General features: G+C 41.0%; 13 protein-coding genes across 18 annotated transcripts in view; 7 read left to right on the top strand and 6 right to left on the bottom strand.

The window, feature by feature from the left end:
• Positions 1 to 27,575: 27,575 nt before the first annotated feature.
• Positions 27,576 to 30,204, bottom strand: galr1a (galanin receptor 1a; the record flags this gene model as incomplete). The annotated part of the gene is made up of 3 exons (XM_083899559.1): positions 27,576 to 27,935; positions 28,336 to 28,401; positions 29,563 to 30,204. The coding sequence occupies 3 exons, from the start codon at positions 30,202 to 30,204 to the stop codon at positions 27,576 to 27,578; spliced, it is 1,068 nt and encodes a 355-aa protein (XP_083755685.1).
• Positions 30,205 to 41,052: 10,848 nt separating this feature from the next.
• mbpa (myelin basic protein a) lies at positions 41,053 to 48,768 on the top strand. Its single transcript, XM_083899946.1, has 6 exons — positions 41,053 to 41,267; positions 42,569 to 42,664; positions 42,945 to 42,971; positions 44,377 to 44,397; positions 46,182 to 46,265; positions 47,662 to 48,768. The coding sequence occupies exons 1-6, from the start codon at positions 41,148 to 41,150 to the stop codon at positions 47,710 to 47,712; spliced, it is 399 nt and encodes a 132-aa protein (XP_083756072.1). The 5' UTR covers positions 41,053 to 41,147; the 3' UTR covers positions 47,713 to 48,768.
• A 3,405-nt stretch (positions 48,769 to 52,173) lies between these two features.
• Positions 52,174 to 59,669, bottom strand: zbtb22a (zinc finger and BTB domain containing 22a). 3 transcript variants are annotated; one of them, XM_083900094.1, is made up of 4 exons: positions 59,298 to 59,669; positions 55,722 to 55,940; positions 54,722 to 55,490; positions 52,174 to 54,487 (listed from the first exon to the last, which is right to left on the bottom strand). In XM_083900094.1, the coding sequence occupies exons 2-4, from the start codon at positions 55,926 to 55,928 to the stop codon at positions 53,394 to 53,396; spliced, it is 2,070 nt and encodes a 689-aa protein (XP_083756220.1). In that variant the 5' UTR covers positions 55,929 to 55,940; positions 59,298 to 59,669; the 3' UTR covers positions 52,174 to 53,393. The 3 variants fall into 3 exon arrangements, with proteins under 3 accessions (XP_083756220.1, XP_083756219.1, XP_083756221.1); XM_083900093.1 differs by lacking the exon at positions 59,298 to 59,669 and adding an exon at positions 56,680 to 56,818; XM_083900095.1 differs by lacking the exon at positions 59,298 to 59,669 and adding an exon at positions 56,680 to 56,818 and having other exon boundaries at positions 52,174 to 54,349.
• scn1bb (sodium channel, voltage-gated, type I, beta b) lies at positions 58,645 to 65,683 on the top strand (the record flags this gene model as incomplete). The annotated part of the gene is made up of 6 exons (XM_083900100.1): positions 58,645 to 58,693; positions 58,790 to 58,956; positions 61,549 to 61,786; positions 63,258 to 63,399; positions 63,806 to 63,880; positions 64,551 to 65,683. 5 exons carry the CDS (start codon positions 58,645 to 58,647, stop codon positions 63,873 to 63,875), a joined length of 666 nt encoding a protein of 221 aa, XP_083756226.1. The 3' UTR covers positions 63,876 to 63,880; positions 64,551 to 65,683.
• naxe (NAD(P)HX epimerase) lies at positions 63,444 to 70,346 on the bottom strand. Of its 3 annotated transcripts, none has more exons than XM_083900098.1 (9): positions 70,276 to 70,346; positions 68,909 to 69,099; positions 68,553 to 68,661; positions 67,860 to 67,970; positions 67,217 to 67,327; positions 66,722 to 66,869; positions 65,683 to 65,878; positions 64,532 to 64,590; positions 63,444 to 63,662 (listed from the first exon to the last, which is right to left on the bottom strand). In XM_083900098.1, exons 2-9 carry the CDS (start codon positions 69,079 to 69,081, stop codon positions 63,628 to 63,630), a joined length of 942 nt encoding a protein of 313 aa, XP_083756224.1. In that variant the 5' UTR covers positions 69,082 to 69,099; positions 70,276 to 70,346; the 3' UTR covers positions 63,444 to 63,627. The 3 variants fall into 3 exon arrangements, 2 of the variants coding, with proteins under 2 accessions (XP_083756224.1, XP_083756225.1); XM_083900099.1 differs by having other exon boundaries at positions 68,909 to 69,096; positions 70,276 to 70,337; XR_014592997.1 differs by having other exon boundaries at positions 63,604 to 63,662; positions 65,673 to 65,878.
• Positions 70,347 to 70,974: 628 nt separating this feature from the next.
• On the bottom strand, positions 70,975 to 78,739 carry LOC310936105 (lamin-A-like). 2 transcript variants are annotated; one of them, XM_083900144.1, is made up of 13 exons: positions 78,604 to 78,739; positions 77,881 to 78,233; positions 75,040 to 75,196; positions 74,396 to 74,521; positions 74,107 to 74,277; positions 73,861 to 73,986; positions 73,500 to 73,720; positions 72,697 to 72,970; positions 72,426 to 72,533; positions 72,211 to 72,330; positions 71,867 to 71,923; positions 71,393 to 71,593; positions 70,975 to 71,298 (listed from the first exon to the last, which is right to left on the bottom strand). In XM_083900144.1, the coding sequence occupies exons 2-13, from the start codon at positions 78,216 to 78,218 to the stop codon at positions 71,263 to 71,265; spliced, it is 1,935 nt and encodes a 644-aa protein (XP_083756270.1). In that variant the 5' UTR covers positions 78,219 to 78,233; positions 78,604 to 78,739; the 3' UTR covers positions 70,975 to 71,262. The 2 variants fall into 2 exon arrangements, with proteins under 2 accessions (XP_083756270.1, XP_083756271.1); XM_083900145.1 differs by having other exon boundaries at positions 71,393 to 71,590.
• A 2,382-nt stretch (positions 78,740 to 81,121) lies between these two features.
• usf2 (upstream transcription factor 2, c-fos interacting) lies at positions 81,122 to 88,825 on the top strand. Its single transcript, XM_083900146.1, is given in 11 exon segments — positions 81,122 to 81,774; positions 82,793 to 82,836; positions 82,995 to 83,110; positions 83,545 to 83,654; positions 83,656 to 83,718; positions 83,720 to 83,910; positions 84,055 to 84,142; positions 85,384 to 85,442; positions 85,606 to 85,697; positions 85,787 to 85,915; positions 86,833 to 88,825. Coding segments are annotated over 11 exon segments (1,020 nt in total). The 5' UTR covers positions 81,122 to 81,736; the 3' UTR covers positions 86,923 to 88,825.
• A 2,007-nt stretch (positions 88,826 to 90,832) lies between these two features.
• Positions 90,833 to 94,887, top strand: tekt2 (tektin 2 (testicular); the record flags this gene model as incomplete). The annotated part of the gene is made up of 9 exons (XM_083899558.1): positions 90,833 to 90,988; positions 91,068 to 91,193; positions 92,085 to 92,290; positions 92,361 to 92,504; positions 93,535 to 93,649; positions 94,061 to 94,168; positions 94,248 to 94,391; positions 94,469 to 94,548; positions 94,689 to 94,887. 9 exons carry the CDS (start codon positions 90,833 to 90,835, stop codon positions 94,885 to 94,887), a joined length of 1,278 nt encoding a protein of 425 aa, XP_083755684.1.
• Positions 94,888 to 98,105: 3,218 nt separating this feature from the next.
• Positions 98,106 to 99,107, top strand: LOC310935469 (free fatty acid receptor 3; the record flags this gene model as incomplete). Its single annotated transcript, XM_083899372.1, has 1 exon — positions 98,106 to 99,107. The coding sequence occupies one exon, from the start codon at positions 98,106 to 98,108 to the stop codon at positions 99,105 to 99,107; it is 1,002 nt and encodes a 333-aa protein (XP_083755498.1).
• Positions 99,108 to 102,165: 3,058 nt separating this feature from the next.
• On the top strand, positions 102,166 to 103,155 carry LOC310935624 (free fatty acid receptor 3-like; the record flags this gene model as incomplete). Its single annotated transcript, XM_083899557.1, has 1 exon — positions 102,166 to 103,155. One exon carries the CDS (start codon positions 102,166 to 102,168, stop codon positions 103,153 to 103,155), a length of 990 nt encoding a protein of 329 aa, XP_083755683.1.
• A 7,051-nt stretch (positions 103,156 to 110,206) lies between these two features.
• On the bottom strand, positions 110,207 to 122,044 carry ago3b (argonaute RISC catalytic component 3b; the record flags this gene model as incomplete). The annotated part of the gene is made up of 19 exons (XM_083899296.1): positions 121,998 to 122,044; positions 117,495 to 117,681; positions 117,230 to 117,350; positions 116,860 to 117,068; positions 116,522 to 116,658; positions 115,754 to 115,888; positions 115,509 to 115,596; positions 115,264 to 115,411; positions 114,588 to 114,707; positions 114,346 to 114,489; positions 113,733 to 113,899; positions 113,140 to 113,324; positions 112,891 to 113,050; positions 112,565 to 112,655; positions 112,232 to 112,426; positions 111,988 to 112,122; positions 111,304 to 111,405; positions 110,968 to 111,167; positions 110,207 to 110,315 (listed from the first exon to the last, which is right to left on the bottom strand). Exons 1-19 carry the CDS (start codon positions 122,014 to 122,016, stop codon positions 110,207 to 110,209), a joined length of 2,652 nt encoding a protein of 883 aa, XP_083755422.1. The 5' UTR covers positions 122,017 to 122,044.
• Positions 122,045 to 123,136: 1,092 nt separating this feature from the next.
• On the top strand, positions 123,137 to 125,062 carry olah (oleoyl-ACP hydrolase; the record flags this gene model as incomplete). Its single annotated transcript, XM_083899314.1, has 7 exons — positions 123,137 to 123,170; positions 123,579 to 123,708; positions 123,797 to 123,935; positions 124,030 to 124,129; positions 124,246 to 124,415; positions 124,716 to 124,798; positions 124,920 to 125,062. Exons 2-7 carry the CDS (start codon positions 123,579 to 123,581, stop codon positions 125,060 to 125,062), a joined length of 765 nt encoding a protein of 254 aa, XP_083755440.1. The 5' UTR covers positions 123,137 to 123,170.
• A 1,946-nt stretch (positions 125,063 to 127,008) lies between these two features.
• Positions 127,009 to 142,298, bottom strand: part of LOC310935623 (sodium/hydrogen exchanger 3-like) — a gene marked incomplete at both ends in the record, with an annotated part of 16,230 nt that continues 940 nt past the window's right edge. The window contains 15 exons of the mRNA XM_083899556.1: positions 127,009 to 127,367; positions 127,973 to 128,059; positions 128,146 to 128,200; positions 128,274 to 128,447; positions 128,549 to 128,669; positions 129,321 to 129,466; positions 129,562 to 129,691; positions 129,766 to 129,836; positions 129,914 to 130,003; positions 130,091 to 130,293; positions 130,390 to 130,610; positions 131,012 to 131,189; positions 131,272 to 131,350; positions 131,628 to 131,788; positions 133,331 to 133,633. Of these exons, the coding sequence (XP_083755682.1) occupies positions 127,009 to 127,367; positions 127,973 to 128,059; positions 128,146 to 128,200; positions 128,274 to 128,447; positions 128,549 to 128,669; positions 129,321 to 129,466; positions 129,562 to 129,691; positions 129,766 to 129,836; positions 129,914 to 130,003; positions 130,091 to 130,293; positions 130,390 to 130,610; positions 131,012 to 131,189; positions 131,272 to 131,350; positions 131,628 to 131,788; positions 133,331 to 133,633 (2,378 nt within the window). The remainder of the gene's footprint in view (positions 127,368 to 127,972; positions 128,060 to 128,145; positions 128,201 to 128,273; positions 128,448 to 128,548; positions 128,670 to 129,320; positions 129,467 to 129,561; positions 129,692 to 129,765; positions 129,837 to 129,913; positions 130,004 to 130,090; positions 130,294 to 130,389; positions 130,611 to 131,011; positions 131,190 to 131,271; positions 131,351 to 131,627; positions 131,789 to 133,330; positions 133,634 to 142,298) is intronic.

Below are 142,298 nucleotides of genomic sequence, written 5' to 3'. Positions count from 1 at the left end.
ACCTGCCAAGTCCACTGTTGATTAAAAAACGTGGAAATAAACCTGGTTGATTTTCACTTCTACCAGATTTCACTTGTTACAGCAATAAAAGGATCAGAATACAAAAGTGTACAAAAGTACAAAAATGATTAGAATAATCAATTAATTAGGATAAAATGTAGTAAATTATGTTTTATATGTCTGTATTGAACTGGGGGGAAAAGTGAATTTGGTCCATTCTGCAGCTTGTGCACGGAATATCAAAATCTAAATTGAGAGTCCACATCATGCACTTGTTTCTCATAATCTGCTTGTTAATTTAATTTGTTTACTTTTTAACTTTGTAGTTTGCTTGTGTAAAAATATAAAACTGTGTTGGGCAGGACTGCTTTGAGAAAGTGTTCCTTAATGTTAATGGGATTTTCCCAGAGTTAAATAAATCTCTCAGTTGCCCTTTCATCTGACTCAACACCCACAACTTAAAAGGTGACACTTCTTTAAAGGGACAGTCCAGGTTTTGTCAATGCTGTTTCCATGAACCAGTCCGGACAGAGAGGAAATCTGAGTTTAACCAACTGACAAAAGGGCTGGACTAATGAAATCTGCACCTGCTTTTGGTCTACAATGTCTTATCAGGTGTTTCTAAACCACTTACTCCACTGCACCAAATCCCATAGAGAAATTCTGCATTTTTTTTTAGCTGGCAGACGCACAGGAGCTGCTGGTCTACGGTGGCCTTGTTTGGTCAGTTTGTGTCACAAATGTAAACCCAAACACAGGATTTCAAACACAGATTGTATGAAAATAACACATTTGTAGTTAGTGATGGCAGCAGCAGAGGATCAACAACTGCTGAGCAACTGCGGAGCGCCGTGATGTAAAATCGCAAATTTTTTTCAATGGACTTTGGTGCAGGGGAAATAGAGACTTCAGTTTCCCGCCAAAGAAAGAACATCTTTTTTCCACGTTATCAGTGAAAGCGAGCCTGTTTTATGGTGTGCGTGGTATAATCACTGTTGATATTGTGTCAAAACCTCATGCAATCAGACTTTAAATACTCTGAACTATCCCTTTTGGTTCCAGAAACACACACACTCTCACACACACACTCTCACACACACCAACAATTATCCCTGTAATTCTTCTGTCGATGCAGTTATGTCTTATGCGGTCGATGGACGCGTAGTTGTTATCGCGGATCGATACTGAGACACTTCATAACACACGTGAGTGTGATAGAAGTTGATATCCGGCGTTGACACCTCCTGATCCCCGTTTAGTCGTGATTGCAGGCGCTGGTGTGAATCTGTTTGGCTGATTATGGATTAACGCCGTTTGGGCCTGAAGAGGCCGCAGTTGATGATGTGATTAAATCAATGAGCGTGTCTCTGTAGGAGCTTTGATTTGCTCTCGTTTGGACGCACATCTGAAAAGGCACTGAGCGTCTCAGCAGCAGCAGCAGCAGCAGCAGCAGCAGCAGCAGCAGCAGTAAGACTAAACGCAGGAACAAAAGCAGAAGCAGAAGCTTGAAATATTGTATGTTGTAATATTACGACTTTACTCTTGTATCATTGCAAATGTATTCTTATATCCTGACAAATGTATTCTTTTATCATTGCGACTTTATTCTCGTGTCATACCGACTTTATTCTCGTATCATTCCGACTTTAATTTCGTATCATTCCGACTTTATTTTCGTGTCATACCGACATTATTCTTGTATCATTGTGACTTTATTCTCGCATCATTGCGACTTTATTCCTCGTATCATTGCGACTTTATTCTCGTATCATTCCGACTTTATTCTCGTATCATTGCGACTTTATTCTTGTATCATTGCGACGTTATTCTCGTATCATTGCGACTTTATTCTCGTATCATTGCGACTTTATTCTCTTATCATTCCGACTTTATTCTCGTATCATACCGACTATATTCTCGTATCATTGCGACTTTATTCTCGTATCATTCCAACCTTATTCTTGTATCATACCGACTTTATTCTCGTATCATTGCGACTTTATTCTTGTATCATTGCGACGTTATTCTCGTATCATTGCGACTTTATTCTCGTATCATTGCGACTTTATTCTCTTATCATTCCGACTTTATTCTCGTATCATACCGACTATATTCTCGTATCATTGCGACTTTATTCTCATATCATTCCGACTTTATTCTCGTATCATTGCGACCTTATTCTTGTATCATTCAGACCTTATTCTTGCATCATACCGACTTTATTCTCAAATCATTCCGACTTTATTTCCGACTATTCTCGTATCATTCCGACTTTATTCTCGTATCATTCCGACTTTATTCTCATATCATTCCGACTTTATTCTCGCATCATTCAGACTTTATTCTCGTAATATTCAGACTTAACTCTCATACCATTGCGACTATATTCTCATATCATTACGACTTTATTCTCGTATCATTGCGACTTTATGTTTGAAACACTACAACTTTATTTTTGTAGTATTATAACTTTATTTTTGTATCATTGCGACTTTATGTTTGAAACACTACAACTTTATTTTTGTAGTATTATAACTTTATTCTTGTATCATTATGACTTTATTCTATATATTATGAGATTAAAGTCGTAATATTACGACTTCTTTCTTCGTTATGGCCCTAAATCATAACTTGTAAAAACCTACATGGGAAAACTCTAGATTATTATGATTATTATTGGACGTGTGCGTCTCCAGAAGTGTTTCAGAAACAATCCGATGTTGTGCTCCTCATAGAAATGCACGAATGCTTGTCGGGGGCCGCGGACAAAGCTACGGCGAGGCTGTACATCTGTGAGTTTAGAAACAAAGCTTTGTTTGTGAGCCTCAATCACTTGTGCTCATGAAAGCAGACACTTGAAAAACTTTCTTTTGCTTTCAGTGGGGTGGTGGGTGAGGGGGAGGGGGGGGCAGCAGCGGTGGTGGTGGTGGATGGAGGGTGGTGGTGGGGGGGAGGAGACACTCTAAACCTACATCCTGGTATAAATTTGCAAAACGCAATACAGGCCTGATTGTGTGTGGAGTAGACGACGCAGGACGCATACAAATAGAATCCCCTCTGAAACGTCCTGCTCCCTCACATCAGTGGCTCAGTGGCTAATGTACAATAAATCAACAAAAGACGCCTTTAAAACCAGGATGCTGTTATTTTATCTTTTTTTTTTTTTACAGTATTTAATTGGAAGTTTTTCCCCCCCTGAAACGTTACACCGCACGTCTAAAATCTAAGAGGAGATTGATAAGAATTTCTCTTTCCCTCCCTCCTTCGCTTTCCTCCCTCGTCGTCTTCTCTTCTTCTTTTCTTTTCTTTTCTTTTTTTTTTTTTCCCCTTCCTTTCTCCGCTTCTTTTCAGGAGAGAGCTGAAGTTTTTTCGCCGAGGGGAGACTAAAGTTACAAGTGTGTGGCATTTTGCGGGCGGGAGAATGAAATTGGAGGCTTGCGGGGACGGATAAGGACAGGCTGGGAAAAAGGGAAGTTGGCAGCGGCGGCGGGTCAACGGCGCGGCCTCAGAGCCGCAGCCACTGCACCAGGTGTCCACTTAATTCAAATGATACTATTATTCATAGAGAGAGGAAGAGTATTGAAACGACCACCGTCTCACCCCCCCTCCATCCCCTCCATCCCCCCCGTCCCTCCCTCTCCAAATCATTTGCAACTGAATACAGATATAATCCTGGAAATATAAGTCTCCATTAAGGCTATCCCATTTAGCAAACAAGGCTCCCATTGTGCGACATGTTGTGTGTATAAATCACAGACAGAGAGAGAGAGAGGGAGGAAAAAAAAAGAGCGAGGAGAAAGTAAAACACTGAGTCCAAGAAGAGATTTGAGAATGTCACCTATTCACACACGACAGTCACGAGTGTGTGTTTGACGGCAGTCGACTTCCTGCTCTCTTCATTTTAGCCTCGATTCTCAATCATTTCAAGAAAACTAGGTGGAAAAATAAGTCTATTTTGTCCTTTCTTAGAAGGTTATTGTGATTAATCAACAAAAGAACACAAATAATGAAAAAGATGCTTTTACAGGCCGAGATTTTTGTGTATTTAACTCCTGTTTTTTCCTACTTTAGTCAATATTCTGAATCTTCCGATTTAATAAAAATAGGACAAAAACTATAGATTTTTTCATTGTAAATGAAGCAAATTTGCAAAAATCAGGTATCAAGAGACAAGATTTTTATCAAAATTAGCAGAAAAACAATTTTATTTTGTCTTTTCTTAGAAGGTTATTGTGATTAATATCAACAAAAGAGCACAAATAATGCAAAAGATGTTACAGGTGTTTTTTTGTGTATTTAACTCCTGTTTTTTCTTCTTTAGTCAATATTCTGAATGGATTTAAGAAAATAAGACAAAAACTATAAGTGTTTTTCATTGTAAATGAACCAACTGTGCAAAAATCAGGTATCAAGAAAACAATGTTAAGAACATTTTATCAAAATTTGCAGAAAAACACATTTATTTTGTCTTTTCATTAAAGGTTAGTGTGATTAATATCGACATAAGAGCACAAATAATTCAAAAATATGCTTTCAAATGATTTAACTCTGGTTTGATGACAGCGTCAGTCGACTTCCTGCTCTTTTCATTTTAGTTTCTCAATCATTTCAAGAAAATTACACAGAAAATGATCTATTTTGTGTCTGCATTAAAGGTTATTGAGAATAAAGAGCAAACATGTATTTTGAATTGGTTGAAAATATAATATAATGCTCTATGTATTAAAAACTTACTAAATATTCTGGATATTAAGTCGAATTTTTTATTGTAAATTAAGCAAATTTGCAAATATCAGGTATCAAGCAAACAAGTTTAATACGATTTATTAATTTTTGTAAATGTCATTGTGTCCAGTCATTTAAAATGTCTTATTTTGTTCAATATTTTTACATGAATTTGTCGTTGGGCCTGAAAATCATCATCTGTCAGAGTCACAGAGTGAAGTTTCTTCACCTCGTGGTTCATTTATGGTTAGAATTGATTCATTTTGATGACAACGGTTTAATTTCAGTTTAAAACGTGACAGAAAAGGGAGAAAAACAGCGTCAGGATCGTGATCTCAGCGCTCGGGACGTTCAGTTCACTTCAGACACAACGAGTCCATCTTCAGTCAGTGGATCAATCTAATCCTTGAGATGAACGTGTGACGGAGCAGAGCAATCACACCAAACAAAGAGCAAACACAGGTCTATTCCCGTCACTCAGGAGCTCAACGCTGACAAGAGGAGTTACTTTATAAAAGCAGACAATATCCAGGGTTCTCCTTCTCTGCAGAAGAGATTCACTGGGGAACAATTACTGTTCAAAACCCTTTAAATCAAATAATGCTTGAGTATAGATTTAATCTAAAACACTTTGTCACCCTCCAACCTGAATGTAATGTTTATAACTATAACTAAAACTTGCAGACACGACTTAAAACTCTTTAGTATGTTTATGTTTTTCTACCAGTTTACATTAAAATAATCTTTTTCTATCTTAAAAGTTGATAAATGATATGAAACCATGAAACAAGGCTTCAGTTTCAATCTACACATGGAGAATAAAGAAGCAGAAAATGAGTGAATCAATGAATCCAGGCACTTTTCCATGATACAGTCCTGGCTCTACTCGCCTCGTTTTGGTATGAGTCACATCGTTTTTCCAGAACTTCATAGCTCCTCCTCAACGTGGGCGGAGTCGTCATAGCACGGCTGCACAAAACTTCCATGACGTGGTTTCACACACGACCAAAACGAGTGACTCGGTGTAACTGAATCATTAGAATCAATTCATTGAAAAGATTCGTTCACGGAATCGTTCAGTACTTCCGCACTTTGAATTACCGTAAATTGCGCGACAGTTTGTGCTAGCGGAAAAATGTTGACGTTTTCCGAGAGCTGTGAAGTTGCACGTCAAAGCTGACGTGCGGTTATTACGGTAATTTTGAAAAAAAATTTTTTTTACGGTTGACGAATCAGCGCCTTTGTGAGGAGAAAGTGCATAGTTTCCATTTTTTTTGGCCTGTTTTTGGTCATTGAGATAAAGACTCAAACAAATGTTATTTTAAATAGCTGCCAGATATTAAAAGTTATATTGGAAAAATGGACAAAAGCACTTAAAGAACATTGTCTTGACTTTTTATGGATAAAATAAAAACAAACAAAAAAATTGACATTTTGAAGCTTCGTGTTAAAGGACTAATTTGTGATCATCTTTAATTGTTTACATTTCTTCATTATTCCGTTTATAGTGGGAAGAAGTGAGGTATATCAATGTAATTGATCAGGAGTCACGTTCTTTGATTGGGTGACTCTTATAAGCATTAACTCCTTTTTTTGTTTCACTACTTCCCCAATTAATGAATTTTAAAATAATAAGAGGAGAACACGGCGACTGATTTACTGCGGCGTCTTTGTGTTATTGATCGTAAACAGCGCGGGCTCGTTGTCGACGTAACGGTATGCAAATGGACGGCCTCTCAGTTTAATTTGTTACAGGTGTCGCTGCCATGTTGGACGCTTTAATGTGCAACCATGCGTCCGTCATTATCCCACAATTACAGTTAACAGTTTCCTGTGCCGCGAGGAAGAGAATTTCATCAAAACACGACAGACATCTTCATTTCTAACCTCGTAGAAACTCTTCACTTTTCACTCTTCACAAGTTATTGTGCTTTTTATTGACTCAGAATTTTTGCAAAATGGAAGCCAGGGCGGAAAAAATCTCAAAAAACGACCAATACGCACCTTTTCTGGGGGGGAAACAGTGATGTCATAGTTCCTGCTCTGCAACCCGTAAAATCCACAATATTTCATTCTTACAATGAAACACAACATGGAAGATTTAAGCACATGCTCCACGTCTTCTTCTCTGTATTTGGTGTATTTCCATGGCAGCGTTACAGCGCCGCACACAGGCCTGGCATATAAACTACACCAGGGGTTCCCAAACTTTTCACAGCTCGTCAGTCATTTAATCTCCAATCATGTTATAGTTAATGAAAACTAACGGAATAACAAAAACTAACTGAAATAAAATTAAAAATTACACTTTTGATTCAAAAAACTGAATTGTGTGTTTACAAAATAAACAAAAATAACTAATATTGTATAAAAAGTGTGCTTAGTTTTTTTCTTGGTAGATTAATTACAGGTGTATTTATTTTTTTATAATATGAAGAGTTGTGTATTATTACTGCGACTAATTTTTTGCAGTAAATCAGTTGTAAACATAGCAACGTAGCAAAATCTTGCGCAAAATACTACGACGAGCGCTGTAATTGACCGGTATTGCTAACGGCTAATAGCTAGCGCAAGATATATTGGTGGGCATGTTTTTTTACGACATTAAACGTTTGCATTACTGCCCTTTTCTTCTTCTTCTCTGGCGTTTCACGACAACTTGCATCCATGATGTCGCATTACTGCCACCTACTGGAAAGAGTAAACTACTACACTAACCAGTCTGTCTTAAAGTTTGTTAGCAGCGATGTTTAGCGGTGGTTAGCATCCATTATGTTGCATCAATGCCGTCTTCTTCATCCTTTATTTCTTCCCCTCTTTTCCAGTTTATGTTTATTTCTATATTATCATCTTTTTTGTGTCATTTAGCATCAGTTATATTCTCTTACATTAGCTTCTTCTCCTCTATTTAAAACATTTACTTTGTGTAATCATTCATTTCTTCTCTCGTCCCACTGGATTTCAATTTGTCAAAAGTAAAAGTTTTTAAAGTCAAACCACAATCACTTACAGCATTAATCTCAGTTTCGTGTGTTGTTTTTATTGTAAAAATTATCTCTTTCCCTTTGTCATAAATATGCCTGTCTACAAACTCCTCGTTCATCATCAGTTTTGTCCAACTCCTCGGTCTCTGTCTCTCTCGCCGTCTCCGAGCAGAAGTTCCCATGACCCGTCACAATACAGTGATGATGTATTCAAGCAGTGATGTATGAAATTTGGGCAAATAAAAACCTTTGTCCCTCCACACTGGCTAATTATATGACAGATTGGAGCCCTGTTGTGTGTGGATTCTGTGGAGGAGCCCCTCCATCGCCCTTCCCCCACCCAATAAAGAGGCCACTTGCTGAAAAAAAAAAAAAAAAAGAAAAAAAAATTCCTCTATAGCCTCCCCTTTTCTATTCTTTGTGAGAAGATTACATTTTTTCACCACATTTGGGAATGACAAAATGGGGGAGAATGGTGGGGTTTTTTTTGACGTGGAGGAGGAGGAGGGGGGGGTTTCTGTGTGTGCTCAGGCAGTGACAGAGGGGGCCGGGACAGCAGTCAGTGGCAGTTTAAAAAGATTTTCTCAAGCAGAAATATTTAATCTTCCCCGGGAAAATAAAGCAGTGAAAAAACAGAGGACAAAAAGAAGCTAATCATCCACAGGTCCCCCCCCCTCCACACACACACACACACACACACACACACACACACACACACACACACCCTCCACCGTCTCCTCCACCGTCTCCTCCACCTCCCTCCCCATAAAAAAAAAAACAAAAACAAAAGAGATTATGTAAGTTTGATCGCATAAATCTGCATGTATAATTATGACGGGTTCCCACATTTGAGCGCTGTCACTCTCGCTGTGTGACGGCTCTTTTGGCAACTCTTTATTCCTCAGTAAAACACGCACACATAAAATAATAATACGTACTTACTTTTGCTGGTTTAAGTTGATATTTCGACTCCATTTTTACGTCACGTTTTTTTGGGGTTTCTGGGCAAACGTCCGCAGCTAAACAGCTAATTAGCGACCCTGGAAGCTTCCAATGACTTTCTTAACCGAATTGTTTTTTTTTTCATGTGGAAGCAGAGTAATTATAGGCTCATGAAATGCAGGTGCAACAGCGTTAGAAAGGGAAGACGAACACCTGCACGTCTGCTCCACAAATCACAATACCTGTGTAACCCTATAGCCAGGAGGGGGATTCATGATTAAAGTTATTTACATAAGCTTTACGGTCATTTTTGTCTATAAAAATCTGGGTATGTACTGGTTTCCTTTTTTATTTAAAGGTGCATTATGTAATAAATCTAAAGCAACTGGCCGTCAAATCCTCCTAATATGTCACAGAGACTCAGGAATAATGTTCATATAACAAACTGAACTCACCAACAACAACAGTACAGACAAAATATTTGCATTAAAAAAAACATTTTGCAGACTGCAAATCATGTTTATGTTTTGAAATCATGTTTTGGCATGTGGCGCCACCTACCGCCGTCTGCCAATCATTGCAGTCAGTAGAGTCTCAGCTGCCGAGCAACCACGGGTTGCCAGTTGCGTCTGAGGTAAAAAGGCAGAGAAAACGAAACCTAAAAGACCTCTGTATTTTGAATTTGAGTGTAGTAACCGTTTTTGGCCACATTCTTACATATGGCGCCTTTAATTTGAATAGTAAAATAGCTGTTTTTAAACTCATCCTGAAAAAATTACAGTCAAAATTTTCTTTCATAAATGTAAAATAAACAACTTTAACAGCTTCACTTTCAAACTGTTCTTCTCTGAGATTAAATTGAAATGTGATTTTTTTTTTTTTTTTTACTGTTCCAGATAAAGTGACAAAACCAAAATCTCGTTCGGTAAAGTCGTGTCTCTTCTCTGAGTCTTTGGGATTTCACAGATTTCAGCAGTGTCAGGTCATCTGACCTGGGAGTTATAGGCGCAGTGATTTAGGAGCTGTTACCGCGTTGACACGATACAAATGAGGCCGGCGCGAGAAGGTCAAGCAGCCTGCGCCGTCGCCATAATCGTGCTAATTGGAACAATATGTGCCCGATAAATCACCTCGGCTTGACACCGGATCCTCTAATCACTTTAATTTGCAAACAAATCTCTTATCTCTTTCGGTTCTCGTGAGTGTTTTCATTGTCGGAGAGTTGGAGTTTTTGCTGCTGACCATATGTTTTTGAGGAGCATATGCTCGGTGCCGCTCAGGGAGGGAGGAAACTGTGAAAGGGTTTTAACCTTCTTCGTGGGAGAAGTTGTGCAGTTAATACTCCAGCCACCTCTTTACTGGGCCAGTGCCAAGTCTTCCTTTAGCCCCGGCTCTACGAGGAGGAGGAGATGGAGGAGGAGGAGGAGTGTGGTGGTGGTGGTGGTGGTGGTGGTCACCCACAGATGCCTCCCCTCTCCCTCGATCCTCTCCACCTCACAGCCAGATGCCGAAAGGATAAACTCCGAGAGCTGCAGGAGCACAACATCAAGGTTGTGTCCAACAATGGAGCCTGTGATATTAGTCACATGGAGGGTGTGATGTATGACTCAAGTTTGTTCTGTGGCTCAACAACTAAAACCACAAAACAACATTTTACGCAAAACAAAAGAGCGATTACTGCTAAAAGCTGGTGTAAAAACAACGTAATATTATGGAGAAATTATGTTAATGTTGCTAATGTTTTCACAAATTCCGAAGAAATGTAATAAACTTTGACATAAATAAAATAATTCTTCCCGTTTAAAGCTGCTGTAAATACAACATTTTATTAAGCAGAAACATTGCTAATGTTTTCACAGTTAGTAAATCGTAATCAAAATTTTGTGTGTGTTAATTAGCATTGACATGAACATGTTGAGGGAGCAAAAGTGGAGGCAAAACAAGCTGATTAGCTGGAAGCTAATGCTCGCGTCATGCAAACATAATCAATTAATGTCCACCATTATGTTAACACATTGTGTGAAATGTTCATATAACTTGTTGACTTCATTTCAAATGAACCTAATCAATTTGTGTGTTGCCAGTTGATGTGAATTTTAAGCTCTTTTTTCGTTGTAGATAGCTAGCTAACAGTGACTCCATTTGGAAACACAAAATTAACTTCTTTTTTTTCAACCTTATGAAACAAGTTATCTGAAATGTTGACTTAACTTGCAACTTCATTTCAAATGAACATGTATTTTTGAAGCTATTTTCTCTTTTTCTCTTTAGATATCTTAAAAAGATAGCTAGATACTTAAGCTAGCTTAGATGCACTCAACCTGCCAGCTAATTAGCTACTTTTAATGAATTAAACTCAAACTTATGTGAAAAGGTAATGTGCCTAGTGGTTAGGGCTTCGAGCTCGAGACCAGAAGGTAGCCGGTTCAATCCCCGACCAGTCCGCAGCTGAAGTGCTGTTGAGCAAGGCGCCTAACCCCCTCACTGCTCCCCGAGCGCCGCTCACTGGCATGACAGCTCACTGCGCTGGGTTAGCATGTTCTCCACCTCACTGTGTGCTGTGTGTGTTCACTAACTCACTGCAGAATTAAATTTCCCCTTGCGGGACTTAAAGGGTTCTTAATCTAATTTAACATATATTTTTTAAACCCTTTTTTCTAGTTTGGCTGCACATAATAGAAAGATGACAAAAATACATATTATTTAGTATATCTGACTTGATACTAAATAAAACATTAATAAATAACATTTTAATTATACACAAAGTAGAAAGTGAAAGAATGAAAATGTAACCGAGAAAAAAAGTGTGTGTAAACTTGTAAAGTGTGAGGTGATTAGACGAAAATCTGATTCTTCTTCTGTGTGAAACTCGTTGTACAGTATAAGACGGTCAGAGTGGCTCTGAACGATGACAACGATGATGCACAGTGAAACTCCAGCAGGGACAGAGAAGCTCCTCGGGCCACACTTTGAAATCAATCTCTGTGTGTTTTGTTAATGTGCTAATGTGTCAGCTCGTATGTCTGTGTCACACCAGCGGCCAAGGCTGCCTCCCGACTGACGCTGTCTGCGCCGCTAACACAGAATGTGGAGTACAGGCCAGTTCTGGGTGGCCAGGGTTGTGTGTTTTTTTTTGTAAAGGGGGGGCGGTGGGGGGCGGGGGGGTCCAAGGCTTCGAAGGGAGCACATGGAATGAGAGCCATTCATCCCTCCACCCCTAATCCCCCCCCCCGATTGGCATATGGCATGGCATTGTCCTTGGCCGCTGAGCCAGAAGTGATGCAATTTGTTGGCATGTCCTGTCATTTCACAAACTACCCATCCCATTGAGGCCTCCAGAAAACAACAACAGAAGACATGGAAGGGCAGCCAACAGCTCAGCTTCTACCAGTGTCCTGCCAAAAGCACTCACGAGGGAAATGAACACTCTGGTTCAAACTCCCTAACATTTACCCATATTCATTTAGGTTTTAAATCAGAACGATAGAAGAAAAAAAAAAAAAATCATTAAAACGCTGCTGAGAATTTACAGCTTGAGAGCATGAAGAGGTGTTCAAGTGGAAGATGATTTACATGAAAACACATGTGTAAACTAAAAACAAGACCAGAACGAAGTGTCAATAAAGTATCAGCTGAAGGTTTTTCCCCCTTATGTTACACTACAATAACACTATTCTGATGTTATGGCAGATGTTGAGAAACCGAGAAAACAAAGACTTATTTTAACTTCTCCAGCTGAAGTCACCGATTATTTATGAGCTTCCGCTGCCACCTTCAAGTCTCCTTGGAGCAAACCTGTCTCACTGTAGAGGACGATATTGTTCAGATTTCAGTCCTGATCTGGTCCTTGCAGCATTCGTGGGAGCGCCTTCTGATTTTAGGCTGATTTGAACAGATTATCTGACCGAATTATCCTGCAGTGTGAGAGATTAACAGATTAACTTTAGTGGGCGCATCAGAGTCTTCCCGATTTCAAAGTATTCAAGTATTAAAGGTGCCATATGAGACATGTAAGACATATAAGAATGTGGCCAAAAACAGTTACTACATTCAAATTCAAAATACAGAGGTCTTTTAGTTTTCGTTTTCTGACGTAACTGGCAACCTGTGGTTGCTCGGCAGCTGAGACTCTACTGACTGCGATGATTGGTAGACGGCGGTAGGTGGCGCCACATGCCAAAACATGATTTCAAAACATAAACATGATTTGCAGTCTGCAAAATATTTTTTTAAAAGCAAATATTTTGTCTGTACTGTTGTTGTTGGTGAGTTCAGTTTGTTATATGAACATTATTCCTGAGTCTCTGTGACATATTAGGAGGATTTTATGGCCAGTTGCTTTAGATTTATTACATAATGCACCTTTAAAACATGTTTGATATTTGAGTCGACAGGTTGTCGGATGTCGCATACTTTTGTTTGGAAACGTTACTTCCCAAATCCCTGGAAACTCTTCTCTGAAATGATCTGGATCGTCTAGTCGAGTCTGTGCTTTCTCACGATTAAAAGAAACGGTTACAAAACTCTATCTGTTGAGTGTTTGAACTTTGGACAACTGTATTTTCTCTTTCAACTACCTTTGACGGTAACATTTTTGCAGCGTAACTAATTTTGTAAAGGTGTGTAAATTCCAATTGTGTACATCAAAATGCTGATTCCAGCTTGGTAGCAATAAAGTATCTGAAATTACAGTAACATTTCCAACATAATATCCAGGAAATAACTTGTAAATGTAAATCAAAGCAGTGTGGGGGCAACACAACAACCTCACAACAAAAACACGACACATTAGTCACATTGGTGATCCTTTAAAGAGGCGTTTCCTGGTTTCCCTCCGCAGCTGGTATAGTATAGTATAGTATAGTATAGTATAGTTGACCACACGCTGCCCGATGTTTAATTAACTCTCGCAGACTTTGACAGAGGGAGGAGGAGAAAATCTTCAAAGAATGCGTCCACTGCTTTGTGAAACTTCAAATCCAGCTCCAGATCCTATTGTGGCGACTTTGCTCATACTTGACCTCACCTTCTGTTGGGACATCCTGTTGAAAGACGCGGCCGGACCGCGCCGCCCACACAAAGAGGATTTCCCCGCAGGGAAACTCTGAGCTGTCGGTGGGAGACGTCGTCCTCGCTCCTCGCTCCTCGTCGCGTTTCTGATCTCGTTGATGATAAAGACTCAGACTTGAGAAAAAGGATCAAAGACTTGGATGTCGTTCTCCGGCTCATGGATCCATTCAGATGTTGTGATTGTTTCCTCTGCTTCCTTTTCATGGGACACATAAGCGTCACTTTGGCCTCTTGCTGGTGTCAAACTGTTTCACACACACATTTGGTCCCACTTAGGAGAAGAAAAAAAAAACAACCTGAATCATGCAAATGAAGCAGGAGCAGGAGTTTCCTCCCTGGTGATTCAGCTGCGTCTGCTTCCTCTGGTGGTGATGAGTCAGGCGGCTTTAATAAGTGCAGCGTGCATCATCTCACACGTAGAGTAAATTCTTCTCTCAGTGCGTCACGTCTGAGCAGAAACAGACAGAGATGGAAAGAGAAGTAAAAATATGCTAATCACGTAAAAGCACTATGACGTGATTTAAATCTTGTTTAAAGCTGCAGTGAAGAAGTTTTGGTGATTTTTTTTTATTGCGTCTTTGGCCTGGGCTTTGTCAAGCAAAACTATCAGATGTCACTGAAGGAGCGTTTGTGTGTATACAGCAGCAGAGCAGGAGGCGGGAGGGGAGCAGAAACTTTTACACACCGACCGGGTTCCTGAAATGTTTTGTGGTCAGTTCTTTTGTGTTTTCAGTCGTCTCAATGTTACTGTTTCCACCGTCTGTCTTGACAGAAAACAAATCACTTCCTTTATGCAGTGCAGGAATGTCGCCGGGGCAACAAGACCTAAACACCGCTATAGAGCTCTGGGCGTCACATGACTTGGTTTGGTTTGCACAGCCATGGTGGCAGGAAAAGCTTCAAAGTGGCAGTTTAACGTTGTCAGAGTAAATTATTCCAAACCTCAGGATCTTTGGTGACACGGTTAACTGTTCTACAGTTCGCTTGTCCTTAACCTTTGTTTGTCATCCAGAGCTCCAACATCTTCACTTTTTACAAAATCCGCCGACAAATGATGAGTTTTCTGACTCATTGCCTGCTATATGTGCAGCCTGTTGTATACGTCTATGGATTTGAAGTGTTTCCTGCCAAGATGGCGTTGTTTTGGTTCCAAGTGTCTTTTACCTCAGTGATATTTCCTTCAATATCTTGACTATTCAACATTTTGTGCTTTCGAACCCTACACTCTTGGACTCTAGGATTCTAAAATGGTTCTTCTACAAGGGCTGAGGTTCCACCTGGAACCATTTGCTTCTGAAAAACCTTTTAGCAAAGAAAGGGTTTTTCAAGGGTTCTTGGTAACACTAATGGTTCCAGTAAGAACCATTTTGATCCAGAGAACCCTTTAAAACCCCTTTCCTTTATAAAAAGGTTCTACCTGGAGCCAAAAAGGGTTCTCCTATGAGGACAAGTCGAGGATCCTTATATGGTTCTACTTATTGTTCCTTTGCTTCTTTTCTTCTTCTCCATCATCTTCTCCATTTGAGGAGTTTACTGGCTGTGATCCACCTTGGCCGTCTCTCAGGATCTTTGGTGATATGATCAAATATTCTCCTCTTACTTTCCTTCGACTTTTGCCGTCCTGAGATCAACCATGTTCACTTTTACCTGGGATATGCTGCCTGTTGTGAACGGCGCATTTTCCTGCCAAAATGGCGTCATTTTGCTCTTTCAAACCTTACAACTGTGACCATATTTCCATGTTTTCTCGTCTTTCTTCCCCTCTTAGTTGTTCCTTTGCTTCTTTTCTCATTCTCCGTCTTCTATGCTCCCTTTGAGCGACTTTAATGGCAGTTCTCCACCTCGGCCGAACGGCACATTTTCCTGCCAAAATGGCGTCGTTTTGCTCTTTCAAACCTTACAACTGAGCCTATTTTCCTCTTTCTTATCTCGTTTTCCCTTACTCTGATATTCCTTTTAGCATCTTGTCTTTTCTGTGCTTTCAAACCCTACAACTGTGTCTTTCTCATTCCCCCCCAGTTGTTCCTTTGCTTCTTTCCCGTCCGTCTTCTCCGTGCAGTTATCTGTGATCTTCAGCCTCTGCAGGTCGTCTCACTTCACCAATTAGAAAATGTGTTGGCAATGGGCGCGAGGCAAAAGGAGCTGACGAATGCTGATGATGTCATCGACGCAAACCCCCCACGCGCCGTAAATCAACCTCGCGCGACACCGTCATCGTTCGATGAACACAGCGTTTCATGCGGGTTCTCGCCCGTCGTATATCAATCAGCGGAAGAAGCCGAACGAAGCCGGCTTGGCCTCAGCTCGGGGCCTTAATGGAGAACACGGCTCGATACATAACCTGCTCAGGTTTTACACTCTCAAAGCGTCTGTTGATTTTGCCGCGTTGCCAAGGCTGTTATTTTCATCACCGCATGCACACACACACACGCGCTGTCATCTTTTATTTGTTTATTGTGTGGAGGCGTTGGCCAGGTTTTCCGCCACTTTTTGACACTTCTTCCATTTTATTAATTTTTTACGAGAATCCAATATGCACACGCAGCCATTTGCATTTCCCGTAAAAGTGCAGCCCTCAGCGACTGCTGCTCTCAGCCTGGTTCTTCCAGGATTGTGAAGGTAGCAGGAGGTTATGATAATTTCACACACACACACACACACACACTCCTTCACAATGAGGCGGCCATGACACGAGCGCGGCCTCAGTGCTCCCTCTCTGCATATCAAAAACAACAGCGTTTTACGCGCCGCGCCGCGCGAAACTCATCTCATCTCGCATCTGAAGACTCGTCCGACCATTCTAGTCGTGAAAAAGATCTCAGAAATCACGCAAACAAACAACACGTATATAATGAAGGGATTTCATGCGGCAGATATGAGTGCTAATTAATGTATTCCGCCGTGTTTCAAGTTCAGCCCCATTGATTTCAGCGTGGTTCCCTCTTAATAACATTTCTTTTATGTCTGTAGGAGCTCATGCATAAGTCTCATTTACATCCACGTCTAAAGCCTGAAACAAATGACCTGATAAAACCTTTGAAGTGGGTGAATAATATGATTTATTCATTTTAGTCAAGGTGTTTATATTTATTTTTTTTATCCTAACCAGGGAGTTTTATTCTCTTACTGGAAGGTTAATACGAAGGTTTGTCCATAAATCGTCTTTTACACTAAAATGAGTGAGTATTGAAACAAAGGTGACAAACTGAATTGTGATGTCACAGACGCTACGTTAGCATTATGGTATATCATCATTTAGATCAGACATGTCCAAAGACCGGCCCGCGGTTTTATAATAATTATATATATAATTATAATATTTTGAAACCAGAGTCCCACCAGTGACACCTGTGATATGATATTTGACTCCAAATTTGCAAAGAAAGGCAATTTTTCACTCCTGCGTGGCTTATATTTGGTTATATTTCCATTTAAAATGATAATTGTCACAATGAAAATTACAATGTTTATAAAACAGTGCATTTGTTTGTCAATGTTATTGTTAAAAAGTGGGGAAAAAAGGACCATTGACCACTGGAAATCTTCACAATATCAAATATGGAGACCCCTGATTTAAATCTATGGTTTTCAAACTGTGGTACGTGTACCACCAGTGGTACAACACAAGCTTCCTCTGGTGGTTTCAAACAAATAAGAAAAACAACAATCCCATAGAACACAGAGCATTTAAGCTGCTTTTTCCCCATTACTATGTTAAAACATATACAGGGACTGTAAGAATGTGCAATACAAGTATCCTATTTCACAAACTATATAAACACACCAGAGCAAGAAGTACTCAAATTAAAAAAAATAATACAAATCGGATTGAATTAGTGATATTCAGAAGTATGTTACGATTCGAAGTTCGCTTGGCTCGTTTTTTACAAACAAAAATGAAATAAAACAGTCTGTTTTGTGACTTCTGCTGAAATAAATGATAACTTTGACTCGACAACACATAAGTTACCAGTGCGAATCAGAGAGCGACAATTTACATGAATTTTAACTGTAGTGACCCCTAGTGGGAGCACCTGAGAAGACATCCCAGAAAATAATCATGCAGCTTCCAACCATAGGGATTTTCACGGACATTTTTTTTAATGAAATACTAAAATTATAACGAAAAATTGTGTCGGATCAAAAATGCTAAATATGACGTAATCGAAAGGACACACAGATTTTAAGCACACAGCTGATGATAAAATATTGCATGTATGTATATTTTTTTATCTGATGTATTCTTCAAACGCCTAATTAGTTTTGCTCATGAGCCGGAACAACGACAGCAGCTGCTTTTCTCTGTCCAACGCGACCTCGCTGGTGGATCCTCGGCCGTTTTTTGGATTAAATGGCTGATGTATACGCTTCATTGTGGATTGAGTGTTGTCTGGTGGGTACTTGAAAATGCATTAACCTACAAACCAGGGGGAATAAGCCAGAGAGGCTCCATGTAAAACCAGCGGAGCCGTTAAAAGGCCTGATCACAGCGTTCAGTTTATGAGTGTCTCCACTTCATCCTAATGCAGCTTTTAGATGATGCTAATAGATCACAGGCCATTGTGATCAGACAAGGTAATGGACCTTTGTCACAGCTTGCTGAGTATGGCTGCGGGGCTGTACACACACACACACACACACACACACACACACACACACACACACACACACATACATAGGGGTTTGTGCATCTACTCTTCTCAGGCCACTGCATCGACTTCCATTCATTTAGACTAACCTAAACAAACTGTTATCACTAACCTTTAACCGTGACCACAGCTCAAAGCTTAGTCCTAAACCCAGGTTCTGCTTCATTAGGACCAGGTTTTGGTCTCCATGAGGACTACAGGTCCTGACCAGGTCAGTGTTTAAGACAGAAAAAGGTCTTACAGAGGTTACATATACAAGTAAACACACGCATGTTCTTGTACAGCAGTCTTAGTAAAGACAATCATACACATAATACTTTCCCTGGCTCCTTAATCTCACCTTAACCATCACAAAAAGACCTTAACTTAACACTAAAACTAAGTTTTGACCCATAAATCAGCCAAAAAGTTCTCACTTAGGACAAGCATTAACCCTTACCTTAACTATAAACACAAATCTTAACTCTAAACCAAGAAGTTCTGCCTCATTAGGACCAGGTTTTGGTCTCCATGACGACTACTGTTCCTGATAAGGTCGATGTTTAAGACAGAAAAAGGTCCCCGAGAGGTGACAAATACAAGAAAACACACGCATGTTCTTGTGCAGCAGTCTTAGTGGAGACACTAATCCCATCTCCCTTAATCTAACCTTAACTATCACAAAAATCCATTACAGAACCCTTACATGAACCTAATCCTAATCCTAAAACTGAGTCTTGACCCATAAAGAGCTCTTTTAAGGTGAGGAACAGACACATTCTCACTCATTAGGACAATTTAACAAACGCTTAATCTGAACCATAACCATTTATAGGAGAACTCTAACCTTAACTTAACCACAATAACCCTTAACCAGTTCTTTAGAAATCAGGTTCTGCCTCATTTAGGACCAGGTTTACCATCTCCATGAGGACTAACGGTCCTGACAAGGTCAGTGTTGATGACTGTCCTGAAAAGGCAATAAACACAAGAACACACATGTACAGTCACAGAGACACACAACTACCTCTGCACACACACACACACACACACACACACACACTGAACAATGACCCTAATTAATAACGATTAGTCTCTCCTCAAACACACTCACAAAATGTGCAAATGGAACAATAAATACAGCTTTTACACACGGCTTTTACCAGCGATCTGAAACAGTCTGTGCTAATCATTAGCAAACATTAGCAAACACGGCCTGATTTGTCATTATTACTCTGTGAGGCGTGAAACAAAAAAAAAAAAGCGCTGATGAAAGTGGTGTCAGGTTTGGCTCAGAGAGCGACAGAGTTTATCGTGAGGATCAAACGCTGAGGAAAAGTACAAACACAAACTGTGAGAGCAACTTTTGTTTGGTTTGGTTTGGTTTTTGTCACAAATGGAAAGCAGGGCCGGCCCAAACCTTTATGGGGCCCTGAGCTGAATAGGATTCTGGGGGGCCCACCACCACCACCACCACCACCACGTCAGAGTAGCCAGTGCTGAAGTATTAGTGATAAAAATGTAACTTTTGTTTGTTTTTTGTAACATTAGAGGGCAGTAAAATCTCAAAGTGAAGAGCTAAGTGTGGTGATTGTAAACCTGGATTAAAACAGTTTAATCACTTATTAAAACACTATTTAAATATATCTGACCTCTTTATTTGACCTCTCCTCATTCATGAAAAGCACTGTATAAATAAAATGTATTAATTGTGATTATAATAATTGTAATACATAGATATCTAGATTTTCTTTAATTTGTTCAAATGCATCACTAAGTAACACAATTAATTAAATTCATTAATTTGTTAATTAGCAGAAAACACCCAAAAAACAATGGCTGCAAATGTTTTTAGTTATTTTCATAACCTATTAATAAGAATGATTGTTTTCCAATTAATTAATGCATAGATTGGTTCATAAAATGTTTTAAAATTATTATTTTAGTTACATGAAGCAAAACAAGCAGAAAATATTCACATTTATGAAGCTGAAAAATCAGAAAACCTTGTTACAGCCCTGATTTTTAGTCATGTATCAAACAATGGAAATGTTGCTGTCTCATATTTCATTATTCATCAACTTTATTTATAAATCATAAGACCTAAAACAATATTAAACAATAAGGCAATAAAATACCAATAGAAAATAAAAAAAACAACACAGGTAAAAACAGGTCAAATCTATGTTTCATAATGTTTAAAAACAGTAAAAATGAGTTTCAAATATACATTTTAATTGAACGTAATTTTATTTCTGACATTAAGTCATGAATAGATTAACAGCATTGCTTTTTCATGTTAAACTGTTATTTAAGATGCATTTTAAATATAAGCATAACTGTTTCTGTAAGGGCTGATAGGAAAACCAAATTTCAGGTAATTTTTTGGTCATGTAATATTGTCTTTCCTGACACTAAACTCTCCTCCAGAGTGATAATAATAATAGGGGACAGTGAACATAATGATTGTCCTCCTATGTAAACGTGGATTAAAGGACACAAAGTGCTGCAGGCGTCGTCCTTGTGCTTTTTGACAGAAACACAGTCTCTGTCCTCTGACGCTCGTTTGTCTCCACGCGTTTAAACAAATCAGGTTTTAATAAAGAGGCTGATGAGGACCATCACTTCAGTCCACGCTTAACCTGCGTCAGCGAGTCCCAGACAAATGAGACTTGTTTGTTTGTTTGTTTGTTTGTTTGTTTGTGGAACTTTTAGAGCTCACTCCACACATTCACCACCAAGTAGCATTAGTTTGACTTTGAGTGTGAGAGAAGGAAGTGAAGCTGCTGCTGCTCTGAGGATGATGATGATGATGATGATGATGAAGAGGGAAACATGATAACGGTAAAGAATATTTTTCAATCATTTCTCTTCAGTCAGAGCAAAGAGGCACACTGCCACCTAGTGGTAAGTTGTATCAAGCTTATATTTTCATATAAACCACAGTAAAAATAAATAAATAATTCCTCGACTGACAATTTTTAAGACTTAAAAGAGAGAAGATTAAAAAAATGTAATTAAAAAATCTTAAAAAATTATCAACAAACATATATATGTATACTGTACATGCCACTGCAGTGATAATATACCAATACTGATTATGAAGAGTATTTAGATTTGTATGAAACAATAGCATTAATACTCTATTTAAAGTCAAAGTTCTGCACTAAATTTTTTTTTTAAATAAACGAATAAAATGGTATTTTATGTAAAAAATATATATATATATATATCAGGTGCCAGTTTATTATGTGCATTTAGGTTGAAACTAGTGCAGTCAATTCAGAAACAATGATATTTCAGTAACAAATCCTCCGTTTATGAAGGTTATCCTGTTCTGATTGTGGTGCTTATTACTGGTTTGTTCGATAAAACATCAGAACAAATTAGAAGATGATGTTCTTAAATATCTTTATTTATTATAATTATCCAGTTTCAGTGATTTACAAAACATGAAACGATTCCTCAGATGGAGTCGAGCGTCCGTCACCTTCAAACTGACAGTTGGACTTGACCTCAGGGACAGAGGTCAACAAGGTCTTTGTGTCCAGCAGCTTCAAGTGATGAAGAGCCTCCTCTTCCTCCTCCTCCTCCTCCTCAGCTTCAGTCACACTTTTCATTTCTGTTATCTGAGGAAACTGAACCACTGTTACTAAGTGAATAAAGCTCTTTTGAGAACACAAATCCAGCCCTTCCTCCTCCTCCTCCTCCTCCTCCTCCTCCTCCTCCTCTGACCTCCTCTCCGACAAGTTGACGGGAATAATCTCAGCGGGTGAGATTGACACTTCATTTCACAAATCAATATTTACAATTTACTTCTTTCAAAGTTCATTCTTGGAGAGGGCTCCATATTATCCACCGCCCAAATAAGCTGATCATATCTGCACCGGCCCCGGAATGAGGTTCCTTCCCCAAAATGTGTCGTCTTTTTCCTTCTCCCTCCCTCTCTTTCTCCGCTCAGAAATCAATGTCTGCGTTTGTGCGCTTTAATCTGGCCTCTGATGACAGTAAATCTTTATCTGTTTCTGGGCGAAGCAGCAGCAGCAGCAGCAGCAGCAGCAGCAGCAGCGAGCGGCTGACACCATTTCCCATCAGAACAAAGAGCGCGGCCTGTGTGGACACTGGCAGATACACGGGGCTCTAATGTGGCTGAACATGTTTCTGCAGGGCCATTAATCAGAGCAGGTGACAGCATGAGGCCGCTGAGCAGATCACACCTGTTCTCTGTCTGGGTCTATAACTCTGCTTTCACTATAAGAAATGTTTCCAAAAGTCCACAATCCATTCATCTGTCCGGTGTTTACTCGAATAATCGAGGTATTGCTTGTCAAAGTCTTTGAGGCACTTTTCCACGACACAGTTCCAGCACGACTTGGCTCGGCACGGCTTCGCACTACTGATTTATGCTTTTCCATTAGTGATAGTACCTGGTACTTTTGTTAGCACCTTCTCTGGCGAGGTTCCAAGCGAGCTGAGTCGATATTAAATATAAAAATGGGGGCGAGTCATGAGCACAACGTTATACTATAGTATACTATCTATACTATAGATCACTTTAAAAGACTTAAAAATCCATGATAACATGCGTTAATCTCCGACATTAAGCAAAGGAACAACAGTACAGACAAAATATTTGCATTAAAAAAAATATTTTGCAGACTGCAAATCATGTTTATGTTTTGAAATCATGTTTTGGCATGTGGCGCCACCTACCGCCGTCTACCAATCATTGCAGCCAGTAGAGTCTCAGCTGCTGAGCAACCACGGGTTGCCGCTTACGTCAGAAAACGAAACCTAAAAGACTTGGTATTTTGAATTTGAATGTAGTAACTGTTTTTGGCCACATTCTTACATATAGCGCCTTTAACAATAACCAGGAAAACAAAGAGGGAAAGTTCCAAAATTCTGACATTTTTCGAGACAAGGCAAAATTTAACAAAAACTTTGATAAAATTCAAATGTTCCCAGTGATCACAGAGAGAGAATGGTGAAACAATCTCCAGCATGAGGTCCGGTCATGATTCATAACCTCGTCTCTATTAAAAACAAGACCTCCAGCTCTGAAGTGATCTTTATTATTACTACTATTATTATTATTGAGCAGATTTATGACACAAACACACTCCCTGTGGCTCCGCGGGGAAAGATTGGCTGGTAATCTATCGTTAAACAGCTTTTTAGTGTGATGGATGAAACGTCGGCGGCCGCCACGCGATCAATTCATATCTAATTAAGGCGCTTTATTTATGAAGGCCTCGGCGGACACAGGGGGCTGAGTCTCTGGGGACGAATAGAGACGTCAGCTGACACCGGAGAGGAAGTGATCGAGGTAGAGATATTGATTCAGAAGAGGTGATCAAGGAATGAGTAGAGGAAGAAATCAAAGCTCAGAGAAGTGAAGGAGGGAGGAAAGATGAGAGGTAGGGAATGGAATAAGGAAGGAAGGGATGCTGGGAGAGAGAAAGGGATACAGAAAGGCAAGAAGACAGAGTGAGATGGAGGAAGGAAGGATGAGAGGGAAGAGGTAGGAATTGGAGGAAGGAAGGAAGGAAGGAAGGGAGAGTCAGATGAAGAAAGGAAGAATTAGAGGGAGGCATAGGGGGATGAAGGAGAGAAGACTGGGATGAGGAAGAAAGGATGAGGAGGAAGAGGTAGGAATTGAAGGAAGGAAGGACGAATCAGATGAAGAAAGGGAGAATTAGAGGGAGGGAAAGAGGGATGGAAGGAAAAAGACTGGGATGAGGAAGAAAGGATGAGGGGGAAGAGGTAGGAATTGCAGGAAAGAAGAGTGCGATGGAGGAAGGATGAGAGAAAGAAAGACAGTCATCACTAGTGTGAGGCTGACCTCTGGTGGTCAAACGTGGTTAAAGCAGCCTTTGTCCTCATTGGCCACAGTCTGTGGGTTAAAATTACCTCCCTTCATAAAAACACAGAGTCTGTAAAGAATAAAAGAGAAATAATTTTCCTTTTAAATCAAACCTGAAAAAGCTGCAGCGCGATTATTAAACATCACCATGATTCACCTCATCACAGGTCTCTTTACCTCCGTCCATGAAAAACCAGCCTTTTCTCACTCGCTAAGTGCTTTATGTAACAGAAACACGTATGAAAGCAGCAGTGGATTCAAAGGAGACGTCACTGCTTTGAGAAACAGGTGCTCTGGTTTTTCTTCCACAGTCGACGTCTGATTGTGAAGCAACAAATATGTTTGTTCTGCAGCCATTTGTGGGCGAATCACTTTGAAAAAGAAAGTTTGAGAGGCTGCAACTCTGTCTGGAGTTCCATTTGTGTTCAGATCTCCAGAGGTTCCTGACGGAGTAAACGACCTCCTGACCTTGGATTTTCAACTGGGAGACTCTGAGGCAGGCGGTGACCTTCAGCTGACACTGGGACAGTTCACAGGAGAGCGTCCAAGGTCGTGGTTCTCAGTCGTAAAAGGGTGGATTTCCCACTCTGGGTCAGGGACGAAGGTTTTCCTCAAGAATAATGCTGTGTTCCAGAACTCATCAAAACCAGTTGGACGTGGGACTTATCCTACCTCCAACTAAAAAAAGTGCACTGGAATGCCTGTCGAAGTGGGACCTACTACCCGCGAAGTCGGGGCTGATCGACCTACCCAGACTTCACCGAAATGACGTCGGAGAACAATGGCGGCGCCCATGGAGTCACATGAATAGGCTATAAACTTTACTTTTCTGCGTGTAGAGTTGTTTTAGACATAGCAATTTTATCACAACTTGTTTTTCATGTTATGGCGTGAAATTATGTCGTCGTTGTTATCTGTTAGCATGAAGATATGTAGGGCTACGGTAAAAGTAGAGTAAGTAGACTGAATTGCTGACAGTCAAAATGCCTCTTCAAACATAAATCTAAAGTGCCGCGATCGTACATTCGACTTCAATCTGGAACGCTTTGAAGTAGGAGTTAGTACAATCCAGGTAGGATAAGTCCCACATCCCATTATGATGGGCTCTGGAATGCAGCAGCATTAAGGCTCAATCCCAATTCCAAGTTTGTTTTGAATTACTAGCTAGTCGTAGCCGATGCTAATATCCCGGTGTTCCTTTCGTAAGTGGTTAGCTCGCTGCTATCGCTCTTTGTTTGACGGCGTTTTTGGATTGTTGTTGACGCGATAGGCTTGCCGCCTCGATCGTTGACGTAGCAGTCTGCGAGCATCAAGTGAGGATGACGTGACGGAGGTAATGGAGGGGTGTCTCATTTCTTACCCCTAGCGCCCTCAACTATGTACTGAGGGCCAAGGGGAACTCCCACAAAGGGGTTGAGGGAAGGGGAAGGGGTGGAATTGGGATTCAGCCTAAGTAGCTGTCTTGTTCATGAGTCACGAGCAGACGCATTGGGGCTAAAGCTAGCTTCTTTATTATCACCGCGCACAGACACCGTATGTCTCGTCAAGCTCACTTCCTGTGCTTTCCAACTAGCCGTAACTCTTGTGGTTATACTGCCACCTACTGATGACACGTATATACACCTATCAGAACAGAAGTTGGCCTTGTTTGGACTCTGGTGGCTTTAAAACAGCAGCTCAGACTCTTCTAGGTGACGTCACGATCAGGTGACAAAATGTGTTTCCAATAATACAAAACAATCCGACTCATGACGAGTTCTAAGAGTAGAAATATAGGTAAAGTAAATTGGAAGAAGTCTGATAAATGAAATGATTTATTGAAAAGTTGTTGTAGTGAAACCTTGTGCATGTGTAGTAAAAGAAAGTGAAAGTGACGTTTTATCTCTTTACCCGTTCATTTATATCGCAGCCTTCCAAGATTACAATTATGTGTAAAACCAAACATGCATGTAATAAAATGAGCCTTTATATTTATAATCCATTAAATTCAATGCAACAAAAAAATTGGCAAAAACATTGTGAAAACATTATTTTATCATACTTTCGTGTGAAAGTCAGTAGTCGAACGACACACAGGTACTGATACAAATATAATAAGAATAATTACAACATTTCTCTTAAACAGAACAATTTTATATTACAGACATTTGCTTGAGGAACATTTTCTCCATCTGCATTTTCCTGGAATATCAATTCAATACAAGCTCCTATAGGATGAGGCGCAGATAATGGACTTTAAATGACATTTAAATACCTGATCATCCTGCTGTCTCTTATATATATATATATATACACAATGCATTTTTTTCCTGCTTAGTAACAGCAGGACGTCACATGTGCCACACGGTGATATATGTTTTTAAACAGCCTCACATGTACAGACATCATTATCCGCCCGCTGCCTTTGCAGCAAATCACAATTTCACACGTCTAATCCTTTTATTCTGCGCACAAATAACGCTAACATTCATATGCAAATCCTTTTCTTTTCTAGGACAGAAAACACACTGCTCCCATTTTCGATAGCGACCGCGTCGCAGAATCACCTGTTCAGCCTCGGGGATAAACAGGAAGTAATATGTAATCTATGCGATCAGAGGGGACGAGGCTGCTGCTGCTCTGGTTACATCACATTCATACATTACAGCCTCGATACTTTGTATTTAAGAAGTGAATCATTCATTCATGTGTCTAATGTATTCATTTACATGTGTATATTTACAATGCTTTTGAAATAAAGTCTGCAATTCAATTTCTTTTACAGAACTCCGCCCCCTAGTGTTCAGTGCACGGAGAAGCATTTCTTTGAAGATAGATTTTTGACGTCAAACAAAATTCATTTGCATCACTATTGTTGATTTATAAACGTTTTTAACTATAAATCGATTGATACGCGGATGATGTAGCATGACAGCTGTGGCCACTAGGGGGCAGCACTGCATTGTTAGCAAGTTCCGTAAAAAGAAGAACAGCGAAATCGGGCTTGAGCGAGGTTGGTCCGAGTTGGAATTCGTAGTTCCAGTTAAAGGAACTTACTGGGACAGACCATAATATACACCCAATTAGTTATATCGATCACCAGCACAGCAGGAGTGGGCGGGGACAAGAAGCATTTATATCGTCCTTAGAATTCACTTTCAAACTCCGTATTTCTGTTGCCTTCTCTTATCACTTCCTGTGTGCAGTGCAAGAATGTCACCGGGCGACACGAGAGCTAACCGCTGCCACACACAGAAACACGGTAAAAAAGAAACACTGTTTATGTTTGAAAGCTAACAAACATCACTGTTGCGGTTCCAGTATCAGTCATACTCTACACGAACAACAGGGGGGGCTCTCTCTCTCTCTCTCTCACGGGCATCAAAGCATCTTACAGATTTGCGAGTCGTGACCTTTGTGGTTCACGCTGAGGTTGACGGGCGGAGCCGCGGGCTCCATCCTGCTGCGGTGGTGGTCGCGCGTGTCGTGCAGCGGGCACTCGCTGGGCGCGCGGCAGCGGAACACCTGCTTGTACGAGTTCCTGAAGTTCTCCGACAGGAAGGCGTAGATGACGGGGTTGACGGACGAGTTGCTGTAGGCCAAGCAGTGAGCCACCATCCTGAAGAGGAACGACGCCTGGTTCAGCGGGAACGAGCCAAACTCCACCCACAGGTGCACCACGTGGTGAGGCAGCCACGACAGGCCGAAGACCACCACCACCACCAGCACCGTCTGAGCGGTCTGTGGAAAAGGAAAGAGCAGGTAATGACGGGTAATATAACGTCACATGATCAAATTTACCTGTGACTGGACTGTGTGTGGAGGAAGCCGAGGAGGAAGATAATGATGGGTAATATAACCTGATCAAATAGAATAAAAAGACACACTCATTTTATGGCTGCTCCAGTAAAAAAAAGTCAAACACAAAGACCACGCTGAGTGGTTTCAGCAAATTCTAACGTGGCTATTTTTCTTTTTCCTGCTCTGAACACGCAGTTATTTTCAAGATAAACCATTTTCCGCAGAGTGAAAAACAGCGGTTTCCCCTCGTCCTTCAGTGAGCAGCGTGTACCTGACGATCACATGACCAAAGAATCATGGAATCGTAAATGTAGACACGGGAAAACAAAGTGACACCAACCTTCTTTTTGGAGAGCTCCGACTTTTTAGAGAGGTTTTTCAGCTTCTTGTGCAGATGTTTTAAAACCTGAAATTTAAAATAGAACAAGATGAGGATTAAGACGAGAAAGCTGTTGACCTACTTTCTATGTTTATTGCTTGTAAACAGTGAACAGAAGAACCTGACATGACCAGTGTTTCTATAAGGTGACCCACTTTTTTAAAGATGACCCAAATCACTATATAAAATGTAAGAAGAGCAAACGTGTTCATAACTGAGCATCACATTTACAGTCGTAGTAAATCAATTCAAACGAATTCACGTTATTTTAAACATAAATTTGACCTAAAAGGTTGGAAAAAATGCTGGAAAATGTTATTTTCCAGAGAACCTAAAAAAAATCACCCACGACCCATATGTGGGTCCCGCCCCAGTGTTTGGGAACCACTGCTCTTTACAACAGTGAGATAATGTCAGATTATGGCACCAGATTTGACCAATGTACCAGAAATAGGTTTTTTTTAGCCTTTTTAAAAACATAATTGTTTGTTCTTAGAAACATGAAAAATACTGCTGAGTCAATAAAAGTCTTTTTTTTTTGTAATCCAGACAAACCATGAAATATTTGATGCCTGACATATAAATTTTATATTTTCTCACATGAAGGAAGAAGAAAAAATTCTAAACCAAAATCTAATCCCTTCTTTAGATTTGATCTACATTAATATCGATTATTCTCTCTCTTGGAACATTTTTGGCACTTTTACGCACAAAAACAAAAACCAAATGGCACACCGTCATACTCTCACATCCACATCTGCTCTGCGTGTCTTGTTTGTACATCTTATATTTATTTCAAACGTTGACTCTGATTCATCCATCCAAAGAGATCTCTCTTTTTTTGCGCTTTTACGCAACAAGAAAACATGGCACAGTGTTTTATTGCATCTTCTGTGCGTCTTTTCACTCTTATATTTATGATAATTATATGAATTTAGACACATTTTCAGCAGTTGATGAGTAGTTCTGATGATGCAAATCATTCCCTCTCACGTCAGTTGCACTCCCTATCCGATTTTTCATACATTTTGAGTCGAAAAGGTCGTATTTTTCACGCTTTTACGCACAAAGTAAACATGGCACATCTTCTGTGCGTATTTTCTTTGCTCCAAACTGCAAAATCGCTCATAATCACTGTAATATTTATAATATTTGTATGGATTTGGTGGTTGGTTCGTGCGCACACACCTTTGTGTAGCAGACAGAGATGAGGACGAGCGGCAGCAGGTAACCGAACACAAAGGTGCACATCACGTACACCTTCCTCTGGTGATCGGGCCACACTTCCCAGCAGAAGGTGGTGTTGTCCTCGCGCTCCACGATGCTCTGGTAGTGCGCCACGGGCGCAGCCATCACCAGAGACAGGATCCAGATGAGCAGGACACCGAGCAGCGCGTGTCTGCCCACCCGGATCGACGACGACCTCCTGGCGTGCACGATGGCCACGTAGCGGTCCACGGACATCGCGGACAGAGTGAAGATGCTGACCAGCATGGACACGGTGAAGAAGTAGTGTATGAACTTGCAGATGAAGGCGCCCAGCACCCACGTGTCCAGCATGTAGATGGTGGACTGGAAGGGGACGCAGAAGAGCAGGTAGGACAGATCCGCCACGCTCAGGTTCAGGATGAAGATGTTGGTCGTGCTCCTCGGTTGACCCGGTTTACTGCGCGCCAGCACCGTGATCACCAGCGCGTTCCCGAGCGCACCGAGGATAAAAATCAGCCCAAATACGAGGAGAGAAATAAAGTTGTCCACACCCACGCCCAGGATGAGTTTGGCCGGGAGCCTGACACTGTTGCTGTGGACTGACTCACTCTGGTTCTCCATCTTTTCCTCTCTGTTTTCTTTCTTTTTTTTCTAATCCCAGAGAAGTCACATGATGAAGATGAGAGTTTCCTCCACATGAAGCTCACATTTGCTCCTGGACAAATGTTGCACTGAGCTCGTGCTCGTGCAGCCTGATGTTCCTGCCCACAGCTGAGACGTCACCACACTCACGCGCAGCAAATCCCACCAATACCTGACCAGTGTTCAACCCTGCTGTGACCAACGATCAGTCAACGTTCACTAGTTAATTTATCATTAGTTAATGATTAACTAATCACTAAGTTCAAGTTCATTCTCTGGTGAACATGAAAGTCTGTAAAACATCTCCTGCGTTCCATTAATGTCGGAAATCGGAACTGGGAGTGAGGTCACCTAGCCAATCAGACATTGTTAGCAGTGTTTTCTTAATGTGTAAGCGTTTTTTGTAACATTTGAGCTTTTATTTCTTACATTGTAGCGTTTTCTTAATGTTTTAGCGTTTTTCTAACATTGTAGTGATTTCTTCATGTTTTAGTGTTTTTTTAACGTAGTGTTTTCTTAAAGGTCACATAGAGTGGTCCTGTTGCACATAAATGTTAGTTATGGAGGTCTACTTACATATATTAACTTGTTTTTATGGTCAAAAACCTCCTAGTTGCTGTGAACTAGCCGATAGAAATCCTCTTTTCTGACAGTGTTTCTTTGCTGCGAGATTTCAGAGTGAATTTTTACCCCCAGAAGACAGAGTCTTATGATTGGCCAGTACTATCCAGCACATCCGTTCTCAGAAGCGCAGCGCCCCCCTCTGGAACGGCGGATGCACTGCTCCTCGTTATCAAAACATTGTTACAACTTTTAACGTAGTGTTTTCTTAATGTTTTACCGTTTCAACGTGGTGTTTTCTTAATGTTTTAGCGTTTTTCTAGCGCAGTGTTTTCTTAATGTTTTAGCGTTTTTGTAACGTTGTAGTGTTTTCTTCATGTTTTAGCGTTTTTCTCGCGCAGTGTTTTCTTAATGTTTTAGCGTTTTTGTAACGTTGTAGTGTTTTCTTCATGTTTTAGCGTTTTCCAATCGTTGTAGTGTAACACAAAGTAAAAGTAAGAGTATTAAAAACAGTTAAACCCAAGATAAAATAGACAAAAAAGGACATAAAACATTCGCCGATTCTGTCAATAATGTGTTTCAAGCAGTGACTTAAATGTGTGAGTCTTATTATCAGGAAGGTCAAAGGGAGGATTTGCCCAAGATGAGAACAATCTTCAGACTTATTTTCGCTGAAATCATTATGTTGTTTTTTCTCCACAGCGCTCACTTCCTCGTTGTTTTTCCCCCCGTTTTCTCTTTTCTGTCTCCGTCACTGATCGTCTGTGACCAGATCTGACAACAGCTGAAACATCTATATGCAAGTGTGAGGATGTGAGTCCGGACAGAGCTGACAGATCTGCTGCAGAACAAAAACCATGACAACAAAGATGATGCACTTTTCTCTATGTAACCCGAGAGCAGAGCCTGATGTTATCTCCTCGTCTGCTTGTCCTCAGATGGTTGGACACAGCTGGAGTTTTGATTGTTTCTACCGGCGCTTGATCTTCGTCAGATCGGAAAAAGGCAACTGAATGTTTCACGCTCTCTCTCTCCTCCTGAAGAGGAAGAAGAGGAGGAAAGTGAAGATCAGTCATTATCTCGCCAATCACTGGGTTATTATAGCTGTGGGATCATGATGGTTTGTTTTGTAATTGGTTTCTCAGCTCTTGTCCTGAAGCAACATGAAGTTTCCATGGCGACTCTTCACTCCATCGACCAAGATGTTTTCCCCAGTTTCTGCCGAGGAGAAGAAAAGAAACGCAACACGAAGAGAACGGTCACGACATTCCACATGACGATGTTCCCAGAAATAACAGTCGTTGGTTCTGACTTTGGACGTGAAGACTCAAAACTGAAGCATTTTCTGTAAAAAACAAAACAACAGAGATGTTTTTATCCACGCAGAAACAGAACTTTCTTAAAGGGGCCTTACACACTATAGAGGAAAATCCACGGTTGGTGTGGTGTGATAGTGGTTAGCACAAAAAGTTTGTACGTTCTACGACTTCTACGACATTTCAAAGTCAAAGGACAGAGAAATATAACTTTTATATATAAGTATAACTTTTTCATACATATGTGACCAGTAGCGTCGCCCCCTGATGGCCTTTAATGAGAATGCAGGTTTGAGCCTCTTCCTGACAGGCTTCACTCTCAGGTCTCTAAATGTTGTTTCTCCACAGACTCTATTCCTTCTTAAAGAGCAGAATCACGACATCGTGATGTTTGGACTCTTCTCGCCAATTCACGTCTCGACTTTGATCGACTGACATCACGAGCGCCGCACACCTCGTCTCTCACACTGCGTCCTCCGGGAATTGTCCTTCGTTAGAGACACGAGGAGGACACGCTGGGCGTGACCCCGCTGCTCCGTCCTCTCCTCCGGTGGTTAGCCCTTTAGCTCAGACCAGAGCCAGACCTGTCGTTACCATGACACTGAGCCATGGGAACAGAGCAGAGCAACAGCGCGGTCGTTTACCCCAATCATTTCAAATGGCCGTGCATTGTCTGCTGAATGGATGGAAGCCATAGATCCACAGATCGCTGTTTGTGTGATTAAGCTTTGACAGACCACAGATGCTTTGATGTGTTTTCTGTTTCTGCACAAACAGTAATGATGGTCGTTTATCAGTCTGGGAGGACGAGAGGTTAGAACACTTAAAGCTGCAGTACGCCGGATCAATAGCAGAGCAGCTCATTCTTTAGCGGATAAATTAAAGCTGCAGTGTGTAACTTTTATTCAGTTATTATTCTGCCTCTGTTTGTTCTTCTTGAATAAAATCAATGTAACATTATTTATTTTTATTATTATTATTATTTGTTATTATTATTTGAGCAAAACTATCAGACCTGACTGAGGGAGCACAAACAACCAAAGTGCTGTAAAGAATAATAAATAAAAGGCATAAAAACAGGGATAACAGTAAAATCCAAACAATAAACCCCAATAAAAACATATCAAATTAAATAAAAATAACAACTTAAACAGTGTAAATCATTTCTGAGATTAATTCTGATTATCATTTCAGTCAGGTACTTCTTACAAACATATGAAATATTGATTAAATGTCATAATTACCTGTAAAAAAAAAAAAGTTACACATTTTGAATGCAACTTTGATAAAAAGCATTTGGGGATTAACTTATTTTGACTTAAGTATTAATCTCAACCTCACTGTCTAATTTAAAGCTGTAGTGATTATAAACTTTTAAACATAAAAATGTAATTTACGACTGAAAACATGAAGAAATATCCAAGAAAAAAAGTTTGTTGTCTCCACCCGCCCCTGTGCTACTGCTGTATACACACAAACGCTCCCTCCCTCGGTCAGGTGGTCTAATTCTGCTCAAACATAAAATAGAGGCAGATTAACACCAACTTCTGAATCATGTGTTCAATAACCCTACACCGTGAGGAGTGTGAGGTGGCAATGTCCAAAATGACCACTAGATGTCACTAAATCATACACTCAAGTCATTCTTCCCGTTTAATAAAGAAAACTTGGATTTGGATTTAAATATCAAATATAAACCTCGGATTATTTTATGAAGAGTGAGTATCTGTGTGATCTGGTAACAGTGACGTGTTTGTAAAGAGAATTTAATCTTAATCTGAGCAGGACAAAGTGAGTTCATGACATCTGCACCTCGCAGTTCCTCACACCAGCAGCAGGGGGAGCTACAGGGGTCGTTTGCGTCTGCACTCACAGCGTCATTACTCATCTTCACTAAGTGACTCTGTGAAGAGAGCGCAGACAAACAGCTGCTATCAGATTTCCTCTGGAGCCGATGACGTTTCAAAGAGAGATAAATGAGTGTTTGTGTTCAACGACAAAAAACAAAGAGCCACTGAATCTCAGGCTGATTGTTACACACTGAGCGTTATATATATAATCTGATTTAAGACATGTTATATAAAATAAAAACACACCTCCCTATTCAGTGTCTGTATGTATGTATTCTCATCATCATCCTCCTCTTCCTCACAGATACTGGTATAGTGAATTTAGATTAAGGAGCCAGAGATGAGGTGACTTATTATTTGATTTATCTTCTACACTCTGTGTCATAATTCCTCAGCTCCACTCCGATCACATACATTCATAATTACAGCAGAACAGTATTTCTCATTTTCCTCTAAGTACCACCAGAGGAAGCTCACGTACCACTGGTGGTACACGCACCACAGTTTGAATACAATGGATGTAAAGTGCTTTTTAAATGAATTAGAACATGACACGTGCTCATTTACTGTGAGTCCATATTTCTCTCTACAGTGTTGGACACAGAAAACATCATGAACAACTCATTGATGCCACTGAACATATATTCATCAAATAAGATCTATGCTTCACTGAATCTACAGCATGTTTAGATGATGTTCTCAGCTTTTATTTCACCTTTACACGGTCGATTCTGACTGGAAACTTGAGTTTAGTGTCTCCCATTAAGAAAATCAGTGATCTAATTTGTCATTTTGTGACTTCTGGGTTTTAAATTCTTCATTCAGATTTACCTCAGTGACACACACTGACCACACGAGGCAGCAGTGGAGCAGCAGCTCATGTGTCCCTGTGAGCTAAAATCACTGATTTTCTCTATGGACTTTGGTGCAGGATAGCAAACGATTTACGAAGTTCATGTTTTCAGTCAGAAAATGCTGTGTAACAGTGAGATTAAGCAGAAAGCATATGTTAAAAATGTAGATTTAATAATGTGTATAATTGATTAACTATATCCTTTCTTAAGTGGCTTAAAATCTTTTTTTTTCTAGTGTCAGCTATGTTGTTCTCAGCACATGGAGCAGGCAAAACCACACTTGGAAAATTTCTCGATGTACCCAAAGCTTTCAAATTCATTTTGATGTTGTCCTTTTTTACCTTTCTCTTTTTGTCAGGTTTGTAAAAAGACGTAGGAGAGAGATTTTTGAGCTTTTTAGCAAATAAATAATAATAAAAAAATAAATAAAAGTGAACAAAGGAGGCAGAAACTGCGAGATAAGGTAATGGAAAACTACAAAAAACCACACATGAGAACACAGTTAGCAGCAGCAGCAGATGTGAATGAACAGGATAAAGCGACAAAGACACAGAGGACAACAGGGACTAAATGCACTCAGAGGACAGAGATGTTTGAACACGGGTGAAACTCGTTAGACGAAGGTGAATCACATCAGAACAGACGATCAGAGAGAGAGAGACGACAGCACGGGGAGGACATACTAAACAAACAGGAAACCAGAAGAAAGGAAGTAAAACACCAAGGATTTCAACATAAAAGTCTAAATTAATCAACAACAGACTGTTCCACTACACGTTGTCAGTTATCAGGCAGTCAGATATTGTCAAGTTTGTGAATGTGTGAAAGTAAAGAAAAGCTTGAAATAGTGAAGAAGGTTTTCCATCAGTCAGGAGGACAAATCTGAGGTGACATGGATGGATTTTAATTTATTTAGAGTCACTTCTTAATTGAGAAAAATAGATCAACCCTGGTCTGAAACATGATTTGTGTCCATTTCTTTCAAATACTATGAGGAAAACGTGACAGGCTTTACTGGACGTCACTGTCTTCACACCAACGGCCCTAAAACAAGTCTTTTTTTTTTCTTTTTTTAAATTACATCAATTAATTTAATGAATTACTTTAATGTCTGCAGATACAATGAGACGTGTGATTATAATATTTTCTTTCATTAAATTTTTTACATTATTTCACATTATATCATGTTTTATACAAGATTTACATCATGTTTATCAATTTTCAGAGGCTTTAATCTAAAGTGACTTACAACTAAAATGTAAAACGCACTTAAAGTCACAGAATTATACATTATATAACTTGTTATTTGTTTTTAATGTTAAACTTGAGAAATTCATTAACATAATAATGTAAATCCCCAGTGTTTAAAGTTAGTTTCCGGGCGTTTAAAATAATAAGAAAAAAAAAAACCCAGCTCTGGTGTTTGCAACAATCCTCTATTTCCAGCAGCGGTGGCTCAGAAATATCCGGCCGTTTGAAACAAGAGAGAATGATATTGTTTGCGACGCTAAACAAATGATGGCATTATTCTCCGGCCTCCTGCGAAAAAAACCCTGCAGCCAAACGTTGATGGAATCGCTGGCATTTGACCAGTGAGATATTTGCATTGAGTTGTTTATCACAGTGAGGGGAAATATATGATAGTATAAGATAATTACACTCTGTTTTTTTAATTAATCAGTTTTTCTGAAATAAATTAGATTTTTTTTTTTATATTTTCAATGGTTAGCATTGAGTTTGTGTCATGACATCAACATCATCATTATCATGACATCAGCTACTCAGCATCATAGTTATGATGTCATCACTCAGTGACTACTGGGATTGGATGGATTTGAATGGTATATGGAATGTATATATTATGTACATACATATATATATGCATTTCATCATGCAAGACCAGTAGCTCTTGGTTTTGGACGATGCAGTGAAATGTTTGAGACCTTTGCGTCCATATGTCTCAGAAACCTGCTGATCATAACTGTAACTGTTGTATATTTTACAATGACCCACAGGTGTCTGACCATATGGTTCATGTTCCTAATCGGTTATTTCGTCATGCATGGTTTTGAGAACCTTTAAGACCTTTGCTTCTGTCTCTGCTTTTTTAATAACTCTAACTATTTGTCGTCGAGTGTGTGGTCCATCTTCTACCAGATGAAAGACAGGGATTTGATCTTGTAGGACATGTGGTTCCTTATCTAATGAAGAAGTCTCAGGTTTGAGAAGATGTTCTGGTGTTCAGACCTGGGACAAAAAGTACATCTTTGAAAATGAACCACTCGTCTTTTACAGTGACCAACATGACTCTGACAGTGACTCACCATCTGTAACAATGACTCACAGGTTTCTGACCAATAGTTTCATCTTCTCAAGCAGGTATTTCATCTTGTGGGACATGTTGGTCCTCAGATAATGAAGAAGATTCTAGTTTTAGATTATATCATTTAGATTTTGAGACTTTTAATGTATCTTCTGATGAAGTATTCTTGGGCTTCAGACCTGTGATGAACCATACATTTTTGAAAATACAGTGACCAACATGACTCTGACAATAATAGAAGAGTATTCCATCACATGAGACCTGTGGTTCATCATGATGCTGTGGAGGTAATGTATTTTTTGACACCTTTGGTCAGATTTCATCTTCTACAATGACCCATGTCTGAAAGTATCCGATCTCTTCATCCGATCTACTGAGACGTGAAACTCCCAAGGTCGCCGAAAGCACCTGCTCTCACTTACACAGAGTTTGCAGAGGTCATAAAAACCATTGCAACCAACTCCATTAAAGCAAAGCCAAAGTGTCTCCTGTGGTCATAATCTGCACGAGAACAGAGGAAACCTTTCTTTTTCCTCGTTCTCTCCATTAGCAGATAGATATTCAGCTGCCTCTCTCAGTGGGCGTCTTGGTCTAGATTGACATTCCTGTCGGAGTTCAAGGATATCTCCCGCGTTTGTGTCCCACAGCTCTCGGTCCATGGCCGCTATTGTCTTCCCTGCGGTTATCCTCGGCCTTTGCAGCCCCAGGAACAAATCCAAGAGTCTTCTGGACGTGAGGGCGCACGGGCAGTGTGGTCATCCCACTCTCAACATTCCTGCTCCCTCCCTCTGCGAGTCCCCCCGTGGGTGCTGCTGCGCTGAGGCTTCGGGCTCAGCGGGACGAACAGACGGAGCTCTGTGCAACGAGGTCAGAGTGGACAAACATGGCTGCCCCTGAGTCTATACCCTTTTTATTTACATGTGCAGGAAACAGGGCGGCCATGTTGGCTCCACTGACCTCAGTCATGAGCAAAACCGTGACAAAACAACAGTGCACAATAATGTCATAAAAGAAGAATAACAATAATATTTCCCTTACAAATTCAAGGTTTTGAATTAAAAATATAGGAAATTATGTTTATTGACATCATCATTTTATTTCAGTTTCTCTTCTTATTACTTATCGGGAATTGTTTTGCAACAAAAAGGCAATCACAATTAATGTCTAAGACTCTCCCAGCTCTCTTTATTTAAAACAGATTAATCTGAAAGATTACGCTCCACACCAGCATCAAACGGAACAATTTATTTTTCCTCCCTTGAAGCAACGTTTCTTGCAAATTGTAATAAGAAGCAGCCGTGACAAAAAGGGCATCTGTTTCTCAAAAATATTAATATTCTGATGCTGCGCGGGTGTTTTCTGACACAACTTATCCCTCAACAGATCGTGCTTTGTTCACAGCGGCCGCTCTGAATCAGAAAACACATGCAGGGCTTCATGTGGAGCTGTGATGTGTTCGAAAATAACAACATTTACACACATACTGGCAGATTTAATGAAAAATATAGAGCAGGGCTAAAAAAAAAAGAGCAGGACTAAACCAAATCTGCCCCAACATTGAACATTGAATAAGCTTACTGTATTTTATGTATTATATTCTAATTATGTGATGTTTTCATTCATAAAACCATGCACATTATGGCTAAAGTAATGGTGCACTGCTTTACATGGCGTTGGCTTGCTAGTTTGGCTTCATTAGCTACTTATGAGTTATCAAGTGTTCATGACAACGCTAACAAACAGAGACACTGAGTATGACATTCGCTGTTGTACAAAAGAAAATATTCAATAAACTTAAGCCAAAACTGTTACAGTAATGTTTGCTATTGTGTCTGAAACTTTCAGTTAGCGTTAGCTTTGGGAGTAACGTTAGCATCAGGCTAATGCTTTTGTCCCAGTACATATAGCAACTTTTCTTCTCCATTTTGAGTCTGATAACCAGAATTTTAACACTGACTGGTCTTCGCGTCAACGCAATTTATTCAAAGTTGAACATTTTAAACTCGAGCATTAGAGCGAATGATTTGTCACGCCTTTAGCGCAATTCACTTCTGTGCATTGACTTTGTATGTAAATGCACATTTTCCAAGCTGAACATCTTGCAGAAGCAGTAGTCTGGTAGTTTTTCTTCTGAGTCATTGTCCTCGTATGTGATTCTGAAACGTTTCTTTGCTTATATCTGCGATGCATTAGCATGGTGGTGCTAGTAAAGTAATATGATCAAGCATGTCAAGCCCCAAGATACGTACACTCAAAGTGTAAGGGGTTACCAGACCACCAGCACAATGACTGACAAAAACTTTAATGAAAATGACCAAATAACTCACCTTTTATTTGTAAAAGCAAAGAGCATTTTTAAGGGATTGTACCCAGCCTCAGAGGTTAAATACCTGTTTCTTCGCTCTTGGATAAGATGTGAAATGTCTTCAACTCAACACAACCCTAACCCTAACCCTCAAGTTCAGTCGCCCACAGCTAAATGCTGAAGAAGATTGTGACCTGGAATGACCCGTTGGGCCCTTGGACACAGACAATGTGCTTTTTGTTGGGCAACCCTTTGCTAATAATATTGATATGATTGGGGGTTGGTCATTGCAGTGTCGCCCTGTGGCTGGAGTCAATTTAGAGTGCCCAATTGCCACTGAGAAATGGGGATTGGGTACCTGGCTCAATGGGGATTGGGTACATTGCTCAATGGGGATTGGGTACCTCTCTCAATGGGGATTGGGTACCTCGCTCAATGGGGATTGGGTACCTCTCTCAATGGGGATTGGGTACCTTGCTCAGTGGAGATTGGGTACCTCTCTCAATGGGGATTGGGTACCTCGCTCAATGGGGATTGGGTACCTCGCTCAATGGGGATTGGGTACCTCGCTCAATAGGGATTGGGTACCTCGCTCAATGGGGATTGGGTACCTTGCTCAGTGGAGATTGGGTACCTCTCTCAATGGGGATTGGGTACCTCGCTCAATGGGGATTGGGTACCTCGCTCAATAGGGATTGGGTACCTCGCTCAATGGGGATTGGGTACCTCGCTCAATGGGGATTGGGTACCTCGCTCAATGAGGATTGGGTACCTTGCTCAATGGGGATTGGGTACATCGCTCAATCGGGATTGGGTACCTTGATCAATGGGGATTGGGTACCTCGCTCAATCGGGATTGGGTACATCGCTCAATCGGGATTGGGTACCTCGCTCAATGGGGATTGGGTACCTCGATCAATGGGGATTGGGTACCTCGCTCAATGGGGATTGGGTACCTCGATCAATGGGATTGGGTACCTCGCTCAATGGGGATTGGGTACCTCGCTAAATAGGGATTGGGTACCTCGCTCAATGGGGATTGGGTACCTCGCTCAATGGGGATCGGGTACCTCGCTAAATAGGGATTGGGTACCTCGGTCAATGGGGATTGGGTACCTCGCTCAAGGGTTCACAACCCAAGTTCCCTTTCAGCTTGGCTATATGAATTTTACCAACATCACAGAATTAAGTGCAGAGTCACGTATTCTGTTGCTTTTCGTCCAATCGTCTCCATATGTTAATGTGGGCGACTGTACGTCCAGTTTAAACGCAGACCATGAAGAAGATAAATGAGGCCAGTTCAACAATGGTGTCACAGAGCGGCATCAGGCTGTGAGTTCACACTCAGTGATAACCCTCGTTGTTCCTGCGGTCCAGGGTGAGGCAAACGGGGAGAGGAACAATGGCCGGGCCAGTGCAGAGGGCGGCAGTGACTGACACAGACACTGCAGCTCCAAAGAATGTCTGGAGACCAGCCAATGATGTGGACCCCCCCACACCCCCACACCCCCCTTCTCCTAACTTGACCCTCCTCATGTCCCATGGTGCCCCGAGACCGTTGGGACGACACCTTCAAAGACTGCCCCCCGAGCCTCAGTCAGAAGAGATTCAATCCTCCAGAGAACTGTGTGCGTGGGCCGAGGGACTTGGAAGAGAACTTCTGAGTAAATAGACAAGAGGTCAACCACACCCAACGGCTCGGCTGAAGATAGCATGGCAACGGCGAGCACCTCAGGACAGAGCACCTTCGGGCTCGGGAGGAAAAAGAAGAACCCAGGACTCATGGATCAGATTAGCAAATTGTTTGGAGGAGAGAAGAAGAAAAGGAGCAAGGTGAGCGTCTGTGTGTTTGAATCGCAAAGTGGCTAATTTACTCATTTGTTTTATCAAATTTATCTTAAAATATGAAATTATATTTTTTTTCTGTCTTATTAAGTATTTTGTGCTGGTTTTGTCTCGTGGTGATGAGGTCAAATCCACGACTCAAGATTATTTCAATTCCATTATAAACTTAAATGATCAAATTAAATATTGCTTTCATGGCTGATTTTTTTATATATATAAAATTGAATGGGTGATTTTTATTTATCTGCTGCAACATCCTTAAAATCTTACTCTTGCCGCTTAATCCTTATTTCACTTAGTGGAATTTTGTACCTAAAGCACAGCAATGGTTCACTCATTTTTAAACTAACATGGTTATTTTCAGGCTACTTTTTAAAAAATGTTGTCAAATGTACAGTCGGACAACAGTTTGTAGAATTCTCTCATGAGAAGACGGGGCTTGATTCAGAAGCATTGTGTTGCTTGTTGTGGTTTTTGTTCTTTATACATTTTTTAAAAAGGGGGATTTCCTCCATCCTGTATATAAAAAATATTTTTTTCTTTTTATAAATCAATTCTTTTTCCAATTTGGATCAATTTTATTTGTATTGCCAAAATGTAGGAAACGTCTCTCTCTAAAAAGACTGACTAATAAAGTTAATGTGCACTAAATATTTAATTTTATTATTTATAGATTCCTTGATATGTTAATTTTATGAGCCACAACTGTAGAAAATGTCAGGTGCAGCAGAGAAGTGGCAAATCTATTTTTTCATAATGCATTTAGAACTTTATATTATACTATTATTCTCCGAGGGGTAATTTAACGCACCTATATCCTTAAAATTGTACACATTTATAAGAGACAAACATTAACAGAACATTCTTTTTTGAATGAAAACAGAAATATATGTATAAAATTTGACAAAACACAAAGTATTTTTCCCACGTTGCTGTGCGTCAACATCTACACCTGATTAATCTTCTTCTCCTGCAGTTGTTCATAAACGTACTTTATAAAACGATGTTTAAATCCTTATCAGTTTGAAAAATGTTTTATTTCACAGTACATTAATATTTATATACTGTAAATGTAAAGTTGTTTGACGTTTTTTTCTCTATACTGTGAGATAGAAGATATAGATATAGATATAGATATAATATTATAAATCTATTAATAATCTATTATATATAATAATATAATATATATAACTCTATAATAACTCCAACATCTTGACCTCACTGTATGTCATGAGTTGGCGCTAAACAAATAAAATATCATTGACTTTGACCTTTATTGATCCCGACAGGGGTCGTTCCGAGGTCATCTGGCCTCTTCACCCCAGCAATCCTCTGCTCGCCGTCGGCCCAATGAAAATGCTGTCATGCATTTCTTCAGGAGCATTGTAAGTGTTATACTGAATCACATTCACTGTTTAACCACATGTATAGTCCTTCTATAGCTTCATGAAATTTGCAATAAACTAACTTTCAGTTTAACTTTTTGATTCGATAAACTAACGTCTGCCTACTATTAGCATTCAGTCTGCAACAGTCTTTCATCAAATTTGCTCTTCTCCATCTCTAATTACAAAGCTTTCTCTTAAAAATCCACATCAGTTTGTTGTTGTTGTTGTTTTTCCTGCCCTGTTACCGTCAGTCACTGTGTTGCTTGCTGTTTCTCAGGTTTCCTCTCCTCGTCCTAAATCCAGGGTGAGTGGCTTTTTATTTTTTCACAGTATCTGTTCGGCTGATCGTCCACGACGTTTAGCGCTGGTGTGGCGAAAAACAGTCATGTACAGATTTATGAGGAAATACAACTTCCTCACTAATGTTTTCTTTCTAAATGCCAAGAATGAAAATCGGCATTTGGTTTTTAAAATGGTGGTTTCTTGCATTCAAGAGCTGGATACCTAGTATTGTCTGTATGAGAGTTGAAAAATTGTGATTTTGGCGCCACCTGATGGTGATACTAAAAACACTCAATAATTCCTGCTTACCTGACTGCCAATGTTGTTAAAATAGTACTAGCAAGGCTATTACGTATTTTAACATTTAACAGCCTTCCTAGCAGTTGGGAACAGAATGCTCAAATGCTAACATCTGCATTGTAGCACATTTTCCCGTCAATATTTGACATGTTAGCATGCTAACATCTGGTGTTAGGAAACAATACTTAGCTAATCATAGGGCATTTAGTGCTAAATGACAGTTTAATCATTAGAACAATGCTAACAATGTAGGTTCTGTACATAAAGCTAACTGTGTCATAAGCCATTCAAGGTTGGAGGATTTATGGTGCGTTCCATTTACATCGGAAGTCTGGTTAGAATTGAAAATCGCTCCAAAAAACAATCACTATCTTGGATAGCTATTGTTAGCGATACCAGTATAACAACACAATACATGCTATTTTGTCTGTACAAACAGCATAGCTACATATCTGTGGATAAAAATTTAACAGTATAATGTGTACAACTGAAGTTAAATTAACAGTAAACGTAGCGGGGTTTGTACGAATGGCAGCCATTTTGGAATCCTATGTCAGGGTCTGAGAGGTTTGCGGCTTCTGACTTCAACTGGAACGCACCATTAATGCATTTACCTTAATATCACAAAAAGGTAAAGTTGAACCTAAATTTTGACATACTGATGATTTAATGGTAGTCCTTCAACAGTCATGTTGGAATAGAAAAGGTCCGTCCTCAAACTCTTCTACAAAGATGGAAGCATAGCATTGTCCAAATTCTCTTAGTATGCCGACAGTCCTTCTTTGGCGATAAGTGGCCTGGACCAAAGCCTGATTGAAACACCTGAATTTAACACTTAACAGGTGTGACCAAATACTTTTGTCCATGTAGTGCATGTTTCCATAGGCAGACACAACGTTGTATAATGTAAATGTATATTTTATAGGGTATACAGATGGTTCCCGAGCTTTGCACTGGTTCAGGAGTGAAAAACTCACCTCTCTTTCTTTACCCTGACATTGCGTTCTGATCTAATGGTGGCAGCTGGATTATTTTCAGATTTTATTCAGGTGGATGCAGGTGTTCATCACACTCTTCACTGTACTTCATCTCATCGTGTCACTTGTATTTTTCTTTTGCATGTCCAGTGGAGAGAAGTCTTGGGCTTGGTACGTCACTCAGTCTTTGCTTTGTGAATCTGAACTCTTCTGCAGTTTGTCCTTTCTTGTCCGCAGTGCAAACCTGTTCCCTAACCCGTGTTCAGTGTCTTCTGTCTTAAATACTGTATCTTTGAGAGTGTTGATTACTCACCGGCCTTCAGAGACAGAGCTGACAGCAGCTCCCTCTTCAGTGATCATTGAAACACATTCATTAACACGTTTCAATTTCCCCCCTTAACTTCAGAGCGACTCGCTGCTTCTGGATGACTTTGACACTGCTCAGCTTTTTATGAACCACAGCCGGTAAAACCCTCTCTCTCAGGACCTCTCTCTTCCCTTTCACACCTCTAATTCTCTGTAACCAGTGATGACTCACTGATCCCTCTGTGTTCGGCTTCTCCTCTGTGTGTCCTCATCCGTGGGCAGCCATTTTGTGTCATTTGACGACTGATCGTCCATGTCATTCCACTGTGGGCCGTGCTCCGTCCCTGTATTTCACTCTCCTTCCTCGCCCTGAAGGTCACCGTCGTGTGAATCCTGTCCCGTCACATGTTCTCTTCTTCTTTACATGTCTTATTTCCTCACAATAACAGATCACAAAGACACTGTGTTGCTGCTGTTGCAGAGAAAAACCACACACTTGTACCTCTTGATTCTTTTGTGTGTAAGAATTAGTGACATCTACTGGTGAGACGTCGTCGCTTCTCGTACTAGAAAGGACGTCGTTCTTCATTTGCGTCAAAATAACTCACTCTGTGGTTGGTTTGTCCAGGCAGGCTTCTGTAGAAACAGGGAGGCACAAAATGGCCGCCTCTGTAAAGCAAGGCCCTTGACTAACGTACATATCGTTAGCCTCATAGCATGGTTGCCTAAGTCATATTTGAACATTTTCAGAAAACAAGAAGAACACATTTTTAGCAGGCACATTGGTAAAGTTAGGCAGATATCACCAAAAACACGACTTAGGCAATTATGCTATTAGGCTAATGATATAAAAGTCTTATTCTAAGGCTATGTATTTAATTTAGGCAAATAACCACTCCTAAAAGTTACACACTGAAGTCAGTAAACATTAGAGTAACGCGATACACAGAGAGTAAAGAAGTAAGGGATGATTAAATCCTGAAGAAGGACAACCAACCAACCAACCATGTTTTATAGTCAGTTGAGTAGAGATTATATTGGATCATATCTCTTATATCTAAACTCCTGAAGATGACTCAGAATCTTCAGCTTCCTTTCATTGCCCGCAAGGGAAATTCATCTTGTGTTGAAGTTGATTAAAACCCATTGAAAAATTGTTTATAATAGTAAAAGATCAATGCCAATGCAATTAAAGAGGATAAATGGTTTAAGACCTGGTCTGCTGATGTCATTTTGGTCATTAGTAAGACCATATGCAGTCTTTTACTTGTTTATTTTAAGGAAGCATTGTTGGCGGACATGTGATAACAGTAACGTATAGGGTTTGATGACCTTGTGGACAAATGTGTCTCATCGCATACAGAGGAAAAAGATTAAATATAGTGAATTTAAATGGGAAGTGGAAAGGGAACTTGGCTTGTAACTGGAAGGCTGCTAGTTCCCACCAGCTCAAGGGCTGCTGTACCCCTGAGCAAGGCGCCCAATCCCCACCGCTCAGTGTAAATCTGACACTCTAATTTGACCCCAGTAAGTTGCGTCAGGAAGGACAGAAAATAAATCTCTGCCATCAGTGACACAGCAGCAGACGTGGTCTCAGGTGGTTCCTGGTTCCAGGTCTGCATCTGTGCTTATGGAGCATCTTTTTCTAGGCCTCCTCGCCACGTGCTGAGAGCACAAAGTCGCCGGTCAGAAGACGCAGAGACCAAAGTACACTGTCCAGAATCTTCAACCTGGTGAGCTCGCCACACATTCACCTCTCAATTCCTTTTTTTAAAAATCGATAAAAATGGACCTCATAAGCAATGTTTCCTATCTGTGTTTACCCGAATGCAACAGTGATGCTCTCAGCAGACATCAGTGAGTAGCATAGATTCATCATTTCCTATATTTTATCCATCGAAAAATGCTTCCACAGCAGAATCTCATCGTAATTAACTAACACGCTGAACAGCCACATTTCCATTTTTACAGTGTAACTCCATATAAATCCATTGATTAAACTTCTCATACACAAATTCATTGATATGTTTTCAATACATTTGTTTGAACAACTACCTCAGTTTTTATTTTCAGTGTGGATCTACTTAAAATCATCCCCCTATTTTATTATTTTTAAAAAAAAGAAGAGAATTCCTCGACAATCAAATTACTTTTCTGCAGCTTTAGATTCCTCTTTAGCTGCCATATCAGTGGATATAAAACACACGTCTTTCTCAGTCCTCCTCGTATAAAAACGTTGATAGTCTTCTTGAAGCAAAACAAAGCGTTGATATTGGTGATTTGATCAACGTCATTTCACAGATCTTAACTCTAACCAGACTCCTAATGGACAAAGTGCTGCACTTTATCGACTATTTTCCTCTAAACAGGATTTATAACGTCAGTTTGTATCTTCCTGAGGAGCTGATGGACTCAGCTGCTAGTTTCGGGTCTTTCAAGCCGTCAGAGTTCATGGCGCGCTTTATTTTCACGTTTTGACATTCATTGCAATAAAAGCCCGTAAATAAACACGATATTAAAACTAGTTAGCATTGGATTCTGCAACTGATAAGTGATCACTACACACGTGGAATCCATTGCTTGTGGAGTCAAATCGCTCCATCTTCTATGTTTTGTTTTTTAGCAGGGATGCATCTCTGCCATTTTTCCGAGATATTTGGTGATCCGTTAAATATTCTCCCCTTTGCTTGTCCCAACTGTTTCGGTATCCCAATGCACAACAGCTAGCCACTATCTTCACTTCTAGTTTTATGTGTTTTTGGATTTGAAAAGTGCAAATTTTCCTTCCAAAATGGCACTGTTTTGGTTGACATGATGGGATAAGCGTGATGTCAGCAACCCATGATGTACCCATTTAGAGCAAACTAGAAAATAAAGTACGGCACATGGGAGTGGACACCAGTGTGATTGACAGCTGGTATCGTCCATTAGGAGCCTTCTCTGGTCACTTCTGTTTGCAAAATGGCGCAATCCAAATCATGAATCTTGAGACTTTACAGCAGGGATTTTTATGAGTGACATCACAATTGGTAGCCATTTGGAGTCGCCCCCTGGTGGCTACGTGCTACTTCTAGGTACTTCTATGTCCTTTTCTGTATCATCATCATCCCACCTTCGTCTTCTCTCCAGGGAGAAACTAAGTCCCGTCCTCCCCCTAAACGCTGGAGCACCATCTTCTAAGCTCTCCACCGAGGACCAAACTACAGACGCGTGTGCGCCGACGGAAAACAAAGAAGAAGAAGAAGAAGAAGAAGAAGAAGAAGGTGAAACAGTTCAGCCTGCGGTGGACTCACAACCTCAAGAGACATTAACTCACTAACAAAAGCCTCGTGTTTCTACAGACAGTGATGCAACACTGACGCAGGGATGTGGGTGTTCACCACGCCAGTGTTTTCTTTATAATCTTACTTCCTGTCTTATAGTCGTCATTTAGCTGTAATTATGTGTTTATGAGAGTGTGAAATCATCCTTTTGAGTGAGTATCTGATGGTCCTGTAGTAATGTCTGTGCCGTCTGAGGTTTGTTTGGACCTAAAGGTTCGTTCTATTCGTCCTTCCCTGTCGTTTGTACACGAGTGACGCTTCATGTACCTCGCCGCTTCCTGTAGAAACGACTCACACGGCCAAAAAAAATAAATAAATAAATCAACACGGTTTCCTCTCCTCATGAAGTCTCGAAAATGTGAGACTCACAAGCCTTAATGTCGTTTTTCTAATGTAACACCTTTGTTTTCCTGGTTGTGATTAATAAAAAATGTACAGTTTGTTGCTGTTGAGTGTGAATGAAGAGAATTTTTAAAAAAAAGCCCTTTTCAAATGCACTGTTACATAATAACGCACTGTAAATACAACAATCGCCCCTCTGTCTAACACTAGCTTCAGTCTCATGTGTTGTAAGTGATTTGTGTGCGTTGTTAAAATTAAGTTGGAAGTTTTAACGTCATTTTGAAAGATGACAGAGAGACGGTTTCAGTCGATGGTTAGATCGCAAGTGGCTCAGTGGTTTAAGGCGGACGGCGGCGCGAGGCGTTTACTGAAGGACTTCAATGTTTGAGGCGTGTTTGTCATTTTGTCGTCGTACAGGACATGTTTGTGAGTTCACTTTAACGTAGTGCGTAGTCAAAGATGCTTTTTGTTTTGCAGTTGCTGACACGTGATGGTGCTACATGTTTCCTCTCTGTGTAAAAGTTTTTTTAAGTGTTCTGTCTAACTGGAAATAAACACTGTTTGTTGTCTCTTGAATGTCCTTAATTTTACTCCGGTTCAATTTCATTTATTACACTGCCAGATTCTAACATAAATGTCTTATATATGAAGATATATACTGTATGTATAATAACGTAGAGAAAGCCAGCAGCTAAGAAAACAACTTGAGAAGTCAGGGAAAAAACATGGATGCTAACATATCTCCGGCTAGCTATAGTTAGCCCTTGGAAAAACAACCCTCTACGTGATATTTTTTCACACAAATACGGTGCAGCAACGTGTCCACGGATAAAAATAAGGTGTACAAGTGATTTAATGTGAGAAAAAAAAACATGACAAAAGTTAATTAATAGTAAAAGTAGCTCAGTATTTTTCTAATGAAGCTAGCGGCAGCCATCTTGTGCGGTTGTTCGGACTTTCCAATTTGGAAATTGAACCCGAGGGAGCATTCCAGTTGAAACTTCCAACTAGGAACTCAGAAATTCTAACCACAACTGTAACACACTGTCATTGACAATAATAATTTCTCTTCATTTCCCATATGAGCCGTTCTAACTTTCTTGAATAGAAGATGGTGGCTGACATCACACAACCCTGTGATGCAACACTCATGTACACACATATTCACTATAACGAACTATAGAACTGTTGGTTTAACTCTTTAGTTTTGTATAGTGTTGCCCCCACACTGCCTGAAATCGTTTGATTAAATGTGTGTAGTCTTGACTGGATCTTTTAGTCTGTGCTTTCTCAGGATTAAAACATTGAAAATCAGTGACAAAGTTCATTGTGTCTGTGGTTTCCCATGTTTTTAAAATCAACTCGGGCTTCAAAATCCTCCAGTAACATGAGGACATTCTAGAGATGAACTGACTGTTAACAAATCACTGAGTAAAACATGAGGCCTGAGTCTGTGAAGACTGACTCGCAAACAGACAAAGGTCAGAGGGAACCCTTTAAATACTCTCCACTGATGAAGGAGATGAAGCACAGGTGTGTGTGTGCAGCGGCAGAGGAGTCAGGTGATTGGAAACACACCACACCTGCTGCACAAACACCTACATGCTCGACATGGGAAACACTAGTGACTAGTGAGTTATGGACAAATAAATGGATTCTAGTAGAAGTCATATCTCTGTTAAAACTCATCTGATTTTAATTCAATTTGGTGATTGTTCATAGAATCAGACACTCTACCAACAGACCAAGTTTTACCCTGTCACCCCCTACCATCTCCATAATCCCAACCCTAATCCTGTACATTTGGCCCACTGTAAGCAACTTCCTGTCTACAGTTTTTGACAAATTAATCAGAATTTTTCGTGATTGGGTGAGTGATTACCCAACTATGTTCCAATTAAATGTTTGGTATAAATCTACCCATGATTACGTCCCTATGAATTATAACGGACAAAACTGTAAACAATTATATCATATCTCTGTTAAAACTCATTTGATTTTGATTAAATTTGGTGATAGTTCATAGAATCAGACACTCTACCAACAGATAAAGTTTCACCCTGTCACCCCCTACTATCTCCATAATCCCAACCCTAATCCTGTACATTGAATTGTTGGTATAAATCTACCCAATGATGACGTTCCTATGAATTACAATTGTCAAAACTGTAAAAAATTAAATCATATCTCTGTTAAAACTCAAAAATCTAATTTGGTGATTGTGCATATAATCAGACACTCTACCAACAGACCATGTTTCACCCTCCCGTCCCCTTCCCTACCATCTCCATAACCCTAATATCAGTTATAACAAACATAATGACAAACTATTTCTCTAATAATGCAAAATAATAAAAAATAATTAAAGAATGTAGTGATAAGTGCCTTCATGTCTGAGGTTTTGTCTCCATGTAAGTAAAAATCTAAAGTAGTCTGATGTTATTCGACTCTATAAACAGATCCCCAGTGTCTGCAGCTGCGAAGATTACTGAGCAGCTAAACTGAAGCCCTCATTAGCCTCTGACTCAACCCCTGCAGAAAAACCTGAACATAACAGTATCCTCAGGAGGTCAGTCATCAGTCTCATATAATAATACCCACCATAACATACATCAGCCACAGCAGGGTGGACACGAGGCCTGCGTTTAACCTAATACCAACCCGCGATGAGTCATATCCTAATCTCCTTCCCCTGTCAATGCTCCCACAGAGCAAGACAATTCTCAGGGTTGAGTGTGAGAAATAATGCTGAGATACAACTCAATGAACTAAAACCTAAAAACCATAATTACAGTTGCACTTCCTGTACATAACGTTTATGTGGCAATTATCTCAGTGGCACAGAATTCACATTAAACACGGGCTGCTTGACAGATTTGACCGTTCACCACTTTACCGTTTATCTTCATGCTGTTTTAGGCCATAAAAAGCATTTCACTGTTCAAATTTCCACTCTCAAACCCAATTAGCATACAATTCTCTTACTTTTAATGCCAATTAACTGTTGTATAATTACATTATATTGATTATATTGTTCTGTTCCCCAAATGCACTGGTTTTTACGAGGCATGAGAATCGGTTACAAAGTGTGTTGTGTCTGTCGTCTCCACGTTTTTAAAATCAAATCGGCCATCAAATGCATCAGGGATCAATAAAGTACATCCTTTTCACTAAAATACACATTAATACACTTCTTCTGTTTTACCTCTGGGACAGTGAGTAAAATCTATATTCTTTATTTTAAAGGCTCTTTCGAACCGATCAGTCAATATACGGCCGAGTTACAGGGCACTTCCTGTTTAGTGGCAAAACGGCATAATCAAAATGGCTGACATGCTGTGAGGGTCAAATTCGTGTTTGTAGACATGTTCAGGTGCGGGGTGTGGTGTCACCTATGAAGTTTCGTGTTGATTGGTAAATGTATGGCAAAGTTATAGCGCACTTTGTGTTTCGTGGCGAGCCATCGGGAATTTTGGGGAATTTCGATGTGGCTACTCCCTTTTGAATCTGCAAAGTTCTCTCATAACTTTTGATCTTGGATCGGTCGAGTACAATTTGGCACATTTTTCTACGATAAAAGCCCTCAGACAAGTACGAAACGCCAAGATGGACGCCAAATCCAAGATGGCCGACTTCCTGTTGAGTCGAGGTCATGGTCCCAAGAGGATTTTTTGATCGTCTTGGGCCGTCTGATGTTCCCACCAAATTTTGTGAAATTTGGCCCAACTAAATTTCAGCCGATACATAGACTATTTGCAATTCCATCATTTTATCTAATTTTTCACCAGTTCTGGTTTGCGTGGCAAATTTCTTCTGTTTTCTAGGATGAAGACATCGGATTAAACAGATAAAATATGATATAAAAAATGATAAGCATTTGCTTCTTTATGCTGCCAACAACAGTGACACCTGCTGTTCCAAAAATATGTTGTAGAACAAAATCCATATCCACTCATATTAAATGAACATTCCACAATTAAACATCCAATCTGTTTTTATTACCATACAGTATACAAATACTTCTTGTCAGGAGAAATCATTATTGCACAGAAATCATTTTTTACTACCTCCTTTTTATTTCATTTTTCATTTTTCATATTTAAGTCAGTGGCAAAAAAAAAAACACCCAAGAACACGTGTGCAAAATGCAAATTGACATAACGACTTACATTCACAGCTTTGCTTGTTACAGATGTACAGTTTACATCGTCACAAAACAAATACTGAGTCAAAACGGCACGGCGTCGATGATAAAGGGCCACTTCAATGAAGCATATAATCTTTCTCTTTCTTTTTTTTTAAATATAAAATACCTACAAGGAATGCACAATAAAAAAAGAGATGTGACTTCTCAAAGAAAACTTCAATGATTTGTGTCCCCAGATTTTTCAAAGTGTCCTCCTCGTATGCATCTACATACACTTCAAGTGCCATTAACATGTGTCACATTAAAGGGATAGTTGGGGTTTTCTGAAATGTGTTTTGTATGAAGACATTGACACATCGTGAGCAGGGACGCAAACTGAAAGATATTTTAAGACACTTAACAAATGACTCACCTACAAAAGTCCAGGACAGGAGTTGTTGATCCACTGCTCCCTTTGTGAATTCAGTGTTTGAAATCCTTCATTCAGTTTCACCTAAGTCACAAAAACTTGCCAAACAAAGCACCAGTAGACCAGCATGTCCTTTGTGGACATTTTTGACACAAACTTCACTTTCAAGTCAACAAAAAAAAGTTGACTAATGTCAAGATAAGGCAGCACACATATGCTTTAGATAGCGTAGATTTGAGCCAGCTTTGTTTTTGTTAGGTGACCCTGATAATAAGTGGCTAAAATACACATTTTTAAATGTTGATTATTAATCAAATATTAAATTACTTGCTAGCTATTTTGTTTCTGTTCATTTCTGGTTTCCTTGCTCCATATAACAAAGAAATCATTTAAGCTGAATAATTATGGTTTGTGGACAAGTTTTGGGAGACAATTATATTATCAATGGATTAATCGTTGCAGCCCTTAATGTGTGAATGTTGTGAGTTCGAGTGACTGAGTCTTAAATCTGTCTTTTCCTGTGTCCCTGTTAGCAGCTGTGTTTCAAAGTGAGAGAAACCATGCCTGTCTCATGTTGCTTCTCAAGCACCCATTTTAAAAAAGAAAGAAAAAACAAAACCCTGAACTATCCCTTTAAGATTTAATTACCACTAAAACTCTCACTGGCCTCCTCTTTAAAAACATGGCCGCCAGCGTTCAGACTTTGCGACTGCGTTCTCAGCTCGTCCACAATCCCAGACACGCTGTCCAGCAGTCTGATCCCGTCCTGAAAATCCACCGCCTCCACTTTCACCTGTCCCGCTGGAGCGAGGAATGATTCGCCCTCGTCAAAGCCGTAACTGTAGCTGTCGTCCAGGTCCGCTGCGGCTGTGCTCGTGCTGTTGCTGTTGGCGGACGAGCTGGAGGCGAGTCTTTCGCATCGAGCTTGATGCCTGAGGAAACTGTCTCTCCAGATGACTTTCTTCCCACACAGGCCGCACTCGTAGGGCCGCAGCCCGCCGTGGGTTTTAAGGTGCTTGGTGAGATGGTGTTTCATCTTGAAGGATTTTGTGCAAACGGGGCAGCCGAAAGGTCGCAGGTTCAGGTGCTGCATCTTCACGTGTCGGTCGCGCATGCTCTTCAGCGTGTAGGCCTTGCCGCAGTGGCAGAAGTGGACTTTTCCTGTGTAGGGTGCGCCAGCGAGGGAGACTGAGGAGGATGAAGATGGGGTTGGGGGCGAGGAAGGGGGCGGAAAAGCGGCAGAGGATGGGGACACGTGGCGAGTGGAGGTGGGGGTCAACGAGCTGCTTTGTCCCGTGCTAGTGGACGGCCAGTGCGCCTCTGAACTGGCCATGGCGAAGTCTGGAGACGCTGACACAAGGGGCCTCTGGGAAACTTGTCCGGTGCCGTCCTCAATCTCGTCATACGTGTCTCTGTTGAAGGTCCCTTCGCTGAAGCATTCAAAGCTCACGTCCTCTTCCTCCTCGTCTTCATCCTGGTCTTTACTGCAGCTCCTACCCTCTCCTTCCTGCGGCCTGTGCTCCGGCTGAGACCAGGAACCCGACTGCCACTGCTGCCGAGCTGAATCTGGACAGGACGGACACAGATCTCCTTCACCTGTTTGGTAAACATGAGCGTCAGGCACGTTGGAGGAGTGATCACCTCCCACCTGATCTCTCTGAACTTTGTCCTTCATCGTGTCCGCACTGGTCTTTCCTGTGGCTTCTGTGTTTTCACTTGAAACCTGCTGTGGGGCTGGAGGAAAAAAAGTAAATAAAACAATTAAGATCAGGTACATAATAGTATGTATCTGTGCTCTTTGTGCTACTTGTTCCTCTCTAGTGGGTTTAGGGTTTTTTATTTGAGAAAACACATACACTAGAGCATGGATACTCAATCTGAGCCCATCCAGAAATCCAGAAACGAGTATCACGTTTAGTTCAGACAATGCATTTTTAGTGAAATTGAAAGAACACTTTTGTATCTTACCACAGTGTCCCATTTGTGTGAAGCCTTCCTTCTCCACCACCTCTTCTCCAACACCTTCATCTGCTTCAATTTCTCTCTTCTCCATCTTTCTCTTCTCTTGGGTTTCATCACTGTCCTCACTCACCCTGTTCTTATCCAGCGGTCTCTCTGTGCTCAGCAGTGCTCCCCGCTGTTGAAACCTGACTTTCTGCTTTAATGTCTCACCACTAGGGAACCCCCCGTGGTGGCGGCTATTGTGTGCAGCTCCATCATGTGTAAAATGGCTGGTTTTTGCATGGCTTGATATCCACGTCTCCTCACAGCTGGTGTAATCACTCTCTGTATAACTGGGCAGCGTGTCGAGTTGAGTGTCAGCTAAGTGCTGGGCTGATGAGGGCCGCGGACGCCCCCATCTGGGGAACTGCTGCGGGCGTCTCCATGTCGCCAAAGGGGGCAGGGCGTCAGGCTTCTTCTCCCTCCTCCTTCCCTCTCTTTCCAGGTTCAAGCAGTCGGTGCTGCTCGGAGATTGTTGTCGAGATGCGGTTCCCTGATGAGCTGCTGCCGCCTCTCCGGGGGTGACTTCCACTAAAGCTCGGGGCCTCTTCAGGATTTCAGTGCATTTGTCGACAATGTGCCACATCTGGAGGAAACTCGCCACAGTTACGTAGTTGACAATGTCATCGTGCACGATGCTCAGCTGGCCCGTGTACGCAGAACTCAGGACACTCTCGAAAGCTACTGGGTCCATAACGGAGGGAAGGGAGACTGTTGTGACATTCTTCAGTAACACCTGTTGATGGCAGAAAAATATTAAACTATTGTGTCAGTTTGAGTAAAACCACACTTTTAACATACATGTACTAATTTAGCCCAACTGCAATGATACATCCCACCCCTCTAGTATAGGCTGTGAAAGTCTGTCATTTTCTGTTGGTTGGAATAGTTGTAAAGAAAGCAATCCTCCATAGTCCTTCATAACTGGACACAAATGAATCACACTAAAGAGCAAACTCGTGCCTACCTGGTCGTGGAAGTATGGTGAGGACGCAGCGAGGACACAACGGTGGGCCCTGAACACCTGACCTTGCACCTGGATAGAAAGGTCACACAGTCTGCCCTCCTCCCGCTGTCGGTTCAGATTGTCCAGAACAGCCGCCCGGACACCGGGGAAACACACCTGGATCGTCAAACCGGCCGGAGCTGCAGAAATACTGCAGGTCGCATCCATGGTCACACGAAGCTACAGAGAAGAGGAAATATTTAATCAGTGAAAAATAACAAGAACTTCTTCTTAAATTAATGTGTGTATATAAATAAGTATATATATGCATACATATACATATCATCATGTGTTAATAGCTTCATCTTTTACATATTTTGTGGAGCAAAAGACCTAAACTTTCCTCAATTCAACCCTATTATTTAAGAGAATTTATGGATTAGCTTTGTTCAGTGTAAAATAGGAATACAATTTTGTTTTATAGTATATTCATGTGTAGCTCAGTGACACTGTCACTAGACGTGAGAGTCAAGTTTGTATTCACACAGACTTATAGCCATTAAAGTTGATCCTGTAGTTTATATACATGCAGAAAGTGCCTGGAGCTGTATAGATTATAGATCTTCTGACAACTATCGTGATGTTAGGTAAAGGTAGACAGCAGACAAGTAAAAAAAAGAAAATAATAATAATTTTTAAAATGCTTCCATGGTGAATATTGCCACATTATAATTAGCTAAGCTAGCTAATATCAGCTCAAATGTCGTCACGAAGCACATGTACAACATAATAATAACTACCACTATCATACTGTTTTGTTATAAAGCGACAGTTTCCAGTGACTTTAAAACGCTGTAGCTGTGCATCAACCCGATAGCGTGTAGGCTGCGTCAGCTAGCTGCTAACACAGAATGACACTAAGCTAACGCGCTTACGATGCTATCCATGTTAGCCGTGTATCATTAGCTCAGTACTTTACCTTCGACGCGCCGGTACGACGAGATTCTTTAATTTCAACATGGAACCCTTTTACTACAGGACAAAACTGTTATTCCCGGATACAGTACTGTAGGTGTCATCGCGTGTTTGTGTTCAAAGACAACCTAGCAACGGTCAACAGCAACTAGCCCGTAGGCGTAGCTGACGGTAGCTTGTTGACATAACGTTATGACGTCACGTGAGTGGGTATGGAAGCCCGTTGAAATGCTAAGTCATTATTTTGAGAAACTAAGTCATAATTATGACATGCTAAGTTATAATAATAGCACACCAAGTCTTAATAATGAGATACTGAGTCATTATTATGAGACTTAGCATCTCATTTATAATCTAAGTCATAAATGAGATGCTAATCATGTCATTATAATTATGACTGTACCTCATTATTGAGTTAGCATCTCATAATTATGACTTAGCATCTCATAATTATGACTCAGTATGAGATACTACGTTATTTAGTACCTCATTATTACAACTAAAACGCGCTTCCATAAGTGGGTGTTTGGTGTGAAAGTTTTGTGTATAATTTTGATGGCATTTCACGTCACCGACTACTTTAGAATACGACTAAATATTTTACACGTCAGTTTGTTTTGGTGTTGATTGCATGTCGGACTCTTGTTGACGGCAGGGAGACGCCATTTTGTGACCCCGCCCAACGGGAGTTCAGTTAAAGGGCCAGTTCACATTTAAAAAATAAAATAAAAAATAAAAAGTCATTATTATAAAACACATTATAGTCGCTATGAAGCGACATACACATACATTAGGGCGAGTGTGAGTAAAAAAAAAAAATAACACTGATGCTGGAAAAGAGTCGTCACGCACATCACACGCAGCATCCGCTCAGTCAGTCTCTGACACGCACACACACAGGCGTTTTTACCGCAGTGCATCTGCAGCATCCTGAGAGCGCAGAGACACAGAAGTGCCGCTGCTGTGACGCAGGTGGAAAAAAAAACCCTCCACCGCCACACTACATTTATTTATATATTTCTTCATTTTTGTGTGCGGGTGTGAGGCGTTCAGGCGCACAAGCTCTTTTATCTGCAATGCCAACGCGACTGAAGCATCTCTTCTACGAGCTCGGGGTCATTAGGTGGATGAGAGAGTCAGTGTTTCCGCACTGAGCTTCTATCTTCGCAGGAGAGGACACGCTGTATTTTTTTATTCTTTTTTTTTTTTTTGCCACCGAGAGGAAACGAGGACAGGAGGCCTCTGCTCCACGGCAGTAGGACACACAAGGATTATTCGTTATTTTTGCACAATTCTATTGCTCACTCTTAATTTCTTGATCGCCTGCAAGAGGCAGTAGCAATTTAATTCCTATCATAAAGCATGCACAGCATATAGCTATGTATATATGTATGTAAATGCACTGTATTGTGGGGACAATGGCTGGCATGTCGCTCCTTATGTAAACACACCTGTTCTTAGAGTATAATGTATTTTTATTACATTGATTGTTCTGTGCAGTTCACACTAGGACATCAGGGAAACAAGAACACACACAGGACATAATCAAATCTCAGGTGGTTGACCTGGGGAACACTGTGCGTGACCAGATATCTTAGATTAAAATATGCTGCTGGGTGATTAAACTCAGACAGTCCACTGTCAATCCAGTGGAGAGATCATCTGGGGTGGGAGGGGGGGGAAGAAGCAGCAATAATCCAGAGGCAATAAATCCTGTGGCCATCAGGAAACTGTTGCTGGCTCGAGCCAAAGAAGAAGTGGAGACACTAACAGCTCCTCCACAGGCCTGTTTGGACGTGATAAACACACTTTTTGCACTTTATTATTAGCTAGACATCATCACACTAACAAGAGGTCAGTTAACTTCCATTGCAGCTCTTTGGATTTGCAGATAAGCTACTTTGTTATTAAAATAGAGAGGAAAAACTAGTGCTAGAATTTGCACTTCCTTGAGGATCCTTTGAGGAACATGGCACTGTTACATCTACTGCTCCTCTCTCTGCTCTGCACACTGTTCGGTGAGTCTGGGTTTGATGCTTTCACATTTTCTAACTCACGTTAAAGCCCGTAAAATAAATAATAATCAAACCGTTTTGTCGTCTTTTGTTAAACAGTGCACCAGTGTGATGGAGCCTGTGCAGAGGTGGACTCTGACACACAGGCAGTGGCGGGCAAAGGCTTCAAACTGGGCTGCATCTCCTGCAAGAACAGGAGTGAGGTGGAGGCAGAGTCCTCCGTGCACTGGAGCTTCAGACCCAAAGGAGAAAGCGACTTTTATTCCGTGAGTGCACATTAATGAAGCGCATTCTTAGTCTGACGACTGCGTTAAGAGCGTCTCCATCAGGGAGTTCCAGGGTTCCAGCCGTCCATTATCTTTATTATGTGCTGCTTATGCTAGGAGTATTTGAGCTTGAGCCAATCCCAGCAGATGCTCGGGCAGGAGGCAGGTCACACCCTGGACATGTCTATCACAGGACCAACACACACTAATGGCATTTTTTAGTACTCGGCTTTTATGTAGTCTTATTATGTAGTCCAGGGTCCCCATACTACATATACATGTATACATATATGTATATATAGAATACAATTGTGTTTATCTGTATATTCTTTGGGTCTTACCCTTTAGCAGCAGGCGCCCCCTACCACGTCTGCACCGGTGGTTTCTGAGGTGGAGGGAGTGTATCTCCCTTGTGCAGTTTTTCTGGTCAAGTTACAAAACCTTTCCAGATCCTTTTGAAGATTTAGTACCCGGCGACAGGGTTCCCATGTAATCCTCTCAAGGCCTTTGAAGGCTTTGAAAATCGCCCTTAATAGACATTGGGTCATTGAAAGTGCTTGAATTTTGTGCAAGAAAGAAGTGAAGTTGATATTTGGGTAAATGTCTCCCTTGATTGTTACGACGCCACCTACTGTTTCATGCCTTGCATTGCTTGATGTACGTAGACGAGGCCTACTCAGGACAAACTTCGAGTCATAATTGGTCGCGCTCTTGTGGACACTGTCCGCCGTTCAGAGGTGGAAAAAGTACTAAAATATTATACTCAAGTGAAAGTACCAATACTTTGATGAAATATTACTCAAGTAGAAGTAAAAGTAGTCATCTGAAAATGTACTCAAGTAGAAGTAAAAAGTAGTTCATTTGAAATGTACTTTACGTAAAAGTTACTTAGTTACTTTGCGTGGGGTGTGAGGGTAGTAGAAATATGACAAGGGGTTAGAAATCCAAAACTATTTTGGAGCTCACGCGCCAGGCGCGACACAGGATATTACGTCACCTTTGGCCACGCCCTCTATGTTCACGCACCATGCTAATCATGCTGATGCTAATCACATCATCATTCGTCTGGTTCTGGTGTATATTTTCCCCCTGTAGGTCTTCATTGTGCTCAATTTTTATATTTACTCAGTAACGGATTGGATTTATAAAGTAACTAAGTACAAAACTTGTGTCAATACATACTCAAGTAAAATACTTAATAAAATACAAAATACACAAAAAAAGTATTCAATACAGTAACTTGAGTAAATGTATTTCGTTACTTTCCACCTCTGCCATCGTTGATGTGCAATGAGTGAGTAACGTTGTCAGGTCGGCAAAATGAAAGATCTCTGTCTCACCAAAGAAAATGACAAAGACCGACTTTGACCAAGATCCCAAGGACAATCACTTGTCCAGATGCAAAGCGTGCTGCAAATCAATCAAAGTGGACGCCACGGGTGAAGCGGCTCTTACAAGTTGCCCTCCCATCATGAGCTGTCTAAGCACATTCTGTCCTTTAATGTGAAGGAACTGGTCCTGGAAAGTCCTTGAATTTCATGTCATGGGGACCCTGCTGAGAGAAAAACAGAGAAAAACCCTGTTCCCACCGGGATTCTACCAAGGACCGTGCTGTGAGCTTACAGTGCTCAGCACTCGCCTCATCCAAGAAACGTTCAAATTACAAGCTATTTATATAAGCACATGCCTGAAACCTGAACTCTATACTGCCGGTCCACACATACACACACATTCTTGCACAGCATTCTTAGTGAGGACACTCGTAGACAATTCCGTAGCCCCTGCTCTCATTTAAACATCTCAACTAAATACTGCACCCTAGCCCTAAAACCAGGTCTTTAAAGTTGTAAGGACTTTTTGTTTGTTGGTCCTCATGAAGATATACATAAAAGTACACAGACATACTGTCCTCGATCGCATGACGGCATTGAGAGTGCCGAGGTCATAGTAAAGAATCAATAGTGATATTTGACACCACAGATCATTAAAGCTTCACAGATGACGCACAGCTCCATCGACCTTGTGCTGCCTCCTATATCTCCACTATTATAGGACTCAGGTTAGCAACACCGACATAGTATGTTATACATTAGGAGGTATAATTAAAAAATGGGATTACTGCCCTGCATTGCTTGGTGTATGTAGACGAGGCCTACGCAGGACAATGTCCACTGTCTCTGTCTGCCGTTGACGTGAGATTCCATGCAGAACAATGAGCCAGTAAAATTAATCAAGAGAGCGCAAATGACGATCGTGATGTCTGGGAAATGAAAATTCCAAGATCTCTGTCTCACCAAAGAAAACGACAAAGACCGACTTTGACCAAGATCCCAAGGACAATCGCTTGTCCAGATGCAGAGCGTGCTGCGAGAGAATATGATATACAATATATCAGTATATAATAATCAATAAAAGTGGACACCATGGGCAAAGACGCTCTTACAAGTTGCCCTCCCATCTTAAACTGTGTCAACATATTCAGTCCTTGAGGGAATTGGGCCTGGAAAGTCCTTGAAAAGTCAACCATAAACTGTATACGTACGCAGATGTCACATGAGCTTTTTAATGACCTTTATGCCTCTGTGGTTACAGATGTACATCTACCAGTACAACGCCGGCTCGATCCAAATCGACGGCTTCATGGACCGCGTAATTTGGAAAGGGAGCAAAAGGAGCCTCGACATTCAAGACGGCTCCTTATACCTGCTGAACGTCACCTTCAACGACACGGGCACCTACCGCTGCGAGTTCCATCGCAAGCTCATCTATGATAACTACATGTTCGACACCATAGTCACAAAGTTCGTTCACCTCAAGGTGGTGGCGAAAGGTACGACGTCATTAGCTGAAAACATTCCAGACGGTAGCTATTGTAACTATAAAACTATTGTCATGTTTGATTCATGGTACAGTTTGGTACGGTAAAGCCCACGGTCAGGCTTGCTTTTCTGACTGAGAACAGTAGTTGTAGGCGCGGTGTGCGCTGTGCGCGCTGGCCGCGACAGCACGTTACGCAGCGTGAAGTCGTACCAGTGCGGTGGCAGCGACGAACGCGACACAACAGACGTTTTTTCTGCTCGGTTTGTGGATGACAAAATGATGACTTTAGTTGTAATATTGGTAACACTAATGGTACCAGTAAGAACCCTTTTGATCCAGAGAACCCTTTAAAACCCCTTTTCGGAATAACGGGTTTTAAAAGGGTTCTTGGTGGAACCTTTATAAAAAGGTTCTACCCATACTAGAGGATAATTGGTCAGGTTTTGGTCCCAATCCTTACAACTCAGAGCTTTTAGGCTTCCATTCCGTAAGGCAATAACAATGTGCAAAATAACAAAATATTTATTTTTCTATTTTCTCCAACTGTATAAACTACTACTAATATTTGTAGTATTAAACTAGAAAGGTAAAGGCGGAGGTAAAAAGTCGTAATATTACGAGAATAAAGTCAGAACGTTTATTCTCGTAATATTACGACTTTTTACCTCCGCCAAGGAGGTTATGTTTTCTCCGGAGTTTGTTTGTCTGTTAGTTAGCAACATAATTTGGATGAAAAGTCCGCAATGGGACCAGGAACCAGTGATTAAATTATGGGTGTGATCCGTAGACGCCATCACTGGTTACAACACTCGGTGTGTGACCCAGGCGCGCCGGCAGGGTGTATTTTGTAGGCACTGTAGAGGTCTGCACTCTCCGAGTGCTTTTCTAGTTTAATACTACAAATATTAGTAGTAGTTTATACAGTTGGAGAAAATAGAAAAATAAATATTTTTCACCAGATTGCCTATAGGTTGTGCTGAAAAAAGGATATAAGACACTCTATATGAACATTGTTATTGCCTTACGGAATGGAAGCCTAAAAGCTCTGAGTTGTAAGGATTGGGACCAAAACCTGACCAATTATCCTTTTTATAAAGGTTCCACCAAGAACCCTTTTAAAACCCGTTATTCCGGAAAGGGGTTTTAAAGGGTTCTCTGGATCAAGGGTTCTTACTGGTACCATTAGTGTTACCAAGAACCCTTGAAAAACCCTTTGCCGAAGAAAGGGTTTTTCAGAAGCAAATGGTTCCAGGTAGAACCTCAGCCCTTGTAGAAGAACCCTTTTGGAACCCTTACTTCTAAGAGTGTAGGACATCAGGGATATTAACGTGTAGTTGATGACCAGACGGTGTTCTTACAATCTGCTGCATTCACAGTTTTCTGTCACAATGAACAGAAGAAGCATTGAACTACAGCTGGGATTCTTCCTGCTCACACTTACACACACACTTACACACTCTGTGCTGTCGTCTTCTGTGCAGCCAGCAGAGGAACAGCCTCCATCGTGTCAGAGGTCATGATGTACGTGACCATCATCGGCCTTCAGGTCTGGCTCCTCATTGAGATGATTTACTGCTACAGGAAGATCGCAGCGGCCGGAGAGGAAGCACTACGAGAAGCAGCGTAAGTATTTGTTTATTATTTCAAATCATCATATGTGCGCGTGTGCACCGTTAGACCTCTGTAACGTGTTCTCTTTGGTTGATACTGTGTCTCTCTGTCTTCTCCTTCACCTGTCCTCTCACGTCTTTGTCATGTCTTCACTGTTGACGTTCATATTTGTGTGTTTTCACGTGTGTCTGTCTCTCTGTCCAACGTGATGTGTTTACGTCTTGTGTCCGTCTCATCCTGTCATCCTCCTGCTAGTAAAAACCAAACCCTCCCTCCTGTAAGTCAAAAACAAAAACAAATCAGTCCCACTTTCATACGATTTCATATCTGTGTTTTCACGTTATTATTTTTCTAACAACAATGCTGCCATGAATTCTATTTCCTCTCCTAAATTCCTCTCTTCCTTTTGTCTTTCCAGAAATGCTGAATATTTAGCAATAGCATCAGAAAGTAAAGATAACTGCGCAGGAGTGCAAGTGGGAGAATAACACAGGTAAAATTCACTCAGGGTTTTATGTGATATATTTAAGAAATGGGTGTTTTTTGAACAAGGAAAATTAACAGAAAAGGTTATCATCCGACCACACTCTCAACTCAAATGTACTTTTATGTTCTTAAGTAGCTGCTTGTGTTAATAGAATCGAATAGAACTTCATTGTCCACCAAGGTCGATTAGAACGATTAATTAATCGTCAACTATTTAGATTTTCAGCTTCTTAAATGTGAATATTTTCTCTTTTCTTCGCCCCATTTAACAAAGAAATCATTAAAACTAAATCATTTTGGTTTGTGGACAAAAAAAAGTGAATTTTTTCAACATATTCAGACATTTAACGGACCACACAAATACTCTATATTCACTGAGAAAATAATCTGCAGATGAATTGATTATGAAAAAAAAAACATTAGTTGCAGCCATAGTTGTAGCACCACTTCTTATGAATATGTATTTGTCTCTTGTTTTGGTCACGCAGTTAAATCTGCTCTGCAAATCTATTTCTACCTTCATTACAGTTCTAATGTTTAAGTTTATGTTGAAGTTATAGCCATTTAACACTCACTAAATCCACAGAGTTGCTGCCATGTAATTAATAATGTGCAGGTGTACCTAATAAAGTGGCAGGTGAGCGTATGTTTTTCTTACGCTGTGTCGTTCTCTTCAGGCTTCTTCCACGGACTGAAAACCTCCTTCCACCCTCTGACCTGCATGAAAACAAAACCGGAGAAGAAGAAGAAGAAGAAGAAAAGCTCTTCGTCTCATTCCTCATTCACCCTTTTTCCCCTTCGACAAAGTATCACACGTGGATGTGACGTACAAAGAGAGCAATGGTGGTGCCAGCTCTGTATATACGACAGCATGTTCTGCACTTCGATGACAAAAGCATTATGCATTAACGAGCCACACTGTTGAAAGCATACACAGCACACGCGCAGTATTCCTCCTCCGAGCATATGGAAGTGGTACGACGTGGAGGTCGATCGTGAAAGAAAACAATTTAAAAATAAAGGAACGTTTTATCTAAATCACCATTTAATGTATAAACACAGAGGCACACGTTACGTACGGTTCAGTTATTTATAAAATAGAATGTGATGGATTATGATAGACGGTCTTTACAGATGCTAGCTGTCCTGAAAACTTTACGATGTATTAATAAAATCTGAGAAACGTACAATGTGGTGGTGTTCTGAATTAGTTCACTAATACTTTGATAATCAATTAATCCATTTTTATCAACTATTAACATTTTAACTCAGCAATAAATCGAGAAAATACCTGATCGATTACCTGATAATCAAATAACTGACTTACAGCCCTGTTAGAGGAAATAATGACAGCAAATGCATTGATATTTTTTAACTGTTTATATTCTGACGTGACAAAATCTTATATTAGACAGCTTTTTATGACACCCCTTTTTTAATTTTTCTTTTTAAATGTATACACTTTCACAACCATTCACCCAAATATCCATAACCTATCAAACTCAGATTTTAAAGGAATAGTTCAACATTTAGATGAATCATCTTGTCAGGTGATCTTAGCACAGAACCAGGGTTTTAAGTGATTATTTTACCACCGTTTGACTCCAACTCCTCAGCTCATGTACACTCAGACCTTTCCCTGTACGATCTTCTGCTTGTTCATTCTCAAAAATTGTCTTTATACATGCACCAAAAATGATCTTAATGCGGTAGTACATATTCCAGGCCTGCATGTGGTGCTGTAACGCTGCCACAGATGATGAAAATGGCAGATAAGCATTATTCTCAGTGAAACCTACGTCCTCTCACAGTTGCAGCACACAGTCTGTGCCGGGATACTGAGGCAGGTTGAGCTCGTACTTCCTCTCGAGGCCAGGAGGCACAAAGCGACCTCCGAGGAAGTGGTATCGACCCCTGAACAGGGAGGCGGATTTCTTGGGAGCGGTCAGAGAGATGAGCATGTCGGGCTGGAGTCCGTCCACGCTGCCCTGCTCCACATCCCAGCCTTTTTAAAACACACACATACATAAAATACTGTGAATAATCCAGTCCAGGACTCTTTTTATTATTATTATTTTTTTTTTTCACAGCGAGGTTGTTAATCTCACAGTAGCAGTTCAAGGCAAGGTCACCAGAAATCAATAGATATGTTTCCTGTGGGAGCTTCAGCGGCATGCATAGCCCATTTCATGTAAGCAGATAGATTTTCAAGATTCACAGTGCTGACCCAAACTTTTCAAGACATAAAGTAACTCATTACTGTAAAAAAACACATACATTTTCAATCTTTTTAAGTTTCCTGAGAATCTCCACAGATGTAATTTCTAAAGCCCCGCCCCCACACTAGAGGATAACTGGCCAGATTTCATTGCCAATCGTGGGCGTCTTCTGAAAATCTGGCCAAATTATCCTGTAGTGTCAGGGATGAACAATTTTAATGTTAATCAGACCCATCAGAGTTTTCCTGATTTCAAAATGTAAGTATTAACCATGTTTGATGTTTACAGCGCTTGTAGCCCCGCCCCCTGCGTAAATGTGACCTAATCCTAACCCTTATCACTTGATACTGATCTGCTTTTATTCTTTTAATTTGCTACTTCTGTGTGATTTGGACAGCGTGAAGATATACTGTAGCCCCGCCCCCTCTCACAGTTGGATACTATTGACCAGATCTGGCCACAATCAGATCTGTGCAACTTAAAGTACTTTTACTTAAATAACTGCTCATTTCAAAATAACATTTCAGCTGCGTACAATGAGAGACGATATCAAATATTTAATTATCTGTTAAACCATTAAGTCTCTTCATCTCCTCCTCGTGTGAGGAGATGAGTGCGTGTCGACTGACCTGATGGGATGTCGATGCTCGCTATGGGAGCTGTGGTTTTCTTCAGCACATCCAAGATGGAGCCAAAAGGTTCTCGCACGGCGCCTTTGAAGCTGAAGCCAAAGATGGCGTCGATCACCAGGTTGTACGCCTCGTCGACCACTTTGGCCTGACGAGACGAAAGTATCCAGAGAAATGTGTTGTTGTTGTTTGTTTACACTGCCGCACAGACATCACAAACAAACCAGGACTGGATATCGTCACCAAAAAGGTTATCTGTGATGACTTTTCCTAGCTGTTGCATTGATAATCATCAAATGTATTCTCTTGAATAAATACACTATTAAATATTGACTACAAATATCCAGATATTAATTATAAGCTATAACATCCAGTCCTAATCCAGTGATTTCATCTAATAGGGAGAGCTAATTCCCTCATGAACACAGAGAGCAGAAAACGTTTTCCTCCAGCACTGTGGACAAAGCAGCTGCATAATACATGAACACAACAAACCTCAGGCATCTCAGTCAAGAGAGGGATCTCCATTTTCTCACACTGTGTGGTCAAGCCCTGGAACAGAGGTTTGTTCGGCCTCTTTGGATACAAGATGGCCGGCTCGTAGCCCTGCAGGAGGAGGATTACTTGATTAAATTAAAGATGAGAGTAGAGTATTTAGTGACAAGGCTTAAATTTCAGCTGCTTTTTCACTTTGGGCCATGTTGAATTCCCTCAGGACCAACGAGCGAAACAACTACTAAAAGATAATCGAAATGTTTTTGATCTATATTGGAAATTTTAACCACTTTCTTTACCTTAAAAAGTCAAAATTTCCCAGTTTTCACAGAGCTTATACGTGAGGCTCTGTGCATATACTTTCAAGTTCTTAAAGTAAAGTAAAATAGGGTGAATTTAAACAGTGATTTGACACTAATGGGGAGTCAGAAATGTTATGATACATATCTGTGTGAGTGTTCACAGGGGTAGCAGTTGCTTTCTCATGGATGTAACATAAATATTGCCAATAAAAGAGTTTCAGCTTCCGCTTAGTCTAACTGTGTCACAGATTGCACGTTGTACAGATTGGGGTCAGGTTCAGTCGTTATTCTCTCTGATTTGGTCGAGTTCAGAGAGAAACAAACTCGTCGAGGACACTCACAAAGAGCTTCAGGTGTCGAGCACAGACGAGTCCGTCTCCTCCGTTGTTCCCAGGTCCACAGATCACCAGCAGAGAAGGACGAGCCTTGACCAGAGAAGTGAGTGGATACGCCTGCAGACAAAAAACAAAACTCACAGCAGCTGAGGTGGAGCCACAAGACCAGGTAATCAGACTTTATTTAGGGTTGGATATTTCAAAAGTGGAAACTTCTTGGGAATTTGTAACACATTGTAGCCAATTCCCATGGAAAGTTTCCCATGGGAATTGGAATTTGGAATATTTCCAAAATTCCAGAACGAAACTTCTCTTGGAAAGTTTCTGGAAATTTACCAGGACTTGTACGCTCCTTTGAAACCCTAATCCTATTATTACAAGAAAAAAAAAAGCATTCAGGTGTTGGTCGGTCACAGAAACACAAAAATAATCCTAGGTTTTATTCATATATTCTCTTCTTTTTTTCTACTGTATTTGTTGTTTGTTTGTTGTTTTCCTGTTGTTTTAGATTGTTAATGATTTACCAGCCCTGTTTTCATTCAATAATCCAGTGTTTTGTGTATGAAATTATAAAACAAAGGGTAAAACGTATCCAAATATATATCCATATATCCATTTATCCATTCTCATTTTAATGTATGAGACATTATATTTTCTCCTATAAACAACATTTAAAAAAAGCTTTGATTGACATCTCACCCGTGCGATGGCTGTGGCACAACTGAGTCCAGCCAGCTCCATCAGCTGGTCCACACTGAAGCCGTACTCACTGAAGAGCTCCTGGTCGATGTTCTGGGCCTCGTCCTGCCTGCGGAGCATCAACAGCTCAGTCTGGACCCATAGATAATCTGTGTGATCTGCGTTTAACTAATCTGACACAAGACTAGGGGTAGGAATCACGGGGTACAATGATGATACGATCGATATGCGATATTGACATTACATTACATGTCATTTAGCAGACGATTTTATCCAAAACGCTTTTATCCAAAACGATTTACAATTGAGTACAACCAACTAGGGGGTGGAGTTGAACTTGTGATATAAGACCTTACCCAAGATATTTGATGGTCTGTGCCATGGTGGACGCTGCTCTGCTGCTGAGACAGTCTTGTTTGTGGTGGTTAGCTGCAGTGGACAGAGGACATGTCCCCCTCTGAGCGAGGACCACAGCGGCTCGTGAGGTCACCAGGACACCGATCCCAAACAGAGCCCGGACGCTCAACATCCAGAGGGACACGAACTGCTGGAAGAGACGAGGATAGAATGAGGAAGTTTCTCCCCCCCGACATGATCACATGACTTAATGAACGGATAAAAGTGTAACTGTAAAAACCACGACTGAAACAAGGAACCTTTATTTACATGAAGGAGAGTCTGTGTGCTTAGATCCAGGCAGAAAAGCCTGTTAAATATTATATTTAACAGCAAAATAAGAAAAATGTGTATTTCACCCATGACTTCTTGTTCATAGAAACATACATAGATTCTGCCTGAAGAACCTTCTTTATTCTACAAATATATTTCTTCCAAGCTTATATATTTTTGCCACTTTCCCAAAAAAAAGTGGCAAAAGCATCTATGATCCATGAACATAATTATTATCATTTTATAAATACTAAAACAAGACAGTTAACAACTGTCAGATAAAACAATTCTCCTCAGTAACATGAGGGGGTAAAACATACAAAACGATATTATCGCGATATTGCAATAAACTCATGCAACAGCTCTGGTGAGAGTGAGCACTTGGCACCATCTAGTGGACTGAAACGTCAATTGATTTTATTTTTTTAAATGCTAATCCACAATTAAAAAAATATATATTTATTAGTATCAGCTAAAAAAAATCGTGATATTTAACAATATTGATTTTTTTTTTTCCCCCAACCGATAATTTAAATATTATTTCACATTAGCTGCATTTCAATCACATTGAAAAGGCACATTTTAACTTGTTATCATAACTATTATAATTTCAGACTCTTAAGACAAGAAAATTCATAACTATGTGGTAAAAATCTGTATATTAAAAATATCACAATACAAATAATTCTGACACAGATTTCGTTTTTTACCGTGTCAACTTTTAACGTAGTTCACTTTTTAAACAAGCTAACTTGTAAAGTACCTTGTCAAAGTAAATGACAGCGACATGATAGTTTGTTGTTGTTGTTGCTTTGCTGCACTTTGTGAACAATTAACGACTTCAAACACACAAACAAGTTGAATTTAAACCAATGTTGTGGATTATTGCACGTTTGCTGTGCAGGTGTTAGCTAACCTTAACTATTGCTATGTTCTCTGCTGATTCATTACGTGACAAAAAAATACATAAGAAACGCGGACAATGTTTTTTGGTTCTTTTAAACAAGTAAATAAACAAGTTTGTACTTGAAAAGTGAACAATGACAGAACTTACGGGTCAATAATGAGCTGATAAACGAACAGAAGAGACGTGCGACAATATTTAGAACACAAACTGTCATCCACTTCCGCTTATGAAAAAGTTAAATCAACGCTCAATTTCAAAATAAAGCCGTATCGCTCGTTCAAGTATTGTGTGCTGCTGTGCTAAATGACGGAATGTCGAATAATGCTTTTATTGTGAAAAGTCGACGCGGAAAAAGTTTGATAAATATTTCCTGGTTTTAAAATCTTACCAAAGTAAAAGCACACATTTATTTTTAGTCGTAAATAACTATTTTGTGATGATTAACTCGATCTTTTTTATAAAGGTTTTAATGTATAATCATTTCTTTTCAAAATATTAGAGGTAGTATTTTAAAGACTAAACACCATGATTGGAAATGGCCTGTAAAATTATATTATTTTATGCTGTAATAAGAAAGATAATTGTTTTATTAAACATATTTGTTGAACATAGCGAGTAAAACAGAATTCAGAAAATATGTTTATTGATACAAAGGTTACAAAAGTTACACAAAATTCAATGAATCTGAAACAAGGCTGGGGTCAATTTACTTTAGCTCGTGAAAAAAATATGTTTTTTTCTCTCAAAATAACTGAATACAAAAGAATTCACCACAGCCCTGCTGCGTCAGTATAACCAAGTTATTGATAATTCATTTTTATTATATATAAAAAAAACACAAATTTTTTTAAATCAGAAAATACTTCGCAAACTCTTCTTTTACGGTCAGGTGGACAAAGATTCCAATTCTTTATGTCGCTGATTCAAGTTAAAGAAAACTGATTACATTTAACATGAAATTCAAGAAAAGGTTTCAAAAGCATGCCTTTGTACATCACAAAAACATTCCGTAAAATACAAATATGAAAATCAAAATAATTCCAAAATACAAGAGAGGAATTTAAAAACTACAACTAGTAACTAAAGAACTAATAACTGAAAGTTTAAGTGAAGTAAAAACATGGATCCAGGTCTTCACATGATTGGACAGCTCTCCATTCTGACTCCAGTCTAAGACAAAAAAAAACAACAAAGTTAATTTTTATAGACAAGAGAAAGTAAGATCATTTATGTGCTTTTAATTTGTTCACACACACACACACACCTTGCGAGGAGTGCTGGTGCCGAACACGTATGAGTTCGGTGGCAGCAAACCCTCGGAGAGGCCGCCGCTGCGGAAAGAGCGAGAGGCCGAGCTCACGGAGCAGTTGTTGGATTTGTCTGAGGGGAGTCCACACGAGCCGCACACCACGGTCCTGCTCCGAAGGTTGTACTCGCTGTCCCCACAAGTGCTGTGAGCCACCTGCTGAGGCACAGACGTCCAATACTCATCAATAACAGAAGTTATTAACAGTTTTCAAGAAAAGAAAATAAGCTTCAGCTGGATGTTTGAATTCAGAGAATCATCCAAGGATAAATATTTAAATATTTGGAACTTTGGAGAATCATCTTTAACAAGCAAAGCAGCGACTGACGTGGCCCTTTTGTTTTTTGACTGGCAAATAGGTCTCTGCAATTTGAATTTCTTGTGATACATGATGTAAATACAGGAGGTTCATGTCGATGTCATTCCTCTCACCATGTCATCGTCGTCTTCTTCAAACTGCGTGCGAGTCACTTTCCTCATCGCCATTTCCTGTAAGGAACAAGAGAAGTATTATTTGTTGTTATTGATTGTTTGTCAAAAAACAATAAACACCATTCAAAATCAAACTAAACTTTACGAAACAGTCCAACAACGAACAAATCTCTAACCTCTAAAAGGTATCCTATATAAGACACACTAATAAATAAAGATAAAACACACCAGCTGTAATAAAGTACTTTATTATGACCCGTTACTGCACAAAAAGGCTAATTGCAACTGAAAATAGGTCATATGATCATATTTCCTTGATAAAGTGTGCAGTTAATTCGTCTCACCTCTCCATTAGCGTTGATCAGTGTGGTCTGGAACAAGTCTCCGGTTCCCCAGGACGGCTGAGTCTTCCACACCAGGTCAGAGGGAGGATTGTGGACTCCACCGGCACCAGAGGCCCAGATCTGACGACCGTGCAGGAAAGAAAAATAAGTATCGTGTACGAAAACTGCAGCTAAACGCTGATTGTTGGGAGTTGGCGAAAGAGGGCGCTGTTTACCGTGACCCTCTGCCCGGCCTTCAGGGTGAATTTAGCCGGGAACTTGAAGACGATGGATGAACCCGATCCCACCTGACGCTTCAGCTGCCAGTTCCCTAAATTCTGGTCCTGCAGGAGGAGAAGTTGGGGTTGAGGTTAAAAAGTGAGTTCAGGAAAAACTACAACTTTTAATGTGTTCTCTAACGATAATGTCAAAAAATTGGGGGATTAAAAATGTGCCTCAGATTGTAAGAACTGTTTTAATTCAAAGTCCAAATATTCATCTTTTCACCTCGTCTGCTTTGTTGCTGAGTCGGACATATTTCCCGTCCAGGTCCACCTCGTCCACGGTGACCCGCCCACTGGCCGAGGCCTGCTGGGTGATGCGGGTGCGAGCCACAGCGCCCCCTGCGAAGCTGGAGGCCTCGCTGTCCGTGTCGTTGGGGCGTCGCCTCTTGGCAGGAGAACTCTGAGCGCTGCAGTGGACCGTCCGAGAGTGAGCGGCCGACACCGAGGTGCGACTTCCTGCCGCTCTGGTGGGCGGAGGACTCGGGGACAGGCGCAGCCTACAGGGTGGAGGTCAGGACTCAAATTAAAGCTGTAGTACGTAACCTTTATTACCACCGCCTGGTCTGTATTTTTTGATGGATCAATCTGATTTTTTTGTGATGGGTAGGTGAACACCCGAGTATGTTCCCATACAATTTTCGTAAGAATCTAGCCACTGTTGATGTCAGAAAATGATAAGATTTTCAAGAAATCCCCATTTCTTACAATGGGCAAAATTGTAAAATAATCTATGTCAAAACTCATCGGATTTGAATTAAATGTGGTATTTGTATTCAGGATCGACACTCTACCAGCATAACATGTTTCATATAGATCTAATCCAGATTATGGATTTGGTCTCATTATACAAGTTCAGCAACATGTATACAGATCCGGATTCATTTTGTCACACTTATGTAATAACTATAAGCAAGTGAAGAGGTATACAGATCCAGAAAGTTCTGAGGCGGAATAAAAACATCACCAACAACAACAAAAAAAAAAAAATCGCCAAATGTCACGTAGTGTAGCTTTAAGCCACCCTACCTCTGCTCCTCTCCCTCCAGCAGCTTCCTGTAGGCACATATCTCCATGTCCAGGGCCAGTTTGACGTCCAGCAGCTCCTGATACTCGTCCAGCTGCTGCTGCATCCGCTGCCTCATCTCCGACATCTCTCTGTCCTTCTCTCCCAGCAGGCGACGCGTGGTGTCCCGCTCCCGAGACAGCGCGTCCTCCAGGTCCCGGATCTTCGCCTCACGGGCCGCCAGCTGCAAACGTGGAAAAAAAACGTGATACTGATCTTAATATTTAAGTTTTATATAGCACTTTTCAAGCCTAAGTACGATGTGGTGGGAGAAAATACAAGTCTGTGTCATTTGGACGACAGAAAGCCTGCTGATGCATTCACCTGTTTCTGCAGCTGGCTGAGCTGAGCAGACGTGGACTCCAGCCGCATCCTTGTCTGCTGCAGCTCCTCGTGAGTTGCTCCGACCAGGTGGCTGTTCCTGTCCGCAGACTGACGAGCGTTTTCAAGCTAACCCAAAGAAAAGAAGAGAGAATCAAGGCAAAAACCTGGATTTCAATCTGAACTGGGAATCTCATTTCATTAGATATTAAAAACGACCTCTATCCCACGTTCAGCTGTAGGACCTACCTTGCTGTTGTAGGTCTTCTCAATCTCCTCCTTGTACATTTTGATCTGCAGCTCGTGCTGGTTACGCATATCCACCAGCGCCTCGGCCAGTTTGCTCTCAAAGTCCTGCTGGTGTCCGCTATCCAACTCAACCACGCGAGACTCGTGACGCCGTTTAACCTCCCGCAATTCCTGTTGTTGGGGAATCAGATCAAAAAAATACAATTAATTTCCTGAATTGAAAATGTTCTGAGAAGACATGATGATGTTGATGTGAAGGAAAGTCCGTGGAGAAAGTTGGAGTCTGAACCTCAGAGTGCAGGCTCTTCTGAAACTCCAGTTCCTCTTTCAGAGTCTGGATGCGATTTTCTCCGTCCACTCTCCTCAGCATCTCGTCCTGCAGCTGCTTCCTGGCGTCGTCCAAACCTGTGTTTAGCTAATAAAACAACAGTAAAAACGACATAAACTGAATATCAGCTCAAAATAAAGCACAAGCAATCACATAAACAGAGAGAATAGTGAAGAAATATGCTGTAAATACACTGTTCAAGGGCCTCAAACTTTCCAAGAATTACGAGCAGTGAACCCCAGCCTTTGACTTGGAGGGGATTTAAACCAGCAACCTTCTGGTTACAAGCCAAGTTACATAGGCTGCCCTTAAATTTTATTTATCACAGTTGGCAGGTAAGTGGGAATCGTCTGAGTCCACCTGCTAAACTCAGCTACAAAGAAATAATAAAAACTGTTTAATTTGGAGAAGAAATTGAGGTCCTTTCAAAACTCTGAGTCAGAATAAAGAGCTCGTTGGTCGACATGAGCCGAATTATGTTCCACAAAGTGGAAGGTAATTGAAAGCCGGGCATTATGCTTGGCTGAGAGGACTGAGAAAAAAGATTGAGTCCAGATGTGTTTCCGCTGAGTATTAAACTGAGTGAGCGTGGGTTTAGACGTTACCTTGGTGATCTGGGCCTTCAGATCCCGATTCTCCACTTCCAGGTTCCGCTTCTCTCCCAGAGCCGTAGTCAATGTCGCATCCTTGGAGTTGAGCAGAGCCTCCAGGTCTTTGAGCCTCTGCTGAGCTCCCACTAGCTCGGACTCCTTTTTGGTGTTCCTGTAAACACGTTAGACTTTTCTCATGAAAGTGGAATTTCAAACGCGGTATCAATGCCCAGGAAATGACAAGGACAACACGATATTTAAGTTGTCTGTAGAAAACTCAAATATCCAACTGAAGTCATTTAACATCATTTTAAAGTCAAGTTCTGTAGTTTAGCTCAGTGTTTTTCAACCAGTGTGCCGTGAGAGATTATCCAATTTCACCTAATTGGCCTAAAAACATTTTTTGAAAACAAATAATTAATTATTTGCAAATAATATGGATAAACATATTCAAGACACTTTGATAAGGATGACTTAATTGTTAATATAGGGTACAGAGTATCATTTTTTTAAACATTTTTGTTTGGTGGTGTGCCTCGGGATTTTTTTCAATGAAAAAAATGTACCTCGGCTCAAAAAAGGTTGAAAAACACTGGTTTAGCTGGTGTCATCTTGGTTTTTTCAACAAGAAGAAACCATATTTGGATGAGAGGGAGGGGGCTTAAATGTGAGGGGTGGGGCTTAAATGTGAGGGGTGGGGCTTACTGAGTAGTATTTCTGATTTTCCTCCAAGTACCACCAGAGGAAGCTAGCGTACCACTGGTAGTACACGCACCACATTTTGAGAACCATGGCTTTAGGGCAGAACATCTACAGCCGTAAGTTCCTGCCTCTAATTCAGTTGTGTCCGACGAGATCCAAATTTTTCAGTTTCAGACAATCGTGTAGTTTGTTCCAGAAAGAAGAAGCCGCAGATTTAAATGCCGTTTCTTTTCCTAAATCAGTGCGGACACTTGGAAGTTGGAACTAACAAAGGTCCTGTGATTAAATTGTAGGCCTTAAGATATACTGACTATGTTGAGGATTTTCCACTAAAGATGTCCATATTTCTCTGTAACCTAAGAAGTGGAAACTGAATTACTACACTTTCCTTTGCAGGGCGTAATGAATCAAATATGAGCTATTTCTGAATTTAAAAAAAGGATGTAGCCTTTAGATAAATCGGAGACAGAGGAAAGACCTCGGCGCATATGACTCACACAGACCACAGGGATCTGCGTCCAGTCCCGTGTGTCTGCTAGCCACAAGCCACAGCCGTTGGTGTTTAGCCTGCACGTTGCCACGGCAACTGCTTTGGCTATGCCAAACACACAGGGGCCGCCATCTCAATATTTATGGAAAAACATAATGGAGGCAGAGAGTGGAGCCTTCTAAATACTGCCACGTATTGTGCACACGGTGATTACTTTTGAGGGGGAAAGAGTTAGTCATCGAGCTCTGGATGTGGCAGCTCATGGGAAGAAGACGAGTGGAAGCCCAACGTCAAAGTACAGTGAGCAATGGGGAGGGTATGCTCATGGCAGGGAGTGGCGGCCGGAGAGGTTTTAGCACATCAGTTAACGGGCTGCTAATGACTAACTGTGTTTATTATTTATGTGCAGAGAAGTTTACGGCAAGAACACGGCGACTGTAAACACTTTCACTCGTGTATAAACAGGCAAAGTGATGCACTACATGGAGAAAGATCCAGTCAAAGAAAGAGTATTTCAAAAAAAACCTCAAGGGCAACTGATTATCAGATTAACAAATCATGGGGTTTTTTTCCTTTTATAATCTTGATAAAGATGAAATTTGCTCTATTTTAGTCCACCCTGAACCATTGAGGCCTAACATCAGCGAGCCGCCATTTTAGAGCTTCGGGTTTCGTAGAAGATGCCATATTTTTGGACTAAGGGGTGTGGCCTAAACTTAAGGGGTGGGGCTTACTGTTGAGCACGGGGGAATGATGAGTCACCATTCATGACCTTTGCAGTCAATTATTACACCATAGTCACACTCTAAAAGCAACAATTCCTGCTAAAGCCAGCCAGCTAACGAGCTAGCCGCAGCGTTGACGGCAAGTTTTGGCTCTTTCTGATTTCAGTTTCACGTTACTATTTTTGTTTTCTAAGATAATTATTGTGCTATTTTGTCTTACGCAAAGTCTGGCTGTAATTGTGAATGAACTATATTACACAAAACACATGATTCGACCACCCCCCGTTTGCATGCTAACAAGCTAGCTCCAGCAATAAAATTCTCCTGTCAAGAAAACAAATTTCATGTATTGCTTATCGTATATTTTCTAAGATAATTATTGTGCTATTTTGTCTTGTGCAAAGTCTGGCAGTAATTGTGAATGAACTATATTACACAAACCACATGATTCGACCACCCCTCATTTGCATGCTAACAAGCTAGCTCCAGCAATGCAACTGGTCTCAGATGACCATTGTTGTTCCAATAAAATGATGCCGTCTTTTCTAAGATAATTATTGCACTATTTGTCATATAAAGTGCAAAGTCTGGCTCTTACTGTGAATAAACATTTTGCAACACTTCATTGTACAAAAAGAACATATTTTGTGTGCTTCTGGTGATTTAATTAGCACCATATTTTCATCTTTCTCCCAGCAACAAAACCAGTTTCACATATTATTTTTGTTTCTGACATAAATCATTGCACTATTTTGTCTGTTAAGTTGCAAAATCTGTCTTTAATTGTGAATAAACTACATTTCACAAACACACAGGGGTGGGTTTAAGGAATCTGGGGCCCGAACATAATGGGACCCCTTACTCAACATCTTCCTCCCTTTTCTCCAGTTGCACCACGAATAAACACACACAAACCAGAGTGTTGCAGCTGTTACGCACCTGGCCTTCAGCTCCTTGTGGTCTTCCTTCAGTTTGCCGAGCTCCAGCTGCAGACGAGCTCGCTCTTTGGCCACAGAGTCCAGAGTCTGGCGGGCATCAGCCAGCTCGGCCTCGTAGGCTGCCTTCAGACCCGTCAGCTCCCGGCTGACCTCCGTCTCAGACTCGGTGATGCGTAGACGCAGCCCGGCATTTTCGACTTCCAGAGAGCGGACTTTGTCGATATACACAGCCAGGCGATCGTTTAGGTTGCACAGATCCTCTTTCTCCTGGAGCCGGGTGATGCGGTTGGGTGACAGTGGTGTGTTCGCACCTCGGGGAGTGTTTTTGGGTGTCGCCATTGCAGCCGTCTGCTCCTGCACCACACACAAACATAATGATCCACCTTCTGATCTTATAATAGTGTGTTTAACAAGCACGATAAATGTACAGGATTTTGTTACATTTAGGTTTGAATGCAAATACTTGGATTTAAAATTCACAGTAGTTTTGTCTACAATCTGAACATGAACCACGGTTATTATCAAACAAACCAAAAAAAAAGTGATGGAAAACATGTGAAAGCAGCAGCAAAACCATAAAAAAGTCACAACTGCAAATTCAGACAGCAAAGATTGAAATTACCCGAAAGACATGGGCGGGTCATCGACTCCACCCAAAAAAGTCAAATACATTTCTTGGCACAATTAAAAAGAAGAAAAAAAAACTCCGACCGGCAAGTTTTACCTTTTTTTTTAAAGATGTTCAGAAGAAGAGGAAAGTGTGATGTGACAGGATTTATGGGCTGCTCTGTAGATTTTCTTTGTCTTTTGTGATCTCAGGTCGTGTCCTGGTTCTCCAGCGGTGTTCAGTCTGTTACTGCACTGTCTGCAAACTCATCAGTGCCCATGTAGGAAAGAATGAGATGGGAGGAGAGGAGAGAGGCTGGCCTCAAGTTTGGCAAAGTGACGGGGTGGTTGCTCTCTCTCTCTCTCTCTCTCTCTCTCTCTCTCTCTCTCTCTCTCTCTCTCTCTCTGTGTGTGTGTCTCTCTCTCTCTGGCAGTGCAGTCTGAATGGATGAGTCACCGTCTACTCAAACAAACTTGCAGATCCATGTGATACGTACAGGGGATTATTTTAAGCACATTTATTGCTCAAGAGTGGAGTAATTTACAGTATTAGACTCACACCGCACTGCTCATTATTGTCTATTTAACTTTTAATAAAATGTGTTGCATACCTATTTTATGACTGTTTTCACCCTAAAACAGAATTGGAGCCTCACTGCAGCCCGTTTATTTGTGCAAAAGTGCCTCCACTGGTATTTTGGACAGTCGGAATTTCCAACTCGGAGCAAACTCTCATTCAGCAAATTCCAAGATGGCTGCCATTGTACAACCACTGCAAGGTTTACCGTTAACAGCACTTCTGTCGTATTTGTTTTGCACATTATAGAGCTATTTTGTTGATGTTAGCATGCTAACAAGCTAGCTCCAGCATTGCAACTGGTCTCGGAATGTTCCAATAAAATTCTCCCATCAAGAAAACAAATTTCACATTATTGTTTTGCTTATGTTATAATTTCTAAGATCATTATTGTGCTATTTTGTCTTTTAAAGTGCAAAGTCTGGCTCTAATTGTGAATGAACTACATTTCACAATACAATACAGACATAGCAGAAAAAGTACAAATCATTTTAATTAAAACAGTTAATTTTCTGTGCTTCTGGTGATTTAATTGGCACCATATTTTAATTTTCCTGTTGTTTATGTTTTAATCGTACGCTGTTTGTGTGCTAAGATACCATGAAGAGCAGGGGTGTCAAACTCATTTTCACTGAGGGCCACATCAGCATAATGGTAACCCTCAAAGGGCCAGATGTAACGGTCATTCAGAATAAATGTAACCAAATATAATGTACACTAAATGTAACTACTCCGTAACATATTGCTAAATAACTTTCTGTATTTATTACTTATTCAATTTCACTCATGATGCTCACATGATGCATATACAATGATACACTGCGATCTCGTGGCGGTGGCGTCACTTTGCGGGTAACGCAATTGCCATGCATTGTGGGAATTAGTTGTGGGAAGTAGTTTATGGTCAACGCACGCGTTCGAGCAGCATAGACGTATTTCAACACAGATTTTTAAGACCAATCAATCTCTCGCGGGCCACATAAAATGACGTGGCGGGCCACATCTGGCCCTCGGGCCTTGAGTTTGACACGTGATGTAGAGTGATTGATAATGCTAACAATATTTTTTCAAATAGTGAATGTTTTTTTTTCCAACTTGTCAACTGGTGAATTCAGGGTTGAGGTCACTCCTAACTTCCAATAGAAAAGAAAAAACAATTTTTTTTCCCAATTCCTTTCTAATTTTCTCCCAGATTTGCTCATTTGTTTCTGCTTTATCAGATATGTTATTAATACACAAATGCCAATACACAGTTTCAGTGAATTACACAATTTATTAATAAACATTGATAGTGGGAATGTTGTTAAAGTGCTAAATTGTGTGATTCCTGAACATGAAGCAGTATGCAACAGGTATCTAAAAGAGATTATTCCTCCATAAATTGCTTCTTTTTCGTTTATTTTGAAGGATTTTAAGCTTTTATGGGAGAGTAAACAATAGAGAAAGAGTAAATTAAGGCAGAAAGATGAAAAATGGGTCAACAATCAGATTACTCCGAGTCATTATAACAACGGTTATTAAAGTTAGATCTTAATTTGGGAATTAAACAAAAACAATGTAAGGATAAATGTCGTTAAATCATGTGATGCAGCAGCAACCGCTTCACCACCACAGGCTCGTTTAGATACTGAGGAAATGGCATATAATACACGACACGGCTGTCAAACGTTGCTTAAAAAAGCATCGAAAACGTAATTTCTGGCGTTATACGTGAGCATTTCTTCAAGTAAATCCTTCTCCGCGCTGTCGAAAAGCACATAAAAACCGTAAATTACGATGACAATCGTGTACGTGTTGCTCTGTTGTAGCAGCAGCGGCTCAGTCAGTCAGGCTCGTGTTGTCATGTGGTTTGTGGGAAAACCCGGATTGGATCACTGTGGTCACCTGGGCAGAGAACCCTAAAAAAGTGCCAATGAGGCGCCGAATGAGCACAAATTGTACACATTTCCCGTGTCATTGTCCGAGATACACTCGTTTACGCATATTTGTTCACATACACGCTGTTTTATAAACGGCTGGAGGCGAATATGTCACGGATAAGCGGGTTTCTGAACGGCAATAAAATAAGAAAGACACGAAAAAACAAACACTACATCACACGAGTCACGTGAGTGCTAGAGTACAGTATGTGATTGTACACAAACGATGAAATCAACAATTAAGGTGGAAAAACACCGATTTAATCGCGTAATAAAACGTAGAAAAACAAGTCCACTCCGTGTCTTGTTGGGCGCATGTCAGAGCCGCAGCTTTGCGCGGATAAACAGCAGCTGTGCGCCGCCGAGCGACAAAAGAACACCAAGGGCAAAGCGGTTTTAAGGAACTATCTTCTTTTTTAAAAAGGGAAAACGATCCTTCCTTCCAGCAAAAAGGTGTTAATGTTGAAAAAGAAAGCGCGTAAAGCCGGAGCCGGAGCAACCGCCGCGGCTGAGAAGCAGCGTACGAACCGCGGACTAATTTCTTGTTGTTTTCCGCACAGACGTCTCCGTGCTGCTCCGCCGCGGCCTCCATTTTAGCTTCTTTGCCCGCTCGGTACCTCACGTGTCCTGGACTGTCTTTCTCACATGACCCGTGTGTTTGTCCCCGTGATCAGCGCTTCCATCTCCGTAAATCAGTGTCGTTGAATATCGGGCGTCTTCCACCGGGCAGGGGCAGCAGCAGCAGCAGCAGCTTCATGGATATGCTGGAGCAGAGTCTGGACAGTTCGGCGAGGTGAGAGCGAGCTGCGGGCGGCTTCCTGCTCTGCCATGGCGGCCTGAAGCCTCAACCCTCATCCCCTGTGTTGTGTTTACAAGCTCCAGCTCCTGTCACTTTGCTATTATCGTGACACCAGTGCAATCTTTTATTGACGAAGCTCCACAATTTATGTTGAAACATCTATATTATAAACACATGTCATTACACAAACTAGTAAACCAACAACATTTTGCATCACATATATATTTTTAATATTTGTATTTTAAATATGTATAATTTATATCACAAGAAACACAAATGCACAACATCTCTTTGGTGTCTGTTAACTTTGTCACTCTCCTGTTTATTTACATCATGCATGTCTACTTAAAAATAATTAAATATAAAAGGAGGTCATTTATAAAAGTGGCCACTTGTGCTTTTCAACTCTTAATTTCCACTTCCATATAATGTAAACACATGCACACGCACCTGTTGAGGTCAATAAATGTAAATTTTACACATCAGGCAGCAGAAAACGTGATTTGTGTCACGCTTGAAAGTCAACTGTGCCACTTTATTTATATCAGCGGTCTGTAAAGTGGCCGCCTGGGGGCGCCCCTCACTCACAACAGATAATAAAAGGGGGATTTCACCTCCTAGTTATCTTCTTCCCTGTTGTGTTTACAATCCCTGCTTCTGATCCTTTATTACTATATAAGTGCATCTTTCAGTAACTGCTGTATAAACCTGTCCATTTCCCTTTTTTGTGACATACAGCTGCTGTTATAATTTATTGTACACTATAGTTTGTGTTATTAGTCATTGTTGCTGTTAATACATCCAATTGGATTTTACAATCGAGTCATTATGATGTACCTGTTATGAAGTAGCTGAAAACGCGATTAAAGTCACCGCCTGGAGGCGCCGCTCACTCATAACAGATATTTAAATAGTGGAACTTGTTATGCAGCTTACATTTGTCTTATGACTGGGAATTGTTTGCTCTTTGGGCTCGTAACTTGACTCACTCTTGTCTTTTTTTTTCTTCCAGTCACGACAAACAGGAATCAGAGGAGGTGGTGCAGTTACAGGAAGGTGGGAGGCACTGTCATTTCTGAATATAACGTAACACACGTGAACTCTGTGGTTTAAAAAAAAAAAAAAACTGTGCTTTTCTATGATCGCCGTCTGCCATCTGTTTTTAATGGCCCTGCGTGACCCCTGCGTGACCTTTGCCGACCTTTGTGTTGCAGGGGAAACAGTGGGGGCGGAGGAGCAGACCGCAGTGACCATCGCCGGCGTCCCCCAGGCTGCGTTCACTGACCACAATGTGCAGTACCAGTTTCGCACCGAGAACAATGGAGGACAGGTGAGAACTCCTCCTCGTCTGGAAAACAACATTATTTTCATACTATTTTGATCGATTTAATTGGTGTTTTTTCAGTAATTAAAACAATCGCTGAGTTTTTAGCACAAGAGGACACATTTGAGAAACATTATTTTCTGACATTTTAAAGGATAGTATTATTAATAAAGAACATATCTGTGCTCGAAAAGATAAAGCGTCTTATTGCACTTTAAAGGACAAAATGGCACAATAATGATCTTAGAAATTATAACATAAGAAAAACAATAATGTGAAATTTGTTTTCTTGATGGGAGAATTTTATTGGAACATTCCGAGACCAGTTGCAATGCTGGAGCTAGCTTGTTAGCATGCTAACATCAACAAAATAGCTCTATAATGTGCGTCTCTATTTTTTCCCATTAACATTGTCCTATGACCCTCTGCTCTGACCTCAGGTGACCTATCGCGTGGTCCAGGTCACAGACGATCAGTTAGAGGCTACAGCTGACGGAAGTGGAGCCGTTAGCGTCGTCTCCACCGCGGCGTTTGCCGGAGCCCCTCAGGTGAGGCGACATCGCGGACGGACGATCGTATCGTAGGCTAGTGCCTGCATATTATGCCTTGTACGTGTATAAATGAGTCTTTACCCTTTTCCCAGGCTGTTATCCAGAACCCCTTCAGTAATGGCGGCAGTCCTGGCGGGGAGACGGTGGGCGGAGAGACACGTTTCGCTTATTTCCCAGCTGCCGCCGTCAGCGACGGCACAGCCACGGCCGTGTCGGTGCAGGCCACCACCGACCCGACGATCACACAGGCAGGAGGTGAGGAAACGTGACCAGGCCACAGTCTCTCTCTGTGTGTGTGTGAAAATGCTGACTCGTGCTTCCTGTGTCTGTGAATTTGTCGTTCTGTACGCTGAGGTCAGCTGACGTCACACTTCTTGTGGTCCCTCTGTAAATGCACAGGTCAGTTTTACGTGATGATGAGCCCCCCCGAGGTGCTGCAGACGACGAGCCCTCGCACCATCGCGCCGCGCACGCACACCTACACCGCGTGAGTCTAACATGACTTTTGCTGCTCCCAGAGTTGCCATCACTCCCTCACACACACACACATGTTCTTAAAGCTCTTCTCTGTCCCTGTACCTTCACAGTAGACGGACTCTGTCCTTCTTGTCTCCCCCTCCTCCCCTCCCTGTTTTGAAAGCCATTACGTTTATTTATCATGACTTGTGTGTACAAATGACGATAACCTAGACAACGTGATAACATACAAACATCCAAACATCTGAAAACCACACTCTGTCCCACTTACCTGCCGTCCCCAGAGACCTTGGTGAGAGCGAGATGTTGCAGCATGGCAGTTCAAACTGGTGAGATGAACTTTCACATACGCCCCCAACCTCCCAACCCCCACCTCCCCCCACACTCTGCCCCCCCATCATGTGTTGTAGAGACAGAGGTTTGGTGGATCACAGATCAATAAATATATGGTGATTTATTCTGTATTTTGACAGGTTTTATAGTTGATGAGCACGTTTCCTTCTGTCACTACTCCGACCTGTGCCTGCAAGATCGTGATTACTTCCTGTCTCCAAACCAAACCAAAAAAAAGATGACATAAAAATATCTGATCAGCTGGTCTTTGTTTTAACCTGTATAGTATAACCACTGAATTCCACTACTAAAGTGAAAGATAACATGAGTAGTAAAAAAGGAAGTAGTAAAAAGCAGCAGGAGGTGGCTCTTATTTTGAAATGTGTATTTATTTTATCAGCAAAAACTCAAACAATATTGTGTTGCATATATATGTATATATATATATATCTATATATATAGATATATATAGATATATATAGATATGTAGAACATTGTTAATTGTTATTAATTGTTGCTTAATCACCCCAGTCCTTAACAACAGTGGTTCTCAAAGTCAGGGTCAGGACCCACAGAGGGGTCGCAGGAGATGTTTTTTTGAGAACCCAAACAAATTGCTTTTTAGTTAAGTTTTACTTTATGTTTTATCTAATTTACTAATTTAAACATATTAGCCACATTATGTTTAATTTTGCTCTTGTCACAAGTTATATCGGGATTTGGGTCACAATAGTTTTTTTAAAAAGTGGGTCACTTAAACCTAAAGGTGTATCTGACACGCCTCTTCAAACTTCCACTCAACGACTTGATGAGGTGTGCGTTTGTGTTTTTTCTTAGCTGGGTTCTAGTTGAGTTGTCATTTTATTCACAGTTTTGTTTTTCTGTCTTTTTTTTGTTTTTTCTGCTGTGTCTTCACAGGAAGGTTGACGGTCCCCGAGCTCCCAGAGACGAGAGGCGAAGAGCGCAGCACAACGAAGGTCTGTGACATGTCTTTTTATCTTCATGTGACACATTCTGTGTTCCTTTAAACACTTATTACTGCGTTTAGCGTGCTATAAAAGTGTTACAAATTGAAGTTTGACTGATCGAGTGAGTGGGGGAAAAGGCCTTACTGAGTGTTGTCTCCTCTTTTCTTGGCAGTGGAGAGAAGAAGAAGAGACAAAATTAACAACTGGATTGTTACGCTGTCAAAAATCATCCCTGACTGCAGCGTCGACAGCAGGACTGGAGCGGTGAGTCAGTGACGAGAAAGGCTGAGGTGTTAACATTTGTCCTTTTTTTAACACGTGTGGTGTTTTTCTGTTTTATATCGACCCCTCAGAGTAAAGGAAGCATCCTGTACAAAGCCTGCGACTACATCCGAGAGCTGCGTCAGAGCAACCAGCAGCTGCAGGAGAGCTGCAAGGAGGTGGAGCGAGTCAAGATGGACAACGAGCTGCTGAGACAACAGGTTCACCAACACACACACAAACACACACCTGTATTTACGCTGACCTTTTCACGTGTGGAACTCCCAGAGTTAAACCTTTGTGTGTGTGTGCACGCTCACCGTCGTCTTCTCTGCTTCTCTGTAACTGTGCTACAGTGCCACATACAGGCCTGGTATGTGTACTACAGCGCTAGTGGTTGCCGTGTTTTTTAAAACAACAAAGATTGTACAGACACATTTTTGAAAGTAACTGATTTGTTTCACATTTTTCATAATTTCAATGATTTTGAAGGCTGTTTGAGGAGTTTAAGAACCGCTTTATATTAGAGCTGCAACTGTTTTCGTGATTAATCGATTGGTCCATAAAGTATCAGAAAATGTTGATTAGTGTTTGTAAAACATGGAAATGACAACGTTCTGGATAGTGCTGCGCAAAAGGTTAGCGCACCTCAATGCATGACATGCTTCCATGGCGACTGACAGGAAATAGACGCGCATGACGTCATGTTTACGTGCCGCGACACCGGAGTCCAGGCAACGTTTACCAGTTAGCTCCGTTAGCTGCATTAGCTACAAATAACCAGCGTACCTGTGTAACTGCGCATGTGTGCCTCTGTTTTTAAAGTTTAGCGTTACTTTAGAGACTCATGTTAACAATAGGGAGTCACGTGCATCTTTTACAGTCGCCATAGAAACGTGTTGTGCGTTAACGTTTGACGGCACTAGTTCTTGAATGTCTTGTTTTGTCTACAAACCAAAATGATTCAATTTTAATGATTTATTTATGTGGAGCAAAGAAACAAAGGAAACATTCAAATTTAAGAAGCTAAAACAATCAGAAATCTTATTTTAATAAGGAAAAAAGCTCTACTTTATATTATACTGTCTGTTTTTATTTTTTCTCTTCCGACGTCTAATCGTCCGTTTGGGTTTCCCAGATCGAGGAGCTGAAGAACGATAACGCGCTGCTTCGAGCTCAGCTGCAGCAACACGGCATAGAAGTCAACGGAGATTCAACGCCGCAGTGATGGCGGCGGACTGGACGAGCGCGGCGACGATGCGGACGCAACGCATCGCAACGCATCGCAACGCATCGCGCGCCGCTTCCTCCCCCGATCGGCCCGAACCAGCCGCCGAGAGGAGGAACCGCGGAAAAAACGAACGAAAAAAAAGACAATTTCCATCTGAAAATGGAGCGCGACAAGTTAGCGCGCACACACACACACAGGGCTCGAGAAGAAACACTGAAGGACTGCAAAGTGAATGAACGCCTCCTCCTCCTCCTCTGAAAACTGTGTAGCTCAATGAACCTCACACCTCTGCTTCAAGGAGAGCGGCGTCTGCACAGCACCCACCATGCTTTCACCAAACTTTCTTCTTTTTTATTTTGTTTTCCTTTTTTTTTTAAATTATGACCCTGCCACAGAAAAAATTTACTGATTTCACCTTTTAAATCAAACCATAAACTCCTTTTTTCTGCCCTCTTATTTTTTGTTGTTGTAAAATAAATGAAAGCTTCCTTCACTTTTAATTTATCGGTCTTTAAGGAAAAAAAAAAAAAAAGCTGGATTTATGGCGATGAACAAAATAACCTTTAAATCAGATTATGCTCATCACTACCACTGTGGATAGTTTTTACTGTCACTGGATCATGTGTGTATTATATATATTTATATATATATATATATATAGGAATAGAGTTGTGTGGAGTTTCTGCCTCATAATAATACTGACACTCCGAGCACGAGGCAGAGCTCACAAACTTAAACAAATCCAAATGTCGGTAAATTAAACAATAAGCGTTCCCTGACAGTCGGTGTGTGAGCGCGCGGTTTCTATTTTATAGTCCCGAGCCTTTAAAGGTACAGTCTATTAATTGGTGACATCTAGTGGCAAGAATGCAGATTATAAAGGAACGGTTTGTTTGTCTTTCTCTTTTGGAAGTGTGTCAGGAAACTACGGTGGCCTACGCAAACCAGAAGGGATGCTCTGAAGTGATACGAAGCCAGTTTCAGGCACAAAATGGCGGCCTCTGTAACGCAAGGCCCTTGCCTATGATACATATAAGTGCTTATTCTAATGGTGCGTGTCCATTTGAAGGTGGAATTTCCGAGTTCCTAGTTGGAAGTTTCAACTGGAACGCGCCCCCTCAGGTTGGGTTTCCAACTCGGAAAGTCGTAGCAACCTTTCATACCCCCGACAGGATTCTAAGATGGCTGCCTGTCGCATTAGGAGTAAAAACCCGCTGCTACTTTTGCCGTTAAATGCACTTCATATTTATTTGTTGACATGTTACGCTCTTTGTGTGCAAAATGTTGTGAAGCGCGACTTGAGCGGGCTAACAGTGGCTAGCCTGACACAGGTTTGCGTCCATGTTTTTGTGTCATCACATCCATTTCTGACGTACAGTAAACGTAACACACCACAGAAAAAAATTATGCAGTTATTCAAACATGCGTATGGTTAGCATATTCAAGTTCTGCCTCCTAAAAAGTTACATACTGGACCTTTTTAAAGGAGCTTGTTGGAGGATCTCAGTGGTATCAAAGCTCAGGTAATCAGGATTGTGCACTTGTGGTTCCCAGACTTGATTGAAGTCCTTTCACGCAGACATAGTTTCGGTCTTTTCGTGTCCCATATTTGGTGCAATGTACAGATAAATGAGACGTGTGGATCGTTTTTAAATGGGCATTAAATTACGGTTTGTTGGTGTTGATGCACTGAAATAGAGGTTTGAGTCGTGTGAGGTGTTGGTGACACGCGGAGTGTTTTTCTTTGATTTTTTATTTGCCCCTCCCCTTTTTGTTTCTTCACACCTGTGGGAACCTTTGCTGCTGACAGAAGACCATGAAACAGTCAGGAGTGTGATGATGATGATGATGATGATGATAGTTGTAACTAACACTGAAAGTCTCCACAGCATGGACATATAACCACTGGCATGACGTAATTCTGATAATTCACAATAAAACACAAGTGTGAGCGTCGTTTATGACGCGGCAAGTCGAGTGTTTTCCACTTTCATCAGAGTAGCAAACGAGAGGTTTATGGGGTAAAGTTAAAAAACAACAACAATGTTTTATTTGTGTGTTCTCTATTGTTTTTGTTTTGTTTTTCTCAGCCAAGGATCTGCTTTACGATTAAGATTAAATAAATATTCCAGACTCTCCCTCTTTTTATTTCCCTTTTCAACAATTTGACCATATATTCATTAGGAAACAATCTATAAAAATGTTAAATTACAGCTCTGTATATCATATTTGGAAGAATTTGTAAACCTTCCTGGACGTATCTGCATTTAAGAACTGCTGCTTGTTTTTCCAATTTAAATTATTTGCAAACATTAGTTGAGAATTGAGAAAATTAGGGGTAATTCCAAACAAATTATGGGAATAAATACTTAAGTATCATAGCACAATAACGCTCAAATTCCGTTTATATACAGTTTTTTTTCATGGGTTAGGGTTAGCTTAAAATAAATGTATTTGATTACTTCCGGGTCGTCTCCGCCGCTTTTTTTTAATTTTTAACGTTTTCCACGTGGTGTCGTTGTTGTGTTGCCTAGTGACGGCCGGAGTAGCCGTTGCCATGGTGACCCAGCTCAAACCAGCAGCACGCGCAGACGACATTCTCTGAACATTCTCGAACTGCGGTGAGTAACGTTTAAAAATATATATGTGAAGAAACGTTACGAGATTCAAAGTAAAGCTATCGCGATGTTTATTTCATTAGTCAGTTTTACTAAAAGCAGCAATAATCTTTCTTTCAGAAGTTCAACACCGGAAGTCAATGAGCCGTTTAATGACAACTGTATTTTTTATTTGGAGACAAATTAAGCTCTTGTTTTGTTTTTAATAATTGAATATTTTCTTGTTATTTACTTGTATAAGAAGCCTTTGAATGATGTCGGCCATGTTGTCTTCACCTGTCCTAACAGGATACCATTTCCCTGAGGGTCTCACCTTATTGTATCACGTGGTTCTGTCACTTTATAGAATTATTATTTTATTTTCTGTTTTATTCAAAATCTAGTGTTTTCTTGTTTGCACCATAGAGAAATGTTTATTTCTTTGAATGAAAATGTGTCTTATATAAAGGCAATTATGATACAGAAAATACTTTAGCCACAAAATAAATAAATACATATATATAGTGGTTGAATTGTATTTGTTTGTTTGTTGTTTGTTGTTGTTTTTGAGGACACCATGCAATATTTAAAAAGAGAACTCTCATCACCTTAAGTGCAAAGATACACCCCCCTAAACACTATTATTAACTTTCAATTGGTTACATCAAACCTGATCATTTAACATTTAAATGCCAGTTTTTTGAAATGCAATTACAAAAAATATGCATATGTTACATGCTGTGTTTGTAGAGATATCACAGTCTGGGACAAGTAACTTTTTTTGCTCGCACTCAGCACCTTAGGGGAAAAAATGTCCCGTCGCTTTAAACTGAAAGTAGTTTTTTATATGCATTTTAAATGCATTGATTTTTATCAATTAGTCCTGATATTTCAAAAAAAAAAAAAAAATATATATATATATTATTTCCAGTTATGCGACACTGCCACCTGCTGGATTACCAAGGCAATTACATGTATGTCAAACCAAGGAAAATTGGTCAAATGACCTCAGAATAAAGGCAAGGTAACGTTGAATGCATGACTCAGTGATGAAAAAGTTTAGATTGGTTTTCAAAAGTGACGCTTTACATTTGAAAGGTGAAGAAGTCTAAGGAACAGAAGACCATGTAGTGATGGTACAACACCACTTTTAATGTCCAAACTTTCATGCCACTTATCTCTATAAAAGTCACTTAAATACAACATGAGGGATCATATCCCACATGAGAGTGGTAGACCATAATCTTTGGCCATTTGTGGTAATGAACATTTTGGGAACTTTTTCTCCCATATGTCCCTGCAGCAGCAGGATGTCCTCACTTCCTGCGAAGCCCGGCCTTCGCCTCGGCGTGCCAGAGTGGAGCAGCAACAACCGGCTGCTCTCTGCCACGGCTCAGCACGAGCGCGTGATCTCAGACCTGATCCGACAGGAGGGCAGGTCGCTACGCAACGACACCAGCTGCCAGGTAAGGTGTCCGTGCAGGGTCCTGGACCAGTCAGCATCTACTGCAGGTATTTAAACCTTCGTGACACTTTCCTCTGCAGACGAGCTGGGACGAGAGGGACACAAGCCGCAGGTTGAGTGACCGCATTTGGGATGTGGCGCGATGGAGGGAAGCTTTGGAGGCCTGTGCACAGAAAGTGGATGACGAGATGGAAGCTCTGACCTTGGTGATTATACAAAATGTTCATTAAAATGATGTCATAAATACACTTTTATCCCTGCTTTTTAATATCCTTAAGACTCTGTAATGTTGGACATAATCTTCTGGTTTGCTGGTTGAGGCCAACAAGGAAGTAAGAATATACGGAACAGCCACCAGGGGTCAGTCCACATTTTCCTCGGGAGTTTATGAGGGTTTTTTTCGGACGAAATTCTGAAACATTGGGTGGTTCTCGACCAGGGGTGTCACACTCATTTTCAGGGCCACATCAGCATAATGGTAACCCTCAAAGGGCCAGATGTAACTGTCATACAAAATAAATGTAACTAAATATAATGTACACTAAAGGTAACTACTCCATAACATATTGCTAAATAACTTTCTGTATTTATTACTTATTCAATTTCACTAATCCTGATCCTGATCGAGTGGCAGGATGCCGTCACTTTGCGGATAACACAATTGCCATGCATTGTGGGAAATGTAGTTTATGGTCAACACACGCCTTAAAGCAGCATAGACCTATTTTAACACAGATTTATTAAGACCAATTAATCACTCGCGGGCCACATAAAATGAGGTGGCGGGGCCACATCTGGCCCCTGGGCCTCGATTTTGACACACGTGCTCTAGACCATGAAGGGCTTTGTTTCATGAATCTTGGGTGGAACTCATTGGAGGGATATAAGGATTCTGATTCCACAAACTGCTGTTAAAGCCTCCTAATTTATGTTATGACATGGCAGATTTCCGTTTTCATATTCCACTGGCTCTCCAACGCTTCTCTATCTGTCTTCTTATCCTATTTGTGCAACTCTGACCAATAAACCAGAGTAAAATGAGATGTATGACCAGTATTATCAAGTGATGATAAAGATGCGATTTTAATATTTAACAGTGTAAAGAGCAGAGCGAACAGGCCTTGGCTGCCACTGCCACTCCTCTAGAGGTCAGCACCGAGTGTCTGAGGCTGAGGGAGGGGCGGCGAGGCTGCGAGCTGGTCGTGGACCCTGTGGACGAGCAGCTGAAGAAAGAGGTGGAGCTGATCGGTCGAGTGCAGCAGGTTCTTCAGCAGCACGTCGACAAGGCCTTTGAACAGCTGTGGTAAAGAGTCAGACGATGACGACGTGTCTCGCCTTTTAAAACCACACTGATCAACTTTGTTCTTTCCCAGCGTTTTGCAGGAGGCTCGGCATCAGCTGACCTCTGACCTCCAGAACAAGACGGACGCTCTGGACATCGATATGTCCTGTTTGTCACTGACGACAAAGTCGCCTCAGATTTCGCTGAAGATCAACCCAACTCGCATACCGTCAGGGTAAAAATCACGATACCTGGATGGAGTGATTTTCATGATTTTGATTTCATCATTTCTTTCAAATCAAAATGACACATTTAGCAAATCAAAGACTACATGTTGGTAAAAAACCTTATTCAGCACATTTGCTTCAGGGTTATGTGTCTGTTCGTGTGTTTGTGAGCAGAATTACAAAAAATAAAAACATAGGACTTAGTTTCAGATAAAATTTTCCATGGATGTAGATTGTGTTTCACGATGAAGTTCTTAGACTTTGGTGGTGATCCAGATCCAGATCTGGATTCAGGACTGTATTGACACTGTGGGAATCTGAGCAACTATGTCCGAGCTTAAAGTTTCTGTATCTGTGTTTAGATACTTGTCCCATTTCTGACTGATCTATGCTCTATTCCCAATTTTAAAACATATAATTCATACCCACAGGCATCAAATCATGCCTTTATGTTGCCATACTTGCTTTTGAATATCAAGCAGTGGGTATTTCTGATGTTGCATGTTTAATCTGCTTGACTTGAGTATTATCTTGCCAAGCAAATCCTGACTGCAATGTCAGGAAAAAACAAATAAATCACTATTTGACTTTTTAGCCCAAATCACTCAGCCCCATTTACAAGATTAAAACAAATCAAACCCAAAAGATACCCAAGAAAATAAAACTTGAACAGAAAAATACTTTCAAACATCAACAAGGAGCTAAAACATAAGCAACAGGGACCAGAAACAGAGACACTGTGGAGCACTGAGACTAAATAGTAGGAAACACAGGTGAATCTCATTAGACACAGGTGAATCACATCAGGGAGGGGAAGACAATCAGAGGAGCACTTGGAAGAACCACAGAATAAAACACAAAACTACAACATACCCCAACATTTAAGAAAACAACATTCACTACAAACTGAAACAAAAATCAAATAAATGCATCAAACAAAAAGTGTCAAACAGTAGATTCAGTTTGTAAATCCACTTTTTAACTTTAAGTTTCGTTAGTTTATACGACTCATTAGCGTTACTGTTGTTGTTGTTGTAGTTCCTCCACCCCCCAGGAGTGGCGCCACTTCAGTCAGTATAACGCGGCTCGTGCTCAGGAGGCCATGGACGTGTCCCAGCAACTGAGGGAGGACATGAGTCTGACCCGAGCTCAGGTCAGTCACACAAACAACACGCTACGTTAGCTAATGTTAGCGTTCTTGTCTGATGGATGATCAGGATTACCCTTTGAGGCAAAACCCAAAATCTTTAATCCAAACTTTCTTTGATTTTCATTTACCAACTCAAAATAATCTTACAGAGGTGTTACAGATATAGTTTTAAATTAGTCACGAATGCACAAATTAGCCCTTAAGATTTGGGTCACCATTGTTTGCCGTCATTATAAAGTGAAAGTGAAGCTAAACACAACAGACTGAAACTAATTTTGATGCAGTAATCTAATCGGATGCTAATTTATGTTTCATGTTGGTCATTTAGACTGAAAATATACAGTAACTGCTGTCATTTCTTCTGTCGCCTCACAAGGTCAATGATTTGCAGTGAATTCCCGTTTTATTTCTCAGCTGCAGAACGAGTTGGAGGCTCAGTGGAGAGCCACTGAGTTCGCCCTTCGGAAGCGTAACCACCACGAGGAGCAGGCCCGAGAAGAGCTGGAGTGGCAAATTAAAAAAGTGAGATAGTTATCATTCATATATTTTTTGTCTTTTTACAAGCCATTTTTGATTGAACCGCGTTTGTTTGTGTCTGTAGACTGAAGATGAAATGGCAGAGATGGAAAACGACATCCAGGGTCTGGACGCGGATCTGCAGGCAAAGTCGGCCTCCCTGAAACTGGCTCACACCAGACTGGAGAACAGGACCAGCAGACCCGGCATGGACCTGTGCAGAGATGAGGTTCTCGGGATTTCAAATACAGAATATCAGGAATGACGAGAAGCTTCCTCCTCATGGATTCTTTTGTTTGTTTGCAGGTTCAACACGGCCTTGTTAGTGAGGTCAATCAGCTGGAGGCGACAATTCTGGCTCTGAGACAAAAGCTATCTGAAGCTCAGTGAGTTTATCCCCAGTTCTATTCACCCGTTCTTCATATAAAAAAAACAAATGTATATCCTGTTAGCGCCCACAAGAATTGGGACAAAGAGAATCCTAAGTATCACATTTTTCTAATAATATCTTCTTCTCGTCACTCAGACACTCCCTGCAGAAGATGAAGCTCCATCATCACCATATGCTGCAGGATCTTTCCAGAAAAAAGGAAGCTTTAAACCTGGAACAACGTAGCATGAACAAGCGCAACCACCTCACGTCCGACACCGGAAAACCCCCGGTGCTGCTGGTGCCACTCGCCAACTCCAGTGGGAGGAGCAACCTGCAGCTGCTAGCTGAGTAACAAAGGTGTTGTTACTAAAGGGGAAGGATTTCACGAAACCAATGTACTATGTTGATGATTATTGGTTTTTGCAGGTTTCCAGATACTCCAGCTTTCGCTAATGTTAGCTTTAGCCCATTTGCTTACCTGGCCTGGACAAAATTACCCACATCAGCTTCTATCTTCAAATTATTCTCCATCATCGGTCACCAGGGGCATAAATATGTAAAACTGCAGCCATTTTGGCATTTAAATTGCTTCAAAATATTGGACAAGTTTGCCCGATATAGCAACAAGGAGCTTGGCTAGCTTACATTAGCTTACTTGCTTACTTCTCCAGAGGAAAAATGATCTGCATCTGTCTTCAAATTCTTCTTCGTTTTACCGTTTCAGGGTTTCAGAGAGATGGAAACAACGAGCTGGGTTAGCTAATGGTCAGCTTTAGCTTGTTTGCTTATTTGTCCGGAGGAAAATTAACCACATCAGCTTTTATCTTCAAATTCATCTCCACTTTAAGTCGTCAGAGGCTTGAGATGTATATTGTTATCCAAATTCAAATGACACTAACCTTAGCTAATGCTTTATAACTGTAGCTTACACAAGCTAACTTTAACTTTGCCAGACATAGCAATAGGAAGCTTGTTTAGCTAATATTAGCTAACATAAGAGAAAGTTACCCACGCCTGTTTCTAAAATTATGAACATTTGTGTGTCTGCCGTCAAATTATTCACATTTTTACTGTGGTTTGTTTCAAAAAGAAGGATATACTGAGCTGGGTTAGCTACCATTAGCTTTAGCTTAGCTGCTAACTGTCCAGGAGTTTGTTTGTTTGTTTGTGTTTGTTTAACTTAAATAATAAATAGTGTGAGAGTCAAACATTTACTCATGTAGATGAGACGTTTCTGGCGTCTGAATATATATTTGTGCATTTGACATCATCTTTGTCAGAATCCGTGTGACTTTTATCAACCATTAGCTTTAATGGTTTTGTTTGGCCTCACCTTTGTTTGATCAAGCGATGCTGCTGAGAGCACCAAGACGGTGGGAATTTAAAAAAAAGAAAAATCCAGTAAACAGGCACTAAAGTGGGTCCAATAAACGCTGGTAACTGTCACCTGCCTCAGTAGTAATGACTTCAAATGGACGTGTTTGTGTCCGTCACTGCTTTTTATGAGGATTTAGAGCCTGAGGGGTTTTTATGTAGACAGTGAGCTCATGTCTGTTCAGGAAAATCACCACTTATTGCCTCAATTATGCAGAATAAATGTGTAATAAACTAAATACATGTATACTGCATGGCATTTATATCTTTATTGTCATGTTAGCTTTACTGCTTTATCATCAAAAACTAAATACATCAGTTTTTTTCCTATTTTTGGGTTTGATAATTTATTTGACTTGTGTTGAATTTAAAATGTTGTCAGCTCAATAAAAAATGTTGTCAGTATTAGACTTAGATATTTGATTTAAATTTCTTTATTGAACTACTACTACTCTTTGACGAGCAGAACAATCAACTAAAGGTTGAGTTATCCGTGTGAAAATGATCGAAAAACATAACCACAGTTATCTCATTCTATCAAGAAAATAAGCCTTTATCTTGCAATAACTTGCAATAAACTAAATACAAGATATTAAATAACAAGATAATGCATTATCTCCCAAGATAATGCATTATTCTATTTTGTGTCACAGGTACGCTAACCTTGTTATCCTGAGATAAAGCATTCATTTATCTCATTGGAACAAGAAAACAGCTCATTATCACAAAAACAATTAACCATGTTATCCTAAGATAATGCATTCATTCGTCATTGTAAGGAGAAAACAACCATTTTATCTTGTGATAATGCAGTAATTTATGTAATTATCGTGAGAAATCGAGCCTTATTTTCTTGGGATAATGCTTACATTAATTATGAGAAAATTTGGCGTTATCCTGAGATATTGTCACATGAAAACTAGCCTTGTTATCTTTTACCTATGTACGCATTCCTTTATCCGATTATCTCGAGAAAATGAGATAACACATTAACTTACGTAGTAATGCATAAATACGTTAAGTGAAAGAAGGTTAAGAAAACGGGCCTTGTTATTTTAAGATAATCCATAAATTTGTCGTTACCACAAGAAAACTAGCCTTGTTATGTACGAATTCCTTTATCTCATTATCTCGAGAAAATGGGCCTTGTTATCCTGAGATAATGCAGTCATTTATCTCGTTAGAGTGAGAAAACTGGCCTTGTTATCGTTTACCTATGTACGAAATCCTTTATCTCATTATCTCGAGAAAATGGGCCTTGTTATCCTGAGATAATACATTCATTTATAAAATAACGCAAAAAAACCCACTAGCGTTGCTATCTCGCGATAATGCAGTAATTTATCTCGTGAGAGATAGTGAGAAAATGTAAGCAGAGCATACGAAGAAATTACAAGGGTCAAAATGCTGTAACGTCTTTATGTCATTGTGATAAAGGATTTTACACACGTTTGTTTTGAAACGTCTTACGAATAAACTCGACTGTGTTTTGGAAAATGTCGCCGCTCTTTTTTCGTGGAAACGCATTTCTCGGTATCCGTCATTTCCGCTCTAATAAAATACTTGAGCAACAACTCGCAGCGATTTTCTGCTCCATTTTCACACCCACGCTTCTCTCACGCTCACTTAAACACACACACACACACACACACACAGACCATAAACAAGCCACAGCTTAAACCTCACTAAAGCTCAAGCCTTCATCCTCCATCATCGTCGGGTACATTTACGACTTCCCTGCCCAATCCCGCCGCTCATGTAAACGGCCGTGAAGCTCTGAAGTGATGGTCATGTGTTTCCTGACACACTGAATTATTCTGAATCATTTCACCTGAGGGTCCAGATGCTACCTGTCTCTGCCGAGCGGACCATTAAAGCAGCCTGGTGCCGGGCTAAACGCATCCAGACTTTCCACATGAGTGGATGCGTCTCCTTATCTGCGTGTCATGATGTCGCGTTGTGTCGTGTGCACCTCGCCCACATGCATCAGCACCAACGCGGCCAACGCCTCCTTTTCCTCTCACACATGGTGCTTCTCCTGTCAAGGAGTCGACTACCAAAAGACGACGGAGCGAGGGGGAGAACTTTTCTGCTCGAGTTTGTTTGATGATTCCCGTTTGTCATGCTAAACCGGAGGAAGTGCTGCCTCTCTTTCTGGACCTCCGATGTCTTCTAGCAGATCTGTGAAGTGAAGCGATGCACGTGGAGGTCAAAGACTGTGTCGCGCTCATCGTCTACACCTTCACCTTCCTGCTGGGACTGCCCGCCAACCTGTTCGTCCTCTTCGTGTACGCGCGCAAGGCCCGCAAGCACGGCGCCACGCCCAACGTGGTCTACGCCCTGAACCTGTGCCTGGCCAACCTGGCCCTGGTGGCCTGGCTGCCGGTCAAAGCTCTGGAGGTGCTGAGTCGGGCCTGGAAGCTGCCGTCGCTCGTCTGCACCATCTACAGCTTCTTCCTCTTCTCGTCGCTGTATGGCTGCTGCCTCTTCATCACCGCCGTGACCGTGGGCCGCTACCTGAGCATCGCCTTCCCCATCGTCTACAAGCGATACCGCCACGCTCGCATCTCTTGCTTTATTAGCGCGGCACTTTGGGCGCTGGTGCTGTTCCACCTGGGCCTCGGCCTGGCGGCTGAAGGGGGCGCTAACTTTGTCTCCGTCAAAAACGACACGTCAGTTTGCTACGACAACTTCAGCCCCTCGCAGCTGGCCGTTCTGCTGCCTCTGCGCCTGGAGATGGCCATCGTCCTGTTTCTGTGTCCTCTGGTGGTGACGTCCTTCTGCACGCTGCGCTGCGTGACTCTGGTGTGGCGTTCAAATTTGCCCCTCATGGGGAAGCGAAGGGTCCTGGCTGTGGCTCTGTCCACCCTCGCCGTGTTCGTGGTGTGCTACGCGCCCTACAACGCCTCGCACATCGTGGGGTTCGCGTCGAGGACAAACGTGGAGTGGAGGACGTACGCGATGCTCACGAGCTCCTGCAACGTTTTCCTGGAACCCGTGGTCATGCTGATGCTGTCGCCCGCAGGGTCCAGGGGCATCATGGGAAGAATGTGCGGACGACAAAGTCAGTTCAGCCGAATGGAAGGGGCTCGGCATCAACGCAACACCGCCAACGGTGCCGCAAACGTCAGGGCGCCACCTACAGTATCTGAGAGGAGCCAAGTGGGCGCAGAGGTGATGAAATCCAGTCAGGAGTGAGGTCAGTGGACGGACAGGGACCCTCGAGAAACAGATTTCAACAACTTAACAAAAGGCGAACCTAATGAAATGTTCACCTGCTGATGTCAACAATATCTTCACTGCCTTTTCTGGAGTTCAGCAGTGCCAGAGCTCAGTGTCCAGCGGGAAAATGCTGTCAAACAATGAGAGAAAGAGGCAAACATGTTCTTACACTGGCTTGGATTTTGTTCAGTGAGCCTTTATTAAGTGGCTAAACCCGAGTTTAAGGAGAGTCTGGTAGAAGACAAACATCCTTCAAAGTCCACAGTCATCAGTGTTATCTGAGCAGATCCACTTTACCTTCTCCTCGTTGATGAACCAGCAAATAATCGAGATTTTTATCTCCGCCTACTGTTGACATAAGCTTTTTGCAAGTCTGACTGCACATGTGGCGTCTTGATGTTTCCAGTGTTAACGTCGGTGTTTTTAAAAGAAAATTGTACCAACTGTTTGTTGTGGGGAAAAAATGAGATTTTAAATATTGTTATTTTCTTCGTTTTTTTAAACTCTACGATGATGTTGACAGAACGTTGTTTTTCTGACAAACTGTGCTCAACTTTGCATGGTGGAAGAAATGGCTCCACCTAGTGTTTGTCAGTTATGACTGCAAACTGGAACAAAAACATGAAGTTTTCCCCCAAAATATTAATGTTTGAAATGATTTGAACACAAAGTTTATTTTGAAATATGTTCCACAATGACCTTCAAAATAAAGTCCCCCACTTTATCATGTGAGGTTGACTGAATACAAAAATAATGTGATGAATTGTTAATTTTGAGCATTACAACTTCTATAAACTTCTTTTACTGACTTGTCTTGCTTCATTATACTCATGTTATACAGAACCAATACCAACTGTAGTTACAGCCCTAGAAAAACAAGAAATAGCTGTATATATATATATTTCATATATATATGAAAAAAGACGGAATTCTGAAATTTAAGTCCAAAATTCTGAGAGTAAAGTCAGAATTCTGAGTGAAAGTCTGAAATTCTGAGAGAAAAAAATCTGGAATGCTGAGATTTAAATCTGAAATTCTGAGAGTAAAGTCAGAATGCTGAGATTAAGGTCCGAAATTCTGAGATTAAAATCTGAAATTTTAGGAGCAAAGTCAGAATTCTGAGAAAAAAGTCTGAAATTCTGAGAAAAAAAGTTGGAATTCTGAGATTGAATTCTGAAATTCTAAGAAAGAATCAGAATTCTGAGATTAAAGTCCAAAATATTGAATAAAAGTTGGAATTCTGAGATTAAATTCTGAAATTCTCAGAAAAAAAAGTCAGAAATCTGAGATTAAAGTCATTCTGAGTCGGAGATGGAAAAGAAAGAAAAATTACCGCATGTTTCCACCTTCATCGCCATCATCATCGTCACACTGCAGCTCTCGAGCTGTTACTGGGAGATGATGTTTGCAGAGTACAGAAAACAAAGACTGTGTCCACAAGCTTATTAAATTTCCACAGTTGAAGGTGAGACGACAGGTTATCTATGGTCTGTGTGACGAGCTGATGAAGATCAGTCTGTTTCCAGGCGTCAAAGCATGAAAACTCAACTCCTGCAGCTCTGTACGTAAAAAAACAACAACAACTAACAAAAAAACACACGTAAGGATGGAGAAAACTATTTTCCACGTTTGACACAGGTGAGTTTTCATGTTTTTTCCAGACATATTGAACTTGTTTTGATATTAATGTGTAACAGACAAACGGAGACAGCGCTGGTGTTCACTTCACTCGTGTTTTTTAACAAGAAACTTTTACGAGGATTTGAAAAGGAAAAGTGGAAAAAAAAATGGATTTGTCCGACAGTGAGCGTCTGAAAGACGAAAACGATATTTAAGGTTGGCAACGCATAGCAGACGTAAACACGGCATTTTGAACACACACCAAATTTGTTGTGGAAATCATTCAAATTTGCTAAATTTTCATGAAGATATGATTTTATTTTAATTTATTTTACAGTTTTGCCCATTACGTTCAATGGGGAAGGAAAAATGTACAAAATTAGGATTAGGGTTGTGGTTAGGATTATGGAGGTGGTAGGATTAGGCCGGGTGAAATTTAGTCTGTTGGTAGAGCGCCTGATTCTATGTATAGTCACTAAATTTTGTTCAAATTCGATTAATTTTGACAGAGATGTTATTTATTATTTCTTTTTACAGTTTTACCCATTATAAGAGATGAGGGTGAATGATAGCGGGAACATTCTTACCAAACATTCAGGAGAACATGGTTGATCAGTGATCACATACCCTTCTCCAAAGATTCAGAAAAATGAAGCTGCTTCACAGGTCGTTGTTCATTCTGAGAACAGAGAGAAAACAAACTGTTAAAGTCAACCAAAACTAAAACAATATCTAACAAAATAATTAGTAAAAGCAAAACATACGTACTTTAAATGATCGTAGATTAAAAGCTTCATGAGGCGCTCACAAGTTCACAGAGGTTCACTCTGTCATTTAATCCACACACAGGCTGATTGTGGGAGTGGAAACACCTGTGGACATACACACACACACACACAGGTTTTCATGACTTCAGGGGACATTACATTGACTTACATTCATTTCCTGCAGATTTACTCTAACCTTAACCATAATTACTACTGGCCTTATCCTAACCCTGACCCTCAACCTATATTTTCACCTTCAAATGTAGTCATTTACAGTATGGGGACTTGCTTTTTTGTCCCCACAAGGAAGACAAGTCCCCATAATGTGACTGTGTTAACAGTTGTACGTCCCCACAACATTAGTAATACATGGGCACACACACAAAGTCTGGTTTCCATGTCTTCAAAGGACATGGACTTACTTAGTCTAACCTTAACCATAACTACTACTGGACTAACCCTTACCTTAACCTTAACATTACCCCATAACCTAACCATAAAACATACATTAAAATGTAACAATTCACAGTATGGGGACTTGATTTGTGTCCCCATAAGGACGACAAGTCCCCGTAATGTGACTGCAATGGAAATGTCCCTTGTTGTTCCAGTGTCCTCAGAGTCCGTCCCTGCTCTTCGCTGCCACCATGAGGTACTGCCACGTGTTGCTGTTCGTCTACATCCTCACCTTCCTGATGGGCGTCCCCGCCAACATCCTGGCCTTCTGCACCTTCTGCCGCAAAGTGCACCGCAAGGCGACGCCGATCGACGTGCTGCTCCTCAGCCTGACCATCTCCGACCTCGTCTTCCTCTTCTGCCTGCCCTTCAAGATGAAGGAGGCCATCGACGACATGGCCTGGCTGCTGCACTTCTCCCTGTGTCCCTTGATCGGCTTCCTCTTCTACGTCACCATCTACAACAGCACGCTGCTGCTCACGGCGGTGAGCGTGGAGCGCTACCTGGGCGTGGCCTTCCCGCTCAGGTACTCCATGTTTCGCAGGCCTCGCTACGCCGTGCTGACCAGCGTCGCCATCTGGCTGGTGACCTCGCTGAACCTCAGCTTCGTCTACATCATGCCCTACGTCCAGTGGGGCAAAGGCACGGGCGGCGACCACTACGACGACAACGGCACCGACAGTAGGCCGCCGCCGCCTCCGTCCACCTGCTACCTGAACTTCACCCAGGACGAGCTGGACATCATCCTTCCGCTCCGCCTGGAGCTCTTTCTCTTCCTCTTCTGCATCCCGCTCATCATCTGCTGCTTCTGCTACGTCAACTTCATCCACATCCTGTCGCGGCTGCCCAACATCGGCAGGCGGCGGCGGCTGCGGGCCATAGGCCTGGCGCTCGGCACGCTGATCGTGTTCGTGGTGTGCTTCGGGCCGTACAACGCCTCGCATTTGGTGGGGTTCGTGCGACTGGAGAGCCAGGGCTGGAGGGACACGGCGCTGCTCTTCAGCGTCTTCAACTCCTGCCTGGATCCGTTCATCTTCTACTTCTCCTCGGCCGCCGTCAGGAGCATGTTGAACCGCTGTTTCAGGAACGTCGTGGCCAAGCTGCACATTCTGCGGTGCGGAGCGACTCATCAGAGCCGCGGCGACAAGACTGACCGGTGCAGGGAAGCAGCGCCTCCTTGAGTTGGCTTTGAGGAAGTGTTCATTCGTTTTTATCGCACAATCTTTACTCCAACCCTCACCAGTGAAAGAGACAAATTTTACATTTAACGATTTCTTGCCTTTAAAGCAGAACTTTGCAAGTCTGGTCACTTCTTTGCCCTTTCATCTCCTTAGCGCCCCCTACAGTTCCGTAATACATATTTTTACAAAACCACCCTAATCGTTCATCCATCGTCTACCTCTTTATCCTCACTGTTGACGCATTTGTCTTCAACACAAACCGTGAAGCCATATCTCATGTTTCATGATTTCTTGCCATCCTAAAAAAGCTGGTCCGATGTTAACTCGTCATTTCCTCTTCCTCGTGTCCTCGTTTCGCCGGCTTTGCCACAATGATCATCTAAAATAACGCAATCACTATGGCTTGATCTTATATGCCGTGAAGCAATTTGTGTTTATCGCGACACCTCCTGATTCAGAGGTCTCCAGGTCGTGATGTTACAGGGCTGGTTTTCCACTAACATACAGTAGGGGGCAGTGGAGACAGACCCCTACTTACTGTAAAATGAGGGTACAAATGCTGCGTAGTTCTGCTTTAATAGGCGAGATTTGTGCTGGGACTTACTGGAAAACAAGTCCAGGTGAATCCGCCAAAGTTTTTTTTTTATCGTATCGCAGTTGAAATGCAATTTTATGAAAACAGAGTGGGAAAATCTCAAAATATCCCATGTTGTGTTTTCATGTAAACAATCAATAAGCTACTTTGGGAAAATGATGTCATAATCCCACTCCTTCACTGTCACTTATCTTCATCATCTTCTTCTTCTTCTTGTGTTGTGAAGATTGTTTGGTCCGTTCGCTTTCTTCATTCTGTTTCTGTGATCGTAAAACATTATAACGTATACTTAGTCTGATGAAGCTTTAAGGAGAAGTTCGCACAACGTTCAACATCTTCTTCTACGTTTGTGTTCCGTTTCTGTGTGGTAACTAAAGCCGAAAAAAGGTGCAATAAAATGAAAATTTTAAGGTGATATTTCAGTCATTTATCTGCTAATGTTGTTTTTTTGGCGCTTTTCCATTATACAGTTCCAGCACGGCTCGGCTTGGATTGACTCGACTCGTTATTTTTTCCTTTTCCATTAGTGAATGTACCTGGTGTTTATTTTAGTACCTGCTCTGTCGCAGTTCCAAGCGAGCTGAGCCGATACTAAAAAGTGAAGTCGACAGACTGCCGGCCACCGATTGGTCAGAAAGCGTCGTCACAGGAAGAGTCGCGAGCGCGACGTCCAACACAAGAATGAAACCGAACAATGCCGAACTGTGTCGGCTGAAACGACTTCCTGAAGACGTGCGTTAATCTTTCGTGTTTGTGTCGCGTATAAAACCACGTCAAGGCAGTTTCACGCAGCCGCGCTACGACGACTCCGCCCACTTGGAAACAACGTGACTGACACCAAACTCGTGCTCGAACTGTATTATGTAAAAGCGTCGTATGTGACTCACGACGGCGTTTAATCAAAGGCGAGTGTTTTATGGGAGCGAAAGGATGAAGCAATTAAAAAGCACAGGAAGAACGACCTGTACAACCTCCGAGTTAATGTACGCACATGTGTGTGAGCAGTTTCCTGTCAGTGATATGACAGGAGGAGAACATGTACACACAGATAACATGGACTTATATCAGTACCAGTCCACGTTCAGGCAGTGAGCGATGAACGTTTATGAGTTTATTCTGTGCCGCTCTCATTTATGAAAAAAAAAAAAAAAAGCTGTATTAACATCAGCAGGCGTGCGAGCGGTAAACACACAAGAGCAAGAGGCCAGTTTGATGCGAGTGTCGTAAAGACGTTCATCAGATGGTGGCGCTGCAGAGAGAAATCCAAAAAGTGGATTCGTCAAAACTTCTTTCAAGAGGCTTTTCCGGTTCAGTTATTCGTATTTTTAAGAAATGACGTAAAAAAAATATGGGCATATTTGTCACGGTAACAGTTTGAAGCGTCTTTGAGGAACCGGGAAAATGACTTTGAGTTAAAAACAACAAATCTGTCTGGTTTAGAAATCAAGACTTTTTTTTTTGGCCCATACATTTAGCCGATTTCCTTGGTTTTTAATCGTCCGATAAAACATTTTAATGGGAAAAAAAGTGGTTTGTCTCTCCTGCACTACAGTTTAATTCTACACGCTATTTTCAATAAAAACATACATATACTGTTTGTATATACACTAAATATTTAAGACGGGATTTAGCAACAGCTATAATTAAAGGTGCATAATGTAATAAATCTAAAGCAACTGGCCATAAAATCCTCCTAATATCACAGAGACTCAGGAATAATGTTCATATAACAAACTGAACTCACCAACAACAACAGTACAGACAAAATATTTGCATTAAAAAAAATATTTTGCAGTCTGCACATGTTTTGGCATGTGGCGCCACCTACCGCCGTCTACCAATCACTGCAGTCAGTAGAGTCTCAGCTGCCGAGCAACCACGGGTTGCCAGTTACGTCAGAAAACGAAACCTAAAAGACCTCTGTACTTTGAATTTGAATGTAGTAACCGTTTTTGGCCACATTCTTACATATGGCAACTTTAAGTTTCTGAAAACAAGAGTGTAATATTTAATTAATAAATATTAAACGACAATTCTCTCTCTCTAGAAAAAAAAAGGCAAATATCGACCCATATGTCAATTCTTTTAACTAAAATCACTGATGCAGCATCTCAAATGAGAAGAATTTCAAAATAAAAGTCAAATCCTTTTGGACTTTGGTGTCAATTTTTTCCTCTTACATTTCCTTCAGAAAGAAAATATAACAACCAAAGTAGGAATTTTTTCTGTTTGCTCTTCAGCACATGGCGAGTTACATTTAAAACTAAGAAATGTTGATTTTTGACATTAATGTTACAATTTTCCGTGTGTCATAAGAAAAAATTAAAAATTAAAAAACAAACTCGATTTTCATACAGAAGAGTATTTATTCCAAAAAACAAACAATTAAATATAATAACAACCAAATAAAAAGGCTCAATGTAGGACCAGGATCACATGAGTGTTAAGACAAAAAAAAAAAAAAGATTCTAAAAGTGTCACAAATTCATAATCAGGCGAAAATAGATAGTTTTGAGTTTGATGATATGCAGCCAAAAACACACAAGTGTTTTATTTCTGTGGGGGACATAAGCTAAATATGGAGACAAGGAAGATGTTTTGTAAACGTTTAGATTTCACATTACAAAAAAAAGAAGAAATAAAGCGACATGCAAACACACAGAGGGGGAAGAATAAACCGGTCGCACAGAAACTTACGACGTTACCGCCGTCGTTTTAAGAACAAACGCTCACTCACACACACACACGAGCGCTAAAGCAGATAAATGTTTAAAAGGCAGTGAGAAAGAAAAAGAAAGAAAGAAAGGGGTCAAAGTCCCGATAGCAATATTAGTTAAATAAATTATGCTACATAAAGTCTACGCTGAGCTACTTGTTTACGTACGGAGCGGTGAGTCGTGTTCCCCGTCTTTGTGTTTGTCCTTTAAAAACTGATCCCACAGAACTTTTGGTCCTGTTCACTCCAAACCCAATCAGTTCTGCATAATTTCCTGTTCTTGGCATACGTCAGAATCACACACACACACTCACACACTCGCTCTTTACAGTATCGCCGTGTATTATTAATATTCATATTATATACTTGGTTTGTTTGCAGCACATTCTCTGATTTTCTTTCTTGTAGCACCACGAGAAAAAGGCACAGTCAGTTTTTGTGGAGGATAAACGTTCAGACCCTCCTCCGCTTAACGTTAAAAATTGTTCTCGCAGTTCGTTACGCTTGACGAGATCGAGTCGTTAATGCCTCCACTGAGCTTTAGAGATGATAGAATATAGACAATACCACTTTTTTAAAAATCCGATATAATGACAATAGTCTTTTACCACTTTTACGACAAAAATCTGGCGATGGGATACATAGGATAGCAAAAATAAGCTCTCATTATAGAAGCTATAATATTTCTGCCGAAGGTCTACTGCCACCTAGTGGTCAGAGGCATACAGTATCATGCCATGAAATATCGCAATATGTTTTCACACCCGATATTACTGCCACTAGTGATACAATACATGTATCCGCAAAAAAGTAAAAGAGACAATATTAAAGGTTGTTTTTTTTTGTCTTGTGTTGTCAGATGCTGCCAACTAGTGGTCGGAGGCTTAAACCGCTATCAAGTGCTGTAAAGAATTAATACAGTAATATCTACCGATAAACGCCAGTCTTTTACGTCTTCAGAAATTTGCAACGTCGCCTTTATCCTGATACGATAAATAACGCAATACTAGGTTTACAAGTTGTTACAGTTCCGATTTTTTCCCACCAAAATGTACTATTTACTATAAGTGATACTGGGTATCGGTCCGATATTGGAAAGAAAATGATAAATAAATCACTGGATTAGATATGGAAAAGACAAAAATCAATGACGGCATTTATGGCGAGTCACGTTTTAAGCTGCTTATTTTTTTTTTTTCATGAGAGCAGAATATAAACTTACACAGTTGGAGAATTATGTCAGATAATCTTTTTAAAAGGTTGTGATATCAATATATTGAACATGACAGAGTGGTATCGAGTCGTTCGTCACGGCAGAGGGTTTGAGAACGACAACATACGACGTCTCCAACAATCTCAGAAAAAGCAACGCAAAAGAACAACACGCCAACGAGATTTGCATCGTCACATTGTTCTGCTTCAAATAGGAAAAATAAGTGGTTTACTGCGTACGATTAGTATGTAAATATAAATATATCTCCTTTTATAGTTTTCTTAAAAAGGCTTTTATTTTCTTAAAGGGGTGAAAAGGCATCAATCAGCTCGTCCAGGCTTTAAAACGTCAATTTGCTTGAAGTGGCATCATGACAGGAAAACAGGGGGGTTCTGTAATAAGGCTCTGTGTATACATAATTACATCTACATATATATATATATATACTGTATATTATAAACTTTGAAAAACAAGCAGAGCACTATGTTAAACATGCCCACAAAAACGACTAAAACTATTCAAGTAAAATCAAATGCTGGTAATGTCTGACCTCAGGAAACGGCTTCTAACACAACGACAAACAAACGTCTCCAATGATCGAAGAATTAAAAACATTTAGACTCCAAACTGGGCTCAACCACAAACACACTCAGCTTTTCTCTTTTCTTTTCTATTTTTAAGTAAAATACCATATGTTCCTATTTCTCCTAATTCGTTTTATTTAAACCTACTGATATTAAATATAGCAGCTACAGTTTGGTTGCGGTGACGCAGCAGTTTAAGAACGACGCCGTACGAGTATCAACACCTTCTACACCGACCCCTGCCCTCCCCAACCACCAGGCACGTTGGTTTGGTCCAAGCACTGAAAAATATCAATAACTCTTTTTGTTTTTGTTCAAACATAACTTGCGAAACACATGTACCGTTTCCAAAACTCTGGCAACAACGATCAAATTCTCATCATGTAAAAAAAAACCAAAAAAACAAACTTGAATGTAAATGAACTTATTGCATATTGACATAATTTTATACTCAGAGAAAATGTTAGATTTCCATCAGTGGAGCCGGGTTTTTGGAACTGAAACATTTACAGAAACAACAAACTGAGCAGGGCTGCAACTCATCGTTGTTTTCATCATCAGTTAAAACTCAAGTCTGTTTATTTTCAAGTCAAAAAGCTTGATTTGACGTCCGAGAAACAGCTCAATTTAGCTAGAAAACGATGGACATATTAATCGATTATGAAAATAACTATGAGTTGCAGCTCTGTCTTTAACACAGTGCAGTATCTGTTCACTTCTGCGTCAACACTCAAACCAACATGCGATTTTAAAAACTCAGTTTTAACGACATCAGGCACTTTGATCGTCACTTTTCTCCAAACACAACCTCAGTGATCCAGCGTCACTGTCGCAAACAACACATTCCCAAATCCTCGCTCATCATTTTCACGTCCTTAAACTCCCTCATAACAAACCACTGTGGCACACAAATACTCGACAAACACCCTCAGCTTCTCCTACGTTAAAATCTCACATCGCGCTGAGGGAGCATCTTCTCATCAACTCGTGTTTTTAACTAATAAGAAGCCGACGTTCGTGGTGCGATTTGAAGATTAAAAACAGTCCGTCTTTAGTTTTTATTGCTGCATACGAGTGTTTAATTTAAAAGTTTAAATAGAGAAACACTCATAAATAAATGAGAGTAATAAAACACACAAGAAGAAATTTGGTATAAGATGCTGCACCAAACTGAAATTTGAGTTAGAAAAGTTTAAAATTGAACACAGTTCTCTTTCGACTTGCAAACAACTGATGCACAAAGAAAGCCTTTAAAAGGACAGAATATACGTGGCTTTTCCTTTAGAAAAGAAAAAAAAAAAAAAAGGTTAAAGATTTCATTCAGTGTCTGTGTCGGGAGAGAGAAGAGTCGTGACTCGACTCCACGACTGTTAAACCACTGGATTAACGGAGGGAGACACAAGAGAAGGAAAATGAAGGGAGGGGGGCGGTGGGTGTTGCACTCCGCTCACGTGTTGCTATGGCGACCGCACATTTGCTCGACACACAAATACATACAGTATCTAGAAAGCCGAAAAAAAATTAAAATAAAATACAGTATAAACCAGCAACGTTAGGCTCAATGTGAAGAAGTCAGGACTTTTCTCTGGTTCTGCTTCGTTCACAACCACGCACCAAAGAATCATCAGTTTTTTCTTAGATTTCCCCACTGGCTACGCCGTAATCCATACGCACGCTACGATAATCCCTGCAACAACGTAGTTTGAGTTTGTGTTGTCAAACCTGGAGGCTAAAAGGAGATTCAAAATGGAGATGATGCGGAGAGGAGGAAGTGATGCAGCGGCAGGAACGATTGGCTGGTTTTCATGTTGCATAATGTGGCTGTGATTCCTCCCGCGGCCTGCAGTGGCCGCCTGCGCGCACCAGAGACGCCCCCCAGCGTGGAGTCAAACCTTAAGACTGGATGAGAGGCCGAGACGAGAGGAGGCGATGTGGAAGGAGGTTCAGGCAAAGTACATGGTCCTCAACGTGTCGTGGTGGATCTGAACAGCTTTGGCCAAAGCCTGAGGGTCTCTGCCGTTACTCTGCCCAGACACGTGGCTGCCCTCCGCACTGCCGCAGAAACAAATAACAACAAAAACTGTTACGTGAAGCAACAACACACATCATTTCCTACTCCTGAATTTTAAAAAGTGGAGGAATCAGTGACATCTAATGGTGAGACTGCAGATTGTACCAAACAGTGGAAATAAGAGAACTCTGTTTTCTGATTTAACACGGTATTTTAAAAAGAAAAGTGTTTATAGTCCATTTTTCCACCAAGAACATAATGTAGCTTCTGTTTAATAAATGATAATATTTCAATTAAAAATTTAAGTTCTGGTTTATTTTTCTGAATTAGCGAGATAATTTTCCACCAATAACATCTTTTTGGCCCAGCTTTCTGACAGAAAAGTAAAAAAAAATTTAATTAAAAACAGATTTCATTCTATGTTTCTGAATAATTTTGACTCTATTTTTTTTATTATAAATATTTACTGCCCATTTTTTGGTTTCGTTTTCTGACTTGAAGGGGATAATTTTGTATATTTAAAAAAAATATTTCTGGTTTATTTATGTCCTTGTTGACATTTTCTGGACATTAAAATAATCAATAATTTGTGATATTAATACTGTAAATGATGAAGCCTGAGGAAGGCTCTGAATTGAAGTTGTACATCTTTAAAGAAAGCCTACGTTCATTTAAAAAGAGCGTTTTCCCGACCTGTCGTGTTCTTTGTCCACCAGGTGGTAGCGCGCGCGGAAGGCCACCAGGTGTGCGTAGTAGGCCGGTGCTGGGATGGAAACGGACCGGGTGCAGCGGACGTAGGTGTGGCACAGCTGGTAGGTGAGGAGCTGGAACTCGTCTGCGGAGAAGCAGTTGTCGTCCCACAGAACGTGGTAGTGAGAAGGACGACTCGTACCCTGGAGACGGCGGAGAACAGAGTTAATCGTACTCCAGAGAGAGAGAGAGAGCGAGACGGAGAGAGAGAAGCTCAAACAAACAACGAGCAGCTAAATTTAGCTGAAGCAGAGACACCTGTCCAGGTGTCGGTTTTACCTGGATCCCAGCGTGACTGCAGAGGTAAAAGTCAAATTCATATGGGTGAGTGATGTCCGTGTCCACTGTGGTGCCGGCAGGAATGTTTCCACTACGTCCAACCTAGCAACAAAAATGTTAAAAAAACAACATTACTTTACCTAAAAAAAAATTCCTTAAACTGCTTATATCAAATGTTCCTTATATTTGACCTGCTAACTACAGAAGCACACGGTTTTGAAAGAAACTTTGTTTTTCTGAACCCTTCAGAAATAAACAGACAAAGAAACAAAACAAACCGGCTGTTTTGTGACTTTATCTATGAAGAACATGAATTTGGCTCCGTTTTCCGACCATTTGTTAATTAAAAAAATACATTTCGGTTTTATTTTTCTGAATTAGCAGGACAATTTTTCATAAAGAACAAAGCTTTGGTTCTGATTTCTGGGTTAAAGTGATTAATATTCACATATTCAATGTTGCACGATCAAAACCCTGTTTGAAAACGTAGTCTAATCACATCTGAGGTGATGGAAAGATGCTAAGATAAAAGATGCTAAGAAACCCACTCTTTAAGCTAGACAGATAAAAGCGGAACAAAAATTATTATTATTATCGTATTAATATTTATATTTTAAGGTGAATGCAGTCATTCCTAACATTACTGTTAGTATCTGACAAAGACAGAAGGTGTGTGCTGCTGACCCTCTCGTTGCGATCAGCACAGAAGAGGCGCGTGTGATGGCGCTTCTGTACGACGATGTACGTAATCCCCGGCTGGTAATCTTTCTCCAGACTGATGCAAGCCTCCCTGATGGCGAGCAGCTCATAGTACAGCACCTACACAGAAAAACACAGTTAATATTCAAGGAACAATGTGAAAAAGAGCATGCACAGTATTCATGTGAAGACTAAATGAAATGGGCAGGATGAAGAGAATGGTTGAAACCTGTCTGAACTGGCCCTCGGACACTCCGTCCCTGTAGAAGATGATCCTGGTCGGTTTGTAACGCGTTGATTTGTAGAACTGGATGAGAAGCTCTCGCACCATAGACGCCAAGTCCTGAATGACCTCCTGTCTGGGCCTCTGGACTCGCACTGTAGCGCAGTATCTGCTGGGGTGGGCGTCCATGCTGCCCACCACCTGTAGAAGGAGGTCAGAGGTCAGAAATGCAGCTCTGGTAATAGCTGAATAAGCACTACGGTGAATTTAATGAGCCTATTAAATGATCAGCATCTGAAGCCAGGTTTTTAAGGGTGAATAAAAGTTGTTTTCCCTCACCGCTGCAATAGACGGCTTTTTCCCATCACCCGCTGGAGGATGAGTGACGTCCGCGCCGAGGAAGATGACGGGCTGCTGGAACACAGACGGCCTACAGGGAAGAGAGGAGACGCACATTTAACCTCCTACTTATCTGGCGAGCAGTGACGACAGAAAGACACTGAGATATAAAAACAGCAAATGTCACATGAGTGACGCAGTTCACTTTAAATGTAAAAGAAAAACTTATATAATCATCTGTTAACTTTAGTGATGATATTTTGCGATAAACAGAAAACACAGAAGGACGTTAAAGGTCCAGTGTGTAAAATGTTGCACTGTTTTACCGCTGGTGTGGAACCAGGATGTTGTTGATTCCTCCCAGTTTGACGTTGATCTTGAGGCAGAGGTTGGAGAGCGTCTGTGGAGACGTCTTCACCACGTTCTTCACCTGGACGCACTGCGTGGCCATGCCGAGGAGGGTGTCCCCGACGCGCTTCACTTCGGCTGGAGATCAGATGTTTATATTCCGTTAGAACACGCGTTCTTCTTATTACTTTAAGCATAGTTTTTTTTAGAAATAAACAAATCTCTACCGTAGACGGGCGTTTTCCCTGGCAGGATGACGATAATGAGCTGCAGCCCGGCGTACGTGTCCTTCAGGTGTCTGAACATGGGCTCCACGCTGTCAGCTCCCTGGGCATATTTGCAGAAGCACGGTTGGCCTTGGATTGGCATCCCAGCATCCTTAGAGATTTTCCGCAGCTGTTCAGTGAAGCTCCTATAGGCAGGAACATAAACATTTTTGATATTATAATATATTGTTTGGTCCAGAAAATGTGTAATGTTTAGTTTAGTTCAAACCACATGTATTCAGTTTTAGTGATTCCTTTGTTAAATGGAGTCAAGCAACTAGAACATATTCATATTTAAGGAGCAGAAAAATCTGAATATTTGCTTTAATTATTAAAGAAAAAAGCTGTTGTAGCCCTACATTACAGTCATATTATAATAAAGTTTGATTCATGCTTAAAAAAGGTGGTGAATAATAATAGATGTGAACAGAATATTGTGAGATTAACCAGTGTTTTCTTTTCATATTTCCATTTTTGAAGTAGTTTATCATCTTTACTTTCATTTTCCTGTAACTAAACACAGTAATTCTTAACTTGTAGAATAGAGGACTTACTTGAGGATCTCTTCTCTGCACTGCCTCTGGGTGGCAAAGCAGGCGATGGCCCACATCTTGATTTCCACTCCGGTGTGAAACTGCTTCCCCCTCATGTCCCACACCCCGTGGCTGGGTGTGGCCACTGTGCGGTTCTGGAACGACAGTGCAGGGTTTATCTGCTGGGGCTGACACACACACACACAAACACACACACGTACACATTCAATGCAAGGACACACACAGAGAGCGTGTGTGGAAACAAATGCTTCAGGCAAACATGCTGCTTGTTAGATTTAAATATCAGCACTACTTATTTCTGAGTGACTCATGCAAGAGAATGTGAAAAAAATGGGATGCATGTGTATTAAAAGTAGAAAATCACTACAAAGTCTTTCCTGATGATAAGAGGAGATGTCAGATAGGGACAAAGGATGATGAGAAAGACACAAGTACCTCTCTTGAGATATATTAATATCTACATTTTTTTTTGGCATAAAAAGACATGAAATCCACATATAAACCAAGGTATTAAAATGAAAATTTCTGATTCCAATTAGGATTTTTAGTCCAGTGTCTAATCAGAGGAGGAAAAAAAACATGCGTGTGAAGTGTGATTTTTAAGGGAAGGTACCATGAAGGGTTCAGAGCTCACCCTGCCGCCATACTGCAGCATGGGGGCCGGCAGTACGCGGCCCAACACCTGAGCCATCTCGTCGCGGACGCGGAACTGAAACTCTTGGACGAATGGGTCGGCCTCGTAATTTGCGCTCCGCACCTGAGAAAAGACAGGTTATTATTTTAACGTTACCGGAGGGGGAAAAAAAAGGTAAACGTTTTTTTTTCTCCTTGTTATCTGGTCCAGACGATACTCACCAGCCTGCTGATCTCCTCCTGTCTGTCTGGTGCTGAACGAGCTGTTGCTTTGATCATAGTCGACGTCTGGTTATCGGTTAGTTTTTTAATGCAGCGCTGACCGGCTACGACGTTGCAAACCTAAATGGAGAACATTTACATTCATAATTACAATTGTTTTTTTTGATTTTTATAAGTTAAAGCCAATGTTTTTGAGACTAGTTCATGCACACACTGATGGTCAATTCAAAAATGTCATCTTGAATTTATTGCACCAACCGTGTTTTATAGTCCTCATTTATCAAGTTCACAACACTTTATTAAACCCCAGGGCAAAATTTAGTTCACCCATCAGCTTCTTCAGAATGAATATGACGATATACAAAATCTAAAACCATATCTTGCCTCATTTCATGAAATATAGATATTATATCAATGTATTACCAGCAGTGCAACATGGTAGAATGAGTCCTTCAGTGAATGTACTTCTGTGTTGGACAAGCAGGCCATTGAGGGGGTAGGAGGTGTTCTCAAGGACGCTGCATATCTTTGCAAGTATCCTCTTACAGTAGATTATAGCTTAATTTTAGAGTCAGCCTTGCATTTTGACTCAACATTTACCAAATTATCTGCGATGATTCAACTTCCTGAGAGCAGTATTTGATGTTGGAACCACACGGTTACCATCCGTCCTTACCTCCAGTGGCAGGTAGGTGTGTTTCTGCTCCTGGCCCACCTGCAGACATGGCAGGTGGGGATATTTCAGCTGCAGACTGTACTTCTCTCTGAAGTACTGCGCCACTGTGCGTTCCACTGTCTGACCGTTCTCAAGCTGCAAAGGAAACCTGCAGATTTGAGAGGAACAAGAAATGGATGTGAGTCACTGAGCGCTTTGACTGCAGAGTAAAAAAATGACGATGAGGGTGTGATGAGGAAACGTACGTCTGGAGGCTCGCAGGGCGTCGTGTCACGTTGCACACCCTGTACTTCCTACGCATGGTTCCACAGTGTGTCACTTCCACTTTGAGACCTGTGGAAACGGAGGTTAAGAATTGGTGAAATACAAGTGAGAGGAGCATTTATTGTGTTCTGCTACTACATCAAACAGCAGCTCACGAGACAGAACACAAACACGCTCACAGTGACATAAAAAAACAGCAGTGTGAGTGTGCCCTTTGGTGACATACCTTTGATCTCTTTGGTAAACTTGACCCTGTGGGAGTCGGTGAGTGGGCGTGGCTGCTCGTCAATGTTGTGAATGTCCAGGACCTCACACATGAACTGAATGACCGGCTGAGCTTTGTAAAAGGCTGTGGCTGAAACTGAAACCAAACACAACAAAGTCGCAAAGTAAAGAAGAGCACTCAGACACTTTGGCACCTGCGTGACTAAGAACTTCATCTGCTTTCACCATCTTACATAATCATGACAAAACTCATCAGGTCTCTGAGTGTCTGATCCTGCATACACATACCAAGTGAGTCAAATTCAGTGAGTTGTGCTTTTTTTTTTTTTTTTTTTTTTTGTTTTCCCATCATAAGAGAGGGGGGTTTCTTGTAAATAAGATTATTTTTTGTGACATCATCAAAGGGTAGATTCTTAACAAAATTCTGAGAACATACTTGGCTGATCATCTACCCTCTGCAAAAAAATTCAGTCTGATTGATTCATCACATACTGTAGACAGGAAGTTACTAAAAGGAATTACTTACAGATTGACCCAAATTGCTGACTATGTGTCAGTACCTCATACAACTACTATAACATCCAGTAATTATCCATTATCATCTGACAGACAACTCTTTATAAACAGCGGCAGTTCAAGAATCTCACAAAATACTTTTGTGTTGACGTTCTTGTGCCAAGAACCTAGCGGCTAATTATGCTGCTCATCTTTCCTGATTCACTGTTTTTGTATCCCCATGGAAGTTTCTAGATTGACAACGCTCACTTACCATCGATGTTGAGCATCATTTTCCACATGGCCGGCCGTACTGACTGATGGAAACCAAACCAAACCTCTCGCCCCCCACCCAGTGGGTGGTCATAGCCTTCTGGGGAGGAGAAGAAAGATCGTCCGACCGGGGTGTACCTGAGGAGGAAAGCAAAAGCATGCACAGGTGACACAAAAATCTCTCAACAGACTGGGCGTTGAATCCCCTGCGAGGTTCACTATAGCTGCTGTGAGTGAATGTTTTAATCCACATTCATGGGTGCATCATCATGAGTGAACACCAAACTGGCAAAGATGTGGTTGAAATCCTACATAATAATTATTAACAGACAGACTCACTTCATGGAGGGGAGGTGTCGAAGGACAACATCCACAGCGTGAACAGGATTAGTGCTGATGGGTTTCTCCAGGTCCACAGGTTCAGCCATAGCACGTCCAGTCAAGACCTCGTGCAGCAAGTGCCAGCTGACCAACGACACAAACTTGATGGTGACTTTAAACGGGCGATCCTTCCCTCCTTCACCTGGGAGGGTGACATCCAGATCCACCTGAGGAGCAAAATGTTACGCCCATTTGTGTTTAGCTTCGTTATATCGTGTTCTTTTTTTGTTAAATGTGTCTCCCACTGACAAAATTTGAAACAAAAGATTTATCTGTTATTTACAAAACACTTGTGACCATTATTAAGCAAATAGATGGTCGATCTTACCCCACTGGTGGCGACAGGAAGTGGGCTCGCAGTGTAGAGGCTCCTCTTCCCATCGTAAACTGGCAGGCGGTCACCAAAGATGGTCACCTTGAAATGCTGAACCATGGTGTCCACCACCTCCCTGAAAAAGACAACCATAACTTACAGTAAGACTATGAGGTCATATCATTATATAACACTAAATAACCTTCATCAAACACAGCTTAAATATTTCAATTGCTTGTTTAAGCTCGAGGCTTAAACTGGTTCAGGTCTTTCTTGATACCTGTTGACTCTGCGAGGACATTTGTCAGGTTTAATATCCACTTCATAGAGGTAGACGTCGATTTTGGGTATTTCCACTTGGAAGCAGTTGGCCAGAAGCTTGATGGGCTTCCCAACGGTGCCATAGCCCGGTCGTCGTGGCAACGCAAAGAGGTCTTGGGCTCCAACGGCTTGGGCTCCAACGGCTCCTATCACAAAAAAAACAAAAAAAAACATGGACGGTTAATTACTGCACACATCAATTTCCTTACTGCAAATAAACTGGTCGTAACCATCTTCGTTATTAAACATATGCTAATTCACACAGCCACAGTGTTTAACAAATGTATTGGACCACAAAAATGAGAAAACTTAAATATTAAAGAGCTTCTACATACTGGTGTATGAACCATTAAAGATACACCAAAAAATGACTGATTTTACCAATGCTGTTCATTAAGGGCAGCTGTGGCTTTGGCAGGTGGTCTAATAAATTTGTTAAGTGTTGTAACTGGTGGGGAAAATCCCCTCAGACTTTACAGTTCTCCTCACATCTGACAGTTCTTGCTTCAGTTAGCTCATCGTTCTGGCTTTTACTGCCAACAATATAACCGTTTTGTCAAAACCTGACAGCAATGATGCAACAATAATCAATCGCCTGCACATCTGCTTCCTGAAATCTCAACGACAGAATGACAAAGTAGTGTAGTGAATAAAATAAGACCGGAGAGCATAAACATAGAGCCAAGTCAAAGTTGTACTGCACAAAAGTGGGCTAATATGTATGCCTATTATTATGTCTAGGGGTGGGTCAAAATATCCATTTGGGGATATATCGTCGTCCTTCCTAGTCCAACACAATAATCGATACGCAAATGTCGATATCTGAATTCACAAATTAAAGTAAACGGTTCCTGCCAGTTTCAATGAAACTGTTGACCACAAACCATAAACCATCATGAATATGAAAAACCAGCTTTGCAATGAAGAAAAACTGTAGGAAGGAAGTGGTTGGTGAAAAGGAAAGAGCAGACGCTGGCACTGAATATGGCCAGACGGGGACGTTCAACACTGATAAAAGAGATAACTGAAACCAACAGGCCAACGCTGTTTCTTCCCCTCACCACAGTCAATCAGATAATAACTGCTCTATAAAAAGGTTGGGGCGTTGGATGACATTTTGAATAAAGGCGAGCTCAACAGACGAAGAGTTCTCCTGACTGACACGGCCTTTGCCAGACAGGAGGAGAAGTAGGCGGGCGACACCACACGACAAATCTAACACCAATTTTCATAAATGCGAAACTGGAAAGTACTTGACATGACATCATAAAACCACATAATTTCCACAGATGTGACACACACTCGCACAATGACCAACAAGACACGACACCAAGTCTGTGCTTGCGTATCGAGAGAAAGCAAATAACAAGAAGTGTGTTGTTCTTTTGATTCAGAGAAAGTGTTTGTTAACGTGGTTGTGAAATAATTGTGGCGGAGAAGCTGCTACTGGAAAATATTTGACTTCTGTTAGGGCTGACCATGAAACTGCCATACAGAGGCACAGTGTGTGATGCTGATGCTCACTTCATCCCCTGTGTTGTTCCCATGGTGACGATGCTTATGTTGCCACAGCCTCTCTACAGCAACTGAAGGCAGGCTAGATGAAGGAGGAGGACATCCAGGAGCAAACAGACTAGTTTTATTTATCTCTGGACTGCAGTTAAAATTTACTTTTATTGAGGCTGAACAAAAATGGAATGACTGACAAAGAGAAATAGACGAGAAGTGTTACAAGTTAAATAGGCCGCTAAAGTGAAAGGGCGTGTTTGATTATGTACAATGGTGAGTGAGGCGTGTCACATGTATGCAAAGCAGCTCAAGTTACCTGCTTGAACTAACTTGCAGGTTTAGCTACATAAAATCAGCATTCCCACACCTTGGTTGACATTAAATTCAAGGGCTTTTCAATGTCTTTCCATGGCCAATTCCCTCAAATTCAAAGACCGAATGTACCGAAACAGCTGAAAATGGAAGGGCAACTGGTAGTTGGCGTCCACATTTACACATCTGGACAAGTGATTGTCCTTGGCTTGGGATCTTGGTCAAAGTCTTTGTAATTTTCTTTGGTGAGAAAAAGATCTTGGAATTTTTATTTCCCAGACATCATGTCATTTGCTCTCTCGCTAAACTTTACTCGCTCATTGTTCTGCATGGAATATCATTCTCACGACAACGGCAGAAAGAGACACCACTAATAATTATGACGGTGACGATGATGTTTGTTCTTCTTTTATTAAATTCATAAACTTTCATGAATTCAAAGGACCCATGGGATGGAAACCTTGTATAATTGTATATGTCGCAAGTTGTATTTCATAATTTTCTTCCAATAAGACAGCTAAGTTTAGCTCTACTTTCTCCCCAATAAAGCTTTGTTTCCAGTTAAAAGTGGAGCATGAATGAACAAATGAATGAATGAGTTTCAGTGAACCAGTTTGGCCCCTTTTTGTCCTTCAACGACCCCAACAACATCAATAATACAGTACACAAGCTGTGACTCACAAACTGTGACCCTGGCCTACAAAAGGAACATCGACTTATGCACTGCCACGCTCAATTGATTTGTAATTAACACAGGCAGCAGTTAACTGAACACTATACAACAGTTGAGGTAACTATGGCAGCAGCTGGTGTGAAAGGTCGTCATTCACACACACACACACACGCCTCCCTGACGGTGGTGAGCCACTCACTCTCAGGCTTCAGACACACCTGACGGGATCACTAGCACCACCTGCCTTTGACAGATGACAGAATGACGTATAAAAGGGACCAGTGAGACTGGTTTGTTACAGACACACACACACGCTTGGGTTCATGCCGCTATCCTTTTAAGAATCCCGCTTTGACATCCATTCATTTGGACAGCCTAAACAAAGCATCATGCCTAACCTTAACCATGACCAGTTAATGCCTAACCCTGTCCTTAACTTACACATGATTCAAATCTTAGCTCCAAACTTAACATGAGGACCAGGTTTTGTTCTCCATGAGGACTACTGGTCCTGACAAGGTCAGTGTTTATGACAGAAAACATCCTAAACAGGTAACAAATACAAGTGTATAGCGAGTTAAAGAAGTGACCAGCACACACAGCTGACAAACATACAAGTGGGAGTTTTGGGGAGAAACCACCACTCTCCGCTTGGCTGCTCTTGCACCACTGACTGTAGCGACTCTGACAACCCATACACCATCATGTTATCAGTTTTTGACTCAAATGCAACAGTCCTGCAGAAAAACTTCCCATCATAAAATTGAATATGATCAGTTTCTTTTACACGGGTGTTTATAGGTTTTTTTTGCATTTGATGGTGAACACCTGTGCTTTCTAGAGTCAGGGCAGAATAAGATAGTGAAAAAGATCAACTTTCCTTTCCAGTGTGACTCAACATCACTACTCACAGTGCAAGTTACTTGAAATCCCCCGAAATGGTGTAGTTTCAGTTAAACAGATAATGTGTCATTAAATGACTGTTTTCCAGTATATCGATTATTACAGAACCGCTGCCATCATCAATGGTCATGCTTCATATCGTGAAATTACCCAACCATTTCATCCCCTATAAGAGAGGAAGGTGGTTGTATTATCAATCTCAGAAGTAAGTGGTACTGATTAAATGATGCAGCATAACTGTGGGTGTAAAGTTGGATTGCAACTACTATTAATTTACTAAATTAATTAACAACAATTTTGATAATTGATTTGAGGGGTTAGCATAGGTTTGGGAAACACTGGTCAACATTTTCTGACACTTTGTGGACAAAACGTGTACTCACTTAATTGAGAAAATAATCAACTTTTTAAAGATGGCACACTATCACAACACACATCACAATAAAAATGGTGATAATGTAGTGACTAATTTACAACAGTGTGTGACATTCAATATTATTTGGAATTGGTAAACAAATCACTGTTTCAAATTCACATAAACTTTGACTGAAATGTTTTTTTTGGGGACCCAAAATCTTCCATGACTCATGTGTGGGTCACAACCCAGTCGTTGGGAATGACTACACAGATCTCTTTGACACAGTTTTACCACACATATCATCTACTTCTTTAAGGGATTAGTTACTAACGGGATTTGTTAGTTTTAACTAAATGTCTGTTCCGATCAAATTTTTTTCTTTTGGAAAAATAATTGTTCATGCTACTATTGTCGTAATGTTTATGCCAACTTATTATGGCAGGTCTCTCCGTCTTTAATTTAACTTTGATTAGTTCTTACGTGTAATTTGTCTGGTGAAAGTGAACAAATTAGAGCATGAAATGTTTTACAAATGTCCTCTTTTACGATGTTATCGCAGGACTGGATAATATGTGTCAAGTATCCCCCTCCCTATGACGGAGAACCTAAACGCCACACACAGCTCCCATATGCGTCTGCTCACACTCGGTCTGAAAATAACCCGAGCACGGAGCACTGCATCATGGCCGTTAGTCTGTGGATCCCACCTGTTGTTCCGATTTCCATTCATGAGGTCTCTGTCCGGAAAACCCGGCACCCAGCGATCGTTCTCTCTGCCTCTGCGTGGAGTAAAACTACCCCTGGGCCGACGCGCCGCTCTCCCCCGGTTTCCCCTGCTCCGGTGACGGATGAGCACTCAGGCCGCTCCGGGGTCTCCTCAGCTGGAAGTCCCTCTACCCCCGAGCTCCCTTAGCGCGACTGACAGCTCAAACTTTGACCAAGAACTCGCCGCTTCCGTCGTCCAAAGCTCCTTTCTTGAACCTTAAAGAAGAAAAGGGAGTTTATTTAAAGTGTTTCTGGTGTTTTTATGACAATTTATAGCCACAGTTTGGTTACATTTAGCTGACAGCGATGGCGAGTGAGCTAGCAGTTAGCGTTAGCCGACAACAAGTTGCAGTAAAGTTGAAACTCGGTGACTCAGCACTTGACATAAACTTTTACCTTTCTCGGTGGATGTGTCTCGTCTTCCCGGTGAATTAACGTGACGGTCCGGTGTTGTTCTACGACAAACGGATTTGGGCTTGTTCACTTTACCGGCGTCCTTCTCGGTATCGGCGAAAAACCGGTCTGAGATCTACACTTCACACCGCCCTCTCCCTCACTGCTGTCAAGCCCACAAGATTACATTATAAAGATATCCGGCATCCTCCTTCAAAATAAAAGCACCAACGACATGCTCGTCAGAATCAGCGTTATTGCCAAGTCGACTCCCACACGCGAGCATTTTCTTTTGATTTAAAACTTCCAGCTTGAACCTCACTGACAACGTTTGACTTGACAGAAATTGCTGTCCCTTCCACATCCCCCTCACCGAGGGAAACCCGTCAGGAAATACCAACTACACCAAACAACGTCACTTCCTGTAAACTTTTTTTTTTCCTCAATGAAATGCGTCATGTTTAGTAAAATAAAACCTGATATTTCGGGTGTTGTTTTAGTGTCACCGCCCAAAGCATCACAACCACGTGTATCATGTTAAACATGTTAATACTTACTATTGTTTTATTTTTGAATGCCGCTGCACACTCCGCACTCTAGGTGTCTCTAGACTCCACTTCATTTCATTTTACAGCATAAACCACCACAGACGAAAACAACCAGGAAATGTTGTGCTTCACATGAGAAGTGAGAAGGAGCTGCTAGCTTCAAACAAGAAACAGGTGTGCTTTTATGTTTAAACACTTAAATGTACTTTTTTATTTAGCTTTAAGACGAATTATTTTGTATGTGTTTATCTGCTGTAAAGAAAATGAGGTGTACTGCAGTTCTAGTGGTGTTTTATGACAGCTGGCATCTGTAATGTTGCATTTATTTATTTTATAAGTAGGTTTATTTGCAATGGATGGAGAATACTTGATGATAATAATGATTATAGTAGTAGTAGTAGTGTGGGGGAAAACATCTCTATTTAGTCTAATAGAAATTGCAACTAGCAACTTGAGCTGAAACAATCAGATTAAAAGCATGTAAAACAAATGCAAGGACAAAACAGGCAGCTGGACGACAGCACACAGAGTCCTGACGCTGTGGCTGAGTCTCAGCTCTTCATGTTCTTTGTTTGTGTTCAGATGGAGAAGGTGATCAACTGTTTCAGGAAGAGTCCTGATGCTGTGGCCAGACTCATCTGTTTCCCGTGGGCAGGCGGAGGCTCCATCCACTACGCCCGCTGGGGAAACGTCATCAGCAGCTCCGTCGAAGGTTAAAGCTGTACTTTGCAAATAAACATCAAACATTTATTGATGTACCTAATGTTAATTTGTTTTTCCACTGTTTCTGACTCTTTCAGTGTTTGCCGTCAAACTTCCGGGCAGAGAAGCTCGAGCCAAAGAGCCGTTCTTCCAGAACATGCAGCAGATCGTGGACGAGGTCATCAGCGTGTTGTTGCCGCTGCTGAAAGAGAAGCCGTTTGCTCTCTTTGGACACAGGTAAGATGACTTGTATAGCTTTATAAGAACATAAATCTGTCAATTTAGTCTGTTTACTTTAAAAAATCCACAAAATCCCTCTTCTGTACGACAGTTTTGGTGCCTACACAAGTTTCGCTGTGGCAGATGCTCTGAAGAAGCTTCACGGCCTTGAACCAGTTCACATCTTTCTGTCTGGAGCTTCTGCACCTTATGTGAGTTTCTTCAACGTCGACCTCAGCTCTGTGTATCAGTTCAGATCAAATATCTGACAAAGCAGTTCATGCTTCAGAAACGAAGCAAGACTCTGTCTAATCACGTTTTCTCTCAGTCAGAGACTCGAATCAAAGCCCCGAAGAGAAGCGACTTAACGGACGACGATTTCCTCAAGTGGTTGATTTCCGTTGGAGGAACTCCTCCTGAGCTTCTGGCAAATCCTGAAGTCCTCAACCTCTTCCTTCCTGCTCTGAAGGCCGACCTGCACGTCGTGGAGAACTACAAGTGAGCGCTGAAGATCCTCTTTGTCTCTTCTCACTCATGTTCAACCCTTTAAAGCAGAGGTCTCAAACTTTTGTGTAAAGTTCTGTTGGCATCAAAACTCAAATGATGTTTACTTTGTCCATTGCGGGCTACTGTGAAAACATTGTGGGCCAAAATGGGCGCCTTTTTAGAGCAGACCCGTCTCCTGATGTAAATATGAAAAGCAATGATTCATCACCTATATTTTACACACTGGAACACTCCAGATGTTAGAATGAGTTTGAGTTGTGCTGAGAGACGACGTGATGTCGCCCCCTGCAGGTGTGACAAACCTGAGAATCCGTTCCTGTCCTGCCCCGTCTCGTGCTTCGACGGAAAAGACGACATTCCTCACGACTTACAAGGTCAGGTGACAAGTTCAAGCGATGTGTGCATGTGTTTTGTTTTATTGTTATGATTGTTTGATTCCCTGCTCATTTACTGTATGTCCAGCTAACTAACCAACCATTTGTTTATGCTAAGCAGCTTGGAAAGAGATGACGTCAGGAGATTTCACTGTCAGGATTCTGGACGGCTCTCATTTTTACCTGAAGGAGGCAGGAAACGAAAAACAGATTTTAGACTATGTCACAAATCATCTTGAAGCTTCACAAATGGACTATTTCTGATGAGGAACTACAGATGTTTACTTAAATCTCTTTAACTAATTAATTCTGATGGAGTTTACTGTCAAATCTGTACATTTTCTGTACAGGCAGTGTAACAGAAAAGTTACATAGTGTTTTTGATTACAAGTAATATTGTAAATGTGTGTTTTGTCTGACCTCTGACTCTTTTAAGATGAAATATTTTGATGTTATATGTAATTTTATGACAGATGAACCAATGTGATCATGAACCACAGACTCTATCTACACATGATGCACAGCCACGTCTTACTTTGAAAAACATTAAACTCCCTCCTGAATATAGTAACCAATTTCAACTTTGACTCGTATTCGAGCCTCTTTGGGACAGAGAACTTATTCAGGAACATTTTATTGGGTTGACAGCAGTGAATATGTAAAATAAAATACATAAAATTAACTGCACAGGTTCACATTTTCTTATTTTTTGAGTGAAATAATTTTTCTTCATTCAATCTTTATCTTTTCACATTTTTACACGTTGGTGTCCTCTTCAAGGTAAATATCTAACCTCAAAGTCTTTTATTTTATGAGACACGTGAACAGGAAAACAAACAAAAACAACCCGTTTTAACATTTAATTGTCTAAATAAGTGTTGAAGATAACTAGAATTCAATTCATCCAAGGGAAAGGTGAAAATACTGTATATTCAGTGGGTGTGTGGGTGATATTAACTTAAAATTACATGAAATTCCATCATGATGTAGCAATAATGACATTAGTGATTATATTTCCCATTATTTCAATATAAAAGTTTTTTGACATGGAACAGTATATAGTTTGCAATAAAAACAACATATTTATGATGCAAATTGGATCTTTAAATATCAAAAAACAAACACTTTAGTGGAGGGTTGCATGAAATCAATTGAGGGGCCGCCTGTGGAATGAATTACAGATATCTATATAACATATTCAGACAAAGCTATTAAATGTTAAAAGTGCTTGCCATGAAACTTTACATTCAGATTACAGATCTGGACGTGATTTCATATCACTGTAATCAAAACCCAGTTCTTAATTATCATCATTTTAAAAAACACAATCTATAAATATCTACATCTACAACCTGAAAAAAAGAGCGTGTTTGTACATTACATTCAAAGATTAAAATTAAAATTAAAACAGTGATTAACAAAGTCGTCTCAAAAGTGGAAACTGTGACAATGTTCATCAAGTGCTGGTGGATAACACACAGACACACACACACACACACACAGACAGAGAGAGGTTTGTGCAGGACCAGGTTTACCTTAACTATTACAACTTAATGCCAAACTTTTAATCTTAAACCCAGTGGTTTTCAAACATTTTATACCAAGTACAACCTGAGAAAATATTGACCTCTCTCTGTAACACCATTATCACCAACATTAAAATACAGCGGTGTTAATAGACCGAGCAAAGTCACAGAGACAGATTTATTCTCTCCTCATCCTCCTCTTCCTCTCATATTTACGCCACACACTGGTATAGTGAAATTAGATTAAGATGGAGTGAGTGATACGGTGACTCTAATTATTACTATTTATCTGGGCAAAATTCCTCAGCTCCACTCCGATGACATATCCTGGTATACACAAGTACCACCAGAGGAGGCTTGCGTACCACTGGTGGTACACATACTACAGCTTGAGAACCACGGCCTTAACCCATTTCTAACCCTAAAACCAAGGCCTAACCATTAAAAAAAGGCACTTTAAAGTTGTGAGGACCAGCTAAAAAGAGAGGTTTGAATCAAAATGTGTCCTCACGGCCTACGACAAACACACACCTTCATTCGGCTCAGTGAAGGGTGACAACAAGAGAAGAGCACAGAGGTTGTGGGACTGTGAAAACTAAGATCACACAGTGGCACAGAAAAGAAAACAGTCCCTCGTCAATCTTTTTGAGAGTAGAAGGTGCAAAGTCTGAGGTCAGGGCGCTGCTACATGTTGGTTCGAGGAGGAGGAGGAGGAGGTGGAGATGGGGGAGGAGGCAGGTCAAAGTCCTCGTCCTCGTCCGTCTCTCTTTCCCTCTCCCTCTGCCACTGCTGCTGCTGCTCTTGCTCCTGCACCTGCAGGATGGCCGGAGTGTCAGCCATCATGAAGGAGTCAGTGGAGCGGGTGCTGATGCGGAGTGGAGCCAATCGGCGCAGGTTGCTGGGCGTCCACGGCAGCCTGACCTGGGCTCGCTGCGACGGCGCGACCGTGCTGCTGTCCAGCTCGGCCTCGGCCAGCCACGGTGGGATCTGCAGCGGAGCCATGGGGTCCATGTCCGGCATGAAGGCCGGGTTCTCAATTCCAACTGTGTTAAAATTATAAAGAAAATCTATATTAGTCCAAGGAACAACTTTCCCTGTACAGTTTTTTCCATTCTGAAATTACACAAAACGACTGTAAACGCTGTAGTATATATGCCAGGCCTGTATGTGGCGCTGTAACCCTGCCACAGAAGCACATGTGGAACACGTGGAGCATGTGCATACAGCTACTCCAAACACAAGCCAAAACCACACAGACCGTGCATATTCTCCCAAACTTTTGTGTTCACGGGATTTAAATTAGTCCAGATAAGATTTTAAAACTGTAGTATGTAACTTTTAAAGACAAACAAACATTCAAACCATTGTCAAATATAATAGGACTTGGGGGGAAAAATCTAATCACGATTTCTCTGACAGATATCACGATGGCAAGTTGATTTACAACAATGTTAAGTCGGGCTTTAGTTCCCTTTAATCCCTTTAAAAAATAAGGGCTGATAGTTTTGCCTGACAGAGCCTGTTTTCAGATTAAAGACGCAGCAAACAGAGGCAGAAATACAACCACAAAAATCATCCCGCAGTTACATACTACAGCTTTAAATTTGAAGCTGTAAACAAGGCAATGGATTGTATTTCATTTGTTTACCTCCTGGTCTGTAGGTGACTCTCATGGGGAACGAGTGTCCTGATGCTTCAAAACCAGACGCGCTGTCTGCTTCTGAAAACTCAAAATCTAAGAAGAAATGAGAAAATGCATTTAATCTAAGCACTGAACTCATTCTTCAGTGGTTTTCTATTTCTCCTAAAACTTCAACAAACCTTCATCTCCAGAGTGAGAGCTTTTAGTTTTGTCCACTTGTTTTCCGTTTGCCATCTGGAAAAAGGTGCAACGACATTTTTAACAAATTGCGAATCAGCACTACGGGTTAAACTCTGAGTTTTCACACCTTTTGCTGCTGATCTTTCTTCGGATGCTTGGAAATGGTCTTTGGCGGAGCGACGCCCATCTTTGCGGACTTGAAGGACTCCAGGCGGCTCCTCATGGTCCTCTGGAAAATCTCCTGCACCTCGTTTTCATCCTCGTTGATATTGAAATGGCTGCGACTGTACCTGTGTCGGTGCTGCAGACCACAAAAGCAAAGACACGAGACGTCACATTGACATCTTTTTTGAGACGAAGTGGATGTAAGTGTTTCTAAGAAGAAGACTGAGTGTGGTTTACCTGTTTCCTGGTCTTGTACAGGTGCTGATGCAGCAGGTGGTGACTGTTGATGTCCTCAGTTTCTCTCACACCCTTCATCGTCTGCTCGTGCATTTCCAGGCTCACTGACGGCACCGGGTTTCTTTTACAAGGACGAAAAAAATTATAGTGTCATTCTAATATTCAGGCTTTTCTCATTTAACACTTAAACGTACGCACCAAGAAAAAAGCAAAGGAAAAATTATTTTGCCGCATTCTTTTATTATTTTATTTATTTATGATAACAATAACGACAATCAATACTATTATTATTATTTTTATTTTATTTTTTTTAAATTAGACCCTACAGTATTTCAGATACAGGCCTCTACCAAACGTTCATAATAAACCTGGTTTGCATAATTGTGTACAAAACAATGTTGTACACACATGAAGTGTTAGTGAGTTCAGCTTGATGCATTTTTCAATGAGTTATAGTGACTTAAAGTGTGGTCGACCAAATGGTTGAGTAGTACCTTAAAGGTTTAACAAACAAAAGAAAAAAAACATGGTATGCAGAACAAGAATAACGCTGTGACAGCTTGAGACCACTAGATGCCAGTGTCTGCAGAAAAAGCTGTTCTAAGATAAGCAGATCAGTTTTAATAAAGTAGCAAATCACATCTCAATTTCATGGCTATATTTAGTTGGACTAAATGCATCAAATTAGGACGTATTTGTTCCAAAGTATCAGGATATTTTCAGTGTTTAGTTACACTTTTATTGTAATTTTTGTTCTCCAGTAGAGACTCACCTTACGTCCGACATGTCACCGTGGTCGTCTGACATGTCGGCCATGATGTCGGGCATCGCCACATCGTAGTCTTCTTCAAACTTCTTCTTGAAGTCGACGATTGCACTTTCGTTGCGGATGAAGTCTAGGGAGCCTCTGCGTTCACCCTGCACCAACACGACCAGAGCGTTAAATACCATCGTCAACATCTGACCTCAGATCTGTGTGTCCCTCGCCCAGACAAAAACATTTGACCTCTCACCTCGGCCACGTAGCTGAGAGCGTCCTTGAGGTTGAGCTGATGGAAGACGCTGAAGACGTTGTCGTGGCTCTTCCTCGCCGATGGCTTCATCAAAACCCACGACATCCACTTATCCTCAAAGTGCTTCCACCTTTAACAACGACATTGTAGCTTAATTCAGACTCATACAGTCAAGAAATCTTACCAGTTAATCCATTTACATACTTGTCCCTCATGTAGTTGTGTCCAATTTGTCCCGATATGTCCTCTATGGCAACAAGCATGTGGTCAAACACCTAAAGAAGAAGAAAAACTCCTCTGTAAAACTGTAAAAGATACATTTTACATTTAATTTCTTTTTAAAAAACTTTACCTTATTCTGCACTTTCTCTATAAGTGTGATCTCTGAAGCTTGCGCTCTCTTTACTTTGAGCCACATGACCAGAGGTTTCATGGTTATTCCCTGAAGAAAAACAGAGTTCCAATCAGTAAATCAGCTGTAAATGTAACCGACCGATGAGGCTGAATAATCATCAGTAAGCTTATTCACCTGGAAAATCACAGTGAAGTACACCACGATGAGTGTGGTGCTGATCATCAGATTCTTCTCCTTTATCTTGCTCCCATCCAGCATCACAGCCAGGCCGTATGCAACAGCCCCTCGCAGGCCACCGTAGCTCATGATCACCTGATCGATGAACTCTACGGGGACGAGCCTGAACTTGTTCAGGATCCAGGTGAGGAAAAACACACCTGTGGGTGAACATGGACACGCACCACATGACTGATTACATCACGTTGTGCAATAGTTCCCTCACACAAGTCACAGCAAAAAGACAAACATCTCACCGATTATTCTGTAGACGATGATGAAGAGGAGCGTGAGGAGGATGAAGCCCGTGTTCCAAACCCAGATTTCCTTGTCGATGGCCGAGATGCCGAGGAAGACAAAGATCATCGTCTCAGATCCGTTGGCCAGGACCTTCATGCAGTATCTGACCGTGTTGACGGAGTTCTCGTCCATGTTTGAATTGATGTACTTCTGGCAGCAGATACCGCAGAAGACGATGCTACGCAACAAAAACACAGACATAAAAATCTGGATAAATAAAGATTTGTTTGTTTCAGAAATCATTCTAAAACTATGAAGGTGTGAAGGTTCTCAGTCATCCAAGGAGCCCTTCAGGAGTTCGCTGTAGGCGACTGGACTTACTAGAGTTAGGCCTTCTCATCCAAGAAGTTTTTTTTCTTCTACAGTTCTGTTGAAAACGACCCCCTTTCACACCTTAACTACTCTCACTAGACATGTTTTCAGCCTTTAGAGGCTAAATACCTGGATTTTTCCACCAATTAGTCAGAACTGAAGAACCTTCTTGGATCAGAGGTGAAACATCTTCAAACTTAACTCAAGCAAGTCCAGTCATCTTCATAAAATTAAAAGTGCGGTTTTTGTTTTTCGTGGAGTACTAACGAGAGGATGGCAGACAGCGAGAGCATCTCAGCGGTCAGGTAGCTAAGATATCCCAGGACAAAGACGAAGCCCGGCTCGATGATCTTGATGTTTTTGGTGCATCTGGTCAGAACAGAGATCAGCAGGCCAAAAACAAAACCCATGAGGGAACCACCGAACGCCACCACAAAGAAAGACACTGAGGAGAAAGAGAACGCTGACATTATAACTCTGGACTATTTGCTGTTTCACAGACAGTGTAAACATGAACAAAGTCTGACCTATTCCTTTAATTATCTCTGCAGCATTAATTGCGGGTCCTCCCAATGACACGAACGCATCAAATACATTGAAGAGCACCTGAGAGAGTAGAAAGAAGAAAGTGAATGCTCTTTGTTTACGTTCTATGAATGAAAAAAATGATCAGAATTAGAAATAGATGTAATATAATTCTATTACTCTGCTCATCTAAAATGCTTTCTGTACATATTCCTTATCTGTAGCTTCTATCTTCTACAGTATCTCAGGTAACAATGTAAGTGATCTTTTCAACAGACAGAATCTGAAACTGTTCTACTTCTTACGAACAACCTAAAGGAGGTAAAGAGCAGTCGCCCCCTGTCTGCGAGATACGAACCACTGTCACGCCGTCGTTGAGCAGCGACTCTCCGAACACCATGATGAAGAGGACCTCGTTGACGTGGACCTGCTCGAACACGGCAATGACGGCTACAGGGTCCACCGCGGCGATGAGGCTGCCGAAGAGAAGATACTGCAGCAGGCCGACCTCTATGTTACCTACAGCACAGGACACGGGCCCGGAGTTTAGTTACTGAGTGTAACTGAGCAGGAAATTAAAACAAACTCATTATTTACTCTGTTTATACTTTTAGCACTAATATGGGCACCTAACCCTGGTGGATGTGGACTAAAATATCTCAAAAACTGTAGGACTGATTGCCATGAAATGTGTTGTAGAGCCCCAATGGGAAGTAAAGGATGTTCATTGAATAAAATGTACACCTGTTTAAACACAAGTGCTGCTTTATTACACCATTAGACCCAGAAAGGATCTGGTTTATTGCTGCCTCAGTTTGTGTAACAGAGGTAAATCAAAATAAAGGATTTCAGAGACCAAAGTCACATAATAACACATTGTAATTCATCGATTAGGACTATGGACTTTGGTGTGGGAGAGTGAACAGTTTACAAAGCAACATAAACTTAAATTTCTAGTCAGGAAAGGTTTTTTAACAGGTAGATAAAGTAGCAAATATGTTCCTGACATATCTAAGATGGCAAATATTTTGTGAGGTAAGCTATTTAAGTAGCTGAAATCTGATTTTTCTTTTCTCCCCCACACTGGCAGCCATGTTTTCAGTGAGCACTTAGCATGCCTGTTTTATGCTAGCCCATTAAAACGGTCAGAAAAGGCTGTCTGCAAATATATTCTTGACATATCTCAGATTTAAGATGGCGTGGCTTTTATTGGGTAAGCCTTTTGTTAAGTTGTGGAAATTTGATTTTCTTTGTCAGTGAGCTAGCTTGTCTGTCTTATGCTAGTTCTATGCGTGAAAACATTAACTATCCCATTAAAACTGCTGTCAATGATACACTTAAGTTTGTGTTAAAGTCAGTGCTATAGCTCTTGATTGTGACAGCCATAACTATTCTTGCGTGTTTGCGCAGTAAAATCTCAAAGTCTTGAGTTGCCAGAACTCCACGAAGAGCTGTTCGTTCTTTGCTCAAGGGGTTAGGCTAACATTTGTTAGATAACCTGAGTCCCTCACCAAATGTGTTCAGGTGGTGATGGAGGCAGGAAGGAGCTATGCTAACTGCAGCAACAAACAGCGAGTTAGCAAACATCGCAGTTAATTACGTCATTTGTCCCAGTGTATGAGAGGGGAATTGATTCTTTGAATGAAGTGTTACCTCCCTTTACTCTAGGTGGTGATATGCTGTTTCAGTTTAGTATTAGGCATTTTTCACCAAAACAACATTTTATCTGGGGGCTAGTTGGTAGCATGTCATCCATGAACAGTAAAATATTCACTTCTTTGAGCTAGCAGAGCATGACTTATGTCTCCCTGTCAGTCCAAAAATTTACTGCCATAGATTTTTGATGATTTCTGATGTTTTTCCTCGATTTTTCTTCTTTTTATGTGTGGTAGCTTCTTTTATTTTGGCATAAAAGCCCACAAGGTAAGAACTGTGCGGCTTAGGAAAGTTTGGGTCAGATCTAACATTTATTCCACTTCCAACTGCATAATCTAGTATTAGTCTGACAATAATTAGAATGCCACTTCTACATATGTTACATACACATTTAGGCTCTCTTACCCATGGCTCCTCCCATGTGACAGCCCCACAGCGACAGCCCCACACTGGCGGCGTTCCAGCAGGTCCCGATGATGGCGTAGATCATGATGGCCCCCAGGTTGCTGAAGAAGAGCTTGTTTGGCATGGTGTAGCCCGCGTCCAGGATGACTTGAGGCAACAGGTAGAAGAAGAACACTTCCGGCGTCAGTGTGAAAGTCTGTTTCTTGTCCGCGCCCCAGATCATCCCACCCAGGATGAATCCGAAGCAGATGAGCAGGGCGCTCTCCGGGATTATGCTGGTCACATGGTGGTTGGCCTCGATGACTGAGTGAAGAAAGGAAAAAAAATTAAAAATAAACTCAACATAACAGATAACATTGAAATTCAAATATTTTGTCCCCGGAACTAATGAATAATTATACATAATCATACATTGGTCATTGATGGACCCTATGTTGTGGTCCACCTGCAACACCGGCAAGGCCCACACTTTGGAAAACATCAAATCCAAGTAATCACATCAAATATATACACAATTTATTGTCACCAGAAGGGGAATCCTTTCTCAGGCAAAAGTGCAGCTGGACATATAAAGGACCTATAATTCACCAAAAATAAAAAAATAAAAAAATATTAAATAAAAATAGATAAAAGGGTAAAATATATAGGCAAAATCTGATATTAAAAGCTGAAAACAGACAAACAAAAGTAAGATTGCCTCAGTAGTAGATTTACATACAACCACCATCAAGTAATAATTAGACAAAAATCTTCAGATTTGGAGTTAGACAATTCAGAGTTAGACAATCTAAAACTTCTCGTGAGGTAAATGATCGACTGCTGCTCTTCAATGAGAAGGTGTCACTTTCTGTTCTGGGAATATGATTAACCACGATGGAAATGTCCACAAGTCTCTCTCTCTCTGCGTAACTAAAGACAGACTTTTGCTTAAAGGCTTCTCGACTTAATGACCTCACAAAGTGTGACGATAAAGATTATTTAATCATAAAACGCGCTCAACCGCTGCAACATTTCAAAATAAGCACTGACTTATTTCTGTTCTGGCCCGCAGCACAAAAGTTGAATATTAAGTTGCGGAAAAACATCGGCCTGTTAGACAATGTTTCAGTGCTGTGTTTGTATTTGTGCGTGTGTGTGTGTGTGTTTGTGTGTGAAACCAAATACATAACACAACTCATTCAGTCCGTCCAAGGTTGGATGACCCAAGTGACTCTGGTCCAGTCCATGAACTCATATGAAGATGGTCATCAACTGGTGGCTCGTGAGCCAAAACTGGACGCCACGCCGGTGATAAATTATGTAAACCGGTAGATGAATTCAAAATCCGATTTTACCTTCACAAAAACATTTTTATTGTGTTTTATTGTCTTTTATTGTGGGAAAAATGAGCAAGAGATCAGTTTTAAGGGTTGCCTGTCATTTTCTGTTTTATTGTAATTTTCCTAACAATGCTGTTAGCTAGCTGCAGATTTACAAGCTAGTTTTAAGTTTTCTAGCCAAGCAAAATTCGCTCACTCAATTCATTTTCTTAAAACATTTTTTTTCTTATTTTTGGCCTAAAAATGTTTTACAATAGAAAACTAATATTAAGGAAAAAGCATATTTGTCTTAATAGGATATTATAGCTTACTTTAACGTTTAATTACCAGTAATTAGCTAAAACCATTACAGGTGTGTATACAGATTTAAAGACAGACATTATTTGCTTGTAAGTACAAGTTTCTTACATTTTGGGCCTGTCATTTTCTTTTTTATTGTAATTTTTTTTCTAACATTGCTGTTAGCTAGCTGCAGATTTACAAGCTAGTTTTAAGTTTTCTAGCCAAGCAATATTTGCTCACCCCATTCTTTTTCTTAAAACAAGAACATTTTTAATCAATTCTCGAACATTTGGCTTATTTCTAGTAGAGCTGTTTTTACAGTGTAACAGTCTGTGGCGACTTGAAGCTACATTTTTGAAAGCGACATAAAAAATATATAATAATATACTTTGATAAAAATATTTTATAGTTTAGATTTGAAGAGAAGACTTGGCTTAAAAAACACTTACGCTACATTCACGTTTTTGTTGTTCACCTCTTTCCGATGCTCTTCACTCCACTGCCCTCTAGTTGCCGTGATTTGAAGCTTGAGATACGCAGTTTGACTGGTGCTAGCGCAGTTTTTGAAACCAGTTTTTTTCTCATTCTTAAAAAACAATTTATACTGCTCCAACACACCTGATTCAAACGCTCAGCTCATTAACAAGCTCTGAAAAAGCCTGATAACGAATCATTCATTTGAATCAGGCGTGATCTTTGCTGCATTTAAGGAAACTGAATCAGGTGTTTTCATCCCTACGTTACTATTCCATTCGAGGTTTTACTGCTTGTTAGTGCTTGAATAGAACAATTCAACAATGACACACTTCTGAAATGTGTATTTCTTCTCAGTAATGTGCCACTACGGCATGAGCATGCGTCAAAACTCCGTCTGGAACATGGCGTCGTCTTGATAACACACATTCATCTTCAGTCAGTTTGTTGCAACTTGTTCTCAAAGAGGCTGTTCTCAAAATAGAGAGAAAGAGAGATAACTGCTCTGCTTTTTCTTACAATTACATTCTTAAAATAAGTGAAATTGTTGATAGTGATACTGCAATTTTTTTTGTGTGTTTGACTCAGAATCTGATGACATTTGTCAAATATAATATTAGTGGAATTTGAATAAATAGGTCGGCTGTGTGTTAATTGAAGCTATTTTTAATGAATGTATAATGTCGACAAGGATGCACATAAGATTTCTAACGATGTTTTTAGAGATTATTTCATAAAGCTACTTTACTTACTTTAATGTTGTGTAGTATTTGGTCTTTGTGTCATTTAGAAGGCAGATTTGGCTCAAGAAAACATCAGTGGGAGATTATTTATTTCAATTTCAATTTCATTTTAAAGACTTAGGTTTAGGTTTAAGTTCGGGTTAGAGGGATCAGGGTTTGAGTTAAGCATTTAGTCACGATAGGGAACACGCAATGTCTTTAAATGTCCTCACCAGAGTTGAAATCAAGTCATCATGTGTTTGAGTCCAAATCATCAGTCCCAGTCTTAGTCCAAAGTCATCAGTGCTTAAATCTGAGTCCAGGTCCAGGTCATCAGTGTGTCTGAGTCAAATCAAGCATCCTGGAAACCAAAACTTGAGTTTAACTCAAGTCTGAATCCTGGATTCAAGTAACTGTTCCTCACAATTATGGTAACACTATAGAATGTTTCTTCAATCTCCGTTCATTCCCTGTGATGAACAACACCTGACAGTTGAAATGACATTTACATACCCATCTTCCCCAAAAAAGCCACCAGTATCCACAGAGCGATCAGATAGGGCTTTTCCACGTGGTGCCACTTAAAGGTCACGATGGGGACTTCGGTGACGCCGGCGCCGTGGCCATGTTCGCTTTCTGACGAGTTTGAGTGACAGCCCGTGTGCGCCACGTCCTTCACCTGCGTGACCCCCGACGCGGGCAGCAGCAGCAGGACTGACCCCAGCAGCCAGACGTGCACAAATCCACACAGTCGCATTGGATCAAATGAGTAAATCAACCACAACGAGGGAGAAAATAGAAAAGTCCCGAGTCTTTACTCGCAGAAGCGGCGTGTTTCAATGTTGACGCCAAGGCCAGAGTGAAGCGTGTCACATATCTTACACCTGCATTTCTTTTCTACTCGTGTGCTTCCTTTGTCTTACTCACTATCTTTTTCCACAACTCTTCCCTCTCTACTGTTTCATCCCTCTATCTGTGTGTGTGTGTGTGTGTGTGTGTGTGTGTGTGTGTGCTCACTCCTCCACAGTCTGTGGCTGTGGTCAGAGTTTTCAGAAGCATGCAGGACGCCAAACTCAGCCTTTTGTATGTACAGTATCTCCTGTGTGTGTGTGTGTGTGTGTGTGTGTGTGTGTGTGTGTGTGTGTGTGTGTGTGTGTGTGTGTGTGTGTGTGTGTGTGTGTGTGTGTGTGCGTGTGTGTGTGTGTGATGGGAGGAGAGTGACGGATGTTCAAAAAGGTCTCCAGTTATTTAGTCACGTTTGAAACACTCACCAGTCCTTGTGCTTTTCCGGTCTCTAACGTTGAAACATTGACAATTTTTCTGTGTGTGTGTGTGTGTGTGTACTTGTATGTGTTGCCTCTTTAGGACCTGCATTAAATTGTAACCTGGTCAGGACCAGCAGCAGATGAGCAGTTCCTCATCTCTGAGGATCTGGTTAAGTTTAGAGGTAAGATTTGAATTGTGGGTAAGTTAAGGTTAGAGGCTAGTCCAGTCTTTAACCGGTTATGGTTCAGGTTAGGAATAAGGCTTTGTTTAGGCTGTCTGAATTAATAGGAGTCAACGTGGGGACTATATTGTCTGGTCCCCACCAATTTAAAGGGCTTTGTCAGGGTTAAGACTTGGTTTTAGGTTTAGAATGAGGTTTCTGTTAGGGTTAGGTTAAGGTTAGGCACTTAAATTTGATGGGTAAGTTTACACCACGGGGCTGGGGAATGTGTGTGTGTGTGTTCCAGGTCTTTCTGTTATGTTGTGAGGACCTAAATCTGTTCATTCACTCACATTACAGGGACTTTCTTCCTTATGGGGACATTTATCGCGTCCTCATAACAAAAATGATTATATAGGCCAGTATCTTCATGAGGACCAAAGAATAAACCATAGAGAGTGAAGGGCCTTTTGCGGGTTAAGACCTGGCTTTAAGTTAAGTCTTAAGTGTCAGGGTTAGACATTTTAGTTGTGATGGTTAAGGTTAGGTTAATGGGCGATAGGTAATGCAACGTGTCCTCAGTGAGAACGCGGCACAAGAATGTGTGTGTTTGTGGGATTTAGGGAGTGAGTGACAGGTCAGAGGTCATGTTGTCATTTGAGAGCTGCTGAGCAAATACCTGTTGATGTGTTGAGGAATATTTCCATCTCCAGGCTTTTTGTGGAGTAATGATTGACGCTGACGTTGCTCAATCTTGGTTAAAGACTCGCCCGTGACGTGAGAGACAGCTCTCCTCCTCCGGCTTTCGTGGTGTCGCCTCATCGTAGATTCATTCATTTCATGCTTAAACCAGGTGTGATACGATGATCATACGTTGATAAGCTCGATCTTTTGTTCTGTCATGATGATGCACAGACTTTAATGGGAAGAAGTTGCGAAATGACACGACAGAAAAGCAGAAAATAAACTGAATCTATTTTAAGGTAGCACCTCATATATCTGAATTCCTGTTTGTCATGCAAACACTGCTAAACAATACTTTTTAACACTTAGCTTTAAGGTCCAGGGTCTAACATTTAGGAAGCAGATTTATGGGCAGAAAATGAATATTGCTACTCATTAAGTATATTTGTATAAGTTTATAATCACTTTTTAAAAAAGCCTTAGAATAAGCCTTATATATATATATAGAGAGAGATATTTTCACGCAAAAAAACCTTGCTTTACGGAGTCCGCCATCTTGTGTTGCCAAGGGATATTTCAGTTGTAGTCGGAAGTTGGAATTTCCTCCAGATTTCCAACATCACAAACGGCACACGGTACCGTGTAGGGCATTATTACCAACTGGTATTGCTAACAGTGGCTAACCCAAAACAGTGGCTAACCCAAAACACGTTTGCATCCATGTTCTTTCCCGACTTCCCAACTGGAATTTTGTCGCATTTTTACTGACATCTCTTGCCATTCTCGTTTCAAACAACATTACAGTCAGCACTGCACACACTGGTGGCTTTAGTAAGCGTCCTGACAAGTTTGAAGCCTGTCAAGCAAACTGTTGGATAGTTAGTAACTTTTAAAGCAACCAAGGCTGGAACATTTTTAGATCTACACCACTGGTTCTCAAAGTGCGGCCTGGGGGCCAATGGCGGCCCGCAGAAACATTTCTGGCGGCACGCAGTGAATTACAGTTGATAGTTTTAATCCAGGAGCTACTAAGCTTGTTACATGTTTATTGGACATTACTGGATACAGACCAACAAGTGTAAACAAAAATACTGGGTATTTACCTGGTTTCTAAATGGTGAATGTTAGTGTATTATTGGGTTATAAGCTGGTAATAAGCAGGTAGCTACAGCCCCCAATTACTAGCTATTTACCCAGTAAATATATGGTAACAGAAATGTGTTACTTGGTATTAAACTGTAATTAGAAGGTAAGAACAATGGCCAAAATACTGGGTAATTACCCAGTAAATTATAAAGCGTTATTACTTAACGCTAAACTGTAGAACCGCAATCTGGTCATTGAAATGATAACAAATGGGATTTCTTTTGTTTCTTATCCCTTTGGCGGCCCTCAGTCCAATGTTAGGTTTCCTAAATTGGCCCTCAGGTATCAAAACCTTGAGAACCCCTGATCTACACTATATGGACAAAAGCATTTGGACGCCGACAGGGGCCGTAATGACGTAATCAAATACAAATACATTACTTAAATAGTACCTTTAATAGCAATAACAGCTTATTGGAAGACTTTCCTCAGGTGTTTCTATGTGGAGTTTGTCTCCATTGATTCTGTAGAGCACTGATGAGGTCAGACACTGATGTTGGACGAGAAGGTCTGGCTCACAATCTCTCTGTTCCAGTTCATCCCAAAGGTGTTCGATGGGGTTGAGGTCAGGTCACTCAAGTTCTTCCAAACCAAACTCAAAGTCAAACCATGGCTTTGTGCACTGGGACCCAGTCATGTCGTAATAGAAAAGGAAACTTCCTCAAACTGTTGGAAGCATAGTACAGACAATATTTAACACAGGTGTGGCCAAATACGTTACACTGATTCACCGCAGTTTCTGCGTCATGACTGCATGTCTTATTTAGGCCGACAGTCGCGTCCTCTGTGAGACAGACAAAAGGATAATGGTCTCGTTGGCACAAAACTGGTTTTCATGATTTGAAATGGAAGCTCCCACACAGGTGTCACTCTGCAAAGTCTCTGCAGAGAGCAAAAGCAAATGGCACCTTTTCAAGATTATTAACTAAATTGAGTTATATATTCACTATTAAGGTCGAATAATTCCATCATGAACACATACCGACTGTATCTGATATACCGCTTGTTGATTTGTGGTTGGTTTTAAATGCCGTAATCGGAACATTTATCCGCTCAGTCAAGCATGAGCTCCCTGTGGACCTGCAGCCTTATTAACTAATGACCTATAATAGATCCTGCCGAACAGACGAGAGAGGGGAACTTAATAATAAAGGTGCGACAAAGGTCATTTCAGGACAGGGAGCAGTCCTCAGCTGTGATTTGAGCTGAGAAGCCACTGCTCAATAAAGTTGTGTCATGTTTCTGCAACATTATGAGGCATAAAACAAGTAAAACGGAGATTTTATGAGTTTCAAAAAGAAATGTCCTTATCACCAGTGTGAGTGGCAATAAATCTCTTGCTCCTGTTTTTGAGGGTTTTTTTTCCAATCCTGTCCTAAATAATAGTTTCAAAAACGTTTTCTTATGAACTTTACTTTTCGCTTGTTTCAGATCCTTTGTAAGAAAAGTATATATATACTTAGTTTTAAATTATTACCATTATTATTACCATTGTTGAACCCTCAGAAACACTTCAAAAATCAAGTCCCTTTTCTCTTTATCCATAATAAAAATAATCTCTGTCTCACTGACACGTTACTTTGAGACAATGTTGCAGCACTGAAATTATATTTGTAGTACAAATATACATGATTGTGTTTGCCTTCACTGAATTCACACATCTTTATTCCATACAAAAAATACAGTCCCTTATTTATGTAAGTGGAGGTGTATACACACACACACACACACACACGCACACACACACACACACACACACACACAGTTTAGCATGCTCACGCATTGACATTGTCCACATTGCCTCGCTCTGTTGTGTATACACGAAATGTTAATAGCAATTTTCTGTGATCACAACAGGACGAGGCCGGTGCCGTGTGATATTCAGCAGAGGTCAAACTTTTGACAGACTGTGTGTTAATCCCTGCACAATCAAAGCTCAAGAAAAGACAACAACATGCAGGATTGTCAGGAACTCAGATTTTAGAAATCTTGTAAATCTAGCCACTTTTAGCAACTTAGCAACTGTAATGTGACTTAAAAGTAGAAAAAACTGCCCAAATTAAAGAAAGTTGTACGAAATGTTCACTTCAAATACTGACTTGATTGAGCTGAAATTGCTGTTTTGATTTCATGCAAAACACAGTGTCTTTATTTAAAATATATTTTTGTAGCATGAGTCAGGGAGCATTCGTGTACGTATACAGCAGCAGCGCAGGGGTGGGTATAATGATTTGGTAAGAATTTAATATAAACATATTTATTTTAGTGTACAATCGCTAGAATTTATGGATTGTTGTTTTCATAACATAAGAACCGTTTGTATTTACACAAGGAGTGGGAAGAAGAAGCCGCCATTTTCCATCATGGTACAGATTGGTTTGGTACAGTACAGTATGGTTTGGAATGTCCTCGGTCAGGCTTGTGTTTCTATGAGAGAGGGACCTTTGCTTGTGTGCGCTGCACCCGGTGGCCGTGAGGTACGTAGCATGACGTTGTTCCGGTGCTGCGACACAGAACAACGACATCGAACCCGACCCAACGGACAACAACAGAGCAGCTTGTTTTTTCAGCTCGGTTTGTGGTTATTTGTCTGCACAAAAGACGTCAAACTTTGTATGAGAACAAACTGTTGAAGAAACACCAGCCACAAGGGAGTGAAGCTTCTCTGTCGCCCACGTCAGCTAACAGTCATGGGTTTAGCTCCACCCGTACTGAACTGTACTGTACTATTACTCTGGTACCCCAAGGGAAGGGAACTGAAAAATGGAATGGTTAGAGCTGCACTCTTAGAAATAAGTGTTAAGTAAAACCATATAAGGTTCTTCGGCTTGTCCTCATAGGAGAACCCTTTTGGAACCCTTAGTGTTACCAAGAACCCTTTTAAAAACCTTTATTCAGGAAAGGGGTTTTAAATG

Source organism: Microchirus variegatus (assembly GCF_963457635.1).
Source record: "Microchirus variegatus genome assembly, chromosome: 13".
Taxonomy (NCBI): domain Eukaryota; kingdom Metazoa; phylum Chordata; class Actinopteri; order Pleuronectiformes; family Soleidae; genus Microchirus; species Microchirus variegatus.
This window is presented reverse-complemented; position numbering and strand designations above follow the sequence as displayed.

What these genes read in the sequence shown, in the direction of transcription:
- mbpa (XM_083899946.1), top strand. Translation starts at nt 41,148, where the DNA reads ATGGCAACGGCGAGCACCTCAGGACAGAGCACCTTCGGGCTCGGGAGG. An exon ending in TGCATTTCTTCAGGAGCATT is followed by an intron (nt 42,665 to 42,944) that starts GTAAGTGTTATA and finishes GCTGTTTCTCAG; the next exon opens with GTTTCCTCTCCTCGTCCTAA. An exon ending in CTCCTCGTCCTAAATCCAGG is followed by an intron (nt 42,972 to 44,376) that starts GTGAGTGGCTTT and finishes TTGCATGTCCAG; the next exon opens with TGGAGAGAAGTCTTGGGCTT.
- zbtb22a (XM_083900094.1), bottom strand. Translation starts at nt 55,928, where the DNA reads ATGGATGCGACCTGCAGTATTTCTGCAGCTCCGGCCGGTTTGACGATC. An exon ending in CACCATACTTCCACGACCAG is followed by an intron (nt 55,491 to 55,721) that starts GTAGGCACGAGT and finishes TGCCATCAACAG; the next exon opens with GTGTTACTGAAGAATGTCAC. An exon ending in CACACAAATGGGACACTGTG is followed by an intron (nt 54,488 to 54,721) that starts GTAAGATACAAA and finishes TTTTTCCTCCAG; the next exon opens with CCCCACAGCAGGTTTCAAGT.
- naxe (XM_083900098.1), bottom strand. Translation starts at nt 69,081, where the DNA reads ATGTTGAGCGTCCGGGCTCTGTTTGGGATCGGTGTCCTGGTGACCTCA. An exon ending in TCTTGACTGAGATGCCTGAG is followed by an intron (nt 66,870 to 67,216) that starts GTTTGTTGTGTT and finishes TCGTCTCGTCAG; the next exon opens with GCCAAAGTGGTCGACGAGGC. An exon ending in CCTGAAGAGAACGACACAGC is followed by an intron (nt 63,663 to 64,531) that starts GTAAGAAAAACA and finishes TTTGACTTACAG; the next exon opens with GAGGGAGGGTTTGGTTTTTA.
- LOC310936105 (XM_083900144.1), bottom strand. Translation starts at nt 78,218, where the DNA reads ATGGCGACACCCAAAAACACTCCCCGAGGTGCGAACACACCACTGTCA. An exon ending in AGAAGACCTACAACAGCAAG is followed by an intron (nt 73,987 to 74,106) that starts GTAGGTCCTACA and finishes TCTTTGGGTTAG; the next exon opens with CTTGAAAACGCTCGTCAGTC. An exon ending in CTGGAGGGAGAGGAGCAGAG is followed by an intron (nt 72,971 to 73,499) that starts GTAGGGTGGCTT and finishes TCCACCCTGTAG; the next exon opens with GCTGCGCCTGTCCCCGAGTC.